The 144,179-nt window shown below is 42.9% G+C and overlaps 1 protein-coding gene and 1 long non-coding RNA gene across 4 annotated transcripts in view; both read right to left on the bottom strand.

Moving 5' to 3' along the window:
* LOC309339652 overlaps nt 1-1,794 on the bottom strand; it is a 2,672-nt gene extending 878 nt beyond the window's left edge. Inside the window, exons 1-2 of the long non-coding RNA XR_014155503.1 lie at nt 931-1,794; nt 501-626 (exon numbers count right to left, since the gene is read on the bottom strand). This is a non-coding gene — a long non-coding RNA (uncharacterized lncRNA). The remainder of the gene's footprint in view (nt 1-500; nt 627-930) is intronic.
* A 79,287-nt stretch (nt 1,795-81,081) lies between these two features.
* Nucleotides 81,082-130,909, bottom strand: DUSP10 (dual specificity phosphatase 10). 3 transcript variants are annotated; one of them, XM_081857814.1, is made up of 4 exons: nt 130,777-130,909; nt 127,161-128,000; nt 89,540-89,920; nt 81,082-84,515 (listed from the first exon to the last, which is right to left on the bottom strand). In XM_081857814.1, the coding sequence occupies exons 2-4, from the start codon at nt 127,957-127,959 to the stop codon at nt 84,250-84,252; spliced, it is 1,446 nt and encodes a 481-aa protein (XP_081713940.1). In that variant the 5' UTR covers nt 127,960-128,000; nt 130,777-130,909; the 3' UTR covers nt 81,082-84,249. The 3 variants fall into 3 exon arrangements, with proteins under 3 accessions (XP_081713940.1, XP_081713942.1, XP_081713941.1); XM_081857816.1 differs by having other exon boundaries at nt 130,888-130,906; XM_081857815.1 differs by lacking the exon at nt 130,777-130,909 and adding an exon at nt 130,608-130,747.
* Between the last annotated feature and the right edge of the window lie 13,270 nt (nt 130,910-144,179).

The raw sequence follows: 144,179 nt of genomic DNA, 5'->3' as shown, positions 1-144,179 counted from the left end.
TAATCTTTATTGTCCTGAGAGTGCAGCACACAGTAAAAACCGAGGCTCTGATCCAACACCAACAAGAATCGCAATACAAAGCCTTCGATTAGCAACAGTGAAACAGAATTATGCCTCTTTAAATTGCTTAATAATAATAATAATACAAGAAGCAATTCTTCGAGGGTAACATTTCAACTATTTATATGCTGCCAAAATCAAGTAACTGATATTCCATAGGTACCCAGTGTAAATTGTAGGTAAAATGTAATCTGTAATGTCAACATCAATAATATTTCTCTTTTTCTGTTCAAGAGCTACAATGCACTACTGTTCAGGATGTGCTTGTGTGCTTCTCATGGGCATGTGGTTGGCCACTGTGAGAACAGGATACTGGCCCTTGAATATCTGAGAAAATTCTGTTTGCAGGTTGAAACTCTTGCACCCCGAGTTATGTACACTTAGGCTGAGGTATGCACACTTTCCTGTGAGTAAATCCCATTGAACACAGTGGAGCTTACCTGTGAGTTGATATCCACAGGATTGCCTTGTTGAACTGTCATTGAGGAACAAGCTTGAACTGCAGAGGTTATTAATAGTGTTTTAATCCAATTGTTGTCGGTGCACATGGCATTTCACAGAATTCCCTTGGCAAATAAATAAATAAATGATTAGTTCCATCACCCAAAGCAGCATATAATCCCTGCCCTTGGAACATGTCAAACACCTCAAAATTATTAATTTTCCCTATTTCAGGGAAAAACTTGTTACTGAACCTCACATTGAAACATAAGCTGGCACAGAACCCAATAAAAGAATAAAGAGGTGATCAAAAGTTTATTGACCTGCTAATAGTAAAACTACAGTAATTAACTGCAGATGGCAGAGGATCTATAAAGTTAGCCAACATGCTTTGGGACATTAAGGCTGCAACCCTATACCCATTCTTACCTGGGAGTAAGTCCCCTTGAGGTCCATGAGGCTTACATCTGAGTAGACATTATAAACTTGCACTGTAAGGGATGTATGCGTTTAATTACAGTTTTACTGTTTCAGTTAATATGCTGTTTTCATTTTATTATATAATATACCACTGAGGTATTGTTTTATTATAATTCAACTATGGTTTTACAGCAGATACCATTTGCCCACTTCTGCAGTCCTGGAGTTGAAACAACCCCCTGCCCCAGTTCTCCCAAGCAAAACCAGAAGACAAATATTCTCCAAACAGAGTGAATATTTGGTCTTCAGCATTGATCCCTGCTTGTCTGAAATGGAAATGTAGGAATGTAAGAACACAAGAAGAGGCCAAAGGGTGATCTATCACAGTATCATATTGTTGCAGGGGCCAACCAGATACCTAGGCAAAGCCCACAAGCAGAACCTGAGCACCAGAGCCCTCTCCCTTCCTGTGCTTTCCAGCTACTGGTATTTCAGAAGCATTGCTGCCCCTCACCATGGAGAACAGAGTATAGATATCACAGCTCGTAGCCACTGATAGTCTTACCCTCCATGAATTTGTCCAGTCCTCTTTCAAACCATCAAAGATGGTGGCCACCACTGCTTCTTGTGGGAACAGAATTCTGCAGTGCCGTGTTTTGCCAGTCCTGAATTTTACACCCCAAATCAATCTATTTATTTACTTCAGCTTTCAACAGAAATCTCTCAGTTTACAAGTCCCAGCAAAAAAGCAATCAACATAAGAAATGCAATAGGAAAGCCACATTCAAAACTAAACAACACTACTGCTAAGAGTCACAATCAGTCACCACTACCACCATCATGACCACAGGATTCTGGTTTTCGGGTTTTGCAATGACCAGGCTGATTGCTGAAGAATTGATGCTTTTGAATTATGGTGCTGGAGGAGACTCTTGAGAGTCCCATGGACTGCAAGAAGATCAAACCTATCCGTTCTGAAGGAAATCAGCCCTGAGTGCTCACTGGAAGGACAGATCCTGCAGCTGAGGCTCCAATACTTTGGCCACCACATGAGAATAGAAGACTCCCTGGAAAAGACCCTGATGTTGGGAAAGATGGAGGGCACAAGGAGAAGGGGATGACAGAGGACGAGATGGTTGGACAGTGTTCTCGAAGCTACCAGTATGAGTTTGACCAAACTGCAGGAGGCAGTGGAAGACAGGAGTGCCTGGCGTGCTCTGGTCCATGGGGTCATGAAGAGTCGGAGACGACCAAACAACTAAACAACAATAACAAGTACACATCTGGCCACTACAGTGCCCTCCATATGTAGCTGGACTCCCACTCCCACTGACAGAAGTGTGCATGCACACGAAAGCTCATACCAAGAACTGACTTAGTTGGTCTTTAAGGTGCTACTGGAAGGAATTTGTTTTGTTTTGACTATGGCAGACCAACACGGCTACCTATCTGTAGCAGAATAAAAGTGTACTAAATAAAGCACGTCACATTTATCTGGACAAAACGCTTGTGCTCAATTCAACATCAAAATGAATTATTTGTTTTCACATCATAGGGGGGGTTTTCTTTAAGTACAGATTAGCAATGAGCTGTGTAAAAACTGACCATCTGAATCATTCTTAGGTTGTCATTGCTGTGACAGTGGGAATCCTGGCTAACCTGGGGATAACCCTTTCTCTTAGGGAGTTGGTGTGGTGCTGCTGCTGCTGCATGCTCTCAATAGGCAAGATCCAATGCGCTCCCAAGCAAACCCTAGACTGACCTTTGACTCTTCCTCTGAAATATAACCATAAAAATAATGAGTCTGTGAACTGCTTTTGGCAATTATATCATTCCTGGAATGAAAGGACATTGTCATTAGCATGCGGCTTATGGACACCAGCTTGCTGGGCTTGGCTTGCAGCCAAGCTGGGAAAGGGAGCTGGATTTTAAAAACTGACACAGGTTCAATGGGATAATTAGGCAGGTTTTGTTTGAGTTTGTTGATCTAAATGTGCAAGAGATTAGCCTTTCCCCTTTCAGCTCTGGGTAATGATCACAGCTAACAGGTGGCAAGCTAATGGTAGAACATTAAAATAATACTTTGTTTCCTGGTACCTTTCTTTGTTGTTTTTCCACAGGGGATTTCTTCAACATCTTCCAACCAACAGACAGCATTTGGCCGTCCCCTTCATGTCCTTACTTCCTTCTTGCTTTTGGATAATTTCTTTTTCCTGTCTGGAAAAAAGAAAAACACCATCCATACCATCCATTTCAATTTGCAGTTTTTAAAAACCCACGCTCCAAAATGCACCTCCAAATGACAAATGTTTACAAGGTGGTCCAAGGACTGCCTTTAATAGTTTAAACAGGTGTGAGGAACCTTTGGCCCTCCAGATGTTGCTACAACTACAGTTCCCATCACCCCCTGACCACTGGCCATGCTTGCTCATGGGAGTTGTAGTTCAGCAACCTCTGGAGGGCCACAGGTTCCCAATGCCTGTTTTGAAAGTTCCTTCCACAAACACAGATTGCAGCTGCTCTAAGCCGCAAGAATGGCCAGTTGCTACTGGGACTGGACACAAGCAGGTAGGGCTGGGGGAGAGCCTTGTCTGAAATCTCAGAGAGCTGCTGCCAATCAGTGCAGACAATACTGAGCTAGATAGACAAATGGTCTGACTTAGTAGAAGGCAGCTTCCTATGCCACAAATGCCACTGAAGTGATGGGACATGCCAATATATAACATCTTTCCCAGGGATATTGTACGAAAAATACATTGTTTAATTTTAAAATTTTCTGTTTTACAATTTAGAATATTCACTTAAACAACCTTAAAATATCAATGACTTCCCTTCTCTTCCCATGGTTCATTTTGCATAGCATAAATCCCTGCATATTTTATATAAACTAAACCATTCAGTATTCCATTATTACTTCCATCAAAGATTATCTACACTGTTGAATTTATCCTAATGCTGCCAACGTTTTCAATTGTACGCAATTCCCCCCATATATTCAATAAACATTTTCCAATCCTCTTTAAAAGAATGTTCTTCTTAGTTCTCTTATTTTGTAAGTTAGATAGGGAAGCTGTGCATATTCCATCAGTTAATTTGCCATTCTGCTTTGGTTGGGACCTTGTTCGTTTTCCATTTTTGGGCTAATAAAACATGGGCTGCCATAGTGGCTTACATAAATAACCTTTTTTGACACCTGGGAATTTCCATCTGAATTATCCCCAACAAAAAGGACTCTGGTTTTTGGTTTTGGAAAGGTGCTTTAAAACATTTTTTTCAATTCATTATCAATTACTTCCCAATAATCTTTTACCCTTTTACAGGTCCACCACATATGAAAGAACGTACAAAAAGATATATAGTTTAAACCAGCCTTCACCAGCCTTCCAGAGTGCCTTCCATATGTTTTGGACTACAGTGGTGCCCCGCAAGACGAACGCCTCGCAAGACGGAAAACCCGCTAGACGAAAGGGTTTTCCGTTTTGGAGGCGCTTCGCAAAACGAATTTCCCTATGGGCTTGCTTTGCAAGACGAAAATGTCTTGTGAGTTCCTGCGGGTTTTTTTTCCTCCCCCCCCTTTTTCTAAGCCGCTAAGCCGCTTATCAGCTGATCCGCTAAAAGCCGCTAAGCCGCTAATAGCGCTAATCCGCTAAGCCATCAATGGGCTTGCTTCGCAAGACGAAAAAACCGCTAGACGAAGAGACTCGTGGAACGGATTAATTTCGTCTTGCGAGGCACCACTGTACAACTCCCATCAGCCCCAGCCATAGCAGCACTGGGCTGGTGAAGATTGATTTATATATTCTGATGGTTTGAAGACTCTGGTATTTAATCCCAAAGGTTTGACAGTTCAGTCATCATTTATGGGCTATGCAGTCAAATTCCACTCAGCCAACAGTTGTTTGCCATCCTGCTTGCAGCTTACTTTCAAAGATCTGAGAACTATTATATCACCATCACCCTGGAGCCTTCAGGCCCCTAAGCTAAACATAACCAGCTCTTCAACCTTTCTTGCTATCTCTTATCGTTGCTGCTCTTGTTTGGGATGCTCAGCAGCTTCTCAAATTGCACGGGCCAATGTTGTGCGCAGCGCTCCAGCTTCTGGGCCGTCGCCAAGTCCTGTGGAATAATATATTCCTAATACTTAGATACATGTGCTTCTGATGAAGCCCTCATAAAGATCACTTTCTTTTTAGAGCAATAATTTCTGCGTCGCGGTTGCCAAAGGCCTTTGCAATTCTTACCGTGCTTAAAGCCACAAAGAAAACCTGTAGGTGGATTAGGAGGAGAGAAGAACCCCTTTCAGGCATTCTTTGAATGTGTGAAGGGGGAGGGAGGGAGATCGATTGCACTGACCTCCACACATTCATCTGAAGGTTGGGACAAAGAGCGTCTCCACCCCCATCGTTCAGCCCAGACACTGAGATCCAGCTCCGAGGGCCTTCTGGCGGTTCCCTCATTGCGAGAAGTGAGGTTACAGGGAACCAGACAGAGGGCCTTCTCGGTAGTGGCATCCGCCCTGTGGAACGCCCTCCCTTCAGATGTGAAGGAAATAAGCAGCTATCCTATCTTTAAAAGACATCTGAAGGCAGCCCTGTTTAGGGGAGTTTTTAATATTTAATGCTGTATTGTTTTTAACACTTGATTGGAAGGCGCCCAGAGTGGCTGGGGAAACTCAGACAGATGGGCGGGTTATAAATAATAAGTTGTTGTTGTTGTTGTTGTTGTTGTTGTTGCTATTACATCACCTTTCCCCAACCTGGTGCCTTACCAATAGCTGGAAACTGCAGGAGATGAGCCACTGCCATGATCCAGAAGGTTTTTCTTAGATGCTTTCGACTGCAATTCCCATCATCCCTGACCATTGGCCATGCTGGCTGGGACTTGGAGTACACACAGGGTTCTCTTAAGAATGTAAGAAGGTGCAGCAATCCTAAACTGAGTGATGAGATTTCACCCACCACTGGTAGCCATATCTATATGTGTTTACTCATCACACATAAAAGAAGTCCTGGGACATTTTCAAAAGTGCATGGCCACATCAACCTAGTTGGCTTAGTCTGCCCCATTACTCACCTCAGCACTCAAAGAACAATAACTTACATGCCAATACTGATTTTAATTCATTTGATTTTTTCGCTCTTTTGACAAGGCAAGTATATCCTGGTGTTAAACCACAGGATTTTGGGTTCCTTAAAGTAGTTCGTGCCTTCCATCATGTTCTCAGGTACTTTTTGCTCACCGTGCAATTGTCAAAAGCAAAAGTAATAACCAGATAGAGATATGAAATAGGGGGACTTCCAGCTAAATATAATGTGATGGACATGGTTTGAATGTATACTGTTGGAGTTATTCCAAGGCTATGTTATGTGAAGAAACAGGAATAGCTGATTCTTAAACAATGTCTACAGTTACCAAAAATCACAACATGGGAAGATAACTGACTCGTGTTGCTTTGTTTCAGTCCCATAGGATTCTCCCACAAAGAGAAATTAATACCATCAATTCTGAATTATGCTTTTAAAACTCCCACAGTTTAGAATGAGGGGTGAATAAGCTTAGAATGAAAGTTCAAAGGCACCTTCGTGGTGAGGGGAAATAGTGTGAAGAAGGTGCCATTAAGATCCAAAGGCGGAAAGGCAATTTCCACCTCAGGGCTTTCCCCAAGAGCCCAAGAGATGGAGGAGAAATTTGACGTGGTCTGCATTTAAAGGTGAGTCTACCTTTGGCAAACTGCAGGTTTGGAGATGAGGCAGAACACTGATGCCACTGGGTGCTTGGGGAGGGGGTGGGATATTTCTTTGGTGAGGAAGTGTTAACGTCCCTTCCTGCACACTATTGTTCCGATCCTGCTGTTGAAGGTTAGGGAAAGATTTGTGTCTCCATCAATGAAGCGTTCAGCACCATGTGCCATTGGCCTCTAGAATCCTGGATAACCCTCCTGCCTCCATTAATGGAGAACGGCAATGACTAAATTGCTGGATGGGAATCTGAACACACAAGTGGTGCAGCTGAATATGCTGGAGAGTCCACAACCAGCAGCTGAGGTTGAATGCTCTGGTTGAGGAGCTTTGACATAACACATGGAGAGTGAAGGCATGAGACAGATGAGTACTCAGATGTATATTTTACAGATGTTCTTCCCTATGGGTCTTGCTGATGAATGGAGGATCCCAGCTGCTCCCTGACAATGAATGCACAATGAATGTAATTAACTGTGCACAATAATAGCTTAGAAGCAACCAAAGCCATTAATCTGCTCAGATCTGTTCGGATAAAGAGGGGATTTATTAATCTAGAATCTTCTCACTTTCTATCCAATACACATAGCCCCTCTTCTTAAAGAAGGCTTTGCCTGCTCGAAAACCTAAAACCATAAATATCTTCCACTGGGAACTCTAACAATGGTTTGAGATTTGGTCCAGGAAAAAAATAAGCACCAGGTGTTGCAAGCAGCTTGTTTTAGAGGCCTCTATAAGAGATTCCGAAAAATCCTTATGGTGTCTCTGATAATATATTGCTTAATAATGTCGTCAGCTCCCTATACTTCCCCTTTAGAGGAAAATGATGGATGGTGATTTTATGTTACATAATGAAGTCATCCAATGATCTCCGTACTCTATAGAGGATTTTAAAGCAGCCCTACAAGGACACCAATGCAAAAGAGGCAATAAAGAGGGAAAACAGTGAATACTAGTTGATTGGATCCAACTGTCATACTCAGGAGGCGACCCACTGAAATCAACTAGCTTAATTCCATTTATTTCAGTGGGTCTACTTCAGAGCATTTTGTGTGTGTGTGTTGCTACAACCCTGTGTGTTTTAGAACTGCAAGGCTGCAATATGGAGATTTTTGCATGTGAAGTTTTCCATGGAACTGGCAATAGGGGGGAGGGGGGCTATAAATAATTCTACTAAAAAGATGCAATCTCTTCCTCATAGAGGAAGAGCAGTTTAATTCCAAGAAATGAAAAGACTGAGCACATGTGTACAGTCAAATTAGATGCACTTAGGCTCAGTGAATGCATTATACTGCATGCGTTGGCAGGGGGAGGGGAGCTGCAGGCGTGATCCTGTTCTTTCCCATATGCACATCAACTGTTCTACAATATAATATGTGTACAAGACCAGAGTAATCTCGAATCAGAATAAAAATAAGCATGGAAAAGCAAATGACAGCTTTTTGATCCAAGATAGTATCCAAAATCCCAGCTTTTTTCAGGGACACAGAAAATTAAAAACATGATTTGGTGGACATTAAGCTTGATTTTCTCAGTGAAATCAACAGGGCTTTGAGGCTGCAATGTTGTCCCCACTTACATGGAGCTACATTCTAGTGAAGTCAGTGGGACTGACCTCTGAGTAGATATACAGCATTGCGCAGCAAATTGCTTGCACCTTAGTTATGGAATCCTCCAGCCACTAAAGTTAGTTCTGCAGAGCCAGCTAAATGCATAGGACTGTACCAATTGTTGGGCACAGGTATAATAAATTTCCTGAATGCTTAATCTTTGAGACAAATGAAATGTGATGTTAACTGCATGAACATGTGCTTTTTTGCAGGGCTCCCCCCCCCAAGCTGGAACTCACTGGAACTCAGTTACTGCACCTCTCAGGTGTCCGCCACTGCCATTATAAGAGAACTCATGGTGAGTTCTGGCACCTCTTTTTTTAGGAAAATAGCACTGCTTTTTTGTTTGTTTGCAATGCCAATGGAGGCTTAGCTCCTGAAGCAAATAGTAGTTGTAGAGGAGGGAAAGGGGTATAATCCCACTGTCTCTCACCTGTACTCCCAGTGCTGCTTTCCCTCACCCTTCCTGATAGATACACACTAACACACTCTGCATATGACATATTCATGCAATTAATATCACCTTTATTTTGGCCGATCCACCCATCGCTAGACTTTATTGCAAATAAATTTAAATAAGATTGCACCATGAGACTGCAATGCTAAATATGCTTTTCTTGGAGTAAGACCCATTGAATTTAGTAGGATTTACTGCAGGATGAAAACACTTTTGAATGCACTTTTGAACACTCAGGTGTTGCACATACTTAACAAAAATCTGTTTCTTCTTCATGACAGAGTAACTGAAGGTTGTGTTTAAAAGAGCCCTGGAGTTTAAAGCAGGAATTAGACACCCATTAAATGGTTTAGTAATTATTTTATTTTATTTGCTTATTTTCGTCAAAGGAGTCCAGACTGTTTCAATTCAGATTCTTTAGTTCATGGGTCTTTTGGTACCATTGTGTCTCTCTGGTTGACTAATCTGGTGGGGAGTACATTTATTTGAAAAAACAATGCTTGAACATCCAGCCATTGGACCTGATGCCTATAAAATATTTTCGTTAGGTCTGGAGCCTCTCAGGGGTAAACTTACAGGTGCTAAAGACAGAACAGCTGCAACAAGTGATGGATTTAGGGAATGGGGCTGCATTTTAAAAACCAAGAAGACCAAATGATACATTTTACAATCAAAGGCTCAGCTTATGTTAAAGATTAGAATGCCTTTATAAATGTTTCTCTTCTTCCCTTGAGGCTTTTAAAAATCAGCAAAAGGGCAACTAACTCAAGACTAATGACCAAAGGATGGGTCTATTACTTCCAAATTTCAGACTCACCGAAAGTGACAGGATAAACTGATTAACATACACATGTATATGTATATTTACCAAACTCATAATAAATGGTTCATATGAGAGCTTCAAGCTACTGATATGAGATTATTTTTTCTGAAAATTATTTCTAGCATTTACATTGCACTCTTCAATGCCTAATCAAAGCAACATATGTTATATTATATGTTACATTTTATTATATATATTATAACATATATTATTATTATGTTACATTATTGTTATATTCTTCTTCTTATATTGTTATGTGCCACCCCAATCTCCAAAGCAGTGCAAGATTCCAGGAGTCCAGGCACTTACTTGGGGTTCGTGTTTCCTTTGCAAATGGAAACACAGCAGAAACTGTGGTGTCTTTATCAAATATATGGTCTATTTACACATATATACAATCTGAGCCTATGATAATGGGCTTCCAGCTTTACACTCCATGAGGGACCCGCTTCTCCCATGGCCACAGTCCTAGATTCATCCTGTCAGCCCACATGGTGCTCTGATCCCCCATCCTCAGCTTGCCATGTTTAACAGGCTGACACTTTTCAGCTCAGTCTCATTTTGTGGAGAAAATCTGCAGCCAAAATGACAATTTATGTTTACTGTATAAAGGGGTTAAGCCTCACAGAGAGCTGAATTCCTAGAGAGGACATCTCTGTGATGTCATTTCCTGGGGAACTTCGACAAAGGATTTTAAGGCCTACTATTTCCTCCTTACCTCTTTTTCATTTGCCTGTTGATGGGGAATGTTGTTTGCTCTCTCCAGAAAGCAGGCAGTATCTTAAGTACTTAAGTATGTAGAAAGTAACTTATGAGTATCACTGCACTGCCTGCTTCATATTCTTCACTGTTTCTATGATAAATCCTGACAAGACTTACATGTGAGTAAACATTTAATGATTGTAATAAAGGAAACTTTGTTTGAATTATGTGTATGTCTGATCATTTCTGCTGTAAATTTTAGTAACTGTAAATAATGTTTATTAGTACTACAGTGGTTTGTAATTGCCTTAGATGGTTTCCCAATGAAGTATGTTTAGAAAGCATAGACACATTTATTAATAACCATGTATCCCTATTCACTTGCTGGTCTCTCGGCTGAGCTAATGGAGAGGCCTGCAGACCAATCTCTCCCTCTGCCCTCTATTCCCTGCTATAAACATCAGAATGACACCCATCACTCTCTGCTTGTGCTCCCTTCTTGGGCATATTAGTCTATTGTCTGTAAGGAAAATGATGAGTGATGTATATGGTTGGGTTGACTCAGCATGTCTGTTCTTAAGTTTGTCAGAATTATCCCGGTGCAGTTTAATGGTAGAACTTCAAGAGAGAAACAGCTATTTGTTTGTTTGTTTGTTTGTTTGTTTGTTTGTTTTGGAGGAGTGGGGAAGAACCACATTAGTAACATCAGTCAAGCTAAGAAAATGGTCCGCACAAATCTGAATATTGGACGGTTAGCATTTTTTTTTTTCCATTTTGAGAAAAATCACATGGCTTGCCTAATTTATTTCTGATTTTTCTTCTTTCATAAATAATTTTTGTCAAGAAAGCAAAGTCCAACTGTATATTTATCATGTTGGGTTTTCAAAAACACTCACCAAAAATGCACATAGTAATGTCCTTATATCATATTCTTCCAAAATTCTTTTATGTACTTTATAAACACTATTAATCATGCAGAGCACATGTTGGTGGTGTTAGCTGAAGCACGCAACTTGGGTTTGGAAAGTTTGGAGTCATAATGCTTTTGATTGTAAAGTCAACATCTCAGCATTTACCCTATCAAAACAAATGGCTAACTGGCCTCCTTTTTTATTTATTTAAATGCACCACACACACACAGACAGAGTAGTTTTTCCAGGAGACCCCATGTGTTGGCTTAATCTGATATCAGCAAAAGGAGACATGGAGCAACATGCATAACATCAGAAAAAGCTGAATGGGAAGGATCAGGTAAAGTATTTCCTTAGACTACTTCAGGATTATTTGATAGATGTATTTCATTGACTCTTGCCAGTCACCTTAAGCGTGCAGATACAGTAAATAAATGCTAAACAAATAATAATACATATATAAGGAAATGTCAGAAGAATGAAGAAGACAAATGGACCCATGCCAACCTACAGAACAGAAAGCATTTCTTTTGTACAAGATAATTCTGAGAATCTACAAGCAGTCTTAAGAACATCTCTCATCACATCCATTCTCTTTCTGCCTTTCTCTTCTGGAATTACTATTATTGATTTATATACCACTTGCATTCTAAAACAACTTCTAATCAGTTATAAAATATCCATACACAAAACATAAAATATATGCCAGAATAAGCCCACTAGAAAGCATAATTCAGAGGGGTGCAGGTGTGCCTTCAAGAGCTGGCAGAACGCCGATACTGATAGAACTTTCCATGTTTCAGCATGGAGGGCATTCCACAACACTGGTATTGTCAGTGACAAGGCCCACCTCTGTGATGCCACAAGTCAGTAGTAGTAGTAGTAATAATAATAATAATAATAATAATAATAATAATAAATAAATTATTTACTACTTATACCCTGCCAACCCTGGGCAGCTCCCAACAGAATATGAAAAACACGATGTCAGAGCTGCCCCAAGGTCCCAGCTCACAGAGGACCAACGCCAGATCGTCGTTATATACAAAAGTCTTTATTGAAGTTCAGTTTCCATTTCAAAGCCGTAGCGCGCAGCTCTACGTCTTAAACCCTAGACCGCCGAAGTTCCGTCTGAATCTCCTCCCCCCTGACACCAGTTTAAGATTCTAGCCCTGCTCCACCTCTTCCTCTGCTCTCTCCTCCTCTGGGTCCTCCTGTCCGCTGAGGCATTCCCCTTTCTGGACTCTTCTGACGCTGAGTCGCCTGACTCCTCCCCCTGCCTCCGGCGGGCTTTAGGACCTGGTTCCCAATCCTCGTTCTCTGCTGTCCCGCGCGCCTGCACATTTGAACTTGGCTCTCGCGCCAACCCAGTGACCTTCCTCCTGACCGTTACACTGCTTCTATCACTGCTTCCCTCTTCCGGGATGCTGGCTGGACCTGACCCATCTTCTCTCCCTGCTGGGGGATACGCTTGCCCCGATACCTGGGACTTTCCCCCCCCCCCCACTATGCTCTGGTGGGGAAGCTGGCCCTGATCTCCAACTACTGCTCTGGGAGTCCCCGCTGGCCCCTTGCTTCTGGAGTGTCCCCCTTGGGACCCCCCTTGCCCTGGCCACCGGCGCCCCCTTCTGTGAATCTTCCGATTCGCTGGAGAGGCTCATGGAATCTCTCGGGCCACTGTCATCTTCTCCTACGCTGCCCTCAGATTCTTCCCCTCCGCTCTCCCTTTCCTCCCTTCCCTGCGCTTCTGCTCCTGAGCCCCTGACACACGATAAAATATCAAACATAAAAACTTCCCTAAACAGGGCTGCCTTCAGATGTTTTCTAAAGTCAGATAGTTGTTTATTTCCTTGACATCTGATGGGAAGGCGTTCCACAGGGCAGGCTAAAAAGTGTCTCACCAACATGAAAAGTTTGGAAAGCTCTGCTCTAAACAGTGTTTCTCTTTCTGTATGCTCCCTTTCAGACTGCAGACAAGGGAACAAGTATCTGAATATTCTTCTTGAAATAGCCACACCCCTCCCTGGCCCTGTTTTGAAGCCTCCTTGAGAGTTCTTGCCTGGCTAGAATGTGCCCTTGAACTTGGACAAAGCCTGTTGCTTGAATGTGGAGGGTGGGTGGGGGTGCCATTTTGTCACCTCAGCAAAATGTCATACCCTCCAACATTTCTCTGATGAAAATAAGGACGTCCTATTCCATCATCATATTAACAATAATTTTATTATTTATAGTTACAGATAGGTAGCCGTGTTGGTCTGCCATAGTCAAAACAAAACAAATTCCTTCCAGTAGCACCTTAAAGACCAACTAAGTCAGTTCTTGGTATGAGCTTTCGTGTGCATGCACACTTCTTCAGATACACTGAAACAGAAGTTTCCACAGCTATCTGCCAATCACCCATTCCCACCACCCTTCTGAGTAATACCCCTCCCCACCTTCTCACTATATAGAAGGGTCTGGAAACTTCTGTTTCAGTGTATCTGAAGAAGTGTGCATGCACACGAAAGCTCATACCAAGAACTGACTTAGTTGGTCTTTAAGGTGCTACTGGAAGGAATTTGTTTTGTTTTTATTATTTATATCCCACCCATCTGGCTGGGTTGCCCCAGCCACTCTGGGTGGCTTCCTACATATATAAAAACATAATAAAACATTAAGCATTAAAATACTTCCCTTTACAGGGCTGCCTTCAGATGTCTTCTAAAGGTTTTATAGTTACTTATCTCCTTGGCTTGGAGGGTCACACAACTCTATACCCTCCAACATTTCTCTGATGAAAATAGGGACATCCTAAGGAAAAGTGGGACATTCAGGGATCAAATCAGAAACCAGAACAGCTTCTGTAAATCCAGGACTGTTCCTGGAAAATAGGGACAGTTGGAGGGCCTGAAATGTATTGGGTCTACCTGACTCTATCTGCTACAACACACTCTTTCTTTCTTCAAGGCAAACTTCCATATCTAAGCACTTCTTGTCAGAATGCTTTTATGATTCTAAAGTGCCACTGCATAGAAAGAAGAGATGCATCACAAGAATATTGTTTCTGCATATACGGCAGAGATATGTTTGCCCTCACTCCCCTCTTAACAAAGATGACTCAGGAATTTTAGTTGCTCCCCAAAGGAAGTCATTTGAGGCTTAACAGTCAACAGGGAAGGCGGGAAGCTGGGCCTCATAAGACTGCTCCTCTCCAAGCTATTCCTCCTTGCAAGTTTGCAGCTCCCTCCCTCCCTGTATGCTGTGTGGGCTTTGGTGTGTCTTGTTGAAGGGGCTGAGTCGGAATTTTTGAGGGAGAAATCCTTGAGTTGCCTTAGGGTTGTCCTGTTTTTCTCCTACTGCTGGGACTAATTCAATGGGCAGTCTGGGAGTTGTGTGGTCTGGTAGTCATGGTGGACATTGAGCATGGGCAGGTAAGGCAGTGGGTGAGAAAATAGTTGGGAAACTGAGGCATTATTGGGTTTAGGGCACCTTTCAGGGATCTGCCAGTGTTTTATACCTGGTGGGACTTGTGGATGCTCTTTAAAAGGTAAAGGTAAAGGTACCCCTGCCCGTACGGGCCAGTCGTGTCCGACTCTAGGGTTGTGCGCTCATCTCACTTAAGAGGCCGGGGCCAGTGCTGTCCGGAGACACTTCCGGGTCACGTGGCCAGCGTGATGAAGCTGCTCTGGCGAGCCAGCACCAGCGCAGCACACAGAAACGCCGTTTACCTTCCCGCTATAAAGCGGTACCTATTTATCTACTTGCACTTAGGGGTGGTTTCGAACTGCTAGGTGGGCAGGAGCTGGGACTGAAAGACGGGAGCTCACCCCGCCGCGGGGATTCGAACCGCCGACCATACGATCGGTAAGCCCTAGGCACTGAGGTTTTACCCACAGCGCCACCCGCATCCCGTGGATGCTCTTTAGGCATAGCAATTTAGGCAAGCGCTGCGCAGTATGACCAGAGTGCATGTGTTGATTTCATAACCAACACTTCTAGCAAGCAGGAGGTTCTCCCCATAGCTGTCAACCGTCCCTTATTTGGCGGGAAAGTCCCTTATCCCAGCGCCGTGTCCCGCTGCTGTCCCTTATTGATGATGTCCCTTAAATTTCCCGGGTTTCAAAGGAAACAGCTCCTCTCCCTCCCTCCCTGCAGGCCAGGGAGGAGGGAGGCTCCAGCTGTGTTGCTTGGCTGCATTGCTCACCCAATAAGGAGTCTAAGAACGACTGGGGGGTGGAGCTTGCATGCCTTGTGCCAATCAAATCGGCCACGTTGCCTGGGGACTCGCCTTTGCTCAGCGCTTCCCAGTGGAGAGGTGACGGTGGTTTTCCTTGCTGCATCCCCTTTGCCGGGTTGCTGCGCTGTGGGAACCACCGCTTGAGGTTTTGTTTGGCTGTTGGCTGGGCTTTCTGCCTTTGGCTCGGAGGGGCTCAGAAGCTGAACATACCTGTGCTGGGAAAATACCTTATTTTGGCTGCTGGTCCCTTATTTTCAAATCTGTAAGTTGACAGCTATGGTTCTCCCCCACCCCACCATGAGCTGGGAAGCCACAGGCTGAGACTGCATCACATGCCTAGAAGGCTGGAGAGATGCTTCTCTACTAGGATTAGCTAAATCCTTACCGGCCTCTACTTCTTTGAATTGGTTAATTGGGTTAATGTAGATTGGCAACTCTTCCCACTTGTTATATTCTAATAAATATAACCAGTGCTTTTTTTCTGGGGGGATGCAGGGGTATGCATACCCCTAAATATTTTGTGAATCTAAGTTTGGCCTCATTGAGGGGCAGTATTTCAATACAGTGGTACCTCAGGTTAAGAACTTAATTCTTTCCAGAGGTCCGTTCTTAACCTGAAACTTCTTAACCTGAAGCACCACTTTAGCTAATGGGGCCTCCCGCTGCTGCCGCACAATTTCTGTTCTCATCCTGAAGCAAAGTTCTTAACCCGAGGTACTATTTCTGGGTTAGCGGAGTCTGTAACCTGAAGGGTCTGTAACCTGAAGCGTCTGTAACCCGAGGTACCGCTGTACAGTGGAACCTCGTGTTATGGATGGGATCCGTTCTGGAGGCCTGTCCTTAACACAGAACTGACGCAAGCCGAAGTGCCGGGTCTGCGCTCCTGCGCGGCGTGATTTAGCGCTTCTGTGCATGTGTGAGTGGCAAAACCCGGAAGTAACCCGTTCCGGTATTTCCAGGTTGCCGCGGGACGCAACAAAAAAACACATAACCTGAAGCGGATGCAACATGAGGTATGACTGTACAATAAGGAAAATGAGAGTACCCCTAAACATTTTTTTAAAGAAAAAAAGCACTGAATATAACTTTATTCCAATGCTATCTCGTATGAGTCTTCTTTTCAGGTGCAATATTGACATCAGTTTGAACAGACCATTCGCTTACAAACCAGCATCGTAGAATCCAGTGAACTGTCTGTATTCAGCTGTATCTTCAGCTGAATTAATATGAGGAATATAAAAAGTGGAATGTAGCACAGCTTGCTCTATTCCTAAGATCAGTGACAACAGGCCATATGGGAACCTTTCATGAGTTTGCCTTCTCCCTTACCCTCCCAAGATTATTGTTTTCCTTTTCAGATGCACAAAGAGCTTTGCAGGGATGAGATATGCTAAATGCACAACAAGGATTTGTTATGCAAACGTGCAATGCGAAGGCAGGCGGAAGCAGAAGGTACGCGTGTAACAAGGCGGGATCGTCATCTAGAGGAATACAATCAAAGTAAATCTAGGATCCGTAAACAGCATATAATTAGCCAGTGTTTTTCTATTTGCTTCCTTTAATATGCAATTGGGGGAAATGCAATAAAATGTCAAGGACTCAATTAAACAGATGGTTCTACGCTGCTTATTTGTCTCCACTGTATTGTTTGCGTCAATTAAAGACAAAGCGCCTTGATGGAAAGTGACTCACAGATTCCTGTAAAGCGGTTTTCTTAAGAGAGCATGTGGGGTGGGGAGGGGAGGGGGGAGCTAAAGGAAGAGGCCTCATATCATGAGCTTTTATTAGGAGTATTATTATGTCTCATTAATTAATCTGGGCATTGCTCTAGTGACGTCTTGGGCTCATTTCACAGGAAAAAATTAGCCTCCATCGCCAAGTTAAAGAGACAATTACAGGAAGGCCAAATTATGCCTACATTTCATTCCCTTGAAGGCAATGAGCCAAGTTCATGTCAAATCTATAATAACTGGACTATCCCCCACTAAAAACAGCTCCTGTGGACCTACGTCACAAGTCATTTGTAATGTACGCAGAGGATGTATTGATCTTCCTTGAGCTTCCTTTCTCATAAACTCATAACAGCAGAAGAAGGGAGTTGTAAGCAAGCTGCTTCTGTTTATGCACAGGCAATGCATCAACCCCCTTGGAAAAAAATCTAATAAGTCACAGTTAACAAACAAAAAAGACTGTATGGCCTTTAAAATTTATTTTCCCCGTTCCAAGTGGTAGTTAATTCACAAAATATCAAAGGAGCCACTTTGTCACTGCAGAAGGCCAGCAAGTGTACTCAAGGTTTGTTTTTATCTGCCGTTCACATTGTCACGTTTGCCTGGCTTGTTCTCCGTTAAGGAGTTTATGTTTATTCCCTCTCACCCTCCCTTTCTAAATAAAAAAGCATACTTGACTGTTTCAGGCAAGTCAACTGTTTTGCATATAAGGTTTCCAGATCTGCACTGGATCTGACAACACTGTGTGTGCAAAAAACAAATCTCTTTTCAGGCCTGATCAGAAACAGAAACAGCCATGCCTATGTTTCTTGTTTCCTTACAGTACAATCTTATGGCATGCTTACTCAGAAGGAAGCCTACTGAGACTTACTTCTGGGTAAGTGTGTACTGGCATTTCTGTAACATTTCTGGCTGCATTCTTAAAGACTGACAACACACTCCAAAACTTCGGATAACCCCAGCCAACATTTTCATGTAGATGTTAAACAGTGTAAGGGATAAAATCAAACCCTGAGGCTCTTATGGGGCTGAAGAGCACTCTCCAAAAACCAACCTCTGGAAACAACCTTCCTAGTAGGACTGGAACCACCACAAAGCAGTGTCACCCACCCATAATATGGACAGCTGCTACCATGGTTGATGCCACTGAAAGCCACTGAGAGAATGAAAGAATTAACAGAGACAAATTTCTCCTGTCTCTCCTGTCAGAGGTGATCATACCGGGTGACCAAAGCAGTTTCTGTGCCAAAATTGGGCCCAAACCCCAACTGAAATGGATCTAGAAAATGGTCTGAAGAATGATCACATCTGGCTTGAAATAGGGAGAGATGACAACTGTCTGCTTCCTTTCATAAATGGTGACTTGAGATCATGCAGTCATCCAAACAACTTTTGGAATATTTGCATAGGCATGCCATATTGCTACTTGGACCCATGGCAGAGCACACACAAAACTTGCCATCAGGAGAAGGAAGGAAGAAGAAAAATAGGCAGCCACACAATTGGTAGTGAGGCAGGTTGTCCCTTATTCAAGGCTGAACTTAGCCCAGTACAGTTTCCATAGTCTGTTTCCACCCACTTCACTTTTCCTGATCAGCTGTAAATTAGGAAGTATAAGAATAATCTCCAGGCCTGACTCAAGGTGAACACAGAGACACAGAGGCCTTTAAAAACCAAACTGCTTATGGTTCCTAGCAGCTGGCAGACAACCTCCCTTATTCACTTTCCCTTCCCAATTCAGGAATAAATATTGTCCCTGTAGAGCTGGCTTGCTGTTCTCACCCTGTCAAGATTACACTGTTCTGCTCAGGCAACAAATTGAACCACTTTTTTTTATTTGTATTATTTTCCCTCCAGTATCCCATTTGCCTCTTTCCACTGCCAAGAGTTCGTACTTCCTATTATAACACTGAGAACAACTTAGCTACATGGATCTGATTCAAGTTCAGTCCCCCAGAGGTGCAGCAAGCTGAAAATGAACTCCATCCTCATGTAAATTTTCGATGAAGCTGCACATTGGTTTTGTTATTGCTGGCCACCCAGATTACATTTGTTGGATCGCAGCGATAGAACTGGTCCATTACGTTCACTATCGTTTACAGCTACTCTGTGCACTAACTGTCCTCAGTTTTTTTGTCTTTGGGGAAACGGAGGCAGGATATTTGCCATAAAATTTCCACCGTTTGAAATTTCCCACTTGCAGCACTCTCTCAGAGACCTAGAGGCATGGCCCAGCTCAAATTAAGGACTTTTAAATCCCACTAGCTTTAAGGTACATAGGAACCTAGGAAGATGCCTTTTACAGAGTCAGACCTTTTGCTCAGCTAGCTCAGTACTGCCTACGGTGACTGGCAGCAGCTCTCCAGGGCAGAGGGCATTCTCAGCCCTATCTGGGGGATGCCAAGGATTGAATCTAAAACCTTCTGCATGCAAATTCTTGAAGATGAATATGGAGCAGTAAAAGACACGGAGCTGGATCCAGTCTGGATTCCTAACCCCACCTACCAGGGAGTAAGCCCCATTAAATTCAGCAGGGCTTCCTTCCAAGTTGGTATGCATAGAATAGCACGCTTTAGTTGGTTGCATTTATGTTCGTGCTGAAATCAATGGGATTACGTTAAGTTGCAAGTAACTTGCCCCATTGATGGGACCCAGCGACAGCTAGCTGAATCCAACCCATTTTTTGCCTACTGCTGGCATGGCTTTAGGTGGTGTATGTAACTGGTCTCTTGAATTTTTTTCCACCCTGTCTGGAGGCAGAGAAATGACTGAGAGATTATTTCACCAGATTTCTCTAATGGGAGGAGAAATTCTCCACTTGTTTCTTGAGGGGTAATTGGCAATGATAAGGGCAGCAACTCTTCATTTCTCCCCTATAGGTTTTCATTGACTGTGTTGGCAGCCCAGCCACACCGTTCTGCATCCTCCCTGATGCCACAGATCCAGCCTTATTCCAAGGCACTGTGGGGAAATGTGCCCAATAATAATGATTCCAAATTAAGAAATAATTTTAAAATGGCAGCTGATATTCAGAGTAAATTCTGCAAGGGGCACCCTCCTCAACCCCAGGACATTCTCAGAATTTTTCTCAAGGGAGAAAAAAGTCTTCTCTGCAATTTCAGCTCAATTCTACTTCTAGCTCTTACTCTGTTGACTTGCCTTCAACAAAAATGACACAAGACACATGTTTTGCATTATGCTTACAGTGCAAACATATAAGAACCTGAGAAACTGACAGATTCTCCAATCCCTCTTATTTATCTGTTTAATGTGTTTATATCCTACCTTTCTCTCCTTGGAGCTTGAACAGGCTTACATTTCCCCTTCTCATTTAATCCATACAAAAACCCTGTGAGGTAGGTTAGGCTGAGTGACGCAGAGCGACTGGCTCAAGGTCCATTGAGCTTTATGGCTGCATGGGGATTCAAACCCTGGTCTCCCAGGTCCTAACCTCTAACCACTTTACCACACTGGCTCTACCTATTAGTAGGTGCGGCGACTGAGTCTAGTGGGCCTTTGTCATTTGCCTTTGCCTGCGTTCTGATGAAATCAGTGCTGCTTTTAGAATGCGATTTGCAATCCGCTGGCCGACAGGGTGCCGGGTGGAGAAAGTGTTTATAAGCAGGGCAGCTGCCGAGCTTCGCGAGTTGACAGCCGAATCTTCTGTCCCAGGTTTCCTCTCGAGCCCCTTTGCATTCTTTACGGTCCCCTTGCTGAGAGGTTGCGCGATGGAGGAGGTGTTTACAGGCAGAGGTGACGCAGAACCTGCACATGCTCTCGGCCCTGTCCCACAGTTGTAAAAGTCATCAAGTAATCCCATGCTTCCTTGCAGCAGGAGATGTCAGGTGATATGATGAAGATGCTGACTGGTATGCACTTCTCCAAAAGACCAGGAAGAACATCTGTCACCAACATTTCGACTTCAGCTGCCGCCGCACCTGGTTGCTCTCTCTGCAAGTTCCTGTTGTATTCGCCTGCCATATGCTCAGACATCCGGCCGTTGCTTTATAATTTCTCTGCTGCTTATTGTGGTCAAGTAATTTGCCCAAGGAAAGCAGAAAAAGCACTTAAGTGAGTTATCAAGTGCCACCCGGTGTATTCTACGCAGCAGTTCTCATGGGTTCATATTAACGCTTTGCATAATTCCACATAAGGATGTCCGGCCAACGGCCCATCTAGTCCAGCATCTGCTTCTCACAGTGGAAGCCTGTGTGAAACCTGAGAGCAGGACCCAAGCACAAGAATAATAGAATTTTGGAGTTGGAAGGGTCCACAAGGATCATATAGTCTAACCCCCAAAGAGCGCTCTCTCTCCCCTTCTGTGGCTTCAGAAGCATCCCCTTCAGAAGCCTCAGTGCCTCCAACTATTCCCCAACTACTTGGTGACAGAAATGAAGAAGCAACGCACATTCCTTAGATGTCTCCATATCATGTCAGATCATTCATGAGGACTGAATGAAATCTCTTACTGACTAATAGTTGAAAGCAGCACCAATCCCCCATTCCTGCTAACGAAGGAATGGATGCACCAGCCCTTTAAAGTCCACTATTGTGCAGATGGATTCTGTTTCCTAAGTCCTAATGGAAGACATATTCATCAAGCATTTACAAAACACTTCCCAGGAAGAAACTGCTAAATGGCGATAGGAGACAATGATTTGTTTTTTCAAAGGCATTGTTAAGCACCATTCCCATTTAATAATAACCTATAAATATTGTAGATGAAAGTGTCGTATTTTTGAAACCATTATTGTTTCCCATTGTCTGAACTCTGGAATGACTGCATGTGAATCATCACTGGCTTATTTGTTCATTCATTACCCAGAGGAAAACAACAGCCCCGTATCTCCATATCTTGGGCACAATAAGCTGACACATAATCAAAATAAAGGATGCTAAAGCCATTCAAAGGGTACTCATTCCATAGAAACTGCTCTTTTCTCAAAATGCTGTTGATTATTTTTTTTAATGCAGAATGGCCAATCGTAGGACACTAAATATAGCAAATGAATGACAAATGTAGCAGAGAATTCAGAAAGGACACAAGGGAAAAATGAACTGATTTGCTTGTTCTTTGGGAAGTAGCGTGTTATATGACACAATACACTATAAGAATGTCCGAATCCTATGACAAAGGATGAATCATGAGGATAATGAGAATAACGTGGGAAAGAAGTGACCAAGAAATATGCTAGTTAGAAGCAATATGAAAAACCATTAAATGAGAAGCCAACACACAGTGGACAAGCAGATTGTTGAACAAAGACATTGTCTGGACCTTCTGAGAGTAAAAAGTTGATAACTGATGCAGCAGCCACTGAGCATATTTCTACACTTCTGTTAAAAAAATGTGCTTTTTTTTTACATTTAGTGAAACCATGTTTTCTGTGAGGCAGGTATCCTTCCACCAGCTCTTAAGCTGCTTTTATCATACACCTTTTTTTAAATGGATAGACAGTGGGTAGCCAGTGGCAGATGGGAAGCAGGAATGGGGAATCTGTTGCCTTCCAAATGTTGTTGGACTACAACTCCCATCAAGCCAGACCATTGGGTATGCCAGCTGGGGATGATGGGAGCTGAAGTCCAGCAACATCTGGGGGACCACTAGTTGATGTAGAGCTTTGAATTATGGGTATTCAAAGCAGAAACTCTTGTTACTGCCAGCACAGCTTATATATCTACGGAGTACGTGTTTATCTCCAATCCCTCCCCACAAATAATCATACACTGGATCACAAAACATTTGGCGAGACTGAACTGAAAGTGGGGGAAATGAGCACTTTTCTGGAAATGAGTTGGCAGTGACAAAAATGCAACACATTCCCTTTGTTGATTTTTTGGGGCGAGGATATTACTCCGAAAGGGGCAGATATGTAATGCACATTTGGAATGAGGATGACCAGTGATCCAGTAATGTGATCAGTTCATGAAACTTTGCCTGCTCTCTTATTAGTTTTCATTTGCCCTCAGTGGTGGCATTAGGCATCCAAAGGTGATTCACTATTTTGTATTGTGATGTCATGACATGTGTTATGGAATCCCTGATTGGCTGGATGCACTGAAAGATGAAGAAAGAAGCAATAACTTTAAAAAGGGGAAATGAACAGCAAAGAACAGGCATGGGGCGGGGAATAAACATTAAATGAGAGTCTGGACATGTTTCAGCTCCCATGGAAGTTATCTTTTCAAAACAATAATAGAAATGGGTGAACATTTGTCACAGCAAACATTAGTGTATGTAAGAGGTGCTCAAGGGATGATACTTGTTTTGGATTTTCTTTTCCTTTGGCCTGTGTTCTTTGTTTATGAAAAGGACCTGGCTGCTAAAGTTATTTCATGACATGTGGCATCTGTCTGAGTAGCTTTCTACAGAAACCTACAAAAACAAGGACTTGTATCTGGTTCTGTCATGGTTAGTGCCTGAGATTTATTATGTTAATAATATCCTAGATTTCCCATAAAGGTAACAGAAGAAGTACTCATTTTTATAGCTTTGGATAAGTCACTTGCATGGCTCATGATTTAGGCAAGTAATAAAACTCTTTATGAAATTTATTTGGAAAAAAGAGTAGCTTTTGCACGTGCTCAGTAGCTGTTTTCCAAGTTCAATGCCTTGTCCTTTTTCATCTTGTTCCCTTCAAACTCTTTGGAATTTGCCAATCAGATTTCCATCTATTTAATCTTCAAGGAGTTTTATGGAGAAGAAGAACAATGCACACATATATAAGAAACTTGAAATAGTAATCATATGCATTCAACATCTCACCCCATTCCCTGGTTTGAGGTTTTAAAGGGTTTTAAATGGATCATGTCAGGCGCGTTTCGCACCTCAGAGCAAATGAGCTTTCGTACATTGCTGAAAGTAGGAATTATAAATACTGGAGGTGCTAAGAAGGCCTTATGATGCACTCGTTGACTGACCAAACCACTAACGATCCTTTATCAAGCTGGAAAATAGTGACCACAAGGTTCTGTCCTGGGCCCATTGTTGTTCAACGTCTTTATAAATGACTTGTATGAAGGGGATGCTCATTAGATATTCAGATGACATCAAACTGGGAGGGAAAGTTAATGCCACAGAAGACAGAATCAGGATTCAAGATGACCTTAAGGGATTGGAGAACAGGGCCAAAATGAACAAAAAGAATTTCAATAGGGACAAATGTAAGAACCAGCTGCACAAATATAAGATGGGGAACAGTTGGCTTGCCAGTGGTCCATGTAAAAAGGATCTAGGGGATTTAATAGACCACAAGCTCAACATGAGTCAACAATGTATGCAGATGACCTAGTATTGACCTTACAGGAGCCAGAGCCTAGTACCAAAAGGGCACTGCAACTGATCCAGGAGTTTGGTCGGGTGGCGGGATTCAAACTTAATAAGCAAAAAACTAAGGTTTTGGGAAAAAAAACCTGACCCCTTCAGAATCAGAAAGGTTTCAGAAAGAGACAGAATTAAATGTGGTTAAGAAAGTAAAATACCTAGGGGTAAACATAACAGCCAAGAACATGAACTTATTTAAAGATAATTATGAAAAATGTTGGTCTGAAATTAAAAGGGATCTAGAAATTTGGTCAAGACTGAAGCTTTCCTTGTCAGGACGCATTGCTGCTATTAAGATGAATGTATTGCCAAAAATGCTGTTTTTGTTTCAAACTCTACAGATTGTGGATAAAATGGGGTGTTTTGAGAGGTGGCAGAGAGATATTTCTAAATTTGTCTGGCAGGGCAAAAAGCCCAGAATTAAGTTTAAGATATTAACTGATGCTAAAGAAAGAGGGGGCTTTGCCCTGCCAGACTTAAGGTTGTATTATGAATCAGCAGCTTTCTGCTGGTTGAAGGACTGGCTGCTTCTTGAAAACACGGATGTTTTAGATTTGGAAGGATTTAACAATGCTTTTGGATGGCATGCATATTTGTGGTATGACAAGGTTAAAATACATAAGGTCTTTAAGAATCATGTTGTCAGAAAAGTATTGTTCAATGTCTGGATAAAATATAAAGACTTATTGGAAAACAAGACCCCAAGGTGGCTATCACCAATGGAGGCTAAGGCCCCGAAAAGACTCAATATGGAGGCTAAATGGCCGAAATATTGGGAAATAATAGAAAAAGATGGAGATAATTGGAAGCTGCAGAGTTTGGAGAAAATAAAAGATAAAGTGCGAGATTGGTTACATTATGCTCAGATTAAAGAAGTTTTTAAGTTGGATAAAAAGATAGGATTCCAGGTGGAAAAATCAAAGTTAGAAACAGAACTGTTAGAATCCAGCTCTAAGACACTTTCAAGAATGTATAACTTGCTGCTAAAATGGAATACACAGGATGAAACGGTTAAAACAACTATGATAAAATGGGCACAGGACATAGGGCACAACATTATGTTTGCTGACTGGGAAAAGTTATGGACCACCGGTATGAAGTTTACGGCATGTAATGCCTTGAAAGAAAATATTATGAAAATGATATACAGGTGGTACATGACCCCAGTCAAGCTTGCAAAGATATACCATTTGTCTGATAACAAATGTTGGAAGTGTAAAGAAGCTGAAGGAACATTCTTTCACCTCTGGTGGTCCTGTCCTAGAGTGAAGACCTTCTGGGAAATGATATATAATGAGCTGAAAAAGGTATTTAAGTATACCTTTCCTAAGAAACCAGAGGCCTTCCTTTTGGGCATTGTCGGCCAGAGTGTGCAAAAGAAGGACCGAACTTTTTTTATGTATGCCACAACAGCAGCAAGGATACTCATCGCTAAAGGCTGGAAAACCCAAGATTTGCCCACACTGGAAGAATGGCAGATGCAACTGATGGACTATATGGAACTGGCAGAAATGACGGGCAGAATCCAAGACCTCGGAGAGGAACTGGTGGAGGAGGACTGGAAGAAATTTAAGGACTATTTACAAAAATACTGTAAATTGTACGAATGTTAAGAAAGATGTAAGATTCGTAACAATATGGCTCCAATAAATTAGTAACAAGGGATATAAATTTAAATGTAATTGAAAGATAAGACAAATTTTGGATAAAAAATATCCTAGAATTAATTTTTAAAGAATAAGAGTTATTCAAACTCTAAAATTTGAGATTCAATATTGGACAATTATATAATATAAATTGAACTAAGTAAATAATTTGCTAGAAAAATTTATGTGTTTAGAGTGCAGGAACAAGAGATGTGAGGAAGTCCAAAGATGAGAATGAAATGTGGTTAATGGAAAAGAACATGTTTTTATGTATGTTGTTGTTTATTGTTTAAAAATTTAATAAAAATTATTAAAAAAACAAAAAACAACATGAGTCAACAATGTGATGCAGCAGCAAAAAAGCTAATGCTATTCTAGGCTGCATGAACAGAAGTAGAGTATACCAATCAAGGGAAGCAATAGTCCTGCTGTATTCTGCCTTGCTCAGACCACACCTGAAGTACTGTGTCCTGTTCTGGGCACATTTTAAGAAGGACATTGACAAGCTGGAATGTGTGCAGAGGAGACCTATTATGATTAATGGAGCCATCTTAGTCATAGTGATTGTTTTCAATAGGTCTGCTCTGAATAAAGGCTAGTTTAATATTACTCAGCATTTTGATGGAATTGTCTGATTGTCTTGTGGCTTATGCCATGATACATTTCTTACTCTTTAAGGTGCCACAAGACTATTGCTGATATCTATCTAATTTCTCCATTGGCCTTAACTAGAAATACTCACAATGGAAAAACATATCTCCTGGATTCATAATCACCCTGAAGTAAACTGAGAGCATTTTATGTTTCCACTATAGTCACTGTAGTCATTGAGAGAGTGTTAGTATCCCCCAAGCAAAGTAACCAAAAAGTGTCTATTTCCCTTTTCACGTATACCTATACATGTGCCTCATATTGGCAGGATAAAACCTACTGATATTGCATTGGGCATTCAGAAGGGTTTTACGATGGTGCAATCACATATGTTTGCTCTGTTATGGGCTCTTCCATACCATGTGATCAAGGAATAAAGGTACTTGTGAAAAGAGGGACACCTACTGGCCATATTTCAGAACATACTTATTGCTATCTATCAGAGGCCACCAGATTCTCAAAATACAAGGTGACCTTGTCAAGGGAAGTGAACACACTTATTGGTGGAGGCCTGTTATTTTTTATGAGCCTTTTCAATAATTATCTGTGCTTGGCCATGAAACAACAAAAGACTAGACCATGGCAAGCAGTCAGGGGCCTTCGGAGAGGTGGTGTCCCAGGTTCACTGGTCTAACCTCCTCTTGGCACCAGCTAAAGATCTTATTTTCTCAGGCTATTAAACCTGAAGGATAATATTTTAATGATGTTTTATTGGTATGCCTGGTGTTTCATAACACTGTCTACCTCCTTGGAAAAATTTGTAATAGTTCTATAGAAGGGTTGCCTACAAATTTGCCTTCCAACTTCCAAACAGACTACTTGCATGGGATATCCAAGAGACCCACACATATTTTTGAAAACTTGTTGGTTGCCTAGCATTCCTCCTGCAGGAATGTTAAAGCAGCTCCCATCATCCTATCATCCTTGACTATCGGCCATACTGGCTGGGGCCGATGGGAATTGTAGTCCAACAACACCTGCCACAACATAGGTTGCCCATCCCTGTTTCAAGGAATACTGTTTCAAAGCATTCCCACAGAGAGGGAAGTTTGCCTTTGTTTCTCTGCTCTCCATGCCCAAGGGCAGCTAATAAGGAGTCTGTTTTGGAGTTGGGTGGGTTGCAGACCAAGGGAGGTTTTTGAACTGCTGGATACCAAACCTTCCTCTTCCCCAACTTGCCCCCGGGGTGTGTGAGTACAGCAACCCTGAAGCTGACATACTTACAGTGATGCCTCGGGTTACAAACACTTCGGGTTACAGACTCTGCTAACCCGGAAGTAGTACCTCGGGTTAAGAACTTTACCTCAGGATGAGAACAGAAATTGTGAGGCAGGTGGCGCAGTGGCAGCAGGAGGCCCCATTAGCTAAAGTGGTGCCTCAGGTTAAGAACGGTTTCAGATTAAGAACGGACCTCCGGAACGAATTAAGTTTGTAACTAGAGGTACCACTGTATTTCCCCTCCAGGGGAAATAACACACCTCCAGGGTTAGACTGATGTGAGAAAACACTTGCTGCCTATCTCCTCAGAAAATGGAGGCCTTCTGGAGCTTCTGTTGTAGTTATACACAAGGTTTACACCTCATAGTGCTTCCCCGACGAGAGCAAGCCTTCGTTGCTAAAGCATAACAGACAGGCCTTGCCCTCCCTCCACAAAACTATTTTAAGCAGAACAGACAAGAAATCTAGGAGGATGAAGCGAATTGCCGTGTGTCACACCCACGCCACCACCATCTTAGAAACAGCACTCGAAACAGAATCCACCCAGGGGAGCAGAATGGTTATATTTAAAACACAGCCACTTTCAAACCGTATTGTATCTCTCCCTACGTGCCAGAAATGGTAATGAGCTAATGACTTGCAGCCCCTTTCCGCCACCAGCTAGTCGAGCTGATGCAGTTGGATGTGAATCCATTTGGACCCATGGAACGGGCTTTGTTCCAGCCAGTTTTCAGGTTAGCTAGCAGAAACCTAGAGATATAAATGTCAAACTCTCTTGCAGGGCAGGTATGTCATCATATGAGTTTGTCCTCTTTGGTTTCTGTTAAATCAAATCAGAAAAAAGGCACTAAAAAGGAAGCAGAGAAGCTTATTGAAGTTTTCATGGAGGAGAGGGCTATTGATGGCTGCTTGCCACAATGACTATGTTCTGCCTCCATAGTTGGAAGTAGCAATGCTTCTGAATACTATTTGCCAGGAACCACTGGAGGGAGAGAGTGTTCTTGTGCTCAGGTCTGGCTTCCGGCTTCCCCACAGGCATTTGAGACCAGGATGCTTGATTAGGTGGGCCATTGGCCTGATCCAGCAGGCTCTTCTTATGTCAGGCACAATAGAGCTTTCTTTACTATATCAGTTAAAGATTTGTTGAATAACCCCAAATGTATCGTTGATGACTCTCTTAAATTGCCCAGATGTGACAAGCAGGCATTTGAGATAACATGGATGCTTTGTGAATTTTATAAAAGAGCTTGAGAGTGATATCCAATTTGGGTGTCCCTCTGGTGCATGAAGCTTTCACTCACACAAATGGGACTCTCCCTTCCTCTCTTCTCCCCTGCGTCCCCCATCACTTCTCCTCCAGAGGGTCAGAGATCTTCTGGAGCAGATTGATGTAAATAAAAATAAATGAGAGAAGCTGACAGAATTAGCCTTTCTGCACTGACTTTATCAACACAGAAAACCCCGTAAAGTTGACATTGGCCATGTCAAGGCTGGACCTTGGTTTTTCTAATTTCAGTGGTGACCTGTGCAAGCCCAAAATTTGGCATCTCCCCATGTGTTGCTTTCCGCTTTGCTCAATTCACTACGTAATAGTTGCAACACCCAGTGTTGCTCCCATAGGTACTGCCTATCACCTTCCACCTTTGTCTCTGTGTTGCCCTTGCAGAACTCAGTGAGGGGGAGAATGGGGATGAAACTTGAATTGATTGGCTCTGCTTGTCATTGTTTCTGGCTCCACCTGTCATTGACTCTGGCTCCCCCTACTGTTGGTCTCCCTTCCTTCCACCCTACCATTCCTAAAGGGCACCAGCTCTAGGTTGTAGTAGCCATTATATAAAAGCATGTCCCATTGGACATAATGGAAATGCTTTCCAAATGACGGCTACGGTTCAACACAGAGCTAAACATATTTGAGCTCCCTGACTGCCTTGGCTTCAGTGTGCCCAACTCTGTGTCAGATTTTAAGTGCAAGAGTCTCTTTTTTTTTGGGAAGATTTTGGAATACATTTGGCCCTGTATTGCCATCGCTTTTCTAACCCAGCCAGCCAATTTCTCCAGTTTCATCTTGGGGTGTTTCCTTTCATCTAAAGCTAAAGTCATCTAACCAAGAAGTATAAAGTTGCTCTTTGTGCATGGAAAAACCAACAGCTCCATGCGGTGAGCTCAGGGTAGCTGTCAATTATGATATAGCAAAAGCCTTGGCACTTAAGGAACATAGAAAAAAACAACTGAGGCCATATTTAGCCTTGGCAAAGCGGGTGCCATTCCCAGTGGGAGTTATAGCTGCTGACGTTAGAACTGGATTTGGCTCATGGAACTCACAGGGTGGTCGAGTAATTAAATTCAATGGCGGTTCAGTTTGTTTCTTGAACGCTTAGCAATGTGTCATTTGCTTCTTCCTCAAAGAAGAAATGTGTTGCATAAACAAACTGGTGCATTTTTATTACCAAGCCTTTTTTATGAGTCTGTGCATGTCCTGAAGCATCACTGATGCATCTGAAACTGTTGGAGGGGACAGGCAACTGGAATTATTTGCTGCTTCCTCCTTATTAAACTGTACCTGTACACACACACACACACACACACACACACACACACACACACACACTGTGGTCTCCCATTCAATGAATTCCATTGTAAATGCCCCAGTATAGCATAAACCTCCTTAAAACACATAAAATTATTGGCTTCCAAGACTAGTTTTAGTGAATGAGAACTCTGTCTTTTTAGTCTTTGCTTAAAACACAGGTATTTGGCTTGGAATCCAAACTCCCAACTCAATTTTAAAAGGCTAGGACCAAGGAAAGTTGACACGGGCCGTGTCATGTTAATTAAAGAAAGATTTTGCTCCTTTACAGCCAACAGGGGTATTGTAATGTTGACATACAGATGCTAAATAATTACGAGCCCATAAATAATATGGCATATTAGAATGTTTGGTCTGTGATGCCAGAGAACGGGGCAGCGGCGGGTGGGGTGGGGGGATAACCAGGGTAAGAGGCATGCCTCCAGGTCAGCTCCACAATAGCAGGAGATAGTCTGGCAATTGCTGCCCACCACCTATCCAAATAGTTGAGGCTGGGTTGATTTGTACCCACAAACACTTGAAAGGAGGATGTCTGGAGTGATCCAGTTTTGACACATTGGTATTTTATTTAGCCATAAATGGGGATCAACTTAAGAGTGCTTACTCTCCCTTGAGACTAGACCAAGGAAAATTAGACAGATGTGCATGGAAAAGTGGCTTATTGATGAACTTGGGTTGAGCAAATACCACACAGCCATATTTCCATGAATATTTGATCAAATGGAAAGAAAAGAAAAGAAAAGAAAAGAAAAGAAAAGAAAAGAAAAGAAAAGAAAAGAAAAGAAAAGAAAAGAAATGAAATGAAATGAAATTTCTTTGGAATTGTTTGCGGCCTTTTCATATCACTGGCCATGAACATTCCAGCAGTGGAGTTTGCCACAACAAGCAAATCATGCACTTGGATGTTCCCACCAGATATGCCATATTGGGTACATAATTAAAAACACAACAAGGCCCCTGCTGGATCTGGCCAAAGGCCCATCTAGTCCAACAATCTGTTCTCAAAGTGCCTGACCAGATATCTACGAGCAGTGCTTTTTTCTGCGGGGGACGCAGGGGTATGCATACCCCCAAACATTTTGTGAATCTAAGTTTGGCCTCATTGAGGGGCAGTATTTCAATATGAGTAGGAAAATGAAAGTACAGTGGTAACTCGGGTTAAGTACTTAATTCGTTCCGGAGGTCCATTCTTAACTTGAAACTGTTCTTAATCTGGAGCACCACCTTAGCTAATGGGGGCCTCCTGCTGTTGCTGCGCTGCCGGAGCATGATTTCTGTTCTTATCCTGAAGCAAAGTTCTTAACCTGAAGCACTATTTCTGGGTTAGCGGAGTCTGTAACCTGAAGTGTATGTAACCTGAAGTGTATGTAACCTGAGGTACCCCTGTACCACCAAACTTTTTTTAAGAAAAAAGCACTGCCTATGGGAACATTGTCCTTCTCTGGTTTTGTCCTCTTCTCCGAAACTGGCATTCAGTAGCATCTTCTCTGAACCTGGATGTTCTAGTTGGGGAGTGCGCACACATGGACATGTCATTAACAGACCCATCCTCTGTTAATTTGTCTAACCCCAACTCCACCCCTGCCTGCCTTTTGAGCAAGTCGTGGAAACATAGCTTTATGCCTTCTCAGCAGAAATGTCTGATTTAAACAATGTTTGCTTTTATTTTTTTAAAGAACTACAGCATAATATTTTGCTGTAGTTTTATTTACTACTTTCTTACTAATATTTTAAGCTTTTAGTGTTGTTTTATATTTATATTTATAATATATTTTATATTTCTCATTCTGCTTTAAACTGTAGGTTATGAGTCGATGAAAAAACGAGAGAGATATTATTCAATTAATATCCCACCCTTCCTCCCAAAGGAGCCCAGGGTGGCAAACACATCATTAAAAATATCATTAAAATGTTTTTTTTAAAGAAAAGTTTAAAACATTCTAAAAAGCACCTTAATTCACATTCTGTAAACTAATGATGTCATATGGGACTCCTGGTTGCACAAGGAGGGATTGTTTTCATGATTTCCACTGACTCGCTTCCTGTGCCATATTCCAAACCATTCCCAAGCATCCTCCTGACCCGCGGAATTGGCAGAATTGGAGAGGGGCTCAGAAGGCTCAGAAGGAAGAGGGTGGCAAGAACGCCCTGCTTCAGCAGAACCATAATGTTTGAATGAACATAAAGCATTATTAAAAAGCCTGCTGGGTCAGGACAAAGACCCATCTAGTCCAGCATCCTGTTATAGTGGCCAACCAGATGCCTATGGGAAGCCCACAAGCAAGATCTGAGCACATAAGCACCCACTTAAGATTTCCAGCAACCTCCAATGCCAATTGGGATGCGGGTGGCGCTGTGGGTTAAACCAGAGCCTAGGACTTGCCAATCAGAAGGTCGGTGGTTCGAATCCCCACGACGGGGTGAGCTCCCGTTGCTCAGTCCCTGCTCCTGCCAACCTAGCAGTTCAAAAGCACTTCAAAGTGCAAGTAGATAAATAGGTACCACTCCAGTGGGAAGGTAAATGGTGTTTCCGTGTGCTGCTCTGCTTCGCCAGAAGTGGTTTAGTCATGCTGGCCACATGACCCGGAAGCTGTACGCTGGCTCCCTCAGCCAATAAAGCGAGATGAGTGCTGCAACCCCAGAGTTGGTCACGACTGGACCTAATGGTCAGGGGTCCCTTTACCTTTACCTTTACCTTTACCAATGCCAATTATTACTACTACTGCTACTGATTCATAAATCACCTTCTAAATGATATACTGTATATATTTTTTATTTGGTTTTACATATTTAAGTTTACAAACATCCCACAACACATCCAAAGTTACAACATTCTCCCAAATCTTTGAACCTCCCCCCCTCCATGGGTTCTGTTATTAAACCTTTTCTACTGCATCTTTTTTCAATAATCAAGTTTTTTATAACTCCATTGTACCATAGTTCTCCTTACATTACAAGTGTTATTGCAGTCCTAATATTGTTTTCAACTGTTTACAGTGGTTTTTAAGATAAATGGTAAAATTTTCCCATTCCTTATTAAAGTTTTGCTTTTCCTGGTTCTGAGCTTTCCGGTCAGTTTTGCCATTTTGACATAGTCCAACAACTTCAATTCCCAAAGTACTTTTATTACCTTACACGTCCACCACACATAAATCACCTTCTAAACCACTGTTTCAAGGCGATTTATACATAATTTAATAAATAATATGTAGGGGTGTTATTGTGTTCAATTTGGTTGTGTACGTTTTAATGGTATGCCTATTGTTTATGACTATGTTTGTTATGTTTGTAGTTATGTAATTCTTAAAAAGTTATAAGTCGCCTTGAGCATGGTTTTAACTCTGAAACACAGCATACCAATAAAATGATTGCTTGCTTGCTTTTAGCTGAGAATCCTGCATTGCAGGGGATTGAACTAGATGACCTTCCAACTCTACAATTCTATGATTGACTGAGTGAACTGCACTTAACTCTGCCTGGTATTTCAGCCTACATGTCTATTGGCCTTTGAATCACTTGCTTGTGAAGCAATGTGACACAAACATTCTGTCTAAATTACTTTAATTTGCAGGAAAATATTCTGTTGAGAGAAGAGTTACATTCACCTTAACATATTTACTAGTGGTCTTGTACCTGGTGTTGGTCAGGAGAAAAAATAATCAGTACAGTTTTGAAAGGGTCAGTCTGCCATCTTGATTCAACATAGCACCCAATTGTACCAAAACACAGAAAACAACCTGCCCCTTGATCTCAGGAGCCATCATGCAAAATTTGGTTAAACCATCTAAGGAGATATCCAAATGCATAGAGAACATGACAGAGAAGCAACTTCGCTCTTCCCCAGAAGAATATGAATATCGTGGCATTTTGAATCCAAGTCACCAGTGTCTCTATTTCTTCACCAGTCTCTTACGCAAAAATCGCTCTCGGCTCGAGAAGCAGCTGACTTTTCCCAGCCTGCTGTGTGTGGCCTGGCTCCCATACTTAGTCTCTAGAACCGTTTAATTACTGCGCCTCCAAGGGTCAATGCTTGGCTAATGAATCCTCAGCACCAAGGTATCCCTTGCCCTAATGAGCGGTAATAAAAAGCATTGAGTTGACAAATGCAACCTAAAACTCTGCATCATTTCACTGCATCTGCTTAATAAGGGCCCCTTCTGAGATCAAGTTACCGCTTGCTCAGCCAAAGCATTGGGTTTGCATGTGAGGTGGGAGTATCGAGAGCCATAATATGGAAATTCCTCGCTCATATTCCTTGCGATATTGTGCGATTACTTAATTCGTTTAGCTGAGCGAGGCCGATCACTCTGCCAACTGTTTTCAGAAAATATACCACGACGCTAAGCAACCGGTCCCCTCACAAGGGCGACGCAAACAGTATCGCTTTTCCTGTAACTGAGCTATTAACAGTTGCTTTGGGGATTTCAAAGAGAGCCCCAGATAATGTTTCCCAGAGAGATGGCTTTGATACACACTTTGTCCCCAACAAATGAATACGATAGCCGAGTTCTGAATACCAGCATTTGTTCAAACGTGGTCGGAAGAGTGATGGAAGCAAGCATGGTTTTTCCTTCAAGTACCAGCAAGGCACGCTATATAATTTCCAGAGATGCTTCAGGTTGACCGCAGCTCTATTAAATAGCTGGGTCTGATTCTCAATTTGGTTTTTTTATTGGGGTATGGAAACCAGGCTATAAAATATGCATGCAGGGTTGGCTCCAGAAGTTGGCAAGGCTGGGCTGGGCATTTGCCTGGACCCCGAAATCTGCAGGGGGCCCACTGCCTTAGCTAGACTATCATTCCCACTTTGCACAGAGTACCCAGGAAAATAAGATGCAGTCTAAGAGAGTTCACAGTTTGGATGTCCTACTTCTAAGCACAATGGTTATGCTTCTGAATAGCAGCTGGCTCTTCTGATGTGCCGATGTACCAAAAGCATAATTTCGAAAGAAGCTAAGGACCAGAAGAGAGGGAAAACAAACACAATTAGGCAGAAACTGAATGGAAGACATTAGTCATAACGCATCACAGGCATTTTTTTAAAGGGGGAGAACTGAATTAATCTTGGCTAGCAAAGAGTTGCACAGACAGGAAACAATAAGAGGAAGAAGGGAGAAGATGGGAAACCGAGGAAGAAATATGAGGCTTTACAAGCAGCAGAGAATGAGAAGAATGCAAAAACCACAGGAGAAATTGGAGAAGGAAGATAAGCAGGAGGTAGAGAAGGCATATATCTTAAGGAAGGTAAGGAACAGGATCTAAAACTGGATGTGCAAACAGATAGCCATTGAACAGCAGAGGTGCTGACAGGTTTTAGGGAGCTCTAGACCAGGGGTTTTCCAGTCCCTGCTTCAGCCCCAACCTGGCTACTCTATTTTTGTTTTATTTTACTTTATTTAACAAAAAATTATATACCACTTCAATGCAAAATCATCCAAGTGGATCGCCTAAAATAGTATACATTAACATTATTGATAAAAGTCAGAGTTAAAAATCTGGTGACCTAAAAATAATATCAAAGTACACAGAAAACCAGCAGTTAAAAATATGCATTATGAAATAAAATTGTGCATTAAAATATGTAAATCTCAGCTTTACATATCTGAATGGACTTGCTTATGGACAATTCAAAGTGTTGGTGCTGACCTTTAAAGCCCTAAACGGCCTTGTGCCCAGTATACCCGAAGGAGCATTTCCACCCCCATCGTTCAGCCAGGACACTGAGGTCCAGCGCTGAGGGCCTTCTGGCGCTGCGAGAAGTGAGATTACAGCGAACCAGGCAGAGGGCCTTCTCGGTAGTGGCACCCTCCCTGTGGAACACCCTTCCTTCCGATGTCAAGGAAGTAAACAACTATCTGGCCTGAAGGCATCCCTATTTAGGGAAGTTTTTAATGTTTGATGTTTTATCGTGTTTTAAATATTCTGTCGGGAAATGCCCAGAGTGGAAACCCAGCCAGATGGGTAGGGTATAAATAAATTATGATGATGATGATGATGATGATGAAGAAGAAAGGTTTTAGTGAGCAGCAGAAACAGGAAAGCAGAGGCACCTGCTTAATGTCAAAGGGCAGGGAGTTCCAGAGTGTAACTGCTGCCACACCAAAAGACCAGTTCCTTTTAAGTGAGGAATCAACATTAGTAAGAGTGCAGATCAAGGTGGCTGAGTGAGCATATATGGGATCAGGTGATCCTTCAGACTCTACTCTTTTCCCTGCCTGCTGTTGAGGAGGGATGGGTGTCCTAGGAATTGTTGCCAAGCTCCATACAGTTGTGAGTGTGGGCCCCTCTGGACTGCACACATCACAGACATGCAGCCATGATCCACCCCTCGCGGCATCCTTGGTGAAGGAAAACTAAAAGGGGAGAAATAGGATCATATTTGCATGCAGATTTTATATATATATAAAATTTTATATATATATATATATATATATATATATATATATATATATATATATAAAATATATATAATATATATAAATATATATAAATATATATATATATATATATATTTATATATATATATATATGTCAGAGCTGCCTCTAGGTCCCAGCTCACAGAGGACCAACGCCAGGCTGATGTTATGTACAAAAGTCTTTATTGAAGTTTAATTTCCATTTCAAAGCCAGAGCGTGCAGCCCTACATCTAGACTCTAGATCGGCGAAGTCCCGTCTGAGTCTCCGCCCCTTCCACACCAGTTTAAGATCCTAGCCCTGCTCCACCTCCTGCGCTGCTCTCTTCTCCTCTGGGTCCTCCTGCCCTCTGGGGCACTGCCCTTTCTGGACTCTTCCGACGCTGAGTCGCTTAGCTCCTCCCCCTGCCTCCGGCGTGCTTTAGGACCCGGTTCTCAATCCTCACTCTCTGCTGCCCCGCGCTCCTGTACATTTGAACTTGCTTCTCGCGCCAACCCAGTGACCTTTCTCCTAACCGTTACACTACTTCTATCACTGCTTCCCTCTTCCGTGACACTGGCCGGATCTGACCTCCCTTCCGTTGTCCGACTCTCTGAGGGAGGCGTGGTCAGCTCTGCCTCGTCTTCTCTCCCTGGTGAGGGAAGTACTGGTCCCGATGCCTGGGACTCTTCCCCCCCACTCTGCTCTGGTGGGGAAGCTGGTCCTGATTTCCAACTACTGCTCTGGGAGTCCCTGCTGCCCCCTTGCTCCTGGGGCATTCCCCTTGGGACCCCCCTGCCCCTGGCCACTGGCGCTCCCTTCTGTGAATCTTCCGATTCGCTGGAGAGGCTCATGGAATCCCTCGGACCACTGTCCCCTCCTACGCTCCCTTCGGATTCCTCCCCCTCGCTCTCCATCTCCCATCTTCCCTGTGCCTCAGCTCCTGAGCCCCTGACAATATATATATATGAATGCAAAGCAGAAACTAGAGCCTTAAAGCTCAAATACATTCTACATTTTGTACAGTACCTGGCTAAATAAATGATAGCAGAATGAGAAGACTGAACAGACATACATTATTGCCAACAGCTATGAATCTCATGCAATCAAAAATATTGCCCTACTTTCTGTCTCTCCTTTGGCTACATACAACTGGAACAGTATTAGCCAATATTTCAAGTGAGTTACTTGCAGTCAAAATGGATTTATTGGAAATAAATCATGCCAGACCATTCTAGTTTCCTGATTAGATAAAGTGTCTGGCTTTGTAGACAAGGAAAATGGTCTTGATATATAGGCTTGAACAAAAGTATTGACCTACTGGCTTATGTCTGGCTCATAGATAGACTCCTTCTATGACTTGCTGACCACTGCCTCATGTGGTGAAGAGCGTAAGTGCAATCTCTTGGGGAAGAACCTTCTTGGTTCCACCTGCCAGGTTGGTCATTGATCCCTTCTAAGTGGGAAAGGACATAAGAGGACTTCTTGTCTCCTTGGTGCTTGAGCAACAAGGTCTACCTATCTGGTATGTCTTGTGTTGGGGGAAGTTGTATCTCACTGGTAGAACATCTGCTTTGCGAACAGACAGTCCTAGGTTCAGTTCTCAGCATCCCAAGGGACCCTTGTCTGAAGCCCTGGAAAGCTGCAACCAGCAGTGTTGCCATGTGTTAGGTTGCCATATTTCAAAAAGTGAAAATCTGGACACAAAAGTTGGTGAGCTTTTTTGGGGGGTGGGATTTTTGAGCTTTTTTTGGGAAATCTAAAAAAAGAAGAATTTTTTGAGCTTTTTTTTTAGGGAATTCACCCTCCCCCCCAAATAATCAACACTTCTGACATGGGTTGCCCAGACATTTTTAATGATTTTTGAAAATTCCATCTGGATGCTATTTCCGATGGATGAATCCCAGATATGTCCAGGAAATTCTGGATGTATGGCAGCTCTACCATGTGCCCTCTTTTTCCAGGACATGTCCTCTTTTTCAGAGGTAACGTTTCTGTCCGGGTGGATTTTTAAAATTTGCCAAAATGTCTCTGGCTATGCTTTCTAGATGAGACATAGACATAAATGGTGGCTGAAGACTTGCTTTCCTCTTTTCTTCTCCTGTCCCCTCAGCAATATATCACAGCTTCTATAGCCTATATATAGTAGGAGTATTTAAAATGAGAGTCCTCATAGTGTTCTCTTTTTTGCTCTTCAAAATATGGTAACCCTAGATAGATGATACAGATCTTGGTGGGCCAACGATCTGACTTGATATAAAGGCAGCTACCTATGTTCCTATGCAGGTTTTTTCCCCCAGCCAGAACTTGGCAGAACTCAGTTCTGGCACCTCTCAGGTTGGTACCATGAGGGAGGTGTTCATGGTGAGTTCCAGCACCTCTTTTTCTAGAAAAATAGCATTGTCCCAATGTGTATCTGATCTTGCTCTTTGATCATGAATTCTCTGTTTTGGCCAACCCTTTTGCACCCTGATTCTGATTGCTCTTTAGTCTGGACTCCTTCTTTGTTCTGCCCCTGTCTTCTGGTTCATTCTCTGATCCTGACTGCTCCTTGGCCTGATTCCTGGTACCCGGTTCCTGACTTGCTCCAGATGGCTGCCCAGCCCTGATAATTGTTTTAGAGCAGTGAGCTGCAGTAGATGGACCTCAGGGGTCCTCCTAACTCTAGAATTCTGTGAAGATGGAAATAGCTCTGAGCGTCAGTGACTATTTTCCAGAAACAGGAAGACGTTTCTCTCATGTTTAGAGCAAACCTGGCAATCCTATTAAGACATTGCAGTAGAAAATAACTGAAACCAACCTATGCAGCCCCCATATTCCTCACTAAGATATTTTATTACATGGATGAAAAATTAGTATATGGTGTTTCATTACCAATAACCCTGAACTTCTGGTGAGACCTTATTTTTCAGAATGACACATTTGTCTTTCTAGTAATACTTATTATGCTATGCTTCAAGGACTTTTCTTAGTCTAGTTTGTTTTCCAGTGCAGTAAAATTGTGAACTGCCACTTTCCAAATGCCTCTTAGAACTTTTCAGAAAGCTGGATGCAGAAGTCAAGCTAAGGCTGTGCACAGGCTGTAAGATTCCCCTTGTATCTCTTTCTGTGTCCCTCTGTACTCTCTTCTGCTTCGACCTGCAAAATCTTTGGTCACAACAAAAATGGACACCAGGCCCGATCCTGACTTCCCACACCCTTGGCAGGCCATTTTGAAGGGTAGACAGAACCCACCCACCTGCTGAGCACCTGACCCTGCAGGTGTATGTGGTGAGGACCGGCTGTGCAGACCAAATAGGGACTCTATTAGGCAGCAGGACAGAGGTTCCTCATGCCTAATTTGGAAGCTACAAAATGAGAAAGTGTTATCTGCAGAACACATAGTATTTATACTGATGGCAGCTCATGGGGTAATAACTAAAAACTAGGAAACTGTAGAACTTTTGACTTTTTATTGCTACAGTAAGCTGTGGCATATATCCATTGCAGAGAAATTGACTTACCAACTTAAATTACCTACAGACAGAGCTGAAATATTTGATTTTTATTTCGTGTGGCATGTTTTTATCTCATATACATATCAGGGACATATGCAGCCATCTTTATGAAAGCCATTCCTCACGTTATGGAAAATAGATTAAAGTATAGAATAATGATTAAAGTGTGGTTTAATGATGACATATAAAGAAAATCCCCATAAGCATATATGCTTATGTGCCTGTAAAGAGGGGAAATATGTTAAAGACACCACCTTCTGTTAATAATTATATGATATAATGCTATTTATTAGTTTTCATCTTGTATGTTTTTGTATTGGGCGGAGATTTTTTTTATTTTTATTTTTTCTTTAAAACTCTGTAAGACTAACGTAAGGATTTCCCTTTTCTAAACTGGCTGCTAGAAGCACCTTGAAATGGATCCATCTGCAATCTTATCCTCCACACCAGCCCTGGAGGCCCATGTCCCCTGCATCCACAGCAGTGTGCAAATTCCCCAGTCGCCCTCAGATAATCACTACCTAAAAAGCTGCATTATGGCTCCACCTCCTGGCCTCCAAATGCACACAGAACATTTTGGAAAATCCACAGAGCCTAGGAAACTGGGGTGGGGAAGCATGAGTATGGCACCAGTACACAGGGAAAAAGCAACCACCTCGAGAGATTGTAGAAAATGGCAGGAGATGGGCATGGCAGCAACAGGAAGCAGGACACAAATCTATCTGCTCCTTGGGCCAGCCATGCACCAGGCACAGCACAGCATCCAAGGCAGCCTTGTAGACCATGATGCAAAATCGTATGACCATCAGAAGATCTCTGGGGGCCTCTGGATGTTGTTGGGCCACAGTTCCCATCAGGCCCAGCCAGCATGGCCAATGGTCAGGGATGATGGGAGTTGTAGTGCAGCAACATCTTAGATACTCCTACACTAGTGGTACTGTAGTAAATAATATACCCTTTGTTCATGCAAGTCTATCCAAACTGACATGTGTTCTAATCTGTTTCTGACGTAATTGTTGGTTTTAATTTGATTTGAACTTTTGAAATACCTCTTCTTAACATTGTTTTTTCTTTTACTGACCGTTTTAACTTGAGGTGTGAACAGCTCAGAGGTTCCATTTACAGTACAGTGGTCTATAAATTCTGTTAAATAATAATAATAATAATAATAATAATAATAATAATAATAATATACATAAATCAACCTGGAGTTACAGATATCTATATAATTACATGTGTATAGAAAGCCACGTGAATGAATTCCTGTCTTTCTATCTTGCATGGATTTTAGTTTGTTGAATAAGTGTCACACACCTCCTCTGACCTTTATATTTCATTACCTTTGGGCCACACTACATACAAACTATTTTGTTTCTTTCTACATATGTTGCATGCGTGTCAATATAATCAAGAGGAGGATGTTTCCCAGATCTGTTGGCGTGGGCCCTGGTTCACAGAAGCTTATGCCACAAAGGAATGGTTGGTCTTTAAGGTTCCACAGGTCTCTTTGTCTTTCAAATTAACACAGCTTCCCCTCTGGAATGTATTGTGTATTGCACTGTTACAGATTGCCCAGCAGGTGGTAATGTTAGTCAAACCTTTTACAGACATCGCCTCCCGGAGCAGTGATACATTGCTTCTGATTTTTATTAAGCACTTCCATTGAAAACCAACATTGGGAAGTATTTGATCACATTTGACCAATTGTAGCCCAGGTTTTCAAATCATTAATCTGTCTGCGGGGTTTTGGTGATGCTTGTTCTGCAGATGGAAGCAAGACCCATTGTCCTTATGAGGTCTTTCTAGTATATAACAGAGCCAGGAAAGATGCCAAAAGTAACTTCTGAATGAGAAAAGTTCTGAAAATTCAAACCTTTCCTTCGTCTTTTTCAAAGATGGATGCACACCAAAGTTGATGTGGGGTTTTTTTTTGGGGGGGGGGTTAATATTTATTGTGATCAGTAATACCATCTGCTGAAAGCTGAATGTCTTAAGTGTCATTGAAATGATTGAAATTTAAAGATACCCTTCACAGTTAAACTCATAAAGGCCTGTTTACAGATGCCAATTTGCAACCTGTATATTTGGTTCATTTCCTTTAAAACAGCATTCCAGGCTGCAGTTGGGACAGTTCTCAACTAAAGAATTATGCTGGCAAAAATTAAAAAAACAACAACAAACTTTTATCTGCACTATGTAACTTCCCTGACCTCTCCCCTCCCCACCTTCCCCATAAATCTGCTCCACAGATTCCTTCAAGTCTCCAGAGCAGATTTAGGGGCCACACAGGAGGCGAACAAGGAGAGGGGAGAGCAGGGAGTTACATTGCTGTTAGAAGTCAGGGCTAGTGTAACTCCTAAGTTGAATTTACGCATTACAGTAGTACCTTGGGTTACATACGCTTCAGGATACATACGCTTCAGGTTACAGACTCCTCTAACCCAGAAATAGTGCTTCAGGAATAGTGCTTCAGGTTAAGAACTTTGCTTCAGGATGAGAACAGAAATCGTGCTCCGGCGGCGCAGCAGCAGCGGGAGGCCCCATTAGCTAAAGTGGTGCTTCAGGTTATGAACAGTTTCAGGTTAAGTACGGACCTCCGGAACGAATTAAGTACTTAACCTGAGGTACCACTGTAGTAGGAGAATACAACTAACTACAAAGAATACAGTGAACTATGCATAATAGGAGCCAAATCCACCAAATGAATATAGGCTAGGGCCACTATGTAAATAACAATACAGTTCTCGAAATAATATAGGACGAGGTCGCGAAGATTTTATCTTGTTTCATTGTTCTTAAAACACCAATTGAAGAATATGCATGGGTGGTTGCTAATATAGTAACTCCCTATTGTCCCAATTATTCTTACTTGAGCTTTCTTCCATTTGGGAAAAATATCATTCCTGTAAATCCTGTTCAGATTCTGTAGCATACCACTAGCCATATAAGTCCAAAAATCAGGAGTTTTTCATTCCTAGAGGAGGGGTGAAAAGCAACTTCAGATACTCTTCTCTGATTTCCCTACTCAAATCAAGTTGATGATCACTGTTTAGCTTCTCAGATCGCCCTAGATTCCAAAACAAAGGCACTTTTTTTTTTAATGTGAGAGACCTTTCCCTAATATTCTCCTGGCTACCTTGCTTCTCCCATTCTCCTGCCACCGCCTTGTACTCTCACTCTCTCTTGCCTACACAACATTTGCACATTTGACATAAAAAGACTGGCTTGTTTAGACAACTGACTTCAGTGTCTGAAGATGGGGAGTTGAATTATTTACTAGATGACTCAGTGCTTGATGACTAAATTGGTACTTGGTTCTGCACCTTAGGGATGGAAAAAGAACAAGAAATCTAATAGATATGGTGCCTTGCCATGTTCGGCTTGGGGACTGCATTATTGCAAGGCACATATAGTTCACTAATAAAGGAATGTGGAAAGCAGACGCATGTGGCTGATAGGATTACTGGAAGGCATTTTTGAAACAAATGCATAGGGTGGAAATTGGCCTATGCTGTAGATAGAACATTGCATCGCATAGTGGTTTATTAACTTCCTGGTTAATAAAGTTCCTGGTTCCTGAAACACTGCCATACCAGGGGAATGGAGGAGGAGGAGGAGGAGGAAAGAAACTTCCCTCCCTCTATGTGGAGGCACCCTCTGCAACAGCAGGCAGGTTAGTATGAGTGTACTGTAGGGAGGAATTCTTCTCTGGCTCAGATTACAATCTGTACCAGGGAAGAACTATTAGGGAACAGGCATCTGGTTCAGCAAATAGGTACACATGTCAATGCCACACTCTAAACTGGGCATGTCCAGGTTTTGACAACACCATCAGCATTAGCATGTACAGTGGTACCTCCGGTTACGAACTTAATTCGTTCCAGAGGTCCGTTCTTAAGCCAAAACCGCTCGTAATATGAGGCATGCTTTTGCTAATGGCGCCTCCTGCTGCTGCCACCCTGCTGGTGCGCAACTTCTGCTCGCATCCTGGGGCAAAGTTCACAACAAGGGGCATCTACTTCCAGTTTAGTGGCGCTCGTAACCCGCAGCATTCGCAAGGACGGTACGTAACACGAGGTTCCACTGTATTATCAACTTTATTGTCGCCTTTGCCTTCTGCTATTGCGTTTGGAGGGCAAAGTACTTTAGAGAAAATGGAGATATCAATAAAAGATTTTTCAGAACTTATTCTATCAATAGCATCTGCTGGAGCAGCACAGCACTGATTATGAGCTACCACCTTAACAAACTAAAGTTCCCAGGATTCTTTGTGGGAAGTCATGACTCTATAAGATATTAGGATAACATTTTAAAGGCATTGTGCAGATGGAGCCTGGGTTTGGCCCTGTAGCTGCGTCTGTGTGCATGTGCAAAAGAAGTGGATAATGCCAATGAGAGATCTGTTGCCTTTGCCTATTACCTTTGCTAATGCTGTGACCTTCGGTCAGGTTCCATTGCTGGTATAAGGGAAGCAACTGGTGTTTATTTTTTATAGACTGGGGAAGAGGCATCCATCATTTTTTTTGCACTCTGCCATCCTGGGGCTGCTGTGTTAGCCAAAGCAAACTTCTTTCCGAGGCTCTGAGCCACCACACATATATTCCCCATGTGTGAAGCAATCCTCGAGGCAGCGTGTCAGACAAGAGTACTCTAGCTCAGTGCAGTCAAGAAGGAGGCAAAATGTCTCATAAGCTTTTACACAGTTCACCAGTTTGGCAAGCCTTATTCATGCCTGGCTACCCATCCACTCCTCGACCAGAGCTGCACAAGTTGGCCAAGCCTTCAGGGAATAGAGATGCCATTTTAAAAGGTCATTCAAAGGGCACAATGGCCATTTGAGTTCCTTTTGACTGTACTTCCTCCCGAGGTCAGAGCAGACAGATGGAAATATTGCTGGAACTATATTATTATTTTTAAAGCACGGTGGGCATTTACAAATACCTAAACATTTGACCACTTTCTCCTTAGCTGTTCTCCCATTTCTGTTCTTAAGTTTTCTTCCTCTGTTTCTGATTTTCTTAATATATCAGGGACCTGATACAACCAGTATGGTACATTGATACTTACTGCAGAAATAAAAGAATGTCATGCAATACTGAAAACCTTGAATCTATGGCCAGTTTACTCTACAAGGAGTAAACTGATCCACCAATAGACTTCTCATCTTCCAGATGATAGTAATAATAATGACTATTTATTTCATTTAGTAATTACTTCCCATGAGGCATCCCAAAGTAATTTACAATATCACAGCATATATAAAACAGTTATATATATAAAAAACACCAAAAACCATTCTGTATATTTTAACAAGCTAAACACCCATTATTAATATGAAAAACATTTTAAAGCAATAACAGCACATGCAAAACATAAAAAAAGATGATCACAACAACTCACTAGTTTTGTGTGGAAATTATTAAGAATCATTCCAATTAAGCGCAGCTGCCAAGAACAAATAAAATGTTTACAAACCCATTCCTACATTTGGAAACTATGATTTTTACTGTTTCCAAATTTCCATTTTTAGTGTTTTCTCCTATTTTGGAATTGAGTTTGTATCTCTGAAATCTCTCTCTTCTGCTCTGCAAGTTTGCAGTAGCTATCAGCTAAAAGTAATAAAAGTCTGCTGTACTGCTCTCTGCTTCCCCTTCTGTGTTATCACTAGGTTTTGGTCTACTGTATTATGCAGACTGTGCAGCGCAGAGATTGAAGAGGTTAAGATCACTGTATGCAGCCCCTTTCCACAGCTAATGTAGCAGCCCATGGCAATCCCACCTAATATGTCCCAGCTGACCTTGGCTGAACTGTCTGACAGAAACAATGTTCACCTCTGTCCGTAGATATCCATCCATCAGATACTTCTTCCATCTCTTGCAAAGGCACAGCAAAAGCTAGAAAGTGACTTTGTGGAAAGAGATAAGCACTTCCCTTTCATTTGCTACAGAGGGTGCATGCATAATTCTCTGAACATTAAAAACAACAGCACTCCAGAGTTATACCAGACGTGCCTCTTGTAGGAAAGTCAAATACTTTGGCTAGTGGTTTGACTTCTTATCCTTTTCTACCCTATTGATTTAGGTAATATGGAATATTTGAAGCTAACTCAGCAGGGATTTTCCAAGCTCCCTTCTTGCTGTACTGAAACTTTGTTTTAAACTGACAAACACAAACACACACACACAACCCCATGCCACCTCCTACTCACACCTCTGCCATTGTTTAAAATCACTTTTCCTCACCCCTTTTTCAAACCTTTGATGCCATTTTAAAACCTGCCTTCTTTTTTATGTTCCTCTTCCTCACCCTGACTTCTTGCAAATGCAGGATTGTGATGCGACGCTACAAATCCTCCAATGTGGGGGACTATGTGCAACGACGGCCTTACATTTTTATGGCTATAGGAAGAAACAACTAGGTCACACCTCAGGCAAAGCCTTTTTAAACAAAAAAGGTAAACACCAGGTGCCTAGACACCGTTATGCTAGGTGCCTGCGGAATTTTAGATGTCAGTTGATTCCAAAGGGCTCACACTGCAACACGAAAAGCATAATTGATTACCAAATATGTTCAGGAGGAAGTGTAACTGGAGCCCTTGCGCCTTCAGCAGTTTTCTGCAGGGTTTATGCACCTTCAGCAGGATTTATGCACCCTGACACATTCCTGTACTTGCTTTCTGAAGCAGTTCAATAATGTCATTCTTATATTATACTTAATATTTATAGCTCTTTTTTCTATTAAAACAATGCTTAAGAGCAGATTGCAATACAAAACAAGGAAGATACAATGTGAAACAACAAATACAAAATATAAAATACTAAAAATGATTCCACATTTTGGCATCATAGCTGTTGTCTTTTGTGTGTGTTCCTTAACATCTCATTATGTTGATGGAATGGTTTTTCCTTCTAAGGTTATCAGCATCCAAGATGTCAAGGTCTCACATGACTGTCACTGGGAATCAGCAAAAAGCTCCAAGCAGCTTACACAAAACTGGCATGGGGTTGCGTTTTGCACTTCTTCTTCTTCTTCTTCTTCTTCTTCTTCTTCTTCTTCTTCTTCTTCTTCTTCTTCTTCTCCCACCTTTTCCCACACAAAGTGACTTATACAAATTAAAACAACACACATGAAATACAGAAATCTAACATGTTAAGGATAAAACTTAATTGAACTATAATAGAATTAAAACAATATGACAACAAATTATTAAAATACAGATAGTAAAAATAGCACAGCACTGTTAAAAGCCCTTTCCTTAAAATACCCCGGACAGTTCCCCAAACCTTCAGTCGACTTACTGGTAAGTTAGCCATGCCTATTGATTTCAATGCACCTAACTCAGGGTGTGATTTAGTTGGATACAAACCTGGGATAATATAAAGAAGGCCTCTTAGAACTACAGATAGTAAAAATCAAAAGTACAAAGTCACTGTAACTAAGAGTTTACTTTTCCACCCTCCTCCTGTGCAATCATTTTCTTTTTGTGAGGGAGGAGACTGTCTTTATAATGTGGTTTGGTGGCCTTATTCAAATATGAAAAATAGAATAAATAAATAGGTTTTGGTACCTTTTTTTGAAGAGCACGATCAAGATTTTCCTCCATAACAATGGTAATTCCCTTCTATTACATTAGTGTGGAATTATTATTATTATTTTGATACACATATGGAATCAGAGCAAGGAGAGTCCTAAGGGAAGACTCACTCCTATTCAATCATTATCACTGTTTTCTTTACAAATCCTAAAGGCGGAAAAGGTGCGTTGTCCCTGAAATGCCACAAAGCCCATGCCATGTTACTTCCTTCCCAGCTAGAAGTGATGTTTAAAAGAAGCAGAAAACCATATATATCACATAGATAAATCTGCAATCTGGCCAAGGCGGTAGCAGAGAGGAGAGAAAAAGATCTATAGTTGATCGCATTTGCCGGCACAGAGGAGAGATAGTGCCTCCTATTTGTGTAATCAGTAAGCTTTCATGTGCAGTGGACCAATGAATGGAGAGCAGTGCCACAAACCCATCCGCCTCAGACACACCACTGATGTTTATCAAAGTCTTAGCCTTTTCCAAACACGGGTAATGAGACAGAGCAAAATAGTTCAGGCTGAAATGTTCTCTAGGACTAGCATTTGTTTAAACACACCCTTCCTCTCACACACATCACCAAATAAAAGAGGACCAAAAGTGATACCGATTTGCATAACATTTGCATGTGCAATTTCCATGTCTAAAATGCACACTTAGAAATAATTGCTAACTATTATTTCTATCATACAGTATCTCTCGCTATACTGTGGAAGGTTGCTGATCTTTGTAGCTGTTCAGTCAACTGAGCTACTTGTGATGGGCAATTTCAAGGTCCCTGAGATCCACACTTTCCATAGCTCTCTACTTTTAAGTAGAATCGTAGAATTGTAGAGTTGGAAAGGATACCAATGGTCATTTAGTCCAACCCCCCCTGCTAAAGTATCCATGACAGATGCAGTCATCAAATAGAGAACTGTCCTCTGTAAAGGAGGATGCATGGTCCCTCAAAGTGTGTGTGGATATGTGCAACCACATACGTATGGGTGGATAACGAAAACTAGCAACTGCTCGGTGAGAGGCTGGATTTAATGAAGCACAGCTTGCTCATTAACAGGCTGATGAACTTCTCGTCAAAGGCAGACCTGGCCTATAATTTTGCTGCCTGAGGTTGAGCAAATAATGGCCCCTCTGCATGTCAATATACAGAGGTCTATATCCATCACTGCCGATCCATTCACACAGCAGCTTCCTCTCCTTTCCCTGCAGCCCATCATTGCATCATCAAAATTGGCTCCACAGAGTGGAGGGACACAGTGGAGCAGATTGGGGGCCTGTGGAGGAGAGAAGAGGAAAAGGAAGTCCCACTGCATGAGTGGAGCTCCTCTTGTGCAGTGTAGGATACAACCCATCATTCCCAAAGCCTTAAGCAGGTGCCTCATCTACCTGGTGGTAGGGCCAGTCTTGTAATGGGCTCCCCTCCACCCCACTCCTGAATATATTTACAACTGCAGTTAGCTCACTCATGAAGACTGCAATAGCAAGTGGTGAACTTGTTTAGGGGAAGTTTTTAATGCCTGATGTTTTATTGTGCTTTTAATATTCTGTTGGGAGCCACCCAGAGTGGTTGGGGAAACCCAGGCAGATGGGTGGGTTTTAATAATAAATTATTAATATTATTATTATTATTATTATTATTATTACTGCTGCTACTACTACTACATGGATCTACAAGCCACCCAGGGTCAAACACCACAGCTGGAACTTCTTTGTGACGTCACATAGAAGCCTTGTTAACAGAGTCTGTCCATACATTCAGCTTTCTGTTATCAACTGAGTAACCAACTTATGAAAACTCATGTGTGTGAACCACATTAAGTGAACCACCACTGAGAAAGCTGACTCCCACATCACTGCGCCATTCCTGGTTGCAGGACAATGGGAACTGTAGTTTTGTTAAGGGTTGTTGAAAGTTGTTAGGAGGCCCCTATTCCCCTCTCAGAGCTACAATTTCCAGAGATCCCTGCAAAGAGGGATTGATTGTTAAACCACTCTGGGAATAGGGTTCTCCGAACAACTCTCAGCACCCTGAACAAACTGCAGCTCCCAGAATTCTTTGCTGGAATCATGACTGCTTAAGATAGTATCATAGCACTGTTACGTGCCACCCCAATCTCTGAGCGGTGTGAGATTCTATGAGTTGCAGGCATGCTTACCGGGGTCTGTATTTCCCTTTGGAAAAACGAGGCACAGCGGAGTCTGTGGTGTCGTCAGGTATATGGTGTATTTACACATATATACAACCTGAGCCTAGGATGAAAGGGTGCACAACATTGTACCCCAAGAGGGCCCTTTGCTTCTCCAATAAGCGCAACAGGCTTGGGTCTTCAAACAGAGAAATCAGCCACATTCTCAGTGTCCTTTTGTCCCAGCCAAACCGTGTGGTGCTTTGACCTCACTTCCTCCCACTTGCCAAACCAACCCCCCCCCCCCAACTTACTTCATCCACCCTGAAATCCTAACCTCATTTGGTCCCTGCCCACCAACACACAAGTGGAGGAAAGGCTCCTCGCTCTTCATCTGGTACCTCTCCGCCTTCTTGATGGCTTCCTTGATAGATTAACAACTGGCCATCACTGGCCTTTGTTCTTCCAGTGACTCCCATCCAGCTAGCTCTGCCAAACTGGCCTGGCTCATTGACATAAACTAAACCCAGGGGTTTCCATGTTTGGCTCAGTGTAATCAAACCTTGATTAATTCTAAATTTTACTCATTCCAGGATTTATGGGTGACTTGCAGCCACAGACTCTGGCCCCCAAATTAATCAAACCTTGATGAATTCTAACTTTTACTCATTCTTGGATTTATGGGTGACCTGCACCCACAGACTCTGTCCCCCAAAGCTTATAACAGTACTTTAAATATTTGGAGCGAATTGAGGCTAAGTAGCACTTTTCTTTCATACACATATATTCAGATAGAGTCTCTTAGGAGGCATAGGAGACCCTGAGTGGCTCTTCTCATGCACTTAATCCCATATGACCAAAAATCAAGGATCTCATGAAGGAAATAATACTCAGCTGTGTTGCAATATATTTTAAAATACGGTCTGCTGGTGGTTATACAATCCTGAACCTTTCTGCTTCTTGCAGCTTGCTGATGATGAATGCCCTACATTCTGAAGCTTCTCAGAGCCCTCGTCCAAAAAACGACTAATGCAATCATCTGTACAAAATGCACCTTTTCATCATCTGGCCGGGAGCCCCAGTAATTTTTGTCCTGATTCACAATGACAACTCAGAACAAGTGACCCATTTACAGGGGTTTTCTGAGGTTTACTGCCAGCAAGCAGATTGCTCTGGAAAGCATATGTGAACGTGGCGTGATGACATTTTGCTTCGCAACACAGAGCGGGGCTGAACCATCTGAAAGCAGGGCTGTTGAACTCCCTCGTTTCCCTCCACCGCATAAAGCAAAGATGGACTCCTTTGAAAGTCTATATTTACTCACAGTTACAAGAGCGGTGAGTGGAAGAATAGTTCTGTGATTCAAGCAAACTTCTCGTTAATATAAAAGGGACTGTTTTCTTAGATTTCAAACAGTTGCTAGTCTTCAATAGCTTTATGGGAAATGGTTACATTTTTACAGAAATTGTAGCAGGAGCAATGTTCCATCTGCTTCTTAATGGCTTTGCCTGCCATAATTGATTTTGGGAAAACTCGACTGTACCACCCCACCACCCCTTTCCTCCTGGGTGAATTATTTTCAGCTTTATCTTACCTTGCTGGGGGTAGGAAAATAACCGCAGGAAACAGGCAGTGACAGAGGTAGGTGGAGGATGGCAGGAATCTTTCTTCTTCAGTATTATATTTTAAGACATTTAGCCAATACAGAGGATTGAAGATAAGAGGAAAGAGTTAGGAAACTGAATTGTACTGCAATAATCTTTCCTTCATCACTATTTGACCATGGCTGAGGACAGTGGCGTAGCGTGGGGGGTGCAGGGGGGGCCGGCCGCACCGGGCGCAACATCTGGGGCTTAGGGGTAGGGGTAGGGTTAGGGTTAGGGGGCGCAAATCCACGGGTTAGGGGGCGCAAATTACTTGCCTTGCCCCGGGTGCTGACAACCCACGCTACGCCACTGGCTGAGGAAACTGGTGGGCCTTCAGATACTGTGGGATTCCAACTCCCACCAGCCCCAGCCAGCATGGCCAATGGTCAGGGATGATGGGAGCTACAGTCCATCAACATCTGGAGGGCCACAGGTTCCCTATTTCTGGCTTTAACTACCTTCCTTGTACTGTCATAAAGGCCTCGAAGAGGCTCTTTTGGTGGCGGAGCCTCAGAGAGGCTCAGAGAGGTGGTCTTTTATATTCCTGCCGCCACAGCTACCATCTTTAGGGGGCTGTGATGAGAGCTCTGATGGATCAGGTCCATGGTCCATCTATTCCAGCCACTGAAAGGACTCTGACACATGACAGAAACTTGAATGAAATTCTTATCCATGAAATATTAAGATGGCTGGTGGCTGGTACTATCAGTACTGTACTTTGTTGTGTACCCAGATGTGATGTACAAGCAAAGGATGCAATCATATATTTTTTTAGTTTTTTAAAAGGAAGGACAACAGATCCCGAGGCTGAAGCAAAGACCCAGTGTTGAGGCCTTGCCTTAATGCCCCTGAAAGTTATGATATAAAGCTGCCAAATAATTAAAACAAGTCTTTGCAAAAGGCCAAAGTAAACACACCATGAAAAATGTGTTACAAGGAATCCTTAGAGACCCTCTAAGAAACACCTGCCATTAATTTCAATAACTACCCAATTAGGAGTTTTGCAGATTGTTCATCAATCAAGCAGAGAAATGGGTCATTTCAAAATATATGGGCAAGCACTAAATTTCAATAGTATTATAATTTATATCTGAGCACTCCTGTGAGTTACTATTAATTTTAATTTCCTGTTCCTTTGCACTGTCAACAATGAAGCGGAGGGGTTTTTTTTGTCTCTCTGAGACCCCCTTTCATTTTTGAAATGGCTGAAAACCCAATACTGGGATTATGTTAATTAAAATACAAAATAGATTGGGCATCTGCTAGCCATAGTATGCTCACTATACTTCAAAGTGTCTGGCAAATACAGTTTGAACTTGTGAGCGTTGATTCAAGTAATGGAAAAGAAGGTGCAATACTCTTGGTCACAGGCTGACACTTTCTCACCTTCTAGGGATGTATTAAGAGGTGGCTTGCCTGGACTCTGATGAGCCATATAGTTAAACTTGATAAAAAGCACATTGATGGCTGAAGCTCTGCCTCCACAGTGAGAGCAGAAATACAGTTGCTGGAAACTGCAAGAAGGAAGAAACTGTTGTGCTTGGGTCCTGGTTGGCTACTGTGAGAGAGGATGCTGGACTAGGTGAGCCATTGCCTGAGGTTCTTATGTTCTTTGGTCTGCATCACTATTTGGTGTTGTTGTTTTTTTAACTATCGATTTATGGGAATGCAAATTTTAAGGGTTCCACGGGCTTACTTAGGACACTTCCAGACTGCTGCTACTTTGAGTGGGGTTCAGTCACATCCTGGCAAATTCAGGTTGTGCAATTATCGTTGATCGGGTGGTTTATTCAACATACTCACCTCCTCAAAGGAATATATATATATATATATATATATATATATATATATATATATATTGCAATGAGGAAAGTGGAAGGAAAATGCACTTGAAGGTTTGGGAAAAGTCTTGCTTTGATGCCCCGTTATCTAACCTCCCCACAAACAATCAGAATGAATGCTCATTGAATAACCCAAATCAACTGATCTCTCTAAAAACAAATAAGGAGGAATACTCAGTAAACTGGTTACTGAGAAACTATTTACTATTTTTAAAAAAAAAACATTTTTTTTTAAAAAAAGACCTCAAAATGTCTAGTTACTTCAAAAATAAATAAATCTGAGAATGCAAACTTGCACTGAAATGCATTTAACATTTTATTTCCCATATACTCAAATCTGGAGTGATCCTTTCGGAGCTCTTTGTAATCCTCCTGCCCCTTTTTAGTAAGTTTTTATCACTGTGTATAATTTAAACCAAATTATATCAGCAAACCCTGACCTTAGTTGAAAACACAGGACAGCACTCTGAATACCGATCCCAGAGAAGACTCCCCTTCTCACATTTTATATCACAACGATAATTCCTTCATGTGTGGATTGTGTAAAGAGGATATCATACAATTATTAAGGAGTAAGAGGAAGGACACAATGCAATTGCCTGTACAGATGACTCCAGCCCCTTATAGCCACACATTAACATGGACACATACAGTGAAGAACCCTATGAGAGACAACTCATAGAGACAACCCCCCCCCCCCCCCCGGTTGTCTTAAGCAGAGGTCTGACACATCACCTCCTCCCTAATCATTTAAACTGTGGATGACAGGGATTGAACCCTTGGACCTTCTCTGGGCGAACCATATCCTGCTCTAGATTTTACTTCAAACAGAATTCAGTACTAGACAGGTTCCAAAGTCTCATCTGGATCATCTCCAGCATAAAGATGGGTGCAGACTTTTGCTCGCACTTACATTTTATGATTCACTGGATGAGCCATAACATAACCTTTGCTGATTTAAACCAAAATAGACAGCAAATGACTACAGCATCCCCAGAGGTCTAAAACAGGTCATGCTATTATTATTATTCTTTACTGCAGATTTCAACTTCTACATTTCCAGGAACAGGTCTTTGGTTTTTTGTTTTTTTTTAACTAGGGACGGAATCCAGCCCTAAATGTGCAGATAATGACCTGCCACATAAAAATAATCACTTGACTCATTATGGCTGGAAATTTCATTTATGTAAAATGAGAAATAATTTAATTAAATCTGAACTGCGAGCCCCATATGTTTAATTGGATCCAAGCTGCATGTCTCTGGGTGGATTCTCAGGGCACTTCCTAGGGAGCATTTAGAAGAATAATTATTTGGCTGCAATGACATTCTGTGACAATGACCACATTCTTGATTATCGTTATAAATCCAAGGAACATGCTCTCATGAGGACAGACACATCAGATCTCAGCACTGCAAATATGTAGTCATTTTAAGAGAGTCCAAGTTTCAAGGTCTGTCTCTCAAATCCACACAGGCAATATTGTAATGTGGGATTATGCCTCTATTAATCCCACTTGTACATTGGCTTTCATTCAGGATTCGAAGGGTAGAATACATGCAGCTATTTTGTGTTATCCACACAACAACACTGTGAGGTAGGTTTGGCTGTAAGGGCTCATCCAGACTTCTTTCCATGGGTAAATAAAAAATAAATAAATGGTGAGCCCTAAATTGGGCAAAGTCAGTTATGAAGCTTCGTAGATGAGTTGGGAATAGAAGAGAGCCTTAAATAGCACCTCATCTCATATCCTGAAAAGACAGAAGTTTGGTGGTATTGCTCAGTGATAGAGCATGTGCTTTCCATGCAGAAGGTCCCAAATTCAATCCCTGGGGTCTCCGGGTAAGGCTGAAGGAGACGCTTTCCTGAAATGCTGGAGAGCTGCTGCCGGTCAGTGCAGATGACACTGAGTTAGCTGAACCAATGGCATGACTTGGCATAAGGCTAAATGACCAAATAAACAAACAAATGATAGAGAGCCCCTGGTAGGGCAGGTTAATCATAGCTAATGAATGAATTGGTTGGGGTGGGATCAAGTGTTGCAAGGGTGGACTTGTGCTCATGGAAGAGAACGTCTCCTTCATCTACTTCCCCCTGCAGCCCCACTCCCCTGGGTGCCTCCAAAATATGCTTTGCAGAGTCCCCCCCCCGAACCCCTGGAGCAAATTTCAAGGGCAGGTGGGGAGGAGAGGAAGGTGACAGCATTGCACACAACACTGGGAAAGACCCTAGAGCAGGCTGCCTCAACCTCGGCCCTCCAGATGTTTTGGGACTACAACTCCCATCATCCCTGACCACTGGTCCTGCTAGCTAGGGATCATAGGAGTTGTAGGCCAAAAACATCTGGAGGGCTGAGGTTGAGGAAGCCTGCCCTAGAGCATGTGTGGGGAATCTTTGGTCCATCAGATGTTGCTGAACTACAACTCCCCTCAGCCCTGGCAAGCATGGCCAATGGCCAGGGATGATGTAAATTGTATTTCAGCAACATCTGGTGGGTCAGAGGTTTCCCATTCCTGGGAATAAAACTAGAGAGTGCCTGCCATTGAGCTGATGTAGACAATACTGAGCGAGATGGACCAATGGTCTGGTTCAGGTCCATTAAGGGGATTCAACTTTTACCAATTCCCCTCTATCCAGTCACCACATGGTTTCGCCCCGGTGACATGGGAGCCCACAGGAGAGCCTCTGGATCAGGGTTTCCCAAACTTGTGTCTCTAGCTGTTTTTTTGGACTACAGTTCCCATCATTCATGACTACTGGCCCTCCTAGCTAGGGATGATGGGAGTTGTAGTCTGAAAACAGCAAGAGAAGCAAGTTTGGGAAAACCTGCTCTGGATGATTCAGTGGCTTGGTTGGCTGATCAGTGACCCAAGAACTGGTTCTCAAGCCATGTAGACATCTGAATTCCCTTTCCCTCACATTCATTACAAAAGAGAACTTCAGATTAGTAGTGCCTGAAGACACAATAAATGGAGGGACTGGGATTTAAATGTTTTGAACAACTTTTTAAAAAAATAATTGTCGCTGTGCATGCAATGAATTGTGACCCTGAATGAATGTGAGGGAAAGGAATCCACATGGCAGGGGAGAAATTCTTGGCCAGTTCCAACCCCTCTGGCATGTTATCTCTTCTCAGAACTGCGGGAGCCACCATTTCCACTCCTGGGCAGTTGGGTGGGGAAGAACTTGGCTGATAGCAGAGTTACACAATCATCACCTGCTGCTAGTAAATCTATATCATATTCTCCTGGCCGGTGACATTTAAAAAAAACCTTCCTGGATAACAATAAAACTGTTTAGGGTATCTAAGCCAGGAACCAGTGTTTAAGGAGATGTAAGTTGGAAGGAACTTCAGCAGTGTTGGCTTGCAGTTGAAATGAGATGTGAATATGGTGGCCATGTGCCCTACTTTACAAAGAGCAGTCCTCTATCTGAAAGTACTTTCTGCTTGAAGGGCTGTCCAAGCGTGGTTTCGAGATAAAGAAATGTAAGAAGGGACAGCAGGAGGGGCCTTGAAGTTGTCCATCAGCAGTTACAACCTGGACAGCAGACTGAGCAGGCATACAGGTGACCACAGGTCAAAGTCTTCCCTGCTATACCAAGCATAGGCATATTGTAAGAACCCCAGCTAAAATTATCCTAATTCTGCAAGCTACGGCTAGCTGGAACCAACTCTTTTTTGGCTTCCTCCCAAAATAGCACTTTTGGGGGGCAAGGTGCTCAAATACACACGTTTTTGAGAACCACACAAAATCATAGCCCCAAAATCACGCCGAAAAATCACACAAGATTATGGCAACCAAAATGGCTGCCGTTCTCTTCCGATAAAAAAATGAAATGTCTTGGTTCTTCCCCTGATTAGCCTTCCTTTTTTTTTATTTCTCTTCACTAGCCTAGGCTCTTGGATAAGGCCTGAGAGCCTTATCCAAAGTGGAAGGCAAACAATACTGTAAACAAAGAGAGGTAGTGACTGATTTTCAAGGGAGCAGTAAATACTCAGAGTTCAACACCATTCAAACAATTATGCTTTTGTCTGCTGTGATGTGAAGCCTTCTCATGTAGAACATATTGTATCACGTGGCCTTGGCTGCTTATTCTCAGCTTCCACGACATGGAGATGATGCCTTCAGGGCAGCTCTTTTCAAAAAGAGAAGGTTGGATTTCATATGTAAAACTGTCAATCTGACCTTTGAGCTGTGGTAGTGAGCTGTGAGAAAACAAAACAGGGCCTGTGTCCTGGGATGCATGTGAAAGTCAAAAGTGTATTGCTGGTCGGGGGCATCACAAGGAGCATGTCTTGAGGCTACCCAATGATCAAGAATCTAGATGGTGGATCGCTGGCATCACGTGCATGTGTATAGGCAGCAGGTTTCCCTGTCTTCCAGCCTGAAGTGAAATGCCAATGCAAGCACAAGATATGCCTTGAAACAGGCACCCTGGGCAACCAAGCTGAAAAAGGACCTGGAAACCAAGCCTTATGAGGATCAGTTGAGGGAGAAGAGTAGACTGAGAGATGACATGATAGCCAGGCAAAAATGTTTCTCTACAACCAGGCTTTTGGTTGATTGAACATTCAGTGGCCTTTTGGATGTCTTTGTGGGAGCGGGGTTATTGGTTCACTTTTCTTGTTTTAGTATGCATTTTGTATTTTTATGTTGTGAAGCATCATGGGATCTTCAGATACAAATTTAATCAACAACAACAGTCATCTTCAAATATCTGGAGGTCCTTCACATGGAAGATGGAGCAAGTTTGTTTTCTGCTGCTGTAGAGGGTAGGACCCGAACTAATGGATTGAAATTATGTCCCTGAATATCAGTTCCTGAGAACTGAAAGTGGGAAGACTGCTGTTGAATTAAGGTCTTGGTTGCAGGCTTTTTTCTTTTTCTTTTAATTCTTTATTGAGTCCAAAAAGAAAACAAACAGTCAACATAAGAATAATACACATTACCAAAAGATAAAATACTTTCTTTCTTTTTTAATAATAATTTTTATTAAGTTTTCCATTTTAACAATCCAATCAAATCACATTAAACATTCCAAATTATACAAATATATATCATAAAGTCCACATATTTTGCCAAATTATAATTTTATTGTTGGGGGTGCCCATGCTTCAAGTTCAGTGGGGTCCAATAATCTCATATTCTACTGCTTTGAGTGTCCACTAGTCCCTTCTTTAAATCTTCTTTGTTATTATCCATCTTCTTTCATAGCCTCTGAGTTGTTTCCACAGGCGAGCTGAAATGAGCAATATTATGCTTCTGTGTGAACTTTGTATGACTCTCCCCCCCTTTTTTGCAGCTGGTAAGTTTTTTACTTGCAGTATGTCCTCACACGCTGGTATTTATGCCGAATCCATCCAAAAGTCCTTCTTGGGTGGCAGACGCCATCTTATCTCAGTTCGGATGAAATAGAATCTAGGCGTTTGCTCGTTAATTTTCTCAGACAGGTTGCACCAAACATTAGTCTTTCCAGGGGAGGTTTCCCAAATCGAACTTGAGATGCAGATATAATAAGAAAGTGAGAGCTCACCTCCCCCTATAACTATTAATCTCTGCAACACAGTCTGTCTCATAATGGTGGATCCCGATTAAATAGTGCGTCACAAGAGAGTCTTTTATCTTCTTCCAAATATTTTGAAAAACAAAGGCTTTAGTTAATATTATTATTTCCACACAGTTTATATTTTCCAATCTCACTTGCTATAAGTAGTATAGACGGTTCTTCTGGGGGGGGGGGAGTTGTTAGGTAGTATCGTAGTAAGAAAAGAAAAAGTTTTATCCCCCCTCCTCTCCGTTCTGTTTCAACATACCGGCTTAGCTGTTGTTCTTTGATGTTATCTTTCTTCCAATCCGTCACTCTTAGCATCTCAGTGGCTGGCTTAATTAGCAGATAAAATACCTTTTCTTCGCTCGAAGCATGTCCATAAATCTTATATCCAATCTTTTATCTTAAGAAATGGAACTTGGAGTGCTCATAGAGACAGCGTCCAGGAGATCTGAGCTTGCTCGAGGGCTTTCCATTCAGTGCCCCCACACCCTCCTTCTTTTCGAACTTGGGGGTGGTTTGTGGGCAGCCGCGGATGAGACTGCATCTTCCCTTCCACCGGGAAGAAACCTGGGAGGCTGATTACTCCCATCTCAGCCTCTTACTTACCTCGTGTGAGCTGGAGAGATGGTATTGTCAGCCATCTTCCGTGGCGCCCCTAGCGGAGCTCCCCAAAAGATAAAATACTTTCATCATACATAGCTTCCATAATGACGTCCAATCACCCCATTGTGGGTCCTAAGTGGTTTTTGCACATCACACTTATCTTTCATCAGTCAAATCAAATCTCACATCTCTGAAATTCCTAAGATTTTCTACTTTCCTTCAGAGGTCACTCCAGACCTGCCAATGAGTTTAGGTTTTTACAATGCTCCCTGAGATATTTTCTGTACATGTCCCATTCTCTCATAAATGTTTGTTCTGTGTGGTCCCTTAGTTTTTCTGTCATCCTCGCTACTTCTGTGTATTCTAACAGTTTCGATTGCCACTCCAGTTTAGTTGGAGTTGAATCATCCTTCCAATTTCTGGTTATTAGAATTCTTGCTGCGACTGTGGCATACAGAAATATCTTCCTCACCTTTTTTGGAATATCTGTGCCCATTATACCCAAAAGGAAGGCTTCAGGTTTTTTTGTAAAGGAAATCTTAAATAACTTTTTGAGCTCATTGTATACTGTTTCCCAAAATTCCTTTAGTTTCCTACAGTTCTATCACATATGTAACATTGAGCCTTCCGCTTCTCCACATGTGCAACAACTGCTTGAGATATTTCTATACAGTGGTACTTCGGGTTAAGTACTTAATTCGTTCTGGAGGTCCGTTCTTAACCTGAAACTGTTCTTAACCTGAAGCACCACTTTAGCTAATGGGGCCTGCTGCTGCTGCTGCGCCGCAGGTGCACGATTTCTGTTCTCATCCTGAAGCAAAGTTCTTAACCTGAAGCACTATTTCTGGGTTAGCGGAGTCTGTAACCTGAAGCGTATGCAACCCGAGGTACCACTGTACATTTTTGTAAACTTTGATGGTGTTAAATACCAATGATAAAGCATCTTCATAAAGTTTTCTTTCAAAGTATAGCATGCAGTAAACCTCAAGTCCTCCTTCCATAATCTTTCCCATGCCTCCATTGGAATGTTATATCCAAAGTCTTGGGCCCATTTGACCATCACATATTTTACCTCCTCCTCCTTGACTTCCCAGTCAAGGAGAAGTCTATACATTTTAGTGAGTGTTTTCTCTTTAGATTGAATTAACTCTTTTTCTAGGCATGCCAGCCATATCAATTGTCGAAGCCTTCCAAATCTAACAAATCTGTATTTTGTAATATCAACCATTCCCAGATACAGGAGAGACAGGCTGCTTCGTGGTATAGTTTTAAATCTGGTTGCAGGCTTCCCATAGTGGCACCTAGTTGGACGTTATGAAAACAGGATGCTGGACTGGATGGGCCTCTGGTATGATCCAGCACAGCTGTTCTTATGTGTCCCTGTAATAGTTTTCAAAGACCCTCAAATTGACTTAGAAAAAATTATAAGTTTTTAATGTAATTGTCAAGTGAATCTAGGGTGGCCCATATAAGGGACAGCTGGAGAGAAGATAATTTTCAAGTTGCAATAGGATGCATTAATGAAGCAAAGGTCACCCTTGAAAATAACTGGGGATATTATGCTGACAAAACAGCTAAATCTCAGATCTTATCATACTTCACGTGTGGTGTTTTTTGTGCTTTTGTTTTGCCCCCCCACCCCGATGGAATTAAAAAAGCTTCGAAGAGTAACAACAATAGAAAGAAAACACTTTTTTTCTGAAGGTCTTCCTCTTGCAGCTCTTTATGGCTCTTTCCTCTTATATAGCTTTGCAGCTTGAGTCTATTTTAAAAGTATTAGAATTGTGCACCAAATTCCTGAGGAGTTCCAGGAGTGTTTCATAGAATCATCTAGTCCAACCCTTTGCAATGCAGGAATCTCAACTAAAGCATCCATTACAGGTGGGCATCCCACCTCTGCTTAAAAACCTCCAAGGAAGGAGACTCCACCACCTTCCAATGGAGTCTGTTCCACTAATGAAGTTCTTCCTGATGTTTAGTTGGAATCTCATTTCTTGTAACTTGAAGCCATTGGTTTGAGCCCTACCCTCCAGAACAGGAGAAAACAAGCCCATTAGATACTTGAAGATGGCTGTCATAGCTCCTCTCAGTCTCCTCTTTTCCAGGCTAAAAATACCCAACTTCCTCAACTGTTCCTCATAAGGCTTAGGACAGCTTAATCGGTAAAGCAGGAAACTCTTAATATCAGGGTTATGGGTTCAAGCCCATGTTGGGCAAAAGTTTTGTTCTGTCATTGCCCTCCTCTGCACTCCTTCCAGCTTGTCAATATGTGTAATGGTTCTAGGGGTTGCTCATGCGTAAGCCGGTGCCAACACCTGGCTGGGTTGCCTGAGTGAACCTTTTCTGTCTGGACAGCCACTCACCCGTGGCTGTCTCAATCGCTGGCAGAATCCGTCAGTGGGCATTTCTTAAACTTCTTCCAGCAAAGAAGCTCTTTGACGCCTAGTCTCCTCCTACTCTCCCTGCGTGGAAGCCTTCTGCGCAAGGAGGGCATAGGCAGCGGAGGACCCTTACTCTCCCCGCTGGTCCCCGGCAAGGAGTCAAGGGACCGCCTCGCCGATTCCCCCATCTGCCCCTTCTCCACTGGTGCTACGCTGATTCTCTTCCCCAGAAGATGGGCTGCCTCTCCCCATCCCGGGACGCTTTCTGGAATCCCTCTGGAGCTTGCTCTCTCCCTCCGGCACTGATGGCAGTTCCCTGACAATATGCTTCTTAAATTGTGGTGTCCAGAATTGGACATAGTACTCCAGATGTGGTCTGACCAAGGCAGAATACAGCAGGACTATTAATTCCCTTGGTTGAGGCACTATACTTCTGTTAATGCAGCTGCTTCCTTCTTGTAGTTTCCTGACCTTTATCAGGCTTCTGTAGCACCACATCAGTTTCCTGAGCATCAGAGTGGTTAATTCCACCCTGCCTATCAAGATTAATATGAGGGAGCTGTTACCTTCCTGTGGTCTTTCCATTGCCCACTATAGAAAACAAGATGCTAGACTGTTGGTTAGATCCAGCAGGACTCTTCCTATATTCTTGGAGGTGTTCTTGTCTTTCAAGCTGGTTCCTAACTCAGAAAAGTTTATTTTTCCCTACCTCTTCCGCTAACTTGACTCTGGCATATGGGTTGTCTTACACTGTTGGGGTTCCATGGAGGGTAGCAATGCAGCAGCTATTCTATTCCCTTGGTCATCTGTGACCTACTTATAAGAAGCCCAGATACAAGGCACTTGAAGCCCTTTCTACATGTATTCTATTTTTAGAGAGCGCTCACTTTATGCGGGCACTTCTGTCTGTCATCAACAGATCAATGGCCAACGTCTTATTTCTGCTACTGTACCGCGACACAATGTCAAGCCTAAAATTTCGGTGGTCCATTGAAGGTCGACACTTTTCTCGCATTTTGACAAGCTCTGCAAGCTGATCAGAAAGAACTCCAGAACTTCATCGAGCCCAAACTTGCGATGTAAAACAAGAGTGAATAATACCTACCATGCCAGCAGCAGCTGTCTTGTTCACAACACAAAGAAGAAGGTGAAAGCCAAGACGCTTTATGGCTGTGGTGTCCTTCAGAACAACAAAATCTGGAGAGAGATAGGCAGTTGCTTTCTACCAAGCCAGATCTATGCAGTTCAGTATTGTTTCCTCATTTGATTGGCTGCTGTGAGAACAGGAGGCTGGACTAGATGGGCCATTGGCCTGATCCAGCAGGCCTTTCTTCTGCTCAAACATCTCTGGCAGATCTTTCTCATTGTCCATTACCCGTTCTTTTTTAATAACTGGATATTAGTGATGGGAGACAAAGTTGATTCAGTTTCCGTTAAGCTGAATTTGCGTGGCGAGTTCCCGCCTCCCCCCAGAGAAATAAAGCCACAGGACACCAGAATTCAGCTTAATGGGTCAAATTAGGCTACAACCTTATTGATTACAGGAATTGAGCGGTATTGGCCTTAGGCACTGGTCCTATCTAAAAGCCAGCTAAAAGCCGGAAGGGTTAATCACCAGTGGGAGGAGTCCTGTTGAGGCACGTCAACTAGGACCTCCCCTAGGTGTCACCCCCTGGGGGCATGCCATGGGCCCACACCTCCTTAGGCTTAGGACAAGGCCACGCCCCCCGGAATCCTTTACCGGACTACCCTTGTTTGGGGGAAGGTGATGGCGCTCCTTCCCCCTTCATTTGCATAACAATAGAGCTGTACCCCCACCAATGCCTAACCGCCAATACCGAGGAGTTTTGACGGTTTGCTACGAGGTAGGCGAAAACCAAATGGCCAGTGCCAATCTGCCAATTGGGAAAATTCCTACCAGGCCCCTTGACGGTGACCAACCATAGTTCATAGCAACGTCAGGGAACCTAGCCAAAAGGGTGGGATGGGAGGGAAAAACCGGTCAGCTGTAGGGAAGAAAAGAGGAGGGGCCTCGGCTGCAGCCGGGTTAAATAGCCGAGGCCCTGCCCCCGGTGCCAGCCGATTGGCTGGCCCGGGTATGAGATGGACGGGGATCCCCTTGCTATCGCGGGGGCTGGAGCATGTGGGGGAGGGGCGTGAAGCCCGCAACCCCACCTCCTTGCCAGCTCGGAAGTGGCTTTACAAAATTTGCAGTTTCTGAGCGCTGCCGTGGCCGCATTTGAGTGGCTAAACCCCGCCCCCAAGTCTCAACCTGATTGGTTGGCTGCCCGGGGGCATGGCACGGCAGCCGGGATAGCTGGGCAGGGTCCGAAACACCCCCTGCCAACGCGGGAAATGGCTCCCGCTCACAACTGCTCCCCTCTGCAAGGAGCAGAGGCTTTTCTGAAACAAGATGAGAAACACTTCTCTGACCAAACAATTGCTGCATTGAGCAACCATATTGTCCTACCCTGGAAACTGACCCCCTCCTGCCCCAGGCCGAGCCTATATTTGTCTATATCACATGCCTCAGGCCTTTTTGAGCATCATTTGTTTGTGCAAGCCCCCGACTCCAGCCTGTGCTGGAGCTTGGCCAAGATCTGGCAGGTCTTTTTTGGCTTGTATTTGCTGCAGCTGAAGAGAGGAATAGGATCAGATTGTGAGTCTATTTATACTTTCCCTCATTCATCAGCTTGACTTCAGATACCTGATTATCTACTTACAGAAAAGACATTGTCATTTGCAATCCTCCGTCCAAGCGATCTTCCTACTACCATCACTGTGGACTTTGTGCTTTTATACAATATGGCTGGGATAGCAGCTTTGTTTAGATTTGTGTTTTTTAGGTTGATGCGCTCCTCATAACAAAGTTAACAGCTGGTGGATAGCATGGTTCTCATGGCGAAAATAACCCTGGGTTAAAAAAATGGCTGTTTTGTCCCATTTTAGGAAACAACACAGTCCCGTTTAGCCATGGCAATTATTTGTATAGACAGAAGGTTTCTGGTGTCAGGATTGTGGGTGAGTGTATGGGCCAAAATGGGGATTAAAATATACAGTTTCCTGGATTCCAGCGTTAAGCATAATTTTAGCATGTCCACCGCTGTTGTGCAAATATAGTACAATCAAAATTCCTTATACTTATTATCAATGGACAGTTGGTTAGCAGCTTCATATAACTTTCTTGATTTAGTTTCTCATTAAAATCTTCCCAGGTAATCAGGGGCATCATATATGTGTGGAGATACACAAGAGAAGCACAATTGTTCTTTTGTTATTCATATCAAGAGAAACATGAAACTGTGCTTCATAGAATTGTAGAGTTGGAAGGAACCCTGAGGATCATCTAGTCGAACCCCCTTCAATGCAGGAATATGCAGCTGCCCCATATAGGGATCGAACCTTCAACCTTGGGATTATCAGCACTGCACTCTAACCAACTGAGCTATCCAGTGCTCAGTTAGAAGCAAACATTTGATGTCCACATCAAAATGGCAAGATACAATACACAGCAAAAGCCACACTGGACAGAAATGTTAAAATTGATCTAATGGTGGTGCATGTCTTATTTCTGGAGGAAGACTATTCCAGAGGGCAGGTGCCACCACAGAAAAGGTCCTGGTTGTGGCCAGATGGATGTCTACAGGATGCTGCATAACCATGATCTTAATGATCTGCATAAGTAAGTCTGTATGAGAGAAGGTGTTCTCTCAGATATGTGGTACTTTTATAAGATTGTGTATAAAAATATTCACATAGAATTGTGTATAAAACTATTCACATAGAATAGTGAATTGATGGAAAGTTTTGTTTGGTCATTGACAGGCCACAAAGACCTATGGATAAAGCCAGTATTCAGGCACAAAGAGTCAAGGCTGAATGATGATTCAAGGGAGAGGCTCAAGAAGCAAGTTAGAAGTCAGAATTAAAGGATAGCTAAGGATACTGAAATACACCATAGCTCAGGAAAACAACTTATACACCTTCCTGCCCATTCTCAGCTGGAATAGGGAGCACCAATGGCCACTCTGGGAGGACAGTCAATCCAGAGTTTAAGAGTATTCCATTGAGAAGTTGCCACCTACATTTGCGTAGCTTAGCACATGGGGCAGCTGCCCCCAGTTCCCAACTCTTTGATTCTGAAGACCCTCTATGAATAGAGTTTTAAAAGAAACAAGCAAATTAATATCCTTGCCATTATGACCACTGCCATTCTAGCAGTAGACAATTGTGAGCCTAAAGTACCTGTAAACAATAGCTTGTACTTTATTGTTCATCCAATAGAGCAAATACTTCCAAGGTTAGGTGTGTTATGCAATGTATTTTTGATGGTATCTGCATTTTGTTATCAACACTTGAATGCTGACATTGCACCTGCTGTTTCTAAAAAGTGGCAGAGGAAATCCTATAATATACTCTGCGATTGCATTACAGATCCTGAGGCATGTAGCTAAGAGCTCCATAAAGCCCCCAATGACAGATTGCCGAGTTAAAAATAGACTGAAAACCCACATAACCTGTCCAACTTGTAGGTTGCAAATGAAAGACATTTATGAAGTTCGTGTCTATGATTGGTTTGACTGATAGTGGATGTCTGGCTGACCTTGCCGACTCAGCTGCAACTTACTTTCAAGGAGTCAGCAGGCAAAGCAAGCAAGCTAATAATGAACCAAAACTAGCAATCTTTTGGCTCTGTTTGTCCTCACAGAAGCTCCTGAGCTGATGCCTCAGTGTGCAGCCCAAGATATATGAAAGAGGGGAAGATGTGTGCCGGGTTGCATGTGGATTTTATACACTTGGAATCCAAACAAGGACTTCCCATGTCCATCAAGGAGAGCCGTTGAGAATCATGCCTTGTGTTTTCTGAGCCTCATATATGCTGGATCAATTAACTGGAGAAACACCCCCTGCCCTGCAGTAAAATAAATCCCAGTTGAATATGCCTTAATACTTGAGTTTCATGGCATTTCCCCCTCAAAATCCGCCCCAAGATAACTAAAATGACCCCCTTTTTATAGGCTCCAAATGGGGGCATATTTTCTCCATGATGGATAAAAGTGTAAGTCTACAAGTTGTATCGACCAAATTGCACAATAGGCATGACTGCAGCAGGTAGGCCGAGAAGCAGAAAAACAGTCTAGATCAGGCATCCCCAACCTGCGGCCCTCCAGATGTTTTGGTCTACAACTCCCATGATCCCTAGCTAACAGGATCAGTGGTCAGGGATGATGGGAATTGTAGTCCAAAACATCTGGAGGGCCGAAGGTTGGGGATGCCTGCTCTAGATCACCAGGCCATCTTCGAAATGGATAGAACACATGTGGGACTCACAAAGTTGCTTCAGGATGGAGTGCTGCTGTTCAGAATCCAGACCACTCTGCATGATTCCTCATGCCCCCCACCCATTTTCTATTCACCTCCTACACATAGTTAGCATCTGGTGCCACAGAGCATGCTCAATCCTCATGAAAGTGTTTTTAGGGCTCCCTCCAAATTTAGGAATAGCTTTCTGATTTTTTATTTTGTTTGCATTTCTGTAAAACTTGGGAGTTCTAAGCTTAGTGATAAATTTATTGTTCTAAGCGGTTTAGTCATGCTGGCCACATGACCCAGAAAAGCTGTCTGTGGACCAACACTGATTCCCTTGGTCTGAAAGTAGAGATGAGCGCTGTACCCCATGGTCGAATTCGACTGGACTTAACCATCATGGGGTCCTTTCCCCTTCCCTTTTACCTACTGTTTGGGCTACAGAAACAATGTAACTCCTCCTGAACATCATCATCATTCACAGCAGGTCTCAGGGCAGGTTACAACAATTTATAATTAAAAACAGTTAAAACAAATGACAGTCACAGGAATAGGGTGGGTCCTATATATCAGAAACACAGGGAAGAAAGTGACTCATGCTTCCTGTTTTCTGTGTGTCTTTGCAGCATCCACGGAGGAGCTCTCATTTCTTCCCCTGTGGTGAGACATCTGAATTGTCCACGCATTAGGACCTTGTGTACATCACCATCAGGGGAAGTTGCAAGATTTGCATGGATGTCAGATATTACAAAGAAGAACAGGAAGCACTTGCCACTCACGCACTCTTATTTCCATGCAGCCTTTATGTGGGGATGACAAACCGCAGATTCCTCACAACTAAGGTTCAGATCCCTGGAACCTCCCTTGGTCACCAAGCCTTGTGACCTGATATCTGTGTCTCTTTCATTCCAGTCCTGACCGTGATAAATGATATAGTCCCATTACCTAAGTGATTTGTAAGTCGTTATTGTGCAGGCAGGATCTTGCTCCAGGGCGGGAAGCTGTACTAGAAAACCTTCAAGTCTCTTCCAGACCAGGATTCTGCCTGCCCCACTTGCTACTGGACTCCACAGCCAAGATTGCTGCTCCCAAACATTGCAGCTCCCTTCCTAGAGAAGTTAGACTGGCTCCTTCCTTATTGTCCTTTCACCGACAGGTGAAGACTATTTTATTTCGAAAGGATTTTGGGAACTGAATGTTTTTGGGTTTTTTTAAGGAAAGGGCTTTAATAGTGCAGTGCTGATTTTATTATCTGTGTTTTAAAAGATTCATTTTTCGTGTTGTTTCAATTCTATTACAGTTTATCTATTTATTTTATTTATTAAGCTGATATATCACCCCTTCATCAGCAGATCAAAGGGCGGTTTACTGTAGGAATTACTTTATATGGAGTTTAATTACCTTTTAACAACAATCTTTTATATATACTTCTCGTTTGTATTTTATCTCTCCTCTTTTAATTTGCGTAAGCCACCTTGAGTCCTGGGCTGGGAAAAAGGCAGGATCTAAATAAACATAGTAACAACAACAACAACAATAACAACCACTTGGTCAATGGTCAGGGGTGATGCAAGTTGCCTTCCAAAATATCTGCAGGATGTTTCCAGTTGGAGAAAGCCACTCTGCTATAACATGATGGTTATCCAGAAACATTTGGTAGGGCACAACTTCCACGTTCTTATTCGACTTCCTTTTCTAGGATTACGTACCATTTCCCCTTATGACTATGGCTTTCACTCTCCTTCGTTTCCAGCGCCACTTTGGAATCATAGATGACTTTTTCTCTGATGACACATTGGCTTTCTATAGCTGCCTATAAGGGAGGTGTCTGCGAGGAAGCCAGTTAAGGCCAGTCGAAACCCTTTGGAAAGCCTTGCCTCTCTTAACCTTTGACAGCAGAGAGAGTTCCTCTGATGATACAGGTTACTAAGTACAAGGAGGGCACTGTTGCTATGTATTTCACAAGGGTCCATCTGGGGATAAGTAGACAACAGGTTACATTACAGCAGACCTTGGCCTTAAATCCCAGTGACTATACTTGAAAAGAGTTCAACTAATTTGCCAGACTGGCCCAGGAATGAAGCGTATTAATCCAATTACTTGACCTAGCTTCTCAAGCCAACACACAACCAATTGTCAGAAGAGTTTACACTCCCACTGTTGGGATGAAAGTTAGACTTTGTGTGTTTATGGCAGGCCTAAAAATACATGAGAAAGAATTCAGAGCACCTGACATCATTATGAGGCCCTTCTATTTCAACCAAGCCCAATTACGCATTTGCTAAAATTTGCAGTTTGTCAGTGGTGCAAGCCAGACTGTTTTAGCTCTCCCCAAGATTATATCAGACATGTTTTGATCACTATGATGGAACAAGAATACATCCCCCCCACCCCAAATATTTACACTAGGGAGAGTGGGGGCAGGGGAGGATGTGGAGGTATTTCAGGTAGATATTGCAAGTGACCCATAATTCAGCACCTGCTATAGTTTCTTCTTCTTGATTCTCCAGTGACAAGTAAGTGTCAACCTAAAAAAAAATCAGGTTGTTTGTGATTTTCAGAGGGATAGGCAACTGGTGGCTAGAGAACTCTGAGATGCCAGGGGGTAAAAAAGAGTTCCTCTTTAACCCGGCCTTTCGCTGAGTGACAGCCAATGTCCTTTTTAAATGTGTTGGGGGTTTATTGGGTTGGTTTCGTTTTCATTTTTATTATGTATTTTGCATTTTTATATTGTGATTTTATGTTTTAACCTCCCTGAGACCTGCGGGCATAGAGCAGTATACAAATCTAATTAATTAATTATTAATTAAAATAATAGTAATTATTTTATTATTATCCTGTCAAGCTCCTAGCATTGTTCTAGATCACAAGTGCATCTTTCTACCATCATGGACCTAAGTCATACACACTTTTAAACAGTGGTACCTCTAGTTATGAACTTAATTCGTTCCGGAGGTCCGTTCTTAACCTGAAACTGTTTTTAACTAGAGACGTGCTTTTGCTAATGGGGCCTCTTGCTGCTGCTGCGCTGCTGGCACACGATTTCCATTCTCATCCTGGGGCAAAGTTCTCAACGCGAGGTAACTCTTCCAGGTTAGCAGAGTTTGTAACCTGAAGTGTTTGTAACCTGAGGCGTTTGTAACTCGAGGTACCACTGTACACGCTTTCTGCAAAGCAATTTCCCCGATAGAATACATTTTATATGCTATTTTCACACATATAGACACAAATATATACTTTTTTACGTACACTTTATTCCAGTACCTGCATTTTTGTGCATATCACTTTGGGCTGTAGAGATGCATCACAATATTCAGAAAAGGAGGGTTATTTCAAAGGAGGGCTGTGTTTCGGTTCATATATTGTTCTGGAAAGTGTGTGAATCACGTAGGTTTGCCTTTAGATGCAAATTGAATGGAATTCCTAGGGAAGGAGACCTTGGGAAATGCTGTTCAAAGTAAGAGCCACCCACCATTTTGTGTCCCTCAGCTCTGCCTATGGAGTCTTGTCTTTTTTTGTAGATGCCCATAGCATTACATTCACTGTTTTCAAAGCATAGATCCATCTGTCTATGCTGAGAGCTGTTTGTTCTCAAGTGAGAACACAAACATTTAGAAAAGGGCTTGCTTTTGTCTGAAGTTTGTAACACCTCAATGGCTGAGATATACAGCATGATATCCTTCAGTCTGATGGAGCCATAAAAGTGAATTTTGTAAATTCCCATCTAATGAGCTAGCTGCTATTTTATAAGAAGCCCCCTCATGAGATCCTTGAGGACTATGTGGCAAAAAGAGGGGGAGCATTATAATCAGGAAACCAGAGTGATCTCATGCAGTACAGTGGTACCTTGGGTTAAGTACTTAATTCGTTCCGGAGGTCCGTTCTTAACCTGAAGCACCACTTTAGCTAATGGGGCCTCCTGCTGCTGCTGCACCGGCAGAGCACAATTTCTGTTCTCATCATGAAGCAAAGTTCTTAACCTGAAGCACTATTTCTGGGTTAGCGGAATCTGTAACCTGAAGCGTATGTAACCTGAAGCGTATGTAACCCGAGGTACCACTGTAGTGTTTCAGGCATGCAGTTCCTTTTAACTACTAGTTATCATTCTTCCTTCCTTCTTGGATATACACAAATTTATATATTTATTGCCTACGGGGTCTACCTTTAGCTTGGAGAAAGGCCTGAACAATATAGTTAGCCAGGTCCTTCTTTTTTACTCAACCCTAATAAGTCTCAGTAGGAGAAATATCTACCACACCAAAAGCTGGCCATGAAAATGAGCCTTAAACCAGGAGTGGGCAACCTGTGGACCTCCAGATGCTGTAGGACTACAACTCCCATCATCCCCAGCTGTTGGCTATGCTGCCTGGGGATGATGGGAGTTGGGAGTCCAATGACATCTGTAGGGCCACAGGCTCCTCATCTGTGACTTAATTGCAGCTAGAATTTCATCACATCTCAGTGAATTTCCACTGACAGTGGTGAGGGTGAAGGGAATCTAACTGCCATCAAATCAGCTGCCTAAGAGAAGAATTGTGTTGCGGAAACTGTCCTCATCTCTTGGCTGGGCCATTGACACCAGCTCTGCTGGTGATGTAGCGGGGAAAGTCCTTCTGGGACAGTGCTGCTCTTTGTCAAGAGCAAGAGAGCCAGAACCACCCCTGATCTTGGTAGGGAGTTGTTGCTTTGCTAGGCAGCCAGAATCTGCTGAAGAAAACTATATAATTGCACTGTAAGAACTGTAGCTTTAAGAATTTATGCTTCAGCTTGCTTTTTCCTCTTCCCTCCCATTCCATTTTTCTTGTGTGCCATGACTTATTTGATTGTGAGCCTGAATGCAGGAAGCATCTTAAGTACTGATTTTTGAAAGCCATTCTGAGTACCCTTTGGCTAAGGGGCAGGGTATAAATGCACAAATTAAATAAACAAAGCTTTACACTTGCGCTTGTCCTGGCAGATTCCTGCTCACCTTTGTCAGAGAAAGGTGAATATATCCTCACCCCTCTGTTCTGATATTTGCCATCTTCTCTTCTTCTTTCTTTTTTTTGCCATTAAAAACTTAATATCAGCATAAAAAACCCTATGTGGAATTAATCAAAGGAAGGCAACCCCCACCCCCTTTCCAAGTTATCATTCAGCCAAAACCACATATATAGTACTATGCATTTTTCATCGTCTTGCCTTTGTGTTGCTATTAAAAATGATGGGTGACGTTTTAATGTTGCTGGAATGATGCAGCGCCCTGTGAATTCTGCGAGCCTGCCAATGAGAGTGAGATAAATGGGCTAGGATTCATCAACTATTATTCATTCAAAACCAACCAGTCATAATAGTCCTAATGTGTGTGCATTAATGCATTAGTCTCTCCCTCCCTCTCTCTCTCTCTCTCTCTCTCTCTCTCTCTCTCTCTCTGTGTGTGTGTGTGTGTGTCAGAGGAATAAATGGACCCACACACAAGCCACATTCAGCCCCGATGCTGAGATCATCTAGAGTGGCCTCACAGGTCCACCCCCCTCCCTCAATGATTACTATAACTTAAATGCAATACATCTCACCACAGTGGGGAAGACTGAACAAGTGACCTGGGTGCCTGCTGAGTCTGCTTGTTTAGGTGTTAATTCTTGATGGGTAACTTCAAGGCCCTTGCCATCCCTTCTCCTGGTTCTTTTATCTTTAATTCAGACAGCACATCAAATAGAGGGCTGTCCTCTGTACAGTAGGATGCATTGTCGCACTGTCGCACTGGTTTCACAGAGGATTTCTGCATGATTACAGCATGGCCATGATATATTGGATTTGAAAAATAGATGGAATCTTGCACCCAAACATCCTCCGGAACAGAGAGAAAGCAGATGCCATCTATCAAAACTGTGCAGTGCAGTCAGCAGTTCATTCCATAATTGCTTTGTCAAGGCCAGGACTTAAGGAGGCCCCCATCTGATGCCCGTGTAATTCAGACTGCAACTGTCAGCCAGTCAAGGAGAAGCACTGCAGTTGGCACAAGTTTCTTCTCTCTAACAAAAGTTTGCTTGCAATGCTTTGACTGTTTACTCCAGAGAAGTCCTACTAACTGAAGGCAGCTGAAGAAGCGACTAGAACAAGCTCGTACCCAGACCCACAAAGATTGCACAGGTGAACTGAAGGTGGTTATTTTGCAAACCACCATGTCTTTAAAAATAAATAAATAATTGAAAGCATAGTTAGAATAGCAACAAATTGTGATTGCAGTGATGGCATAAGGTTTCCCTTTTCTTTGTTTTAAAAATGAAGCTCGCTTGAAAAGGAGGGTCCCTAGCTTAGAGGTGGAGCGTGCCCATTGGATGCAGAAGACCTCCCACCCCCCCCGCCCAGGTATCCTGATGGCTAGGGAAAACACTAATGGCAAGGTGTAGTCAGTGAAAGAGACTTGAATGATAACATGGAAAGCTATTTTGGTACTTGAAAGGAACTTGAAAGGCAACCTATTGGCACATGGGGAAACGGCTTCATTGCATGTGCTTTGAAATGAACGGTGTGGAATTATGTAACAAATTCTTTAAAACTGCAGCACAGACTGAGAGGGAAAATGGCAAAGACAGGTTATTTATTGGGACAGTGTGATTTTTGCAGCTGATGTTAAAGTTGCAAAACACGGGACAGAACAATGGAGAATTTCTGAAACAACAATGGGATATTAGCTCTGCCCAAGGCATGATGGAGAACAGCAGCAACCAGGAAAAGATAGACATAACATTTTACAAGGACAGGAAGAAACATCATGGACAGAAAGATTGTCACATACAGGAAGAACAAGGACACAGTTTGAGTGCCTCACTTGTAGATTTATATATTATTTAATGTGTCAGTACGAATGGAAGTTATTAATATTGCAGTTGTTGTATAAGGGATTGTTATTTTGACTGGAGTGTAATTGAAATTAATAAGATTCTGGAGTGCAGAAATAAAGTAAATCATGAAACCATCAATTCTAGCATGCAGGCGGCCACCTAAATTATATAATTTGGTATTTGAATGATTGGTATTAGTAATTGTATTATAATTTGGCATTGTTATAGTGAGGCTATTATTGGAATGTAATTGAAAACTAATAAAAATTATTATCAAAAAAATTGCAGCACAGTGATTGCTGCTGAATAACATTGTTTTTGCAGGAAACTGAACTGCAGCAGAACAAGAACAACACTGCATGTGATGCATGTATGCATGTGCGTTAGAACGGAAACTGATACCTTACATCCCTAGTTATAACTCAACTAATATTCCTTGGACACTCACATTCCAGCATTCATTTTTACCCACCTTTCTTCATTGTGTATCTTTTTCTATCAATCTCCAGTGTCTTTTTAGTTATGCCACTTGTGCCTAATTCCAAAGTCTCACAGAAATTCTCACCTTGTTTTAGTGACAGTTAACTCTACACAAAGAGCTCAGGGTCACAGAGTCCCCTCATAGAGTAACTAATTTATCCTGAAAAGGCATGATTGCTTTAAAGCACAGTATAGAAGCATAAAAGGTCTGAGGACACTAATGGTCATAACAGTGTGCTCTTGTGTTCTGACACCTGTCTGCTTGAGGCATAAAAAGTCCTTCATGGCAGTTTAAGAAATGGTGTATGTTTGTGAAGCCACTCTTATTGTGTTTTGGGGGTAGATCAGGGGTCAGCAAGGTTTACCTCATCTGGGCTGATTCACTCTAGCGGAGATCCCTCCGTGGGCCACAATTTTTGGCATCTGTGTCTGCGCAGACACAATTTTCGGTGCCTGAGCATGCGCAGATGTGATTTCCGGCACCATGTAAGTGAGTCCCCGCGCCGCGCTGGTTTAGCACAGCGTGCAGGGACTCGCCGAGCAGGCAGCTTGGCTCGGGGCAGCTCGGGGGCTGGTTAAACAACCCCCGTGGGCCGTTTGTGGCCCATGGGCCTTGGGTTGCCTACCCCTGGGGTAGATCAATCCCATATTCAAAAAGGTTGAAATGCTTATGTTTAAGGGCTTGATTAATTACTCCATCATTTGCCAACAACTTTGGGCCAGTGGAGACATTTTGAATTTTGATAGTGCTGTAGGTGCTACTCACAAGATGGCCATCATGGGTTGTGTGGCCACAAAATGGCTGCCACATCTAAAAGAGCAGAAAAAGAGACAGGACCACAAAATGCTATAGCCAGGCCCCTACATCTGCCACTCCAACACCCGTTCACATTGAGAAGCTCTTTGCATCTTGGTATCCTATGAAATGTTGCCATGTTCAAGGAGAGCCTGGACCTGGAACCAAACTGGAAGAGCAAACATTCATTCACACACTGTGGATTTATGAGGGGGTATTCACTGAGACCTTTTGGGTGCACTGTAGCAGGTACTTGTGGGCATATTGGTACCTGCAGGCACCATGTTGACAAGCTCTGAATTATTAACATTGGTGGAGCCTCACAAACTGCAGAAGCGCAATGCCGTCCAATGGGGTGACAAGTCTTGCTCAGATTATCTTTCTCAGGCAGGGCACCTGGGATTTTATCAGCCATGTGGCAAGCAGAAAAGATCATCTCACACCAAGGAGGTGAAACGATGTAGGAATATAATCAATTCCTAGAGTGGTTTAACAATCTGGGAACTCTGGGAATTATAGTCCTGAGGGGGGCGGGAAGAGGGGTCTCCTGACAACTCTCAAGAGCCTAGTTCCAGAATTCTTTGGGGGGAAGCCTAGCTCCAGAATTCTTTGGGGGGAAGCCATGGCTGTTTAAAGTGGCATCATAGTGCTTTAAATGTAGTGTGTAAATGTGGACAGAGTTCCTGGAGGGGCTGCCACTGAAGTAACGCAATAGTGGGCCTCGCTTTCTGACCTATTCAGTGCTGCTCGGAATTGGAATATGAGTTTGTGGTTCTCACATGCTTGTTTGTTTTCTGACAAAACAACATCTAATTTTGTGCCATGCGTCCTGTTTTCCTCTCACTAAAGGGACCCTCTATTATAAGAAGGGAGAGAAGGGGGCCTTTAGGACCCAGACGGCAGAATGAGCAAGTACACAAGATGTCACCTGGCCACAGTCTTGCCAACCATGGGGAAGATACATTCTATTTTGGTTTAAAATAACAGCCCTGATGTCAAAACTAGCATGTGCAAATTATATGCAAATATATGTCTTCTTTTGCTTTCTCTCTCTCTCTCTCTCTCTCTCTCTCTCTCTCTCTCTCTCTCTGCTGCCTGACTCTGCCTTTCCACGGCCATCTCTTTGAACACATGGAATGTGCACAGCCCTGAGCTACAGCCAACCCAACACTTCAGAGGGGCGTTACGTGATTTATTTATTAGCAACAATGGATTCTTTTCATAATTCAAGTGTGCGCTCAATTATTTATTTCTCCTCTAAATAGGGAAAGGATCGTCAATATTTGATGGCTCCAGCTTCCCTAGCTCCCACGGCATTTACTAGGACTCTCCTTGTTCCTGGTACATTTCATGGACACTGGCAAACAGGAGGATCCACAGGAGCTGCAAAAAGCTTTAAAATCTGTTAAAAGAGGATTGGACAAATTCATGGAGGAGAGGGCTCTCGGTGGCTACTGGGAATGATGGCTTTGCTCTGCCTTGAGAGCCAGTAATGTTTATTTTCAGGGAACTCTGGGAACTGTAGCTCTGTTAGGGCGTCTCTTAACAACTCTCAGCACCCTTAACAGACTCAGGTTCCTTTGATGGGGTTGGGGGAAGAGCCATGACTAGGCAATCCATCCATCTCAAACCTTCACTGGCATATAGACAAAACTCCGAAAGGTTCAGTACAGTAAAACCACTCAGCAAAATCTACATCTAACAGTTAAAACACTGCTATATAATATTCACGAATCCTCATTGTGTGTTACAGAAACCTGGCTACTATCTCCATCTTATCCCCATCCTGAGGAACCCATCCACTAGGAAGGTTACCTTACATTTGTCTGAGAGCCACTCCTTGCCAACAACCAACTGATTAATGAACATAGTTCGAATTGTGTGATACAAGAGGTAGTGCAAGAGAACATGCACGACTGGTTCTATATCATTCAGTCCACAGGGGCATAGTCTTTCTGTGAGGAGTATTTTCTGGACTCCTCCCTCTAGAGGTAGCGCATTAAGTCTCACTAGCATGTACGCCCTGTGTTGATTTGGGTTGGTCAAATGGGAGAGATAAATTGCTGTTGGCTATTCACACTGCACCATTCCCAGACATGCACAGTGACTATTCCTGATTTGGCTACTAAGTTCTTGAAATTCGTTGTCTAACAATCTACGTTTAATGATCTCAAATGCAGCCTTTTCTGATAACCAGTACAGGGAGTCTAATGAGATTCCTATCGGTTTAATTTTGTTCTCAATCCCTCTTAACCCTCCTGATGATTGGCATTCAGCTAACATAGCCGCAACAAGACTATTAGATTCAGATCTGTAATGCAGCCGAAACTAGTCAACATGGTATTGTAGTGCTTTAAATGTCTAGGGTGAATGTGGTCAGGGTCTGTATGCTGAGGTGAGCCACTCCCATGGTTCTCTCATTCTTTTCTTTCTTTCTTAATTTTTTATTTTATTTTGACAAAGTAATAATCATAAATGAATAAGAATAAAAATGTGCACCCCAACCACCAAGACCATTCCATTGTAACTATCCAACCTCCCAAAATTTCAACACCTCTTGTGACAGTTTGATCCCTTTCTGTTTTAACAGTACAAATTCTACAAACACCCTCCATATCTCCTCAAAATCATTTCTCCTGCATATTCCCCATCTTATCTTAATAGCACGATGATTTATCATTAATAGCTATATCCCATAATATTCCATATATATTCCATATATATTCATAATATATAATATTCTGCTTGCCCCTTCCACTTCCTAGCTATAATGCGTGCAGCTGTCAATAAATCTGTGAGCAAGTCTATAGCCTGCCAACCTTCCACCCTATCGTAAATTGATAATAATGCTACCTCTGGACTTTCAGTCAGCTTTAACCCAGTAATTTCTGTTATCTCCTTAAACACCCTTCGCCAGAAATATTGTACATATTTACACCCCCACCACATGTGAATATAATTCCCTGTTTCCTGGCATCTCCTCCAACATAACACCAAATATTCCCTATTTATTTGATTTAATCTGACTGGTGTTAAATACCATCTCCAAACTAATTTATAATAGTTTTCTTTTATTCTTATAGACAACATTATCAATATGCATTTCACCTCCTTCTCTCCCCACCCGCTGCCACTGCTCCAGCCTTTTTGCCTTGCACACACCCATTTTATTTTATTTTATTGCATTCCCCCCTATTTCTCTCCCTCTGGGCTTCTTCCCCGAGCTGCTGAGAGACATAAGGACACAAAAGTCATATGCTGTTGCCGTGGTTGCAGCATTGCTGGGAAGCCAGGGTTCAAATCCCCACTGAGCCATGAAGCTCTCTGTGTGACCTTGGGCCAGTCACTGTCTCTTAGCCTAACTTACCCTCACAGGGGTTGTCGTGAGGGTAAAATGGTGAGGGGGGAGAACCATGGGTGGTGCCTTGTGCTCCCTGGGGGGAAAGCCAGATATAAATGTGCAAATAAATAATATAATATAATTGGTTCCCAATCCCTAATTTAAATCAGTGCATCCTGCTTTGAATTCTCTGCTGCTATTCTAGACTGTCTTTAGGAACAGTCCAATTCTAGAAGCCTTATCTACAAGAGATGCATGAAATTTGCTCCCTGCACATTAAAAGGTATTGGTCCATTAACTGTAGCAAAGACTGCAATACCCATTTGACCAGCAGTCCATCTCAAAAAGATTAATACAAATAAAAAAAAATAAAAAGTGAACTTGTAAATCAGCAGATATTTAGGTGGTTATATCATCTATAGTGGAAGGAGTGTGGGGAGAAGAGGAGAGAAAAATAAAATATTTCGGCTTTCCCCTTTCTAACCCAAAGCATGGTTTGCTATCATGTTCCAAAAGAAAGAAAAATAAAAGACATCTGCTAAATAATGTGGTTGGAAAAGATTCCTCTAAATAATGCAAACCTAAAGAGCACCGATGTATTTTCTTACAAAATGACATAAACCTCGGTGGGTGATGCACAGCCTGGACTATATATAAAGCCAGCTCAGTCAAGTAGAAGTCCCCTTGGGCCTGTGGTGGAAACTTGCCTTTCCCAAATACGTTGAACACACAAGCCCAAGGCTGAAATGCAGGATTGCTGAGATCAGGGCTATTCTGGTGCAGACAAGTTATGCACTGCTGATAGGGGAGGATTAATGAGCCAGTCTGCTCATCCGTTGCAATTAGAAACAACACACTGGAACTATTCTGGGGCTGTTTCTGCGCCGAGAACGACAGCTTATCAGAGCCCAGCCTCTTGTAGGCCTCCATGGAAAATGAGGCGAGTTATAAATATAGGGTAATCAAACTGGGAGCAGAATCATACATGCCGCTCTTTGTTTATCGAGGCAAAGGGCTGTTTCTTAGCAGTCACGGAACAATGTTCATAAAGGATAGAATGAGGGAGCAGCCATAGCAGTATTTTTTGTCTCTCTTTATCAAGAAGCTCAGGTTGTCCGGGTATTGTTTACCCACAGAGGGTGTGCAACAGCTCACAGCTCAGTGGCAAGAGCAACTGATTCAGCTGAAGAAGATCCCAGATTCAATTCCCAGCACTGACATGGAGAGGTCTGTGGCCTCAGAACCTGGAGGTTTCATATTGCCACCATGGCTAGAAGCATTTCCCTTCTTTATCTACAATCTCCTTTTAAATCCTCACAGAATCAGAGAATAGTGTCGGAAGGGGTCCCAAGGGTCATCTAGCCCAACCCCAGCAGGAACTTCCTAAACTAGTATCACCACACCTTGTTGCAGTCGGTTCCATCAGTTAGGAATCTAGGAAGCTGCCTTATACTGAGACAGACCATTGCTCCACCTAGCTCAATGTTGTCCACCCTGACAGAAACCGTCCTCATGAACTTCCCATGGTATTCAGAGTCTGCCAATGGATTAGAATTACATTTGGAAGATTCTGGAAATTTGCAACCTAAAAAATGCACACCACTGAGTGCTTAAGAGGTATGTGGTCCCTTACTATTGGCCAAGTTACATACACATAAAAAGACACTGTAAATATAACCATTGTAAAATTTGGGAGAGCAGCAACAGAAACCCTTTCCTTTTTACGCTTTCTGAAATTTAGTCTACGTGCTGTTAAGCATACGCTTAACAAATTGTTGAATGAAATGTGCACTTTGTATTTTAGTTATTATGATATAGAGGCATGTGCTAAGTTTAATGGGTTGTGCTCAATGTTAGTCATACTCAGCAGAAACCCGCTGAAATTAATGGACATGACTAACATACGTGCATCAATTTCAGTGGGTCAAGTTCCAGTAGAATGGAGCTTGATGCAGTCCAATATTTATAACTTTTTCAGGATGGGTACAAAGAATGGGAGAAGTAGCCCTAGAAATTAGGCAGCTCATTTTAGTCGAATGTTCTCTCATCATTTTTTCCTGAAACTTGCGGCCATCTACTTGCGGCCCTTCTTTGTATTAACAAAATTCATTGAGGAGAAACAAAACCCAGGCAGAAAGTCTACTAATGTTCAGAGAAAGCAAAAATAATCAATCCTTGTATAAAAATAGTTTAATAAAGGCATAAAATTTCAAGAAAATATATGTATAGTAACAACATTGTTGAGTAAAAGTGCACAGCAATTTACACATCTGGGGTCAATATACACAGTGTTCTTTTGACACACCTCACTTCACTTTATTCTGCCTGTACAGAATTTGATCTGAAGCAGTGGGGTGGGGAGCCTTCACTGCAGTACAAAAATCCCACAAAGGTCATCTAACTGGAACATCTCTCTAATCATTCCAAATTCATACTAATAGGAGGCACAATTCACTGGGAAGTTCTTCAGCATGCTCCATTGAAATGAACGGAAACTGCATAAAAGCACTCATTATAATGGCACGAGCAGCAGAACTTTACCATGGATTATATCCAAGCTTTGGACTGGCAAAGGGAGCAAAGACTAGCTTATCTAAGTGAGAGATCAGTGATAAATGCCCACTTTATAAGCCGCATCTCACACTGATGTGACTATGGCCAAAAAAATAAAATAAGGCTGGGTGGGTAAATGAAGTTAGCTGTAGCTCAAACACAAAAAACTATTCAAAAGCAAAAGGAACTGGACACCAAAAGGCCTTTTCCATGTGGGTGTTAAAATTAGTCAGCGAACTAATGGAGGAATGGGGAAAGCAAGGCTCTGCAGCATTTTCCATGGAATGGATTGTTACAGAGCCTCCATTCTGCTTCTATCTTGCTGTTTCCCCAATTGAAATTCTAGCAAATGCAATTGAATCATGTTTTTTTTTTAATGTGGAAAATGCTCCAAGTGGTGCAAAACGGTAATTGGTTAGCAGGCTGCTGACCAAGAGGAAATCCCACGTTACTGAGGAAATCCCTCATGTTACTGATTCATCTCTTAATTCTTAAAATGGAGGCATGGATACCTCCTAGGGCTGCCATATTTTGAAGAGCAAAAAAAGAGGACGCTATGACGAGTCTCATTTTAAATACCCCTACTATATGTAGGCTATAGAAGCTGTGATATATTGCTGAGGGGAACTGGAGAAGAGAAGAAGAAAGCAAGTCTTCAACCGCCAGTTATGCCTATGTCTCATCCAGAAAGTATACCTTCAACATTCAAGCATATGGACTATATGCTTTGAAATTCTCCCTTCAGGTATGCGGACAACTAGGGATCAGTGCATGTGCTTGGCAAGTGTTAGCGATGTGTGAAAAACCACTAGCTAAAAACCCTAGGTGAATGTAGCCTACAATAATCAATATTTTCCCTACCTAGCTATCTAATCAACCCTTGCTCCACATATACTCATCACAAAAATAGCAGCTCTCTGGAAAATGCTGGAGTTGGCAACTTGCAGAATAAACCAGCAGTGAAAAAGGAGAATGGGAGCAATATAAAATTGACCAAAAATGGGATTGGACGTCTGTACTAAAGAATACTCAAGGCCTGTTTAAGACCGCATGGGAGCCACGAAAGCAGCATTCACCAGTGTGCCCCGTAGCTGCCATCTCGTATGAGCATCTGGACACACATATGCAGTCTGGGCCAGGTGGATATGCTTGGGGTATGCCAATTCTACATGCAGATCAACTTGTTGCCCAGGCCCTTTCAGACAAGATGAACTTGGTCTGAATAAACCACGGTTTATCAGACTGAAAACAAGAGTTGTACTAACATGCATCCTCTTCCCTTTCTGTTGTGCATCTAGGACTTTTTTTAAAAAACTGCAATTTCTTATTAAGTCTGAGAAACTGTCCTTTAAGAAACCCCAGAAGGTAGGGTTAGGGAACCTGTGGTCCTCCAGATGTTGCCAGCTTCACTGCCCATCGCTCTTGACCATTGGCCAAGCTGGCAGGAGTTGGACTCTGAAGAACATTGGGATGACCACAGGTTCCTATCCCTGAGAGAAAGGGAGAAGGAAGTGTGTGGGCATCATACTCATTCTTTGTCCAACGAACCATGGTTTCACTGGACCAAGGCCATAGTTACATGCATCTAGATGAGATAGGAGCCACATGGAACATCTGCATGGCAAGTACTCCCCCCCCCTTGTGCCACAATCTGCCATCCCACCACCGAACCATGCCCTGCTGCTTCTTGCAAGTAGAAAGCTAACTACACAGGAGCGTTCACGAAAGAAATAAGGGAAAGGAGACACACGCACAATTTCTAAAACAGTTTTCATTTTTATAATCAAACTTTTTACATGAACAGAAAAACACACCAGTATTTTGTGCGAAAAAATATTTTAAATAAACTTTGCTTGTTCTTGATCTTTGTACATTCTGATATACATATTTAACAAGGTGTATGGCACTATAACCAGAATTGGTAAAAGGGAAAAAAATAATTGCTTTTGTTGTTGTTGTATACCTTCTTCTAAATCAAGCCAGCCACCTTTATGCTATTTAAAAATATTATTAATATTATTAATGGGCAGCCAGCTGTAACTGGTTTGAACACTCAAAATAAAGAACTCTTTCCATTACTCAAAACTATTATTGCACAAGAAGCCAGTAAAGGCATATGGCGTAAAATGGTCAAGTCCCTTGGTGTTAGCCTACCCCCAACCCCCAAATAGAAAAATAGTACCAGAAGATGAAACACAGCAAATAAAAAGATTTTCTCTAGTCAAGAGGGCGAGAAGGGATTTGCAGATAGTTTTAAGCTGCTCTGATTTTCTTTGCACCAGCAAGCATTTTGCTTAGGGTTTCTTTAGCAAAGCCTTTGCAAACTCAAGGCCGCCCGTGGGTTTTAGTTGTCTTTTCACTTTTTTATTTTGGCTGGTTGTATTTTATTTTGGGGGGAAAACATAGCTGTCTTCGGTCTATGAACCTGCACAGACTACTTAGTCATAATCTCTACAAGTAGCTGAATAACCAAAAAGGGAAGAAAAAAAATATATAGTGTCCAGTTTCTCTCTTACACGCATGGAGACTAAAACTGGTTTCTTCAAAGCATCCCCACATCATCCACCTTTCAAGAAGGGACTTCCAAAGGTATCTTGTCCAATGCTTGTGAAGTCCTTGTATTTTTAAAACCTTTTCTTCAAAAAGGTTCCTGTCCAAAGTTTTGTCTTATAATAAACCCTTCTCAATAAAGCTAAAAAGAAAAGAAAAAATGGGGGAAATCCAAGCTTTCCAAGTCCATGTCAAGTGAAGAATACGAACATCTTTTTTTAGTCACGTGCTTCTTTGCCATCAGACGACAGTCTCTACCCCAATCAGCTTTGGCGTGAGAATTCGCGGCGTGACTCCGTTGTTCAGATCTTCCTCAAACTCCAATAACTGCCCCATAAAATTAAGATTAGGAGAAATGATTGGTCGCTTGCCTTTGACAAACTTATAGGCATCAGTCATGGTCATTCGCGTGTGCTTCATAAGGTAAGCGATGACAATGGTGGCAGAGCGGGACACACCGGCCTGGCAGTGGATGAGGAGGCCTTTTCCACACTGGTGAGCTTCCTCTGGAAAAAAAAGCACAGAAATAAAACGTAAACATTCACTTCAGTGAGTGAAAGCCAGAGGTCAAGAGACCTGGGCTCCTAATGCATTCCTCAAAATAAGCAGCAGCCAGAGATTCACTCACTTAGAGTTGGGAAACCTACAGCCCCTGCAGAGGTTACTAGGCTAGAACCTCACCTATGCACCTAATTTCTCTCATTTGCAACTCGGAAGTGGCCAAAAATCATTGTGCCCCTCTCCCTTCCTAGATCTGTAGATTATTCTTGCTATTACCAATTCCAGGCTAATGCATTTTTAAAATACTGCTCTCCAGAGAAATGCACGTTTCTATGGACTCACACATTATATTATACATTTTGTACTTCTAACAATGTTGGACATGTAGAATATGCCACAAAACCAGCTCCTGACATCAGGGAGAATGTGCTCAAATGAACAGAATAAACAGTGGGTTTTGAAAACTAGGTGCATTGCCTCCAAATGATGTAAGGCTTTCACACCATAACAAGTGAACCCACAGATAGGACAAACTGGAGTATATGTTAGACATGCGATTGCCATCATTTGCAATATGCAAGTCCCACTTTTTTTTATACCACTTTGTTCATGCACATTTTTGGGGTGGTGTCTGGACCATGGGCACAATGGCCTCTGTTAGTGCACATTCTTCGTTCAACAACATAACACAACCATTGTGGAATGCCAGGGGGAGGGGGGAGCTTTAGATCTGGGAAACTGCAATTATATAATAAAACAAAAAGTGCTGATTTTATATTAAAACATAATGTCAAGGGGTGGAATGCACCTGTTCTGGGAGTATTTGTGTGTGTGCCCAGTTGGTGGGCATTGTCATTCAAATAGTGTGCGTGTGCCAGGTCTTGTGATCAATTGTGTGGGGCGGGACTTGCCTTCTCCCTCTCCCTCCCCCCAATATGTTATTCAAGTTGGCATCCTGGGTACACATTCACATTGATCTTCTCTTGAAACACAGGGAACAGCAAGAAGGAAAAATTAAGTGCTGCCTTAAGGGCAGGGAAAATCATTATTAGATAAATTCTGGGTGGCAGGTGTGGTTTATTCTACATGCCACAGGTGACCCTCCCCACACAAGCTTTTCTCCCAATAGCCCTTCTGATCTGGTAGGGGGAAAATATTCATCTTTTTTTTACACTCCAGCAAGTCATGTGTGCCTTTTATCCAAGGCTCACCTAAAGCCAGCTGAATTATGGAAACCACATAGAATCCAGAATTTTTGTTTCGAAACTGTTAAGTTTTTGTCATTCATGAGTTTTGCAAGGGCCAATTCACACATTAAGAGGCAGAAACCTGGGAATGCTGGGAAACCACATTTCCCCTGCAGCAAAACTCCAGTTCCTAATGTGTTGAGCATGTGCTTCTCCACATTTGCATATATCTTTAGCTGCATAAAAGGTGATGTGAAAGTGACCTTCAAAGTGACCTAAGCCAGGTGGATTGGTGGCCTGATCCAGCATGGCTTGTCTTACGGAACCAGACTGTTTTTCAGGTTGATTCTTGGAAAGGACACACGTTGATTTTCCACAGGCCTTCTGCGTTTATTTCAGCCTTCATAAAACCCTGCTTTGGGAGCAGGGAGAAAATCTATTTAAGACACCCAGATCTTTGCAGATCCAATTTAAACTGTCCCTAGGGCAAAGCTAAGCTCTGACTAGTTACTTAACAGAATATTTATCCTACTAAAAAGTCAAGACAAAGAAATATATGTTCATCAAACATGCAGGCATAGCTCTAGGCTATAGTTACCCAAGTGAAAAGGGGTGGGGTGTAAGAATTTAATTTAGATAGATAGATGATAGATAGATAGAATTGCCCATCGTATAGCCTTAAGTGGTATTTAAGAGACAGTCTGTAAAAGCATTGGTTAAAAAAGGACCAGTCAAGGGTAGACATTTTTTGCCCTCCATTTCATTGTCCTCCCATATTTATGACACAGTGGTAAAAGAAAGATGCAAAAAGGGACCAAGATTTCCAAAAAGACAACACTGGCTCTGCTTTCCGTTATTATGAACATCTGTCCTAAGCACAAGAAGGTATTAACAGTATGTTAAACAGGAAAAAATTCTGCGCCTCAAAACATTGAGCAAGCTTTTGAGTTCTCCAGAACTCTTCATCATTGTATTGTATGTCTATGCAAAGTCTATACAGGGTGTGGGTGGGAGAGAGAGAGAAAAAAAAGAACTTTAAAAGCTTGCTCACTATTTTTGTGATGTTTTGGTTGGTCCAAATAAAAGGTATTGCTCAACTGTGGATTTCAGAACTCTGGCACTGAGTAAACATTTTTGTCATGTGGTGAGATCAGTGACTTCAAGAGAGAAAGGCTTGCAATCTCCTTTGGTTGTGGTTAAAAGCAGTTAAATGTAAAAATGGATTGATACTAGATGAAAATTTGAAGTTATTATATGTGAAGATAAGAAATTAAGGGTAAACAAAGAGGGTATGGATTTGCTGAACTAATTATTAAATGGAATACAAAAAAGGGAGGTGTGAGGAAGTCATGAAAATAAGTAAATGAGTGGTAAGATAAGAGAAAGAGGGATTCATTTTTAACGGTTTTTATTTTTCTTTACTATTTTTTCTTTTTTGGTTATGCATCTTCTGTATTCTTTCTTTCATTATTTCTGTAACCTTTTTTCTTGTTGAAAAATTTGAATAAATATTATTTTTTAAAAAATAAATAAAAGCAGTTAAATTTTCAAATGGGAAAAATCCTGTAGTCGTATCTCTTACTGTAGTAGAATTTAGAATTAGTAATATCAGGTGGTACCTTTCTAGGAAGAAAGCCACAAAATCATTTTTCCCTGATTGCAAGGATAGGAAAACTGACTAAGAGCCACAGCAGATCAGCCCAAAGGCATCCTCCTTCGTACAGTGACTAATCAGATGCCTCTAGGAAGCCCCAGGCACGACATGCATGGGGGCAACTGGCTTCTCTCACTGCTGATCATAACAAAAGGTTTTTAGAGGCCTAATGCCTCTGAAACCAAAGGTAGCATACAGTTAGGGATGGGGAAAGAAGTTGTTCAGTCTGCTTTTCACAGCAGACTGATGTGATCCAGTGCTCCCGAAAGTGCAGGCAGATCAGAATGTAATCCCCTGTCGATTATGTACTCTTCTAGATGTTGCAGTGTAGCTTGTGTGCATATTATGAGCACAAAAATATAACTTTTGCGTGAGAGATACAAGTAAATTGCATATGTTACAGATTGGAGAAGCATTAAAAAGTGTGCATTTTGCATACAAAATGCATAAAATTTAAATGTGGATTATATCTATCATCTATCTATCTATCTATCTATCTATCTATCTATCTATCATCTCCATCACAGAACAAAATGAGCCTGTGTCTGAGCACCAGCAAGATTGAAATGAGAAAGAGTTAGGCTGTTCAATCCATCTCCTACATATAGCTGCTATGACTAGCAGTCATTGATAGCCTTATCTTCCACGAATTGGTAGATTCCTTCTTTTTAGAAATATTCACATTGGTGGCCATCGCCACATCTTCTGGCAGCAAAATCCCCTGGGGTGTTCATACAAACTGCTCACTGTCTATACTGTACAGTGGTACCTCAGGTTACAGATGCTTCAGGTTACAGACACTTCAGGTTACAGACTCCGCTAACCCAGAAATAGTACCTCAGGTTAAGAACTTTGCTTCAGGATGAGGACAGAAATTGTGAGGGGGGGTGCAGCGGCAGCGGGAGGCCCCATTAGCTAAAGTGGTACCTCAGGTTAAAAACGGTTTCAGGTTAAGAAAGGACCTCCGGAACGAATTAAGTTCTTAACCCGAGGTACCACTTTATGTCATAGGTGGAGGTGGAAGCAGGATCACACCCATTGCCCCACTCATAATGTCCACATGCTCCTAGATTCCTCCCCACTAATATCCACACATTTAATGCAATGCACCAATGAGTTGCCAACAGATTAATGCACTGCAGGTGTGACTGTGGACATGATCTTCCTGCCACCAGTACCCAATGGTTTGGCTTTTATGTCAGCCTACATTTCTCATTCCATCCTCCCTTTTGCAGCCACATTCCTACCCCCAAAGCCTCAATGTATAATTGAGGCTGCAGGGGTTTGCTGGGGGGCACTCGTTTCCATGCAATTTAATTCCAGGAAAAAGATCCATTTGCAGCCACCTTAACCAAGAAAATGATGGAAGTGAAGTGATGAAATTTTGGACGTTATACTGGCATACTGTTCTTTCCTGAAGAGAAGCACACGTGTGTGGAAAGGGCGTGGGAGGAGCAACATTGTCCAGTGACATTTGTTCTTGTGTCACGCCATGGCTACTGTTGGGAATGATGTTTAGTGTGACATGCTGGTATATCCATCAAAACACTGCTATTCCACAACAAGTACTGCAGTGTGCAGATGTGCTAGCTTTATAATCAGGAAAACAAACACAATATTCCCCATGTCCGAAGGCAGCCAAAGTGTGAATGTGAGAAACAGGTATTTTGCAAACATCTGGCTCATACGAGAATGGGCACTGTCAGCAGCTGCCCATCTAGCACGCCCCCTCCAGAAAACACAGGTGTGCTCCTGAAATCTTGCAAGTTTAAACACACATGCACATTGCAGAATCAGAGTTGGAAGGGACTGCCAAGGGTCATCTATTCCAACCCCCTGCAATGGGGGAATCTCTTGCCCATTGTGGGGCTTGAACCCACAACCCTGAGATTACAAGTCTCATTCTCTACCAACTGAGCTATCCCAGCGGTCATTATGCTGCATAATGTACAAAGAGGCCCAAAAAACGATAATAAAACATGGGAAGTGACCAGATTTCTTTGGCAGCACTGCCCTAGGCCGATGGAAAGTTCTGCAAGTGCCAAAATGCTCAGACAACAACACAACATGATAAAGCTGCTTCCCACCCCCTTGGGCAAAGATAATCAGTTCCACGCCTGTCAGCCTGGAACTAAATGCATTTGCGCCGCCAAAGCAGCCATGGCGGCCGTTTTGCTAGGATAGTTACCGATGAATTCAAAAGCCTCTTCGAAGTACTGCCTGAGATTCTGCTTGTTGCTGTCTGTGGCCGGCAGCCGCTTGTAGTTGAGCAAGCCTTTCTCGTAATGGTAGAGAGGGAGGTGAGTGGTGACGTTGATGACGTAGCCGATGTTCAGCCGCTGCATCTTCTCCAAGTCCTGAGCGTCGTGCTCATTGCCAAGAAACAAGAAGGGCAAGATGGGCGTGAGCTCGGCGTTCTCAATGTCTGGGGTGGTCGGGATGGACTGAGGTAGCGTGCAGGTCACTGCGGCAGCAGCACCGCCCCCTCCTCCGCCTTCGGGGCACTCTTGGAGTTGGAGGGAGTTGTCACAGAGGTTTTCGTGGTTCTGTTTAAAACTGCTGAGTCCACCTGCAGCACAGAGGGATTTTAAAAAGGAGAAGGTCAGGAACCTGAGATATTAATTACCGGTAGTTAGTATCATCATCATCATTGATATTTATATCCCACCCATCTACGCAAAGGAGCCCAGGCTGATAAGCACACGAATGATAAAATCTTGCAATTCCAATAGAATATATAATACTACAACAACAACAATAATAACAACAACTTATACCCCGCACATCTGGCTGGGTTTGCCCAGGCACTCTGGGCTGCTCCCAACAGAATATTAAAAACACAATAAAACATCAAACATTAAAAATTCCCTGAACAGGACTACCTTCAGATGTCTTCTAAAAGTCAGATAGTTGTTTATTTTCTTGACATTTGATAAGAGGGCGTTCTACAGGGCAGGCACCACTACCGAGAAGGCCCTCTGCCTGCTTCCTTGTAACCTCACTTCTCAGAGTGAGGGAACTGCCAGAAGTGCCCTCGGAGCTGGACCTCAGTATCCCAGCTGAACAATGGGAGTAGAGACACTCCTTCGGGTATACAGGGCCAAAGCCATTTAGGGATTTAAAGGGCCAGCACCAACACTTTGAATTGTGCTTGGAAACATACTGGGAGCCAATGTAGGAATTTCAGGACTGGTGTTATATGGTCTCAGCAGCCACTCCCAGTCATATAGATGCAGTCATCTACCGTATATGCAGAATGAGAAATATCTCTACTTGAAAGGCTTGTTGGAAGACGATGGTCTTCAGTAGATGGTCTTCAGTGATGGCACCTATGTGATATTTAACAGAGCGGAAATTCCAAAGGGTAGGGGAGGCAACTCAACACTAAAGTTCTGAGTGTAGAGCCTGGATAGCTCCGTTGGTTAGAACATGGAGCTGATGATACCAAGGATGCAGGTTCGATCCTGGTATGGGACAGTTGCATATTCCTGCATTGCAGGGGGTTGGACTATAGATGATCCTCAGTCCCTTCTATGATTTACCCATTAGATTTGGAGGTTTGCTTTCAATCAAACTCTAGGATCTCCTAAAGGCATCTGCAGAAGGCCCTCAACTTCCGAGTGTACTGATTGATTGGGTATGTAAGGGGTGAGATGAACTTTCTGGTATCCTGGTCCCCAAACTGTAGGGTGTTATACACTGGTAGCTAATTGGCACACAGAAAAAGTGGAATACTCCCAATACTTACCTGGGAATTGTAGTTTGTTTGTTTTTTTTTTTATAAATATTTATTAAGGTTTTTAAATATAAATGCACATAATAAACAATCTTACTTCTTTTACAACAATTTCAACACTTCTTTGGACTCCCTCACGTCTCCCGCTCCCATTTACATCGTTAAAATTTTTTTCCAAACAAATTATCAACTTGTTTACAATCTCATGTCCACTCATTCAAATATAATCTAGCACTTCTTCCAAAAAATTTTATATTTTCTTTAGTCTCACTTATCATCAAATTTAGATCTAGTTTAGTGGTGACCAGTTTTTTATAATCTAGCATCCTTCTTAACATTCAACCAAATTACAATGTTTTTGTGGGAATTGTAGTTTGTTAAGGATGCTGAGAGTTGTTAGGAGTCCTCTATTCCCAGAGGGGTTTAACAACCATTCCCTCTTTCTAGAGAATTCTAGTTCTGTCTCCTAACGACAATTAGAACCCTGGACAAACTACATTTCCCAGGATTATTTGGTGAAAGCCATGCTTGTTTAAAATGGCCTGCTTTAAATGTATAGTGCATACGCGGCCTCGCCTACATCCAATGATTTCAATGGGTCTACTCTGAGTCTTACTAGCAGTTGATATCACCCAATATATTTTAAGCATGCCTATTTTGAATGCACTCCAGTGACTGCTAAACTATTTTTCAAAACATAGTTTTTCAAACTTTAAACACACACACACAGTTGTGTTACATAGGTATTTTATAATTTTGTCACTTCCCAGATAGCACTTTTTTCAGATGCAGGAAAGGGGTAAATAAATAACCCCCCTCTCTAAATCTCTCAAATCAGGGAGATGATCCATTTAGATTCCACAATAACATTTTTGTTTTGCCTGTGAAATGGTAACACTCCTTACGTAGTTCCATAATTGATTATTCTGCTTCATAAAAGATGATTTCTCAAAGAGAGGACACTTGAAGCGTGAGGGGGGTTCAACCAACACACCCAAGACTGATACACTTTTTAAAAGAATATTGTCCTAACGTACTTTGGGATTTTCCAATCTGTTGTCTAACGCTGTTCCACAAAATCTGAAGAGAAAAACAGAAGCTTAAGAACTTTCTACACCTCGTTCTGAGATGACATCAGCTCAGGCTCCCCACCTGCCTGGTTTCCATGGCAATTACACAAAGACATACAATGACATCAGCTCGGCATGACATCAGCTCTTTGAGTGCAAACAATGCAAGAAGAGCTACTTTGTTTCAGGCCTTTTGGTACAACTGTGTTCTTGGGAGCCAGTGATGTAATGCTAACAGGTGGTTGGAGCAGCATTTGCCTAACAAGGAGGAGGAAAAATACAGCTATATCCCTTGTGTACACATGGGTGATTATAGGTTAAGCTTTCACTAACGGCATGCGAAATAAGGCACTAATGCAAGAGAAATGTAGTTTTATGCAAACTGACAAAGATAAGAGAAAATTGCAAGAAACAAAGACACCTTGTCTAAAAAGTGACGTAACTCTTGGAAAGAAGGTTGAAAAATAATAATAATTGCTTTTGGTAAAAGGCAAACTATGGCAGCTCAGAGTTGTTTTAGTAACAACTCTTTATATTCTGATCGTCTATAAGCCTATGTGCCAGAATAAAAACCTTTAGACATTCCAGCTAAGATCCCCCCAAACATAAGACACTTATATTTTATAACAACAACAACAACAATAATTTATTTGTACCCCACCCATCTAGCTGGGTTTCCCCAGCCACTCTGGGCAGCTTCCAACAAAGATTAAAAATACATTAAAATGTCGCACATTAAAAAATTCCCTGAACAGGGCTGCCTTCAGATGTCTTCTAAATGTCAGGTAGTTGTTTATCTCTTTGACATCTGATGGGAGGGCGTTTCACTTTAATAGAGATGCTTTTACACCATGTGAAATAATGAAACACCAACCGGTTATTTTAAGAGAGGAACACAAGGTAATAAGAACACAGGTAAAGAGGTGATGGACAGATTAGAGATCTGATTAACCTTTTGGCATTTTTGTTTGCTCGCTTATGAATCAGAAAAAGGCATTTCAGAAAGTTTGGCGTAAGTGAACTTGTTTTGCTTTGGGCTGCATCCAAGTCCTTTATGGTCCCTTTCCCCCAATTCAGAGCAAAGGTAGCTGGATAACTATTTTTACCTATGTCTTCCCTTATTACACAAGAAAGGTTAGTAGCATCAATAGATCACAACTCTGGCTTTAACCACAGCTGCAAACATTTTTTCTACTAACTCTCAGTGCTTATTTAACCATATCCAATTGTTCTTTTTGGAGGAAAGTAGGGTTGTCACTCCCCACACTGGAAGCCAGTGCAGCCTGGTCCATTAATGCTAAAGGGGCACAGGCCCAGTAGCCTCAGTTTACCCTCAGTCCGCCTCAACCTACCTGCCTGCCTGCTTACTTACTTACAAGCAGCCTGACAGCTTCCTCCTCTTTAGTTTCCGTGCTGAAACAAACTTTGTAAGAGCTCAGCAGGGAAGAGGATGGGGGAGAAGATTAGAATTAGTTGGCTCTGCCTGTCATTGGCTCCGACTCCCTCTACCCTTGGTTTCTGCCCTACTAGTCCCAATGGGCACCAGCCAATCGGGACAGAAGCTCCATCTCTTTAACAGCTGCAGGATGGCAAATTTCAATCTGCACAGACTTTCTTATCTCTATACTGTACCTGATTCATTTTCCTTGCTATGCAGCTCCTAAAAAAACCAGAGCCTCTGCCCAAAGAGAGGGAGCAACCTCTTCAGTACTTCCTAGAAATATAAGAGCATTTCCGACTTACAAAAATGTATTATTAGGGGAAATTTCTTGCAGAAAAATTGATGTTATTTTTCCTAACATTTGCATTTTTTGTGTACAATAAACACATTTCTTGCAAATCCAAAAGGAGTTTGATGGTTGCTGCAGGAGAGGGACTGCGAGGAACAACATGAGAGTGGTGTTTCTAAGACTAAGGTCAAACTGAAGCTCCCTTGTTCTTATTGCTTTAGGATGCTGCATGTTGTTTAAAGAATCTTGTTATATTTAAAGTATTGAAATATGGTTTTTGGGTAGGTAGTCATATTTATGTTTTGCTATGTTATTATGAATTATGAATTATTATTGAATTATGGTGCTGGAGGAGACTCTTGAGAGTCCCATGGACTGCAAGAAGATCAAACCTCTCCATTCTTAAGGAAATCAGCCCTGAGTGCTCACTGGAAGGACAGATCCTGAAGCTGAGACTCCAATACTTTGGCCACCTCATGAGTAGAGAAGACACCCTGGAAAAGACCCTGATGTTGGGAAAGATGGAGGGCACAAGGAGAAGGGGACAACAGAGGATGAGATGGTTGGATAGTGTTCTCGAAGCTACCAGCATGAGTTTGACCAAACTGCGGGAGGCAGTGGAGGACAGAAGTGCCTGGCGTGCTCTGGTCCATGGGGTCACAAAGAGTCAGACATGACTAAACGACTAAACAACAACGTTATTATGAAATGGTTTTTGTAGTGTTTGAAATGCATCCCTGCTTCTTTGTTGTGAGCCACTTTTAGCATGTTGTTGTTTTCTTGTAGAAAATTTGCATACAAATAAAATGAATGAATAAATGAATAAAAGACAAGTATGTTTCACATTGTTTTGAGAAGTGCAAATTAGGTAGGTTCACCTTGAAATGCAAAGTGAAATCAAATTTCTCCTCTCCCTCTACTAAAATGGCAAGCAAGCAAGGGAAAGTAGCCACCTTAAAAGGGATACCAGTATAAGAGGTAGCCAATAGTCAAGCCTAAGCCTATACAAAAACACCCTTTCCTAATTACAAAAAGCAAAGGGCCAGGAAAGTCACCAGCAACCATAATATGGGAGAGGGCAGGCGATTATGAACCATAGAAACTGATGAAGGGCAGCATATAAACATTTTAAATCAACAGTGCAGATTCCAAATTTCTATTTCAGGGAAGTGTACAACAGTAAATAGCAACAACATAAGCAGAAGTGAATAAAACAGAAACACAGAAGTACTATACACATTATTTTAAAAAACCTGGGTAAATAAGAATGCCTCAGCTACTGTCTAGCAGGCCTCCTTTCACCATACAGAGCAGGCCAGTCTTTAAACCCCCCTGGGGAAACCATACTGGTTGTTCAATGACCACCCCATTGTGACTTCCTACAAGGCAGAAGTGTGCCTCCTGCGGCCTAACCCTCTGTAGAGTCCTCCCTTGTGTAATTCATGAGTTAAGAGACTGTCGTGACCTTTAAACACTTCTGCTTTCCTGGACTCTTACCGTTTTTATTTTCGTTTCATTTCGTTTGGTACACCACTCTGTTTGATTTGAGATACACAGCTGCATTTTATTTCCCTCTTGCTTTTAAGGAAATTTCACTGGCGTGTATTGTTTTTATGCAAGCCACTTTTTGCATAAATAAAAATGAAAATCAATAAAATAAATAGAAATAGACATCTTTATTCTATTATTAAGGAGTATAACAATTGTATACCTACAGCAAAACGCTTGTGAACCAGGCATGTCTCTATAGGGAGGGCATCCTGCCTCGCTTATGGAGACATTCCTGGTTCACAAGCATTTTGTTACTTTAGATTTCCTGAATCCAGGGAGGGCTTCTTAAGGAGTGGTCTGACCACTGGCTTCCTTCAAGCAGGCAGGGACCATCTCCTCTCACAGGGAAGCATTAACCACCTCCCTGGTCCCAGCCGAGAGTGGCAAGAGTCCAGAGCACAAGGGGTCATCCTGAGTGATCCAAGCACCTTGTCTACATGCGCAAGCCTTACTAACTGAAACTCATCCGACACAACAGGACTAGAGAGTGCTCTGGACACCCCTTGAAATTAATCTGCTGTAGTAGCAGAGTCAGGATCCTGGGGGATGCAAACCATTTTCAAAATGCTTTGCAAACAAGCAAAAGATAAAATCTACCCGGGAAGGACTAAAGTTTATTTTTTAAATTGTTTTATTATAGGTTTTCTTGGGTTACAAGAAAATTACATACATTGTCTCTTTTCAGATGATAAAGTCCTTTATTCAGACCATTCCTATTCAATATGAGACTTTGATACTGTATACAGTACAGTTGTACCTCGGAAGTTGAATGCCTTGCAGCTCAGACATTTTGGCCCCTGAACGCTGCAAACCCGGAAGTGATTGTTCTCGTCTGCGAATGTTCTTTGGAACCTGAACATCTGGTGTGGTTTCCGCGGTTTCCAATTGGCTGCAGGAGCTTCCTGCAGCCAATCGGAAGCCGCACCTTGGTTTCCAAACATTTTGGAAGTCGAATGGACTTGTGGAACGGATTCTGTTCGACTTCCGAGGTATGACTGTATAAAATTGGGGTAAGAGATGTGGAGAGGGGGGTTGTAAACTTCCATTCTTTTACATACTGTACGTGTGAGGTTTTACAACGGTAAACAGGTTCAGACAGTCCATGCTTAAAGCATGGAGGGGGGAAATAGGAAAACTGGCTAAAGCAGACACATGAAGGCTTACATTTAGCATACGTTTATTTATAAATGGAAAGATTAATGTTTTTGGAATCTGACTGTATCAGTAACAATATGTATTGAAGTCCCCGCCAAAACATGCACCTGGGAACTATTGGGTTCTCATCTGATTAAGTCAAACTCAGAGTTGTCCCATTGAAAAATCAACTCTTTCAGTTGATCTGCTCCAAGTATGACTTAAGACACAATCCATTGGTTGTAGCTGAGTTCAGAGTATGTTGTTGTTTCTAAGCATATCTGTGTCATCATGTTGTTAGCCAGAGAGTAAACCAAAATTATATCCTGCTTGGAGATTATTGCAAGCAAGCTCACAGAGACCACCCAGTTATCTGAAGCTATATTTTGGATGTATCTATGCAAAATCAGAAAAAGTTATCAGATCCTTTCCGCTAGCAATGCCTCACAGCCCATCAACAACGATCATGGAATATGTGCTGCAAAGTTCACTAACATCTAGCGATGGCATTAAAATATAAGTTCTGAGCCTGAAAAACAAGCACTTGATATTCCAAAAAGTGTTGCCGTCCTTGCCTATGACAGTTGATGAACTTTATATTTAAAAAATGTATTTTCAGCATAGCCCATTCCTGAAGGCCTTGGGGCCTGTGCTGTGTAATGTTTTATAGCTCCATTGATTTATTTTAATTCACCCAAAAGCAAGTTAACCAAGCACCAGAAAGCCCTTCTTCTCCCAAGGACTTTCTGCAACACACTCTGGTTTATACCAGTTCAGCTATGTCTTCATTAGAATGCACTGCTGAGGATAAAAGATCCTCACCAAAGCTAGTAAATGATCACAATGATCAGTAACAAGCTGGGTTGGGGGGTGGCATAAAGAAGGCTGAGTTTTTTGGGGTGCAACCGAGAATTCTCTCATGCTGCCTCCAACCTTTCTCTATGTCCTATGTAAAGCAGATATGGCAAAGCTCTTAGACATATTGGGCATTCTTTGTGTTTAGGTTGTAAACCGCACTGTGAATTTTGGATGAAGAGCGGTATAAAAAATTAACAAATGATAACAATAACCTTACAAATGCCAAACCTCAGCCTGCTTCTGAACCCAGCTCGGATTATTGCAAAACAGTACCATTTTAAAGCAAGAAAGAAAAAAGTGCTATGCGGAATTATGGTGTACAGGTAACTTGTTGCAAACTTACGCTTATTTTACTTACACGATGGCAGCTCTGAGTGGGTGCGAGGAGAATACAGTGGTACCTCGGGTTACATACGTTTCAGGTTACATATGCTTCAGGTTACAGACTCCGCTAACCCAGAAATATTACCTCAGGTTAAAAACTTTGCTTCAGGATGAGAACAGAAATCGTGCAGTGGCGGCGCAGCAGCAGGAGGCCCCATTAGCTAAAGTGGTGCTTCAGGTTAAGAACAGTTTCAGGTTAAGTACAGACCTCCGGAACGAATTAAGTACTTAACCTGAGGTACCACTGTAAATAAATAAATGGAGAGCAGAGAAAACCCACTCTTCATATATTTGCACACCCACCCACAACACACATACCTGCACAAAACTGCAGTTGCAGGCTTTTCCAGCTTTGGGAAGGCAGCGTGAGGCTTGGCCTTTGGGAAGGAAGTACGAGGGCTCTGGCAGACTCCTAGTGCTGACTGGGCTTTGGGAAGGCAGTGGGAGGGCTCTGGAAACCTGTTACAGCCCTTGTGCCTGCTTTCAAAAGCCAGCCAAGCAGCCCTCCACCTTGCAAGGGGGCAGGATTCAGGGGTTCCTGGCTTTACATTATTTTTACTTATTCATATGATGGCCAGGAACATAACCCCCCCCCCATGTAAGATGTGAGTTATCAGCATTCTAAATATGTTCAGGAGGATTATTTTTTTCATTTTTAAAAACTATGCTATTTTGTTCATACTCTCTACCTAAGGCAGCAGGCCATTTTGGAAGTTCTTAAGTTTCCCCAGCATCATCCTTTTTTAAAAAAAAAAAAAAAAAAAAACAACTGCAGAAAACATGGAAACATTATCCCGGCATTGGGTGGCGTTCATCCTCCCCACTCTCTGGAAATTCAGACCGGAGAGATCTTCTCGTGGCTCAAACAAAAAAGAGCTATCAATTTATATAACTCATATTAGTAGCCTCATAACGTCAGATCTATTCCCTTCAGCAGTGAAGTTGCTGAACCTGACAGTTCATTCACAAACGCTTTGCTTAGTTCACTCTCAGAAGAGCCTCTGTCTGGATGGTTGGTGTGGTAGAGTGGGTGGTGTTGGACTTAACACAGGCAGGAACTGGGTTTATATGCCCATTCAGCTGGTAAGCTCACAGGCAGACTGACCTAGAGTAATAGCACTTTGCCAAAAAGACAGAGATTTGCACAAAAATTGCACATGCCAATTGATATTTTAAGTATAGATGCAAATTTAGAAATAGCTGCTGTATTCTGCTGACAGCACACAGAATGCTCTAGTACGAATCCCAAAGCATGTCCACTCTCCACTAAGCAACAATAACAGCAACAACACCACTACCCTATAGCTTGGTGGAGTTTTGTAGGGGGAGGAGTGGGAGAGGAGAATGAATGGCTATTAAACCAGTTTAACTCTTCAGTATAGATATACCTGTATGCATCAGTTTCAAAACTAAATGGACAACTTAACTTTGTGTTTGTTTGTGTGTGCGGATCCTGTCCTAGTGCATCTTTTTCTCCCATGTTTATTTTTAGAGTCACATCACTGCACAAGTTAAGACTTCAAGATAGAAGTTCAGCTGCTGAGCAATATTAGATGATTGACAGGAGATGGTACAGATTGCATTAGTTCAGACAGTCTGGGGATTTAAAAGCCTCTGAATGGCAAAGAGCTCCGCACACCAGAAAGTTATTTCTATAACTGGTATCAAATAAGTAACATTGGGGCAGTAAATTTCAAAATGTAGGCATATAAATACACACACAGTTTTGAGTGCACACTTGTGAGGTCCTGCAAGTACAGCCTGTTTAAGAACTGTGACCTCATTTATTTATACTGCTGCAGAAAGCCTTGCCAGAGCAACAGCTGATGACAGCCTTATGTATTTTTCCACTAAGCCAACAATTAAATGGCTTCTGTGGTTTTAATGAGCAGAGGACATTATGTCAAAACTGATTCAAAGCATGAGATGGTTGAAGGATAAGGCAATGTCATTTAAAGTACAGAAAAACAAAACACACACAGCAGGAATATACTTTGAGCTTGGGACCTTTCCAGGATACTGATCTCTGTAAGAGTATGAAAAATTGCTTAAGCCAATGTGGAAACACCCGCTGGTCCTTGCTTAATGGGCTAAAATTTGAAGTGTCATCACCGAACAAAAATGTTAAGGTGGGGAGATATGAAAAAAATGTTCTGTAATCCACTCATGTGTGCTGACTCTGCTCAGGCAATCAGTCCTATTGCATTCAGTGGGGCTCATTCCTAAGTATGCATTGCAGGGATGGGGAACCTTTGATCCTCCAGATGCTGCTAGACTACAACTCCCATCATTCCTGGCCATTAGCCATACTGGCTGGGGCTTGTGGGTGTTGGGAGTCCAGCAACATACAGGTTCTTTGACTTTTAGTGTATAGGACTGCAGCCCTACTTGTTCATTTGAAAGTGCATTTCCAGGCATAGGCACTAGGTATACAAAATTGTACTCACCAGAGGTGGTGAGAGAAAAGCAAAATATAGATGTCATTAACTGGCAGGATGATGGGGAGGAGGAAAAGGATCGTGTCGAGGTGTGTAGCTAGGGTTGGGACATGCTGAAGCAAGGAAGGGTTGGGGAAGGAAGCACAAACTGGGTGACTGAGGGTGGCAAGGGGATGGAGGTCAAAGCACAGGAACCGGAGCAGGAGGACTCACACCAGATCCAGAGAAGACCCTGTCTCCACAAACACGGCAGGCTCTAAGGCCTAGGGAGCAGCAGGAGGGGTGCTCTAAGAGGCTGAGGCCTACAGCCCAGCTTCCTAGCTGGCCAGGTAGGGGTTGCTAGCTCTGGGAGAAGGTGTGTAATTCCTCTGCTAAAGTAGGTTTGGAACAGGTTAGGGTCACCTGCCTCGTGATGCAACAATAAGCATGCAAAGTATGAAAGGGAAGCAGAGCTGAGGTGCTGTGTCTGCTCAACTTCCCCTGTTGGTGGACCTTGGCTTGGATTCTCCTGGACCTCTACATGACTGTGCTTCAGGTTTGACTCTGGACTGCATCCTGACTGCTGGACTTGGCTTACTTGGCCTGACCCTAGACAGTGTTTCCTGACTTTTGGTCTTTGGGCTTTGCTTGCTTGGATTGATGCTGGGACTCTGAACTTTGGACTTGACATACTGACTTGCTACCAGGTAGGCCAGAGGTTTAGGACAGCAGAAGTCAGTGGTGCTGTCAGGGCAGGCCTTGGGGACTGAAGCCTAGGGCCCTGTCCTGCAGAACGAGCCTTTTTTTTAAAAAAAGGAGAACCATAATAATTCTTGGATTACAGTTGCGGACTATTATGCTTACCTTCCACATAACCTTTACAGATGATGCACAATACAGGGCTATCAACCTGCAGGGCACAGGTTTCATTAGGCAGGTTGCCCCATGCATCAATTATAATTATGCACAAGGCAAGATGAAACGCTCCAGCAGAACTCCAAAAGGAAGACACACTCCCTTCTTGCTCAAGGCAAACTCAATTCAAGTGAGTCTTCATTACAGCCTCCACCAAACTTTTAAAGTAATTTCACCCACCAGCGTTAATCCATCAGTATCACCCAGGGATGTCAAGGAGAGGTTTGCTCTAAGGAAATTCAGCCCTTGGGTTTTAACTAAGGCAAACCACTCTGTTACTGTCTTATTGTCTCTGGCAATATCAGAAAATGGAAAAAGTACTACATATATCTTTAGGGTTACCACTAATCCGGATTCCTCATTGTTCTTCTAATCAAGCCATCAGGCATTCTGGTCAAGGAGGTCAGGTCAGGGAGGTCAAACTATTCCATAAAGGGAGGGAATCCAGGTTTAGAATTTATGTTTGACTCACAGTGTTATTTTTTAACTAACGTTTGTACTTCCATTCTAGTTGTACAGTTTGCACTGAAGATCGGAACAAGGAATGGTTAGGTCAATGGAGGCTGAAGCAATGATAAAGGGTTGATTCTTGGCTTCTTGGCTGAACTTGTGGGAGGGGGAGAGAAATGGATCACCAATTATTATGTCCAGCATCACCCTACCTAGAATAAGCCATTAGCCTTCCAATGATTCTTACAGCCAACAGGTCCAGAAATTTATTTTCCAGCTCACAGAACCCATCTTGCTACATCTTTTTTTTCCAGAATTCAAAGTTAAATTACCTTTTATCCTCCAAGTGAAAAAGGGGGAAGCTTGTTATCTTAGTTAACATCCTTCCACATAACACACACTCTGAAAAACACACACAAGTTGTTCAGAAAGCAAAAGACATCCAGGCAGGGATCAAGGGAGCTGAGAACTCTAGATGTAATTATTTTCCCCAATACAGCCATTACTAATTTTGAGAAGTAGTAAAAGTGCAACATTGATAATAATGGAGTACATTTGTGCACCTATATCTGCATTGTATAATTATTCTAATCAAAGATTTGTGGCAGAATTTTATGGCCGAATCCTGCGTATATTTACTTGGAAGTGGTCCCACTGATTTCAATGAGACTGGAAAACACTAGAAATGTGTACAAGTTTTCAGCCTTAAAAGCAGCAACCTTTGCTTAATGATCAAAGAAAAGGAGCACCCTCACACACTTCAGCCTGTGTGCCATCATCTCTACCTGTGGGGTGGGCAACAAGGGGTGTGGTCAGGGACCACATGTCAGTGGGCATGGCCAGAATAGGCCATGGGTGGAGCATGGGCTGCAGATAGGTAAGGCCATGGATACTCATTCCTCTGTATGCTATCCAGCACCACAGGTAGACTCCACTCAGCCTGCAAAACAATGATTGGGCAAACTGGGGGAGTGAGATTTACCTGCAACACTCAGTGGGTGAGGATTCAGAAGTATGGGTGGGCTTGTAAGAACATCTGGGGACCCAAGGTTGAAAAATGCTGCTCTAAAGCAATACTGTGATGACTGTAAACAAACTGTACTATAGAACTTACTCTACAGGAGGGATTGTGGTTTCATCGTTGGTTGCTTTTTTAAGATAAAGGAAGCTAACACTGAAAAGCTGGGGCGTGCAACCAGCAAAGAAAATCAAATGGCAGGCCTCTGCAATAAGAGGAAGTGGGTAACCTGATATGTTTCCACTCTTTTAAAAAGGCCTACAGGAATTGCATAACATGACAGCTCAAAGCCTGTGGTGGAAGAATGCTCGAGATCTAAATAAGAGAAGAGACGTGTGTCAAGACGGCATGAGTAGAAGATAGTTGTTCATCACCACCACCAGTAATGTTACGGTCACTATCCAAGCATTGCTTTGGATTTTCACAGCTATGTTCTACTAGGGTTGCCATGCACCCAGAATTTCCCAGACATTGCCAGGATTCAGCCATTGGAAACAGTGTCTGGGCAGGAATTGCTTTAATTTCCGGGAAAATCCAGACTTATGGCAACCAAGTGTGTTTTAATAGATCTTGCAAAACTAAAAGAAGCTCAACGACTTTGGCCAAAAACAAAAAGGTCAACAACATTTGTGTCCGGATTTCCACTTTTTGAAATACAGCAACCCTAGTTCTACACATGCTCCAAAAACCTAATGAAAACAGAGGCTGAAAAGCATAGGGTTCTGCCTGCTGTCAAATAATTGTTCTCTGGAGCCTTCAAAATGCACAGGGTTCTCCACTGTGGCAGAGGCGCGGCATGGAACAGATATCTAGATTCTTTCCAGAGCAGAACATATGCATTTGTACCTTTCTTTAAAAAGTACAAAAGTACAAACTTCCACAGCCCATGCAACCAACAGACGAACATGGCAAAAAAACCTTGTGAGTATTTCTTAACTCTCCAATGGGGGTGGGACACTTGGGGCCTGCCGAATCATTTCTGGACTCCAACTCACATCAGCCTCGGTCAGTGGCCAGGGATGATATGAACTGCACTCTAGCTATATCTGGGGTGTGTGTGTGTCACAAGTTGCCCACCCCATATACTCTGCAATAGGGGGAGAAAGATGTGGCAGCTAACTGACAACCAGAAGAGTTCCTTGGAAGCCACATTTTTCCCGAGAGCTTCAAAGGAGGAAAAAGGAAATTCCATTAGGACAGTTCTTCCTCCTACCCAAGTGTCAGAAGAGTAAGCTCATAGGCTTACTCTTGAGTGCCTACTCAATTCCAATACTCAGGTTGTGTGTCATTTGCCACTAGCCGTGATGGCTATGGTCTGCCTCCGCTGTCGGAGGCACTTTCCCTCCAAAGACCAGTTGCTGGAAATCACAGGCAGGAGTGTGAGCTGTGCTGCTTCTGTTCCGCTTCTGAGTTTCCCATAGGCATCTCTGGTTGGCCACTGTGAGAACAGGATGCTGGATGAGATGGGGTTTTGGCCTGATCTGGCAGGATTCTTCTCTTCTCAACGATATAGCCAGTATTTATTAACAACTACCCAAATTACAATTCCTAGACACTGACACACACCCAACATCTCCAACATTAATACTTGAAATGCAACATTCCTCACTAAGCTTCCATTCTAGAAAGTTAGGGTTAACACCAAATGGATTTGTTTAGACATGGGTTTTATTTATAGCAAATGGGGGTGAAATTCCAGGATCATACACAACCTTATATACCACAGTCTCTTTCTAAGTATAACTGTACTTGGGTACGCATATCTAAAAAAAGATTCAAGAACCACTGCGAATTATATGAACTTTCACTTCAGATGTAGGTTGTGGGTAGGTATGAAATTCCCCTGCAGCACGTTTCAGGTGCAGGAAGGAGACCAGAGGTGCAAGAGGGGAGCTCAAACTGGGACTGGATACCAAGCTCTTACCCTACAATGACAGAGTGTCATTATAGGCTTGTTCACATGTTACTCTTGAACACAGGTACAAGCAATCTCTGCACAAGTGTTTCTATGAGAGTGTCCACTTGCTGATGGGTGGGGTGTAATTATTATTATTATTATTATTATTATTATTATTATTATTATTATTAAGCACGTGAACACCACTTATGTGATAAACATAGCATTGCTTTAGGGGCTTCAAAGGGGGTATGGAAACAACCAGCCCTTAGCAGCTGGCTTCATACACCTCACCTCCACCGCCCAACATAACACCTCCAAAAAATGACAATATGCCCCGTGTTTTACTTTTGAAATCAGGCTGTGAAACAGGGGGCATTTTGACTAAAGCCCAGCCTGTATCAAATGTGTGAAGGAAGCATATGGATAATTAAATGTTCCTCCCTCCAGAAGCTGAGCACAATTTATGCCAATATCTACTCTGTCCACCATTTTGATGGTTTTATGCCATGAAGCAGTCTATAAGCTTGGTTCATAATAACACACATTTTTCACTCAGAGGGGAGGAGGCAAGTGTGTATATTTTACGTATTTGTTTTTCATTTATTATTATGTAATAAGAGGAGATTCTAGCTAAACATCAGGAAGAACTTGCTGACATTAAGAGCTGTTTGACAGTGGAAAGGTCTCCCTCGGGAGGTTGCGGACTCTCCTTCCTTGGAGGTTTTTAAGCAAAGGTTGGGTGACTGTCCGTCATGTAATGATCTAGTTAAGATCCCTACATTGCAGGGGGTTGGACTAGATGACCGCTGGGGTGCCTTCCAACTCTATGAGTCTATGGCATTTATATCCCTCCTTTTCTCCAAGGAGCTCCAAGTGGCATACATAGTCCCACCCCATTGATATTACCCTCCAGTCCAGCATCCTGTTCTCACAGTGGACAACCAGATGCCTGCGGAAAACCAGCAAGCAGGACACGAGCGCAAGAGGCCTTTTCCATCCTGTGGCTTCCAGCAACTGGTACCGTGGTACCTCAGGTTAAGAACTTAATTCATTCTGGAGGTCCGTTCTTAACCCGAAACTGTTCTTAACTTGAGGTACCACTTCAGCTAATGGGGCCTCCCGCTGCCACCGCCGCACAATTTCTGTTCTCATCCTGAGGTAAAGTTCTTAAGTGGAGGTGCTACTTCCAGGTTAGTGGAATCTGTAACCTGAAGCGTCTGTAACCCGAGGTACCACTGTATTCAGAAGCATTACTGCCGCATATGCTTTACTCACTCGAAATATTTTGCACATGTCACACAACCAGCCTCAGAAAAAAGAACTTCTTGAACTTTCTACAACATGACGTGCTCCTCAGAATTGTTGGCTGTGACACATAAAAGGCCACTTCACACAGGCATGGACATCGCTCAGAATCTAGATGATTAACAACTGAACCTGTGAACCACACGCCAGAAGAGGGGACATTTGCCTGAGGTTTTCCCATCTGCAATTGGATTTACAAAGCCACTGGTCACTCAAATGTTTCAGTCACAGAGTGACTTGACAAACTTGCGAACCCTGACACACTTGTTTTTGGAAAGCAGCGATACATTACACAATGCTTCAAAATCAAGACTTCTCTGCCTTCTAGAACAAGGGTTATTGTTGCTGTTGTCTCTACAGCCCCCTTCATCCATTAGTCCTGCAGGCTAGGGCAGGCTGGGAGTACAATGGGACAGCGTTCTTCAACCACGTGTCTCCCATCATCCTCAGCTCACCTAGCCAGTGGTCAGGAAAGATGGGAGTTGTAGTTCAAAACCTGGGGACACAAGGTTGAAAAGCACCAATCCAGAGAGCCCCATATTAGCCACCCCTAGTCAGGCTCCCTTCTAACTGCAATTCTGTGATATTATCAGGCACTGAAATGCTAGATCCCAAGCGCTATACCTTTTCAGAATGTCTGCACTCATATTTACTAGCTAAGTTGGTAGAGGACTACACACTAAGGCTCTGCTTGGAGCGCCCCCCCCCCCAAGTGCCGTGCAGGGGACAATATCACCACTCTGCATGCCTTGGAATCCTTTGTACATGTGCTGAGAAGCTTAGCTGCACTAGCTTTCTCTGTGCTTGTCCAGGGTCAATTGAGGAATCCATTCTGGGTGCTGCAATCCACTCCAGAGTTTGGGTAGAACAGAACTGGATTCCACTCTCCACCAAAAACTCCCCAAGCAAAATTGCTAGAGAGGAAGCCAGTTATCTAATCAGCCAAATATGTGCAGTTTGAACACGAGTGCCTATATTAGTTACACAGCGGCAACTAGAACACTGAGAGAAAAGGGGTAGGTGATGTTTTACACTGTGGAAAAGGATGCAACTCATATGAATCCGGTTTCTCTCCGTGCTCAGACAGCATGTGGCAGAGGGCAAAAGGGTCCGTTTCACTTTTCCATTTCTCAAAGGGGTTTGGAAAGAGGAGCCTTCTGCACGGCCCCTCCCGTTCCCAATCGCAAGCATTCAAGCACATCCACCCCTCCAGTTAAGCTGTCAGGGTGAATAATTTGCAGCGCTCTGGAACAAATGAACTGGGAGCGTTCCATCCACTGGCAAGGTCAATGCCCCACCTCCACCCCCATTCCATTCGCTAGTTACCTGGAAAGGCAGGTTCATAAACAAATTCAGATCTAAAGTAGATCATGACATAGCACTGCAGTCCCTTTTGGGTATTCGAAGCAGCTAGTTTATAAAGGATTCACACCCCTGGGCATAGCCAGGATTTTGGTTAGGGGGGTAGGCATTTGTTAGGAGGGGGCAGAACCTCAGATTTGTATTGATTTTGATTGATTTGGGGGGGGGGGACAGCTGCCCCCTGCCTCCCCAACTACACCCATGTCCAGACCCTGCCCTTTCATCATTCTTCGCAGAGTGCCTTCTCTCCACAAAACTAGACTTGGGGTGGGGAAACATTGCCCTCAGATGCTGGAATCCCAACTTCACAGCCTTAGCCAGTGTCACCAATAATCATAGGCAGTGTTAGAAACACAGATATATAATTTAATAGCCAAATGGTGTCTTAAACCTAGGTTATGGCCGCCACAATGGAATGTCTAGGCACCAACACCCCACCGTGGAGTTTATTGTTGTCATTTCTTTACCGTTTTGTATTTTAAAGAACTGATCTCAAAGTGGTTTACAACATTAAAACATCAAATAAAACAAATTCAAGCTTCAAGGAAAATATTTCAGGTCCTTCTCTAAGTGATATTTTGCTCCCCCCCCCCCCAGTCACCAGCCTGGCATCCAGAGATCTCCATGGGGTCACAATTGGACATGAGCTAGTCACAAAATGCACCTAGAATCATAGAATCATAGAGTTGGAAGAGACCACAAGGGCCATCGAGTCCAACTCCCTGCCAAGCAGGAAACCTGGCGCCTGGCTAATTTCTAACACTGATCAAAGGTGGTGGGAGTTGTAAGTCCAGCAACGTCTGAAGGACCATAAACTCCCAATTCCTGATTTAGAATCATAGAATTGTAAGTTGGAAGGGACACACAGGGTCATTTGGTCCAACCCCATGCAATTCAGGAATCCTGCCCTCAGCTATCCCTGGGTGGGCTCAAACCACCAGCCTTCTGGTTAATAGCCAGATGGACGCACTGACCAATTAAGATCATCATTTTCTTTTACTCCCAAGTCTTCAGTATATGAATGCAAAACAAGGTTCTATCAACGAAGTTGAAGGCGGGGTGGGGGGGGTGGGATCAGGATGAATGCTGGGTGGGAAAGAAAATATAAGATTTCCCCCCACTTTTGAGGTATTGCTATTCTTTAACTGTACTTCAGAATTTAGTTCTCTCTCCTTCTATCACAAATGCATACATTAATTAAAATGTATATCCAGAGAGATATTTGTTTCTGCATGACAATGCTGAGGTCAACATAACCATTTAAGACTAGATGAAAGCAAACATTCCCCCCCTATTTTCCCCCAATTAGCAAAACCTAAGAAACCTTAAGGCAATTCTGGGACGATGCAGAAGCCTGCAGCTATATCAACATGGGTATATTTGGAATGACTGTTTGAATAAAGCTAGGACATTCATATTTCTAAAATACATAAATTAAATATGTGCTGTGTGTGCTAAATTGTACATAATACATGTTGATGTTTCTGTCTGCCGAAAAGCAGAGTTGCCTGTGTTGGTTTAAGGCTCAACCCTTGAACTCTAGCCCAACACAAGGCAACTTTTTCAGAAGATTGCCATTGCTCCAAGTTACCCAAGCATCTTCAGTCTCTAAAGCAGCAAGACCTTGTCTTTTCCAAACTGTTTGCTCCAATGGGGTCAATGAATCAGTTAGGTTTCACTGGGCTGGTACAAGCACTTACTGAAGCCATATTGCTGGTTCTTTTCATCGTAGTTTAGAACCACTGGCTATAGGGATTCCTCCATGGCGGAGAAATGGAAGAAATAAGGCAGAACAATTCCAGGAAATTTCTTTCACACAGAACAGGATGATGGATATTCTGGAGTAGCAGCAGTCTGAAATAATTTCCCCCAATAAAGCCCATGAATGCCCAACCTCATATTTTTAAGATGACGTTTTTATTCTGGAAGGTTAACAACCCCTCAACACTGTAAACTGATCTCAGTATGATTTTGTATTGTTTACAATGTTGAATATTAATGCTGGAGTTGTTATAGCTATATTAGTAAATTGCTGTGTGGAGTATACAATGCTAAAAGTGCTTCGAATTAAAGAAAAGCAGGAGGAAATGTCTCTCTCATCTTAATCACAATATAGTACTCTTTTTGTCTGACTACATATTCATTTCTTTCCAACCTCTGTTTACAGTCTCCCAAAAGTTTTGTGTGTGTGTGTGTGTGTGTGTGTGTGTGTGGACCTGCAATTCCTGATTAACATGTCAGATGAAGTGGACTGTAGTCTACAAAAGCGTATGCCATAAAAATTTGGTAGGCTTCAAGTTGCTACCAGACCCTCTGCTATAGCTGGGCGGGGTGCGGGGAGAAACTTGGTTTGGTTTCCATTTTAATTCATTAATGGCTCTAATTCACACATCCTGTAAGAATGTGCAAACCAAATTGCATCAATCTTCACAATCCTCCAATTTTTGTGATGCAGTTCTCCCACTAATGTATATACACAGTGCATATTAAGGAAATGTGTATGTAAAAAAAATGCATTTATTTGTGAAAAATCAAATATGTAAAAAAAGCAGTAAACCCAGGAAACTACCTGATCCTTGGGGTCCCTTCCAACTCTACAAATTCTACATTCAAAAATGTGTCCTGTTAGGAGAAATACACACTAAATTAATGAATTCTCATTAAAGACTTAACAAACTGATGCAGAAAAGTGGTGAACCAAATTCAAGATTTGAAAAATGATAAAAGTGAAGAAACTGACAGATCCTTCGATCCTGCTTGCAACAGCTGAACATGGTTGTCCCTCTGGAAGTCGTTACAGATTTGTTCCCCTCTCTTCAAGTCAGCAGATGCAACAAATATGTTAGCATGTAATATCTAACTAGGTCTCAGAAAACCCTTTCTCTAGATTAAAGGAGACCTCTCTTTCTAACTCGAATCACTGTATAGAACAACTAGATCTTTGTTTTTGTTTGTCCACTGGGCTCAAGGAACCCACAGGCTGATTAAAGCAACACAGAACTCAAATTCCACAGAATTTCCCCTGAAGCAAGACTGGAGCCAAATTTGGAGGCTCCTCTGCAATGAAACATCTGTAGCAATTTCTGGGGAAAGATCTAACACTTCAGTTAAGATCAAAGGTATTTCCTGCCAGGGAAGAGTTCACACCCCTCTAAGTGAAACAAAATACTCTGCCGATAATAGAGCAATATTAGAGACTAGGACATTCCAACTTTACAACGTCAAATACTGAGTAGTACAGTGGTACCTTGGTTTAAGAACAGCCCTGTTTATGAACTATTCGGTATACGACCTCCGCAAAACCAGAAGTAGTGTTCTGATTAGCAAACTTTACCTCGGTCTACGAACGGAAGCCGAATGGTGGAAGGGCACTGGCAGTGGGAGGCCTCATTAGAGAAAGTGTGCCTCGGTTTAAGAATGGCTTTGCTTTAAGAATGGACTTCTGGAACGGATTAAGTTTGTAAACAGAGGTACCACTGTAGTACTCTAGTGTGCTAGAGAGGTGTCACCGCATGTTAAATCTGGACCACCAAATTAAAGAAATTGCTATCAGATGGAGAGAATTTCAGAGGAAAGGCAGTTCAGGGGGATTGATCTAATAAAAGTTTAACTAAGAGAAATGAAACGCAAGAAAAAAAGATTGAGAATGCCCCCTTAATCAAGACAGACAACAAAATGCAGTGTGGAGTATTCCTGTTCAATGTTTTAGCCAGCCAGCCAGCCATGCCTTTTCCAAAAACACTCCCTTTGATTTCTACACCCTCCTAGTTTTTTGCTCCAGCAGCCAGCATTTTGCACTCACAGAGCATGCTCAGGCTAATTTTGGGTCATCCACCCTCCATACCCAACCCTTAGGATCCCCTCCCCAATGTTTTTCTGCTCCTGCAAATCCTAGGGTTCTCCCAAGCCTGCTGATCCCATATGGCTAATAAGGATGGGCACTTTTGAGAATGCATAGACTAGGATATTGCAATATACTTTACATGTGACTTTTTAGAGAGACCTCAAAAACTCCAAAATGGTACAAGAGTGCAGCAGGAAGAATGCTTGTGTGAATCAAACATCAGAGCATATTGCTGTAGTTTTGACTACCAGCTCCTATATGCATCTGTGCAAACTCTACAACCAGTTTCTGAAGCCCTGCACTCTAGTCTATCAATAAAAGGGGGCTGGGGCTAATGGGTACAAGGCCTTTTTAACTGTGGCTCCATATTTATAGAATATATTTTCTCATGAAATGCATATGGCCCCATCATTAGTTACTTTTTAAGGAAGTCTCAACACATTTTAATTTTGATCCAGTTATTAACTGCCATGTCTTAATGGTATATTAATATTATATTGCTCATTTTTCCATTTTTGAACACAACACCTAGATCTGGTGTGCGGAACCTTTGGCCCTTCAGATGCTGCTGAGCTACAACTCCCATCATCCCTGGCCATTGACCATGCTGGCTGGGGATTATGGGAGTTGTAGTTCAACAACATCTTGAAAGCCGACAGTTCCCCACACCTCACTTAGAGGAAGAACTGCATTTCAAAATTCAGAGAGGTGCAAATTTCCAAGGGTGGCTCTATTTTGGCCCATGTATCATTTCCAGAAGTGCAAATCAAGTAGGTTCACCTTTAAATGTGAACATTTCCCCCCTCTCACTACTTCTAGTGCACCTACATGGTGCCACATCTTCCTTCCATCAAATTCCTCCTCAAGACCCACCTTTCCTGTGGAGCCTGGGACCAGACTCTCCATAGCCATACAAACAAACCAAGCACAAGCATGTGGAAGTAAAATAAACGCATACAGGCACACAGGCCCCATTTACGCAGGTGTTACATTTCAAGGCACCACGTGCACCAGTGAAATCCTGTATATTTGAAAAGTCTGCAAACCCCCCCCCCATTCTGTCTCTGCCCTGCCCCATTCTGCCCCCCTTTTGGTGACATTTTTGGGTCACTTCCTGGTTTGGTACAATGTGTGTATGCGCAGTTGCACACATAAAAAGAGGGGGGCTGCCTGTATATTTACCTGTCTCCCTCCTTCGTCTTCTCCATGCTAAATTTTAGACTGTGGCCAAGACCTGTCCTCTGGTTTGGAACAACCAGAGCCATGTGGACATTCTTGGAGGAAGAACTCACAGCGGCTCATTTTGCCCACCATCCGTGATGAGGAGTGGGGCAGAAAATGGAGGGGCACCAACTGAAAATACAGTATTAGACTTGGTGGCTTCAACGTTTCTAAGCTTTGTTTACAAAATGCATGTTAAACAAACATGCTAAACTAGGTCACTCTCCAGGGCATCAGGGTAAAAAAAACCCCTATGCAAATTAGCCTAATTTGCACAGGATTTTTCTCCCCAGAAAGGAAAACTTATATCACTGACAAAGATATCTAATTCCCACTAAAGAGCTCTCTGCTGGATCAGAACAAAAGTCTATCTATTCCAGACCACATTTCCATAGCGATCAGCCAGATGTTCCTGGGAAGCCCAAACAGGTAGGAACCAAGGACGATAGTCCTGTCCTGCTCTTCCTTTCTGCCCAGCTGTGACTTTCTGCCTAACTTTAGCAGGATTGGAGCCTAGTCCCTGTAAAGTCAATCATTACAATGACGGAGTGGCGGATTGAAACAGGGATTCCAATGTGGGGACCTCTGCATGATCTTTCACATGCCGAACAGAAGTACAGAAAGGCCTGCCACTTCCATTGTGCTCACACCCTGAACCCTCTGCATCTGTTACCTTATTCCCTTTCACCAAGGTGATTTCCCCCTCCATTGCAAAGAAGGACAAGCCTGAGGATGCTGGATAGCTCAGTTGGTAGAGTGTGAGACTCTTAACCTCAGGATCGCAGGTTTGAGCCCCATGTTGGGAAAAAGATCCCTGCATTGAAGGACCCTTGTGGTCCCTTCCAACTCTACGATCCTATGTGGCCCTTCCAGTTGTCGTTGGGCTATAACTCACGTTTCCCCCAACCATTGGCCATGCTGGCTGAGGGCGCTGGGAAGTGTAGCCCCAAAACATTTGGAGGGCCATAAGTCTACCATCTCTGCTTTGGAGCAGTTCTGCATGCAACCAAATTGTTCAAAGGCCTATGTATTTTGCAGAGGAAGCCCTGGGCTTTTTGCCCATTGCTACATTTTCAGGATCCTTACCCTTTTCACAGAAATATACTTTCCCTGAATGATGGGGGAATGTAAAGGAATGGTCTCCCTCAGGAAGTTGTGAATTCTCCTTCCTTGGAGTTTTTTAAGCAGAGGTCAGGTGGCCATCTGTCCTGAGTGCTTTAGTTGAGATCTCTGAATTGTAGCGGGTTGGACTAGATGACCCCTGGGATCTTCCTATTCTGTGATTCAAAAGCATATTCTCTGAAAATTACCTATACAGAACATAAATGTCTATGTGCTTCAACTCTGGAATATTTACATTAGACTCTGATTTTAAGTGAAACAGTGGAGAGGAAATCCAAAAGAGCAAGGCATTAAAGCACGTGCCTCATTTTTTACATAAGCTGAAGGTGCTTTATCACTTTGCACAGACTTAGTCAGCACACGTGTCTGCACTGAGCACTCAGAAAGCGACTTGTATGAAATATTAATCTGCCCATTTGGGGATTTTAGTGCTGATTCGCTCCTTCATCCAGCCAGCCGGGTATTGGTATCTAATGCAACACTGACTGTTTGCCCTTCATTGCAGCCCTCGTTCCGAAACAAAATCAGCAGCTGGCGCTGTCATGTGGGGGATTATGTGAGCATTAAGACAACACAAAGGGCAACATTCAGCGATTTGGAAGAGGGGCGACGTAAGAATCTCCTTGGGTGGATTTAGAGATCTGAAACCCTGTGAAAGGTAGAGAATGCTCATTTTACTTAAGCCGCAGGTTTAATGAAAAACAACCATGTTTACAACAACTGTGATGCAGAAGTCAGCTTTTTTTTACAGAAAGGAACAGAGCATCACCACCTCCTAAAGTCTACAGATGAAGCACAAGAGCAGCGGCCGGCCAAAAGTTGGCAATCCCAAGTGTGCCCTTCCCTCAGCTGCAATGTTATCTGTGTTCTCCTTCTCCAGCATTTCTCAAAAGGCTTGTGACTAAAACTGGGGAGGGGAAAAGATTTACTTTGCCCATATAATAATTCTACCCTTTATTCATTATGTGGCCCTGGATCCCAGCCAACGCTAACACTAAAATGGAATTGTTGTTGTCTGGAAAAGGGCTGTCACCACAGGGGAGGCAGGGCCCTTCAGGGATATTCCAGGCCCTCACCCTGGCTGCTCAGCTCTCAGCAGGAAGCCATCCCCTGGCTTCTTCACTCCTGGAGATATACCGTAAGGAAAACCAAGCAGATGGTATTTGAGCCTACTTCCCACTCAGTAGTTCTTAAAGAGCATTGATGCGTACTCCCCTACTCTCAGTCTGAAATAGTACTGTCCAAGGGCTATAGCCTGTGATTCCTCTGATCATCAATTTCAGTTTTAACTCCCAGACTTCCTACACCAAACAGCCTGTTTTTCTCAAGATAATCATAAAAGGGGACCAGGTATTATATTTGAATAGTGAACCAAGCAGTGTTCAAAATTAGCCAGGTGCATTTTACACCTGGCTTTCAACCACTTGTGACCAAGTGAATATGCCTGGGCTCCAGACTGGTGCCTGACATCTCCACCATCTGGAGGTGCCTGCCTGGGAACCATTGGATCTGGACTGTTTTCGCACACCAATACCCCATTCTGTAGAAGTCTATCAGTTATATTTTATCTGCACAATTGGAATGAATTTCTGGAACCAAAATGTTTTACTACGTTTTTATATATGCTGGAAGCCACCCAGAGTGGCTGGGGCAACCCAGTCAAGTGGGTGGGGTACAAATAATAAAATTATTATTATTTCTGTGCAACCTGAGCAGGAGACCGGAATAGGCCCGTAGATATGTGGACTGTCCCTGGGTCAAGTGACTTTTCTTCTTTAAATTATTAGAGTTCTTAACCTAGCTCAAGGTTGTCATCTGAACTAGCCAGATGTTAAACTGATAATCACAGTCAGTCCATCATTTGAAAAATAAGACTTTAGAACTCTCTTGCCCCCAAATGGCAACTAGACATTCCGTTTTGGTGACTGCAACCTTTGTTTAAGGAGCCATTTGGTGTATGGCTTATATATACAGCGGTACCTCGGGTTACAGACACTTCAGGTTATGCGTTTTCGGGTTGCGCACCACGCCGAACCCAGAAGTACCGGAATGGGTTACTTCTGGGTTTCGGTGCTCGTGCAGAAGCGCTAAATTGCGCTTTGTGCATGCGCAGAAGCACCGAAACGCGACCCGCGTGTGCGCAGACACAGCACTGCGGGTTGCGAACGCTGGGGGTTGTGAACACGCCTCCCACACGGATCACGTTCGCAACCCAAGGTTCCACTGTATCTGAGTTTCCAACACTGAAACCAAGGATGATAAAAACATTGATGGCCACTAGTTTGGATGGCATTAAAAAAGGACCAGACAAATTCATGGAGGATAAGGCTATCAGTGGCTACTAGCCACAATGGCTCTACTCTGCCTCTATAGTCAGAGGCAGTAATGTTTCTGAATAACAATTGCTGGAAACCACAGGAGGGAAGAGTGCTCTTGTGCTTGGGTCCTGCTTACCAGTTTCCCACAAGCATCTGGTTGGCCACTGTGAGAACAGGATGCTGGCCTAGATGGGCCACTGGCCTGATCCAGCAGGCTGTTCTTGTGAAATGCCAAAAACAATGTAATCAGTTCTGACACACACAACAAATGGCCTTGCCCAAGTCAGGGGGACTGTCTTGATCTCTGCTTCTCAATCTTCACATATTCTGAAAACACAATAAGGGTTTAAGAATAAAAATGGCACTCACACACCATTTTAAATTTCGAATGTGCATTTCAAAAGCCATTTCAAAAGTATAATTCATTTAAAATTGAAAGAAGCAATCAAATGTCCAGTGGAAGGAAACGAAGGCTCCTGGCAAAGCTATTTATATGAACAAACCTGGCAGAGGCCTAAAAGCTGGAGAGCACAGCCAACAAGAACCTTGATGGAAAATCCTGGCAGGACATGAGAAAGCGCACGATAGAGCATGATGAGTGCTCCTGTGGGGAGGAACATGGCACACACATCCCCAAGATGCCTTTGTGTAAATATTGGCATCTCTTTAACTAGGAAGTAGCTCACTAAGTGATTACATGCTGAAGCGGTGAGTGGAGTTCTAGCCCATTTTACAAAGAATCTAAAATTTAGGGATGTAGAGAAAATAATTGACTGTATAGCTCAGTTGGTAGAACAGGAGATTCTTAATCTCAGGGTTGTGGGTTCGAACCCCATGGTCGGCAAAAGGTTCCTGCATTGTAGGGGTTTGATAACCCTCATAGTCCCTTACAACTCTACAATTCTATGACTCTCACTCAGGCTGACACTAGCAAGACTGTCCTGCAGAGAGCTCCTTATAGCAGCATGGTCACCTTCTAGCATCCTTACAAGTAGCATGGACAGCTTTGCTGCAGGGCAGATGTGGACAAGTTTTAAAGGGGTCATCAGGGTAGGCTCAGATAACGGCCTAACCCTGGTAATTAAGAACATAACAGGAGCCTGCTGGGTCAGGTCAGTGTCCCATGTAGTCCAGCATCCTGCCCTTACAGTGGCCAACCAAGATGTCTATGGGAAGCCTGCAAGCAGGAAATGTGTTGGTTGCCTGTGGGACAAGTTCCATGGTTTAACTAGGTGCTGCATTCATGCCATGTGGCTCCTATAAGCAGGGACGATGGGACTATGGAACTTCAAAAGTTGCCTTATAGGTAAAAAGGTAAAGGTAAAGGACCCCTGGACAGTTAAGTCCAGTCAAAGGTGACTATGGGGTTGCGGCTCATTGTGCTTTCAGGCTGAGGAAGCCGGCGTTTGTCCACAGACAGCTTTCTGGGTCATGTGGCCAGCATGACTTAACAGCTTCTGGCACAACGGGACACTGTGGTGGAAACCAGACACGGAAACACCATTTACCTTTCCGCCACAGCAGTACCTATTTATCTACTTGCACTGGAGTGCTTTCAAACTGCTAGGTTGGCAGGAGGTGGGACAGAGCAATGGGAGCTCACTCCATCGCGGGGATTCAAACCGCCAACCTTCTGATCGGCGAGCCCAAGAGGCTCAGTGCTTTAGACCACAGCACCATCCGTATCTCAGGTCATCAATCCCTGTGTTGTCCCCACTGACTGACGGCAGCTCTCCAGGGTTTTAAACAATGTCTTCCCAGGTGCCTGGAATCGAACTAGGGACCTTCTGCATGCATAGCATGAGCTCTACCACAGCCCTGCTCAGAATATGACAAGGGGGGGGGGAGCCTATGGTCACCTTCGATTCTCCTCCACATCCATTGACATGTCATGCTGACTGCCGAGCCTTGCCTGCTGGATTCAGACTCTAATAGTCAAGGTTCAACAGTAGCCTATCAGGCTGAGTGATAGCTCCTTGGCAGGGTTCTACAGACAGGCCTCCTAGAAAAATGGGAGGACACCGCCTGGGCTGGATTTAAAGGGACAGTGCAGAGAACACTTAATATATTATCCATTCAGGGGCCCCTGAAATAGTAGCTATGTGTTACACAGCAAGGTCTGCCAACACCTGTACCTGCCAGCTTCTAGGAAAGAGCATAACATAGATTATTTATGAGCTTTCCAGGACTTTTTCATCCATTATGCTTTCCATTCTCTCACAAAAAGACTGTGCCGTGTCTAGTAATTCGCAAGCTTCCCTTATGGAAATTCTGGACCCTTAGATTAAGAAGCTAGCCTTGCACAAGGTCCCTGCATGTATAAAAACAGCCCCCTCCCAATCCATTAATACTATAATACTATAATTCCATTCCTTCTCTAAATGAGCAGAAGACTGCATGAGCAAACATTCTCCAGAACCCCGTAGCCAGAATTATTTGCCTCTCATTGCTCTGATCCTGCAACACCCCTCCAACATTGCCCCTTCCACTTTCCAGCACAAATGCCTCATTTCCTTCATTGCTCATTTTAACCCAATTTAACACCCACCCTAACTGTTGTAAAGGCATACAGTGGTACCTTGGGTTAAGGACTTAATTCGTTCCAAAGGTCCATTCTTAACCTGAAACTGTTCTTAACCTGAAACTGTTCTTAACCTGAAGCACCACTTTAGCTAATGGGGCCTCCTGCTGCCGCCATGCCACCGGAACATGATTTCTGTTCTCATCATGAAGCAAAGTTCTTAACCTGAGGTAATATTTCTGGGTTAGGTTAACAGAGTTTGTAACCTGAAGCGTATGTAACCTGAAGCGTATGTAATCCAAGGTACCACTGTACTGGGATGCCTCTTAATCAGGGTTTACAAAACCCAGGAAGCTACTTTATACAGTGGTACCTCGGGTTACATACGCTTCAGGTTACATACGCTTCAGGTTACAGACTCTGCTAACCCAGAAATAGTGCTTCAGGTTAAGAACCTTGCTTCAGGATAAGAACAGAAATTGTGCTCCGGCGGCGCAGAACGGACCTCCAGAATGAATTAAGTACTTAACCTGAGGTACCACTGTACAAGTTAGATTGGCAAACCTCAGTACTGCCAACACTGACTAGCAGCGCTTCTCCAGGTTCTCAGACAGTAGATATTCTAAGCCCTACCTGGAGCTGCCAAGGAATGAACTTGGGATCTTCTGCATGTAAAACAGCTGCCCTACCACTGAGAGCCCTACCCCAACCTAATTAAAGGCCAGCTCCAAGTCGTATTGGCCACAGATTAGCACTCATGCAAATGTTAAACACTAACCACAGTTAAGGCTGACAAATGAAGAGCAGCAAGTTTTGTCATCGAGAGAGGAGTGCACCAGTCCCTTAACCGTGGTAAGAGATTAGCAAATATTACATCTGCATTGGACTAAAGGAGCAACTGATTTTAGGCCAATACAGCTCTGAAAGTTTGTAGAACATGATCTCTGTAGCACAATCTCACTAAGCCACCCCAGTAACACCAAGTGTGAGTCATCTACTCGTCTTTGGGGATGACAACCCTTCCAAAAATTGCTAAGAAAGCAAAGCTTTGCTCAAAGAGAGTTGTCATTTTGCAAATATCGCACCATAGGCTGTCTCAGTTCTGTATCAGGAGCTGCAGGAAGAAAAACATGATGTTCAAAGAAAGGAATCCGCTCGAGAAACGGCTTTTTGGTTAGAAGAGTCACATGATAGGTATCTTCTTAAAGGGACCGAGGAGGAAGACTGCACACATCAAACTTAGAAGCCAAATGCAGGAGGAACGGCATGGAGCACAGCTGAGACCGCCCAAAATTGCAGCAGGCTAGCTTGGGATTCTCAACCACCATTCACTCTTCTGTTATGAAGGGGTCACTCTCTATCAAAGCTTGTGATTTACAAGTCGGAAACAAAAACTAACCATGGATTCAAACAAAACATTCCATGGCGAACGTCTCAGGAACGTTCCAAACGCCTTTGGAGCAAGAGAGAAAGGATAAGTGTCAGGCGTGACAATGAAGAATTTCAGAACACGGTGCAATGGAGGAGGGAGAGAGGGCTCACCTGAAAATATCAGCATAAATTATCCATTTGATAGGAAAGAGTATGTCCATATATAACATCTGTCCCAAGGTCACTGCCATTGTATTGTAGTATAGCAGCTTTGCCCACCAGGTGCCCTACAGATATTTTGGACTACAACTTCCATCATCCTTGATCACAGACCATGTTGGCCGGGGCTGATGAAGTTGGAGACCAACAGCAACTGGAAGGCACTATGTTGAGAAAAGTTCAGCCTCAAGACAAATTTGTTATTTCTGTTTTAAGCAGCAGCTGTGAGCCATTCATGGTGCTTGCAGTGGCCTACTGGTCAACACGTCACTTAACTCTTAAGTACTGCAGCCCAGCTGCAAGGAACACATGGTCATGATGCTCCATGCTCTGCTAACTTCCAGATTGGATTATTGCAGTGTAGGGCTGCCCTTGAAGACAACTCAGAAACATCACCTGGTCCAAAATGCAGTGGCCAGACTACTGGCTGGAGTTGCCTTTAGAACTCTCTTATTCCCTCTTCTAAAGTTGGCTGCTGGTTCATTTCTAGGCCCAATTCAAAGTGCTTGTGTAGGTTTTCAAAGCCCTAAATGACTTCGGTCCCAAATATCTGAAATATCCCTTCTTCCCCTACGGTCCCTCTGGCATTAAGATCAGCAGAGGGGGTCCTCTTGATAGTTCTTTCTCCCTCCGAAGTTTGGGGTGGGAGGTGGCATTCTCTATGGCAGTCCCTGAGTTGTGGAATTCCCTCCCCATAGAGGTGTGTCTGGCTTCCTCATTACTGTAAGTGGCTTTCAGTGAATGATGATGAAGATATGGCCCTTTATTCTGGGCCTTTGACACGTGTGAGATATGCGTTTCAGGAAGACCCACGCTGTTCATTGTTTTAACTGGTTTTTTTAAATTCTGAATTTTAAATTATTGTAACCCACCATACGATCATGAAGGTAATAAATAAATACAACAACAAATACAACAACAAAGCAGATGCCTATTAGCCCTTTTCAGTGCTGCATTTCACCCAGCAGAAGTGATGGGTAAACAGTGGTTCTCAGCTTTAGCAACAAAATCATCTCCTCTGCAGGCACAAGTCCCTTGCATAAGCACAACTCCCTTGAATCAGGGCCACTTCATATCTACTCATTATAACGCATGCACAAGCTGTTAATTTTGCAGAGTACTTTAATGTATTTTTTCTCCTTCAAAACCCTGTTAGAAAGTCTCGCTGTATAAAGCATGGGACCAAGGCTCCAGTTCATATTTAAAATGAGGAGCTCCAGGTTCAAACCCCTGCTCAGTTATGGACTCTCTAGGAGGCAACCACTACCTCAAAGACTAACCTAGATCATCATATCGCGGGAGAGAATTGGCTAACCTGCGATCCTTAGAGAAAGAGTAGCTAATCTAGTGGCCCTATGCATATTGCTAGGAATACAATTCCCATCAGCCAGCACACGCCATACAGAGAGACACAGGGAGAACCAGCTAGAAATGTAATGAAACCGAACCGGTGTTTTCAAATCTATATTCCAGTGGACACATTTCAACTGTATTTTAACAAAAGGGCAGCCTGGCCTTCTATTGGAATTGTCACATCTCTGCATATCACAGAGCACCAGCAAAAAAAAGGCACTAGACGTCTAGAACAGGAATATATATTTGATCGAGGTCACCAGCCAGAGCTGTAAATGAAGCCTGTAATTTAATCCCTAGGGGCCAGGGCCCTCTGATCAGTTTCTCCTCTGTGTGACACTGTACCACTGAAATGGCAACAGAGAGCTGCCTGCTTGACAGGCAGCACCAAACATGGAGAACATGGCACTGGATCAGTGGATGTGGGGAGCGGGGGGCGGGGGGGGGGACAAACTTGGATGGGGCAGTTAGCAACCAATGTTTACAAACATAAACTGGGAAGATCAGATGGGCCAGCCATAAATTATGACTGGATCGCAGTCAAGGCAAGAGCCTCACTCAACATTAAAAGCAAGAGGGGCTTTAGAGCCCAGCTTCAGTTTTAGTTCAAACTCTAAAAACAAAAATTGCATCACATGCAGGACATTAAGAGCTACTGAAGCATGATGGAAAAAATTCCATCCGACAAGTGAAATTGAATAACAAACACCTCTCTGGCCACACTGCAAGCACAGATGCTGAAGCAGAGCCTTATTATGTCTCCTCGGTCCAGATCACACTTCCAAACAAGGCAGGGATGAGAAAGGGGCTTTTCGTTTGTTGTCCTCGCCTTTAAGCACTGCTGCTGTAAAAAGAACATATGGAGATGTGGCCATCGCTCCCTTTCCTGCTCACTCTTTTTTCTGGCCACCGTTAAGTAAAAAAAAAAAAAAAAAAAAAAAAACAACCTGCAGCATTAATCCCTTGATCTCTACCCACAATTTTTCCTAGCTGGCAGAAGGGGAGGAAAAAATTAATCTTTTCTTCTAAAGCTTCTTTAGATCAAGCGGCTAAGTGCTTTTGGCTAATTTTAAAACTCCCAGCTTCAGAGCAGGGCCAGAACAGCGTTTGCTGGGTGACATTGTGAGGATTCTTTTCCCTCCCAAATGATGCAATCCAGGACTAAGAGGCAACCTAAGCCTTTGAAATTCTGGGGATTCATTCCTAAGGACTACCTGTCATATTTCAGCCACACATATTCACTGTTCTATTGGATCCCAATTTTCTCATAGTTAAGGCAGAATTCCAGCAGTGCACTAAGTCATGGATTTTTGAATTTGTGTCTCTGTGTGTGTCCTTTCACAATTCCTATAGTCTCAAGATTGCTAGCAGAGACGGTAATTTCAGATGGATTATTTCTCTATAATCTCTGTTCTCAATAGATAGTCTTAGTGATTCTAAAGGTGCACATAGGACAATAAACTGTTATTATTGTGCTACTCAGATGATATTCACATCTAAAACATATCTAAACGGGACCATCCCAAGTAGCTTCAATCCAGATGTCTACCTGTGCAAAGGAGCCCATCCTGCCGGTGGCTCCATGTTCCAGATGAAGTGCATAGAAGTCTTTGTGCATATGGAATATGGATGCAAAGCCGTGTCACTGAAGACAGTCACACTGTATGTATGGACACCAGGAGGAGGAGCTACTCGAGGGTGCGGCTACTCAGTCACATGTTACTCTTCACATGTTGGTTTTATACACAAATACAGTAACTAACCATTTAAAAACATTCATGCACCACTTAATGCTTCAGAAACCTCTAAGTGGCATAGAGTCTAAAACACCCAACAATATATCATTATAACAGAAGCATAGCCTAAAAACAGGTCACCACTTTGAGTAGAATTTCCTTAGGTGATACAAAGGATTTCATGAGTCTGTACGAGGGCAGGAGGCCCAAATGGGGTGTTAATATAAGTTTCAGCAATTATCACTACAATTTACATTCCACATATACCTTCTTCATGTTGTTTATCTGTTTAGTACATTTATACCCCACCTTTCTTCTGTCATGGAACTCAAGGTGGAAATGATGGGGACATAGTTCAGCCCAGACATGGAGGTCCAGCTCCGAGGGCCTTCTGGTGGCTCCTTCACTGCGAGAAGCGAGGTTACAGGAAACCAGGTAGAGGGCCTTCTCACAGTGGTGCCTACCCTGTGGAACGCCCTCCCTTCCGATGTCAAGGAAATAAACAATGATCTGACTTTTAGAAGGCATCTGTAGGCAACCCTGTATTGGGAAGTTTTAAATGTCTAACATTTTTCATTTTTTATGTGCTTTAAGCTGCCCAGAGTGGCTAGGGAAACCCAGCCAGATGGGCTGGGTATAAATAAAAAAATCATTATTATATTATTTTAAATATCTGTGTGGTGGACTTAATTTGGCAGGTCTTCAGAACAAAAGGAGAGTGGTGTTACTTGCAAAGTTTGCTGCTGGCTGTTAGACTATATTGTGTGCAAACACAAACCACAACTTAACAGTAAGTGCAACCATGTCCTCCAAGAGATTAAGCTGTCTGTTAAGCACCTGTTTATCACCACCCATTTATTAGCGCTTAAAGTGGTGCCGAACGCCATCCCACTTCTTTTCAGTGAATGCAACAGTCAGGCTTCATCTGTAACAAAGACACCTCTCCAGTTCTTCCCTGCACCCCTGCCTACTTATGCTGAGCCTACGCATATTCCTCCAGAAGGCAGGGCAGGGCAAGTAATTGAAAACTGGTCCATCTAGCTGAATATTGTCTGCTCTGCCTGGTTGCATCTCTCCAAGATCTCAGGCCAAGGTCTTCCCAAGGCCTACCTGGAAATGCCAGGGATTGGATGCCAGACCTTTTGCAAGCAAATCATGCACTTTACCACCAAGTAAAGTTCTTCCTCAGTGTGTGATGCAGCGCTCACATTACAGGGGAAATGATGCCACGCCCCCTACCTTTGTGATTGCCTAGTTCTAGAGGTGGGCCTTCATACTGGAGATTGTGATTTTCATTAAAGGACCTATTACTTTTTCTCCCCATTAATGAATTAAAATAAATTATTATATTCAAATCCCAACTTTTCTGCTATGAAGTCAATGCACCATACATGGTTCTGAGTGAGATGAGTCAGATCCTAAGATAGTGACTGGCCCAAGGTCACCCTGTAAGCATCATTACTGAGTGGGAATTTAAACCAGAGTCTTCCTATTCCAATACTGTGCTCACAATTCATTGGTTCTCTCAAGGATTATAACTCCAACTCCCATCAGCCCCAGACAGCATGTGCAGCAGTCAGGGTTGGTGCATGTTGTAGCCCACAACATCTGCAGGACCACATGTTCCCCAACCCTGCTTTAAAGAGAGATGCTAGTGGTTGGATCTGGGACCTCCCTAGTGCCAACATGGGCTCTGCTAAGAAACTCTGGCTTCTCCCTAAAGAATGCTGAGACCATCGGGCGAATCAGATTTTCAGCCTCTAGTTTATTGGTTATCTAGTCCAGCAGTTGCCAACCTTTTCGGGGTTTGTGGACATATTCTGGAATTTTGAGAGGTGTGATATGGAAACTACCCCCTCTGGTTGATTCTCCCTCCCCCCTTTCCATGGATCACACCCACCACCCTGACAAAAAGAGAGAAAGCCAACACACACACCTAGATTATTTGCTTTTCCCGTGGAGTCTGGGTAAAGGCTGGATCCAGTAGAATTAAAATGGATTTTACAGAATTTGCATGAATTTGTGGCAGGTCCTCCTAAACATCACCAAATTAAAGCTTACACTGGTAGACTGCTCTGTACAAAAATTTGCTTAGGTGCTTGCCAGCACCACAAATACATTGACACAAGGCACAGATCATGATTTGTACACAGGATGACAACAAAACCACCAAATCACAGAACACATCTGTGGACACAGATGTGACCTATGATTTGGCTCTAGCTTTCAGGGGAACCTTTGCAAAATTATGAGCATCATACCATCTGTGCCTCAAACCCATGTTTTCACATCATTTATTTAGGCTACTTATATACTGCTTAATTACCAAAGTCTGTATGGTGTACATAATTAAAAAATGTGTAATAGATAAGATCATTTAAAACAGACATAAAAATAAACATGGCAGTACTTCAGTCAAAAGACAGATATGATCTGATGCAGGGAGGAACCCTTTACAAATGATGCAATTTCATGAGGATCCATGTGGTGGTATGTGTGTATGGGCCCCACCACAACCTTCTTTCTGTCTCCAGTCTGTCTTCCAAATCTTGTGGCACCCTCTTCTTCCCGCTATCCTGTCTACCCTCTTACTCACTATACTTTCTTTTCAGCCCCTCATGTAACAATCTGAGTTTTGAGAAGCATATTGATCTGAAAGAGGAAGTAGAGAACATTTCTTCTTTAAACTTCCTCCTTCAGTTCTATGCACTTTTCAAAGGAAAGAAAAAGGTGCCCTGCCCTCACCAACTCATTACAAAGGGGTCAGCGAGGAGGGGCTCAGAGGCTTCAGAGGCAACAGGCGATGTCCTCAAAGGCACTGTTGCTCCCACAAGTGCCACACTAGTGACCATAACTCTAGCCACTGGATCTATGATCACCTATTCCTGCAAATGACATTCTAGTGGTTAAGTTTCTCAATCACAATGACCTTGTTTTATTGCATGACATTTGTCTAAAACCATATTCTGTCAATAAATTAATGCAGTTCTCGGTTGCTGTATGCACACGCAAAGTCATAGCTAGCCTTCATGGCTCACTAAAGTAAAACATGGGTGCTAATTAGTTCTAGTTAATACATGAACAACAACAAAAGGCACACAATTACTTTAATTACTGGTAACAGTTTCTGCAGTAGTTACCAGTGTTGTCCAACACAAAGCTAAGCCCACAAACAGGCAATCCTAAACACACACTCACAATTCCATTGCATTAATGAAGCTTCATAGCCATGTACTGTAAATGTGTTCAGGTTGCTGGGCCAATAAGATCAATAACCATTTCCATAAGAGGGCCATCTCAACTATATTACCTTTTAGGAACTCTATTCCATCATTCCATTTCAAAGTCACTCTGACTATTTCATGTGTTACTAGAAATGGCAAACAAAAGAGAGAACTGTACTTGACTTGCACCACCTCCACAGCACAGGGAGCAGAACTCATCTTACTAGCTTCAAGACCCATTATCTCCATAAGCTACCTGGGCCCCATAGCTTTCAGAGCTTTCCACTTCCATGTTCAAAAGGAAACAAGGAAGCAGGAAGTTTCAGTCACTTGCTCTTCTTCCTCTTTGAGCTCATGCTGTGAAGCGGCTCACAAGAGACTCATCAGTCTTCAGTGTAGTTCTCCTCAAGGTCAAGCTCTAGTCCTGCCCCTAGATTCGCTGATGCTACCTAATTTGCCTTCTAATTATTTTGGACCTAGAACATTTCCCAACATTCATCTCCAGCTTTGCTAACATGAAACCTATCGTGGTTTATTTTTGCAAGGGACCTGAGAGTTTAAGTGCCAAGGACAGTTGCTGATTCTTTAGGTTTTTTCTCATTTCAAAAAGGATGTCCTCATTTGTTTCTGTAGGATAATGTGCCTCCACATAACCCACCAGCTTTTGAAGAAGGCATGGTTCTAACAGTTACCACCATTAAGACTGAAAGAAAATATACAACAGGCTTAACCAAATGCCTCTCCAATCTCTATTAAGAAAAATATCAAGCCCAGGATGAATCCCGCAAAACCTAGAAGTTTGCATACCACATTGTGAGCATTAATCCCAAGGAAAGGCACTCCGTCCACTAGCCTTTGGATTTACCTTAACCTCACAAACATATTAAGAAATGGAAAAAGGTACCAAGACCACATCCTTCCTTTTTCAAGTCCTCCTGCATCAAGAGATCATGAACTATCTCCACAAGAACATGCAGAGCTTTGCCTTCCCAGTGGCCCGGCAAATCGCTGCATCCCTAGAAAAGGCAGCAGAATATGCGTCATAAATACCTTTGAGTACCAGTGGCTCCTTCCCTTCTCGCTTGAGAGACTCCAGCACTATGTGCAATGGCTGCGAAGGTATGACTCTGCTTGGCTCATTGGTATTCTCGTCATAAACAACTATTTCTTTGGAAAAGATCCTCTTGAAGGAGTCCTTGCCTTCGCGGCAAGAGATCAAGTCCAAGACGGTAATCTTGCCCTGCTGAAGCCTTCGCCGGCTGATCTTGTCAGAGCAATTGATGTGGACAGCTCCTTGGATGTGGCTCTTGTTGTATTCCATGAAGGGCCGGCAATCGATGATGACCGGCCCTTGGTGGCTCTTGCTGCATTTGGTCATCTTCTTTGCCAGTTCATTGGGATAGATGATTTTGACACTAGGCAACTGCTTGGTTGGGCCCGAGACCGGGCTCCCCACGCCGCTGGAGGGACTCAACGGGCCAGAGTTCTCATTGTTGTTGACCATTTGGTTAGCAGGGCACGTGGTCGAGGTTCCTACGTTGGCAGAAGTGCTGCTGGTGCTGGCTTGAGTCTGGGCCTGATTGTCTTTGTCGTACGTTGCCACAGTGCAGCAACTGGCACTGCTGCATCCACAACTCAAGGAGCGAGCAGAGCCGTTGGATGAGGGCATATACGTCAGATTCGCAGCCTTGAGGGACACAACAGCTGTGCTGAGGAGACTCACGTGGCTCTCGCTGGCAGAAGAGGCAGAATCCAGATAGCTGGAATCTAAGCAAAGGTTGAGATCCTGAGGTCGGACGGGCCTGGAGAGTGCCACTACTACCCTGTCGTCTAGTGGAGATGGAGGCATGAGGAAGCTGAGAATGGCAAGTCAAAAGGAACTCAAGCTCTCTGTTAAAAGGGGGAGGGAAATAAAATAACAATAATAAAGTATCTCGCAACACACAAGAGTTCCATCATTATTCCTGGATAGCAATGCTCTAAATATTGTTGATCAAATGCCTTGTTTTTCATAGAACAAGGGGAGAGCCATTCTAAAAGGCACACAGCCACCAAACATGGAATCATAAAACAGTAAGAAGTTGGGAAATTATCCATCCCAACCTTTATGTCAGGGCAGAAACTGCCACACATTGGCTGCCTCCAACCCAGGATTGTGAGTCTGCTGCAGTTGTGGGGGTGCACAATAAATGCTTGCTGGTCACTAACAGAATTCAGCTTCAGCATCTCAGCCTGCACTTACATTAAAAAGCTATTTTACAGTCCTTATGATTGCTAAAAATATATATTAAGGGCTATAAGTGGTCAGTTAAAAAAAAGCAGAGATGTTGCTAAATAAGCCTCCCAGAGAGTAGAGGGCTTCTGCACCCTGTAGGGAGGGCAGGATTTGGAAAAGTGGTAAAAGATGATATAATAAATAATGGAAAAAATGGGAGATTGTGCAAATCTTAATTGGCATAATTTATGCAAATTTTAATTGATATGCATATTGAATCATTTTCTTCTGCTACTGCAGAAATTAGGTTAACTTGGTGCAAAATGTTGATGTTTTATCTATATTTTGAGAATATTCAGGCCTGATGAAGACTAACCTAAATAGTCCACATTACATAGGCCAAACACCAAAAGGTATTTGCAGAGCAGCTGCCATCATGTACCCAAGGCTTTCTTGCTCCAAGGGAAGGAAGCTCATTGTGGAAAAGGACCTGTCCTTACTTTATCCTCCCTTCTGCAAATTAAAAATAGACAGAAGCGACCAGTGTGATGTTAACAATTATTAATAATGCAGGGCAGCCAAATCTGGCCTGAGGTGATGTTCTAACTCCCTCCTAGCACACAGTTTTCAATACTTTTGGCTTCCTGTAAAAATCCACCAAAAGGGGGGGGGGGGAGAGAGAAGTTCGGCAGTAATCTGAAAACATACTGAAAAGAAATGAAAGATAAGAAACAGAGGCTGCCATGCATCCCTTATGAGCAGAACTGCTATTCTGGAACTGCCATTTATTCAGATACTAGCACACTCCTCATAAAATGACAGGCCTGGAATATCAAAGAATTCAGGTCCCAACCTTCCTGCTCTTATACCTTAGTTATCACTACCATAACACAAAGAGGGACAGACTGAGATGATCCACTGTCCTAAAATCAGAGTTCCCTGCAACTCCCACCCCCAAGCAAGTTCATAATATATATTGGTTTTATAGCATTCATTTAATGACCAATTACGTTGACATTTGGCAGAGTCCAATTGAGGTCAGTCAAATGACACTCACTTTTTTAAAAAAAGTTATTACATCACCCTCTCAGTATCTTTTAAGGCTGAAAGCGTAAGCATACTTATCAAGAACTCCCATTTGGATCAAAAATGGATGGGTTTTTTTTTACTAAGCTTGCTTAAACTGGAAGAAGCACAGGATGACACAAAATTAAGGACAGTCATGTGGAAACGTGTGGTGCCTCCAGTCAAAGAAGAACAACCTACACAATTTAATCCAATTCAAGAATACTTTTTAAAAACGTGAATTCCCTTCCCTACATTCTACTTTCTGTCTCTATAATCTATGTCCCACCCCCTCAAAACCCCAATACACACACTTTTCATTAGGATGGGTCACTATCCTAGGATAGGAAACCAGAAAACATAAAAACCCATCTATCTCCTCCTGAGGAGGAATGGAGAGAGAGAGAGAGAAGTATTTGCAGAATGGGTTTAAATTGTGACCAGAGGAAATACCAGTTATCAACTATGGGGAGTCAGAAAACATGAATTAAATAAAGGGAGAGGAAATGTAAAATACAGAAAACAAGTTTCCTTTCCCCACCTTCTATTTGTGAAGAGCAACAAATAAATGTACGGAGAAAAACAACACAACACCATGCATTCCTGAGAAATAAGAGAAGCAAAGATCGGGAGAAGGGAAATAGTACCCTTTTTCTTTTTTACAAAAAGAGAAAACAAGGGGTTAGTTTAGTAACCAAATCACGTGCGAGACCAGTAACGTTATGTTTGAGTTTGGTTTTTTAATGTTTGGATTTTTAAAAAAACAAAAAACAAAAAACTAATAAAGTATTTGGAGACCGGCTAAGGGAACCCTGTTTGCCTTAGGATGGCAAAGATATTTGGGGAGCTCTGCATCCCTGCAGCAGAGGTAATATATTTCCAGCCAAGCCATGAAGTCAGACTTGGGAGTTAAAAGAGCCCAGCCAAAATGAGGCACCTTTTCACGCTCACCGATCCGGAGCTGGTTCAGGACCTCACGGAGGGGGGAGGCGTTTTACAGAACAGGCGTAAAAAGGAGGGGGGAGGAAGAGAAGCGCTAAAAGAGATGCTGCTCCGGAGAGCCTCTTCTGCACTCCGATCCCCCCCTACCCCCCTAGATACTGCAGCAATCCCGGACGAGAAAAGCCTCCGTTTCTGACAATCCAGTCGGTGAAACGCACGCAAGTCGGCGGGCTCCAAGCGCAGACCGGCGCGGGGACGGATAACAGTGCTAGTACCTTATTTCCCATTGCTCCCCAACATTTTTTCGCATTTCCCAGTTTGTTTCCAAACAGGCATCTCTCTCACTTCCCCAAGATAGGGCAGATTTATTCTAGGAGACGCTACGCGGTCGACCTACGCACCACAACCGCTCCTCTCCGTAAGGAACCCAAGTCTCCCACTTACTTCATAAAGAAATATTTCCCTCCAGCACCCGGCGCTCGTCTGTGGCTATTGATTTACGCATTAAGCCCCCGTTCACTCGGCTTCATTGATCTCCACCAGCAACATACTTACTTTCTCTTTTGCTACACAGTAAATGTAAGGTTCGAAAAGGGCGTGGTCGGGGGAGGGATAGACAGCGCGCTCCCCCAATAGGGGCTCTCCGGGAGGAGCTGCTCGAGCCCCCCCTCGCGGGGATGCCCGGGATTGGCGGCGGGTGGGCAAGGGGGAGGAGCCACTCAACTCTTAAGGGATGGCTCGCCCGCCGCTGCTTCGGGTCCTGTGTCAGAAGCAGCGGAGGGAGTGATGTCATTGGCAGCCAATCAAAGGCACGAGTGGGCCAGCCGGAGCCGGAGCGGAGCAGCTGCTCTCTATTTACATGTAAACTTAACCAGGAGGGTGCGGTTAACTCTTCCCTGCGCGCAGTTGTCAATGGAGCCTACTTTTAACTGCCTTCACCAAATGGTCTTTTTTTCCTCGCCCGGCACCTTCGCTTAAATGTATTTATTCGCTCTGCCGGTATTTCCCCAGCTTCGCCTTCTCGCCTCCTCTCCCTTTAAGATCCGCTCCCCCCCACCCCGGCTTCAATGAATGAATGAATGAATCAATGAATGAATCTCACGTCCGCTGAATTCTTCTTACACAGCAGGCGACACACCAGAAGCTTGAATGGTGATTAGTTGCTGAGTTGGCCACCTGAGGACCACGCAGCAAAAAACAAAAACAACTCTCCGAAAACGATGCAGTTTTATACAATTTTCTTATTTACCTGCTATCGCTCAGAAACTGAAAATGGGGGGGGGGGGAGTCGATAGGAGTTACGTGCCTAGATATGGTAACATTCCCCCCCCCATCTGTTTCATAATGAATGCAAGGGAAGGGAGGAGACGGACCAGAGAGCAAACTGCATGCATAAGCCATTCATGGTAAATTCTTTGAATAAGAGACCCAAAATGATGGGCTGAGACTGCAGTCTTAGGTGTGCTTTAGTGGGAATAAGTGCCATTGAACTCAAGGAGACTTCTACCAAGACATGCATAAAATGGCCCAGTAAATCAAATGTTCTGGATATCCCTGCATTTAAAATATCTCTGCAGAACCTTCATTTTGCGATAATCAGGCCTGCACCATCAGTGCTCAAATTGCAGAGGTTGGTGGACATATTGCTGCTGCAGCAGAAACGCATCACACATGCATAAGAGGCCTGAGGTTTGTTCAAAATTTGTAGATGCTAATTTAAATGCACATTGAGAAATAATCATGGCAATTTAAATAAAAATAGAATGCATCTCATTATAGTGGGGGAAAGAGACCTGCTTGCCTGCCTACTCTGTCTTGCTTTCCAGTTGCTAACTGCAAGTAGACAAGCTCAACGCCCATCCTGCTCTCCCTTCCTAATGGTCTTTTATCATTAAATCAGACTTGGTCTAGACAGCCCATGGAAAAGAGGACTGTCCTCTGTAAACTAGGAGGTGCAAAGATGGAATCAAGCCCCCTTACCTGTGGTGTTGGCTTTTGAGAAGGCAGTTGTCAAGAGGCCTAGTTCTTCTGCTAGGCCTTGCCCTCCAAGGAAGGCTCTAATGGGAGCTTAGACTTCTGGGTAAAGAGCTGAACTCATGAGGAAGCTGTTTCTTGCTTGGCTAATTGCCAAGTGCTCTCCATGGCTTGCACCTGTGTGTTGTTTTGTCTTGGCTGAAGATGGCCAGTTAGCTAGTTGGGAAAATTCCACAGCTTTGTAGTCACATGTACACTCAGAGACTCTCAGTTCTGGAAAGTTACAGTCTAGATGACTAGTTGTTGAAGACCCATGCTGGTTGCTAAGCCACAAAGATACCCGTATTCGCTTTTTGTTCCATACCTTCCTCACTGGTACCTTTTGTCAGGTCTTTAATGGTTAACAATGTATTAGACTGGGTTAGCTTGTATCCTTAACCATATTTTCCTGTTCTGTTCGCCTACTGGTAAACAGGTTCCATTCTATGCTGCTACTTTGTTAATAAAACCTCTGTTTCCATTCTGATGTTTCCTTGGATTAAGCCTCAGTACTGAACCAGTACCTTGGCCTTCTTGATCTAACCTGCTACTGTATAATTTGATTTTCTGCTTGAGACCTCAGAGACAGAGAATGGTACTTTGAACTCTTGATTCTTGGGATATTAAAGATGTTTGGTGTACAGCTTGAGATTCTCCTGGCTCTGATTGGGTGGGATGACAGGAGAGGCAATAGCTTCTATGGGCAAGGGTTGGTTTTAACTCCTAGACTTTCTGGCACCATCTGAACCAACAAGAGCTCTGGCCTGGGTTTTGCAGGCCAGGTTCAAGACTGCAATAGTGGGAGATGATTTGCCAAAAATTGGGGTGCCAAGACATGTAGATTTCACCCTTACTTTCAAGATCTGTCAACAAGTACTGTATGGGTTTTTGTGAGTTCATTCTGCACTCCATGTCCATTCCTAGTTCAGTATTTGCCTCCTCCCTACTGGTGCCATCAAAGAGAACAGTTGAAGCTAGTAGTGGACTAAGGTGGTTTTTACAAGCCCTTGGGCTCCCTAACAGACTTGTACTTTGATAGGGTTACCATATCTTAAGGAGCAAAAAAGAGGACAGCCTGAGCCACTGCCAGTCAGATCTGGGGAAAGGGGTGTGCGGCTGCACAGGGCTGCTGACGCACCTCTTTTCCTGATAGCCTCAGCCCAAAAGACCCAGAAATTTCCATTAAAATGTAAAAATCTGCCCAGATGGGCATGTTGTCCCCCAAAAGAGGACATGTCCGGGTTTTCCTAGACATATGGCAACCCCAACTTTGAGCATGGAAAGATAAGCACTGCACTGTCTGTTACGCAATGGTCTGAGGACCTCAATGTCCTTGCTACATTAGAACATAGGTAAAGGGTAAAGGGGACCCCTGACCATTAAGTCCAGTCATGGCCGACTCTGGGGTTGCGGCGCTCATCTTGCTTTATTGGCAGAGGGAGCAGGCGTTCAGCTTCCGGGTCATGTGGCCAGCATGACTAAACCGCTTCTGGCAAACCAGAGCAGCGCACGGAAACGCCGTTTACCTTCCCGCTGGAGCGGTACCTATTTATCTACTTGCACTTTGACAGGCTTTCAAACTCCTAGATGGGCAGGAGCAGGGACCGAGCAATGGGAGCTCACCCCATCGTGGGGATTCGAACTGCCGACCTTCTGATAAGTAAGTCCTAAGCTCTGTGGTTTAACCCACATCACCACCCGCGTCCCACACATTAGAACATACCGTATTTCCTATAAATGTCAATCTCAGGTGGATACCGATGTGGACATCTGGGTGGCTTGTATCAACTTACATGTTTAATTTAAGATGAAAGTTCTGGTATCCTTAATTTGAGTTGTTGACATTATTTATTTATTCCCTCTCCTTTGCTTTTTTATTTTCTTTTCACCATTGTTAAATCTGCTAATGAAAAATTAATTAAAAGGTACCAGACTGTATGAGGTATTGCTGCAAGGTGTTTTGAGAACTTATAAAGTGTAATAGAAATGCAACCAACAAGCGACAGATGAGCAGACAAGGTATAAGAAGCTTTAGTTGTTTTTGTCATAAGCGTGTTTTGGTTTTAGATTCTTTTTTGGACACACACATGTCACATTGGTCATATGAATAAACTAAGTTCAGTCTAATGGAATTACCGACAGTACATCATGATTATGATAATTAAAAACAGCATAGAGAGTTTGGAATACAAGGACAACATAATTAAACAACACAATAGCCATTTACAGTAATATAGAGCTTTCTGCACCAGGTCCTTAATCTTAGCTAGCTAATTGGCAGCCAGTGCAATTCTTTCAGGAGTGCTGTGACATTGCTCCAAAAAAGAAGAAAAGAAAATAAAGACACAGTTGAGCCACTGCATTTTGTGTTAGGTGCAGCTTCCAGGACAATATACAAATGCAATGATTGCTTACACCGACTGTTCAGTTTGCCTGTTAAAAGGCTAGCTGTGTTATTTAATTATGAATTAATGTGCATCTTTCTCAGACTTTGCCACCGAGTGGAAAACACATGGACAATAATTTGGGAGGTAGCACTGTTAAAGAGGGATTTGAAGTGACTGCCAAAACAAAACAAACCAAAACACAAAAAAACCCCACAATGAAAACACAGGCTCAATTTTGGAAATCACTCTAGCAAGATTAGAGAAAAATGTGGGGGGAAATATACTGTTTGTATATATTTGCATTTAGCTACTCGCTGGATGCAGTTTTGGTTTGAGTTCCAAAGTCTGGCCAGCTATTGAAATCTTGCTGAACTGTGCTGTGGTTTTAGTTAACTACCATATTTTTTGCTCTATAAGACTCACTTTTTCCCTCCTAAAAAGTAAGGGGAAATGTGTGTGCATCTTATGGAGCGAATGCAGGCTGCGCAGCTATCACAGAAGCCAGAACAGCAAGAGGGATTGCTGCTTTCACTGTGCAGCGATCCCTCTTGCTGTTCTGGCTTCTGAGATTCAGAATATTTATTTTCTTGTTTTCCTCCTCCAAAAACTAGGTGCATCTTGTGGTCTGGTGCGTCTTATAGAGCGAAAAATACGGTAATCTAGTTCTTTGCTTGCTAGACTCCAAGGGCAAAAATGATGACAGATCCCTGTTCACTGTACTGCAGGTAAATGTGTATCAGAAATAGGGAAATGTAGATATAACATGGGTGCTTCAAGGGATATTATTTATCTATTTGTACTGTTCATAGGACACTCTGTCATGGAAGTTCTCTGGGTGGTTTACAAGATAAAAACAAGTTAAAGATAGAATAAAATGAAGCAAAGAAAATGCAACTGTAGGACCAAAAAAGACCACTTTAAATACAAAAGAGCAGAGGAAAAGATATATAAATAACAACACAAAGCAGAAGGATATTTACAGAGGTAAAGCAAATTGCCCCATGTTTAAGACTGAAAAAAGTGGTTTTGTCTATTTATTTGCACTCCAGGCAAAGCTTCACTCGCTTACATTGACTGGGGAATTGAGTTACTAGCTTATAAAAGATGTGAAATGTTGCTGTGGTCCAAAATTCATTCATGGAAAGCTAATCTGCTTCTCCTAATTGCCAATGACATTATTTCTTTATTCAGGTTTCCTAAATAAACCCCTCTGTTAAGACTTCACAGGACGAGATAGATCAGAGCACAAGCCAGCTATGGGCAGTTTGAGATGTGCCCTTGACATCTCTGAAGGCTGAAGTGCTGCTTCAAAGCCAGTTATCAGCAGCGTGAAGAGTCTGCATATTGAGGTATAAAAGCCTACATTTATGAACAGACCTTGGGTTTTTTATAATGATGATGTGCAATATTTCACACCAATTTTCAGAAGGCGTGTAAGTTTTTAATCCCTTCTGTACGAACATGCCCAATAAATTAAAACACAATTAGCAAGAGAGTAGGCCAGCCCCCCCCATCTCAACTAAACCACAAAACATCATTGATTCCTGCCCCCCCCCCACAAATAAACATCAGTAGCTCTGCATCTATGCATTTGTAAAGTCTCCTTCCCAGAGGCATATATCTGATTGCCCTTTCCTGGTGGCTGGTACTTTGTGAATAACAAAGTCCTCTGTGTTGGGTGTGAATTAGCCACTTCTGCAGCTGTCCTGCTTGTCAAGGTTTAAAAATAGGACCAAGGTTTTCAAGGCATGTATAGTCTGCCCCAGAAGATGCAATGATGGCACACAGAGTCTGGTTAGAAGGAAGATCTGGATCAACTGATCACTGGGGAACATTTTCATTTTCTGTTGCATGAGATTTTTCAACTGTTCTTATATGTTCTTTCAATGCTGATTTCAAATCTGAAATCGATTTTCGTGCACATGCTATACGTAGTTATCTTTCAATTTCCGACTTTTGCCGATATGTCATATTTACATTGGGGATAAGTGGACACTGACACGTTAATCTACCCTAACCACATGGTAATTATTGTTTCACAAACTTATTTTTTCTTTGTTTTTATAGTTTTGTAACCTAAATGTTTGGATTTTTCAGATCGGACCATGGCTTCTTCAAGTAGACAAAAATGTGTAAATCTTGAGGTGATTTGCAGTAGATTGGCAAGGATTTGTGTCTCCCAGTCAATAGCAGAAATAAAACTCCCCTCTCCCCTCCACCCTAAATTATACTGCTGAAATGAAGAAAGCTTGATGTTTTTGTGTATAAAGTCCATGGACTCCACTCAGCTCTGGTACTCAAAACTCAAAACAAATTCCTGGGCTCAACATTATTGGTGCCCGCCCTGTGGAATGCCCTCCCATCAGATGTCAAAGAAATAAAAAAACTATCTGACGTTTAGCAGACATCTGAAAGCAGCCCTGTTTAGGGAAGTTTTTAATGACTGATGTTTTAATCTCTTGTTGGAAGCCGCCCAGAGTGGCTGGGGAAACCCAGCCAGAGGAACAGGGTATAAGTAATAAATTATTATTATTATATATTCTTATTATTTAATTCAAAGTGTCACTTTTAAAAACCTGGTTGAATAATAGAAGCCTAGAGTTGGAAGGGACCCCATGGATCATGCAATGCAGAAATATCCATCCATACAGGGATCGAACCTGTGACCGTGGCATTATCAGCACCACGCTCTAACCAACTGAGCTAACTGGCAAGACAGGATGGTGATTCTCAAGGTTCTAGTTTAAAAAACAAATCAAATTCAACAAGCATGAGGTCTACCTACCCTTACCATGGCAGCTCCTCCGCAGCCTCTCTACACCAGTGTTACTTGTAGAGTAGCACATGGAGTCAGCAGGGGATTATATATTGTTGATTCCACAATGCGCATCTCCACTTATCTGGGCAATTTATCTTCTGACCACTGAGGCCACTGTCTGAGTGAATCCCTTTCTTTTCTGTCATAGAAACATGGAAGTGTAGAGTTGGAAGGGACCGCCTGAGGATCATTTAGTCCAACCCTCAATGCAAGAATATGCAGCTTTCCCATACCAGGATTGAACCTGCAACCTTGGTGTTATCAGCACCATGCTCTAACCAACCGAGCCAAGAGTGAATTCATGTTGTTCCTTTCTAAGGCCAGTACCAACTCTCTCCCTGGGTCCCTGCGATTTTTAGGCTTTCCACCCAACCCCATCATGCTGGCAGGCAATTTGTGTGTGTCAAAATTTAGTGGGGGGGGGGGGAGTGACAAAGCCTGCAGAAGAATCAGCTTGCTGATTCCACCAATGCATTATACAAGGAAAGGCAAAACATACACAGTATGTGCAGAGAATAAGATGCTGTTGCTATTAGCCGGGCTGCTATCTTTCCTTTGCAGGTGTTTCAGACAGCCTTGATTGAAAGGCCCTAAAATTACACAGAGTGCTTGTCCTAAGCGAACAGGTTAACAAATTTGTGTTCCCATAGGAATTCTGCCTTGCAAAATTAAGGCTCATTTTTGTACTCAAAGCCCATCCATCCGCCCCCCCCCCCGCTGTTTCTTTCTGTCATGCTGGGATGTCAGCATCTTTTCCCCAGTTAAAATAGTCTCAATATATCCCGTGGTGGAGGGTATTAGGAAGAATCATAAGAACCTGAAGCTTTAACTGCCCTGAGACCCCCGGGTATAGGGCAGTATATTATTATTATTATTATTATTATTATTATTATTATTAATAATAATAATAATAATAATACAGTGGTACCTTGGGTTAAGAACTTAATTTGCTCTGGAGGTCCGTTCTTAACCTGAAACTGTTCTTAACCTGAAGCACCACTTTAGCTAATGGGGCCTCCCGCTGCCACCACGCCACCACCGCATGATTTCTGTTCTCATCCTGAAGCAAAGTTCTTAACCTGAGGTACTATTTCTGGGTTAGCAGAGTCTGTAACCTGAAGCGTCTGTAACCCGAGGTACCACTGTAATAATAATAATAATAATAATAATAATAATAATAATAATAATAATAATAATAATAAACATTTGAGATACATGAGGAGTATGGGGATACATGGAGTATGGGGTGGGTGTGTTCCTTCTCCATCACAAGAAGAGAAGCATTGCATAGGCAACTTGTGAACCTGAGGCTAGTCCTACTACAACTCTGCCACAACCTGACTGGAAGATATTTTTCTGCCTCTCTTCATGGGTTGTGCACTGTGTGAGGAACAACTGAAACCATCTTAGGATAAGAAGGCTTTTCCGGACAAAAACAGTCTCCATTTGCCATGGTGAATGATAGACTTTGCTCCTAGAGTTGTTGCTTGAGAGATGCAGAGATGGGTCCTGCAAATATACTTCTGTTCTAGTTTATGCATCGGTGTCCCAGCCTTAAAATATTGCCATTGTCAGTCTAAGTGTGTGTTCTGTATATCCCTATAGGGAAGTCAGGCAGAGCGATCTGCTATGAGCTGTGACAGAAGGCTGCACTGGGTTGTCACTGCGTCAATCATTCATGACACATAAGGAACAAGTCAGGGGTGCCTCAGCAGTCTATATACATGTCTGTTGCTAATATGATTAATGCACCAGCTCCATATTAATCTGTTTAGCTATTTAGAAAATTGAACAAAAGCACTCCTGACATCCCCCCCCAAGCACACACAAACACACAGAGTGGTGTAAGCTGTCATTTTTATGGAAGCTGCTGCTTTGCTAGAGTAGTCATCATAAAGCTTTCTTCCAATATTTCTTCCTCTTCTTGCCCTGACACTGAGAAATTTACTTTCATTTCTTTTCTAAACACTGACTAAATTATTTCTGAGGGTTTTTTTCCCTCCTTATCTACTGAGGATTAAATTTGCATGTGATTTAGCTCAGCCAAGGCTCATGTTTTTAATCAACATTAATCAACTAATCCCCAGAGGGTCAGCGTAGAATTCCTGTTTAAAACATATAGAAGGAAGGGAAACAGAGGGAAATCAGTGGCAAAGCATGGGTAACCAGAGTCGGATATTGGGGGTTGAAGATTAAGAAGCTCCACTTTATTCTCCTACGCTGATGATCATTTTATTAAGTAACACTGCCTGGCACTGAAGTGGTTAAATCCTATTAGCTAACGTGATAATGCCACTTCATATTCCTGCATCTTAAAAATGGATAACCATTATTTGTGTAGCCAAGTAATTAACAACAAGATGGGGGAAAGGCAACCAGGTTCCACACTATGCAAGTCTCATGGAGGAAAAGTGAAACAACTCTTGCCTTGTGGCTTCTGTACACAGCAGGTTCATACCTTCCAATATTCCTCAGACATCTGAGGGGACTTAGGGACATCAGTGACCCCCACTCCCACCCCACGCCTCCTCCTCAGAGGCTGGTGCAGGGACATGGTAGATATAGCAGCTGAACGAAGCAAGCTAGAACCAAGTGACCACAGCGTCTGCTGTTCAACACCCATGACCCCTCAGCCCCCCTCACAGCTATGGCAGTGACCTCACGGATAGGCCCTGCCCCCTTCACTCTCCCACCCACCACTTTCTTTATGGGAGACTGGCTGACAGAGGAGTGGGCAAACTGTGAAAAAGTTTCTTAGGGACATTGAAGTGACCCAGACTCTCCCCCCCCCCATAAAAACAGGAAGTGACATCATATTGAGTCTTGGGTGGTGGAGGAAAGGGAGCAGTAAACATAGATATAAGAAATGGGTAAGAGAGATGCTTGGATCTGATGTCGTGCTGAAGGGATGCTGTGCTGATGGGGATTTGGGAAAAAGTGAGAAACCATGATGGCTTAAGGGGTTTTGTGATGATCTTGGTATTTTCAGGGCAGTTGGAGGGTCTTAGAGGATTACTGTGTAGTGCAATTTGCCACTCAGAGGATGTACTAGCAGTTAGAGGAAGGGATTCTTGCAATTCTAACACAGGGGAAGTCAACATGATGCTGCCCCATAATCCTTGCCCATTGGCCATGCTGGAGAGGGCCGATGGGAGTTGGAGTTCAACAACATTTGAAGGGCTCCATGTTGGCTCCCTCTACATAAGAACATTAAAGCCTGCTGTATCAGGCCAGTGGCCCAGCTGGTCCAGAATCCTGTTGTCACTGTGGCCACCCAGATGCCTTTGGGAAACCCACAAGCTAGACCTGAGCCCAAGAACACCCTTTCCTCCTTTGGTTTCCAGCAGCTGATGTTCAGAAGCACACTGCCTCCGACTACTCTTGATCTAGCGGAACACGTTGCATGATGTTGTGGAAGAGATTGAGCAATAACCTGTGCTAGCAAGCATCTTGACCTTCCCCAAGAGAGATAGTGCAAACAGAAGCACACCTGTGGATATCAGTTTTCATTTGTGAGGATCTTCAAGTAAGTAAGAAAAAAACCCTTCTGCGGGTAAAATACACCTCCAGTTTGTGGAGGGACATCTCTGAATCTAATCCAGATGATACAGAGAATCTCCATGCTTCCATCAGCAGGAATCTTTGCCAGTGACATGGAAGTTTTCCAAGTGCACTATATCTTATCCCTGTCATGTGGAGAAGCACCCGCCTTGTGGAACGCCCTCCCATCAGATGTCAAAGCGATAAATAACTACCTGACATTCAGAAGACATCTTAAGGCAGCCCTGTTCAGGGAAGTTTTTAATCTGTGATATTTTAGTGTATTTCTGGTTTTTATGGAAGCCGCCCAGAGTGGCTGGGGAAACCCAGCCAGATGGGCGGGGTACAAATAATAAATTATTATTATTATTATTATAAGCTGATATGCAGAAGCTGTTTCAATCAGTTGTCCTTGTGACTGACAAGACTGACAAGACTGTAATGTGTGGTCCCTATGGACAGAGTGTGGTGGTAAAGCTATTTAAGAAGTGGTTGATTTCATGATTGGGGGGGGGTGTCATTCATTAGCATGTATGTTTTGTTGAGAATAACTTTTCCCTTCCATTATTAGTACCTCACTTATTGCAGATGCTTTAAAAAGTGCCACAAGACCGAAGCTCTCGTAATAATTATTAAAACAAAAAATTCCTTCCAGTAGCACCTTAAAGACCAACTAAGTTAGTTCTAGGTATGAGCTTTTGTGTGCATGCACACTTCTTCAGATACACTGGAAGGAATTTTTTGTTTTGACTATGGCAGACCAACATGGCTACCTATCTGTAATAATTATTAATTCATGTGACCTGCTGTATACTAAACTGAGGTGAGAGTAATAGTAATAGTGACAAGGCCAATACAATAAGAAAACCCACCAGGGCATTTTACTATCTGAGGCAAAGGGCAAGATGGCACTCCCTGCATTCAGCATGCAGAAGACAACTAAACCACCAGCTGATTCTTTCTTCAACACTGGGGACTGGACAGTGCGCCTGAGAGCAGCAAGCTAGGTTGAGAGGCACTGAGTGGCTGGTGCGGCACAAATAGCTATATTCTCCAACAGAGGGAAGTGACCAGGCGGCTCGAGAGGAACATCCAGGGGGTCTGCCATTGCCAGTGGTGTAGCGTGGGTTGTTAGCACCCGGGGCAAGGCAAGTAATTTGTGCTCCCTAACCCGTGGATTTGCACCCCCTAACCCTAACCCCCAGATGTTGCGCCTGGTGTGGCCGGGCCCCCCCTGCACCCCCACGCTACGCCACTGGCCATTGCTGTCCACTCCTGTCACCCCCACCAGCATCCATTGCCTGAGAAGGTTGCCTCATGTTGTCTTATGGTATGTCTGGCCCTGATATTCACATCGTTCAGTCAATGAAGACATCACTATGTGAATACATCAAGCATTAGGGGTAGGATTTGTTCTCTCAGTTTCAGCCCTTTCCATCTTGACTAGGAAAGAAGTGTGCATCAAAAACTCTTTCCATACACAGATCCCTTTTCTTGGTTTAGGATGTGCATGTTTATATCTCTACCCCAAAGCATATACAGCTCTGCTGCTGCTGTTCTCAGGATTCAAAATGTCAGTCTTCTTCTGCTTCAGGTTCTGTGATGTCTGTGAAATGACGTTCTCCAACAGCGGAGCAAAGGAAATGCTCGCAGCCTCTTATCTCTCGTGCTGCTGCCAGCTGTTCTTGCTCTTGTATAAGAACTCTTGGTGTGGGAGATATCTCTATTCATCCTTAACACAGGCAAACCCAGGGTGGTGACATTCACATCAGAATTGTTTCAGATCTTCAGAGATGGATCACCAAAGCTTCTCCAGCTCAGGAGTAGCACATAGTCCCACCAGGCCCCTCCCCAAGTAACTGTTATAGCTGTTCTGATTACACACCAAGGTGGTCACCACATTTCCCGCATGGTATTTCCATGTTGTGCTTTGCACTTCTTACAATCCTTTTCCAAGAAGCAATCAGCCCAGTGACAAATGGTACAATATGTTCTGAGGATACATGGATTTTAAGCTGATTCCCATCAGTTTCAATGGGCTTAACTGAACAGGTGATTGAGCTCAATGGCTGGTAGCCATTTCATTTCCCTTTGGGCTGATGTATTAATTGGAAACAAAGGAGTTCAGTGAAACTCAAAGTCTGAGATGAAATTAAGTGTTCACATTTAATAATTTGGTGTTTTCGATGGGTTGAACTCAATCAAGTTGTCCACTTGTGCAATGGGACTTTTCCATCTTTCCTTACCACAGATTCTCCCCTCCCCCTAACCTGTTCTAGAGAGTTAGGGAATAACCAGAATAAATTTAGGGCCTGTGTTGGGCTCAGGGAAACAAGAAGAGGAAAGTCCCATTGTGTGTGTGTACCTCATTTCCCACATGCATACCCCACTTAGCAGTATATTAAATTCCACAAAATGTTTTCAATTAATTTTAAAATGTGGTTTGAGCACTAATTTTACCAGTCACAATCACATGCCCAGTATCAGGCTGCTGATCTCAATACTTTTGCATTTTGGTGATTTAGCCGTGACATTCTTAGATATAGCAACATCTGTAACACATAATATTGGGGTGGGAAAATGAATTAGAATATAAATTTACAGTTTTTCAAAGAAATGGTAACCAGGCAAATCTTGGATTTGCCCCCTCTCATCCAAAGTCATTTCAGTGAGGAGTGGGGTTGAAATGCATTTGAATGGTTTAAAAAGAAATTGATTATTGATACTCCAATAAGTATAGTTATCTTCTGCTGAGTCCACCACCCCTCACCTATCAACCTCCAATCTGGATTGGTACAGCTACATTTTAACCTAATGATGCACCTGGTAGGTCATGGACTGGTAACCATAAAATCCCACCACCCTCAATTTCATTGGTTTGTATGTTGGGCATCTGGATATTGGATTATTTGACTCTGCAAATAGTTTGGTTACAAATGCAAGGGGAGGTCAATGCAAAATATATGTGAATCAAAACAATCATATTATGTGTTCTATTAAGGATTATTAAGTCTACATCAACTGTTGACTGTAGACTCCTAAAACAGGAATAGGAAATCTTCTCTCTTGTAGACAACATTCCAGCATGG

The sequence above is a fragment of the Podarcis erhardii genome (assembly GCF_964252035.2).
Source record: "Podarcis erhardii genome assembly, chromosome: 3".
NCBI classification, from domain to species: Eukaryota; Metazoa; Chordata; class Lepidosauria; order Squamata; family Lacertidae; genus Podarcis; species Podarcis erhardii.
Note: the sequence above shows the minus strand (reverse complement) of the source record. Positions and strands in the feature narration are given on the sequence as shown.

Coding starts and splice junctions, on each gene's coding strand:
- DUSP10 (XM_081857814.1), bottom strand. CDS start 127,959: ATGCCTCCATCTCCACTAGACGACAGGGTAGTAGTGGCACTCTCCAGG. Junction 89,921..127,160: donor GGAGCCACTGGTACTCAAAG/GTATTTATGACG, acceptor TCTGTGCTGCAG/GTGGACTCAGCAGTTTTAAA. Junction 84,516..89,539: donor AGAGGCTTTTGAATTCATCG/GTAACTATCCTA, acceptor TTTTTTTTCCAG/AGGAAGCTCACCAGTGTGGA.